This window comes from Triturus cristatus, chromosome 3_2 (assembly GCF_964204655.1).
Source record: "Triturus cristatus chromosome 3_2, aTriCri1.1, whole genome shotgun sequence".
In the NCBI taxonomy this organism is placed as follows: Eukaryota; Metazoa; Chordata; class Amphibia; order Caudata; family Salamandridae; genus Triturus; species Triturus cristatus.
Window position 1 is genome coordinate 362575917 of NC_140584.1, and position 144179 is coordinate 362720095.

Sequence of the window (144179 nt, forward strand, 5' to 3'; positions counted from 1 at the left end):
GTAAGGGTTTTGAGATCTTACACGCGCAAACATTTAAGGAGCCTCCTGAAAATTCAAATGTTCGCTTTCACAAGACCCTCTTGTGCTACAGAATGACCCTCGGATGTGAATGAATTCCTATGGGAATTATTTATTAATCTACGTCACCAGGGAAATTGCTCGTTCTTGTGCGGACAGGAGACACCACCCTCAAAACCCTGGACCAGCCCATGATAGGTCTTTTATTTGTGGTCTGGGCACCAGGCCATTTCGTATTAGCAAGTCTGTGCATGCATTACGCGGGGATATTTTTACTGCTTGCAGGAGCGTTGAGAGCATAATTGGTCTGACCACCCTCACACCCTTGGTATACCTCAACCTCTTCCATCTCAAATACAGAGTTGAGTTATAAGAACTGATGACGACAACTGGACATGTCGACAGCCTAAACTTGTTCCCTCTTCGGATTGGGTTTGGAACCATTAATGGGCTTAGGGGCTAATTACAAATTCACCTGTAATTCTGATGGGACTAGTAACACAAGTTATCCACCACATCAAAGTTATGAGATCCATGGGAACACTGCAGATCTTTTTGCTTTTACCTGGAGATTCAGCAGTCTAAATCTTCAGGTGAAAGTTTTGGTGAATCAGACCCAGAATTACTGATTTCCTCCAGTGACTCAACAGTGGGTTCTCAGGGTTTCCATTATTTTTGCACCCCCCACAGTTCGCAGGACCCCCGTGTCATAAAGGGGGTACTAAAAAGACCCCTGAATCTGGGGCTCTCGCAATGAGGTCACAGGTGTGCTGCATTTCCCTTGCAGAACCTAAATCCACTCTCAAAAAAAGTGTATAAAAGTCCCTCATAATTGACTTTGTTTCACTCCACAATTGAAGTTTGCAACGTCTTGATTCTTGGCCCACCAACAAAATGTGTTATTATCCTGAAAAGAGCTTTTAAGAATTCCAGATAATTTCACAATATTTAGTCTAGGAGCGGCTCTAACTGTGAATTGTAAGTTGCCACGGTTTGTAAACTAGTATTTTATAATAATATCGTCCTATTTTTATTTCATATACTTAATGTACTTATTGCTTTTATTTATAAATAACTCAAATATGTAGTGTACACCAATTGAAACTGGAAAATATTGAGAAATACTAGAAAATAGGGCATATTACCATGACATTACTGAGATTGTTGTCACTTCTGTACCTCTGTACCATATTCTGCCCCTTTGTGTCATTGTTTAATGTCATTTTCATTGTGTTTGTTTGTTGGCCAGTGTGAAGAAGTGTGTCTGGTTGCCTGACTTTTAGTGACTAGAAAGTCCAATTTCAAAGGTGCTTTGTGGTCGTAAAGCCTATTACTCACAAAAGCGCAGGGTTTTTGACAGCAAAACATCTTGTTAGACGGTATCAAGGAAATTTTACAAGTCAATCGGGGGCATATCAGCAAGACAATTATCGCCACTTTAGCGGCCGTTTTAGGCCAGAAAGCGGCGATAATTGTTTCGCCCTATTAGCAAGGTCACGCTATCGCGTGAATCCTTGCCTCAGCGCCCTTTCCCTTAACGCCCATCTTTGCATCACTAATGAGATGCAAAGTGGATGTTCCTCCCCAGAATAACGGGAGAAATGTCGCTAAGCAACATTTCTCCTATTATCAAGCCTCACGCTAACCAGCAGAGCGATAAGAAAAGAAGTGCTAACCTCGGTTATCGCTACTTTCCTTACGCCTGCTTTTCATCTGACTTAGCCATGATATCCTATGGAAGGTGGATATCATGGCTAAGTCTGTCCCTGCCCTTTCAGCAAGCATTTGCCAAACGTTGTGCGATTATCGCTGGATTTCCAGCAATAATCGCACATTTGGCAGTTTGCGCGTTGATTTTTATCGCTGTTGAGATGAGCGTTGCTGATAGCACGCTATCTCAGCGATAAAAATCAGCGTTAGCCGGCGACATTTATCCTCGCGCTAAGCGCGCTGAGATAATTATCTCCGGTTCTTGCTGATATGCCCCCCAGTCTTTCCCACTCGTAAAAGGGCTTTTGTGATCTATTACAAAATGTAAATAGGAGGTTGTGTGAAATAGCCCCCCCTCTTCAATTTGGTTTCACAGTAAAATGTATATCCCAAACTTAGGGTGATAACTGATTCACAAACATTTCTTCGCTGGGGGAAGCCCTTTGTTATTCACCCTCACAAAGTTCGTTTTACCTTCCTAATTTAGGGGGAGTTAGTCAAGTCCATCCCTGGATCAAATCTTCAAATCAATCATTTCCAAGGTGAAAATGGGTCAGAGAGGAGTTTGTGAAAGCCACCAAACTTACCAGTTTGTGGTGTAGTACAAACATTCAAGTCAAACCATGCCCTTTTCTGCCAATTCCCTGTCCATTCCATAGGGTTTACAGCTGCATAAATGTATGCAGTCTACGAATACAATTGTAGAGTAGCAGAACACTTTGTGCCTGCCAGGCACCATTTTGTGGATACTGAAAAGGCATAAAAGAAGCAATTTTATCCCAGAAACCTAGGTTTACAGGTGTCAATAGCTCAGTCGTGGCTCCTTGTGGGAGTGCTGCAGGGTGGTGGGGTGGGGCGGGAGAGGGGCAGGGTGGGGAGTAGTCAACTCTGGCATAAGGCCGAACGGAGTTCAATTAATAAATAAATAAATAAATAAAAATTAATTGCGCGCGCTGCATTGCATCTCTGCATTGCAACACGTGCAATACAATTTGTTTTATTTATTTATTAACTGAACTCCGTTCGGCCTTATGCCGGAGTTTACTACCCCCCACCCCGCCCCACCTCCCCGCAGCAATCCCACGAGGAGCCGCGACTGCAATAGCTTTGTGAAGGCTGCTGGAGTTTTTCTATAGCAGTGTGTTAGACTGGGCCTTTGTTGGTGTGGTCTGCCCTAACCTTTTTGTCTGCCAGCCTCATGTCCTCGTCCAACTGCAGTGGCTCAGTTGTTTCCTGTAGGTGTGGCTGGGCTCAGTGATGGAAGAGCACTGCAGGGGGAAGGAATGGTGTCACTATCCAAGTACGCATGTTGGTTTGGCCAGCCGTCTCTGACCGACCAAACAGTCATACGCACTTAGCATGTTTTCCACCCAGGCTGTGTTACAGCCTGGATGGAGAACATGCCTAGGCTCCTAATTGCCATCTGAGTGCCGAACCATGGTGCTCAGACCAATCACAAAGCTAAATTGCAGCGTTGTGATTGTTTAATGGGTGCCTGGAAGCCCGGGTGCTTCCTGCTGCAGACTCCAGAAAGAAGATAAAGAGGACGGAGGAGAGGCAGTTGCCGGTTGTACTAAAGTGTTTTTTTTTTGTTGTCCTTTTCATTTTCCCCACCTCCGCCCGCCCTTCTTGCCATAACCCGCCCTCCTACATCACCACCCCCATCCGGGAGCAGCTGCTGCTGCCTGACACACACCATCATCTCGCTGTGCAGCAGGAGTGTGCACAAGATCAGAAGCCATCTGAGATGCCAAGGCATGAGGAGTTTGAGGAGTGCAGGGGATGTTTGCAGAGTCCAAGGGACCCGTGTTTACAACCAGGGGACCTGTACTAGCTTGCGCTCTAGAGCGTGTGGTTTCTGGGGGGTGTTGCGGAAACCTGAGCCGAGACTGTCTTCGGCCACCAGGATGACAATGCCTGACACAGCGATCTCTGTTCAAGGTCATTGGCTCCCTCTTCCATGACCCACTCTGCGTGTGCATTGTTTTGGAAAGCACTGTGACGAGACCCTAGGGTTTCATGTGCCTTGTGGGCTTCTGCAGCTGACTGTCAGGGGTCTACAGTAGGTTACACCTTCGCCTCAGATGAAAGCATTTCCAAAGACTTGTAAGCATGCCAACTTCCTGGGTCACAACCTTTTGTCTATGGGCAGGATATTGATCCGGCAATCGTGCAAGTGCTGTCGGAAGCCTGGAGGTCTAATTCGGATGGACATAAATAAGTAACTGTTTCTTTTCGTGTTAGGTGGTTTCAACTGTCTAGTCAACAGAGCGCCAGCTGGGGCAACGTGTATTGATGGCTGGTGTAGTTGAAGACTGAGAGGCTGGGTCACGAGGCGTAGTCAAATAACTGTGACTCTTTAACATTTTCTGCTAATGGGAAATTCTGACAATTGCATATAACTTTAAAGTGTATATACAATGTGTGTTTCATTTTGATTTAACTAGAGAAGTTTCATAAATGTGTATAGCTGTAAAGTGTATATACAATGTGTATCTCATTTTGATTTCAATGTGTGTGTGTGCAATACAAAGACAAGTTTTTTTATGAATACGGTGTGGAATATTTTTGTGGCGTATGCAGTGTGTAGGGTTGTAGGTCTAATACTTTGCACGTGAGCCCTGAGGATAAGACTGACTGCTCAGTGGTAAGCTACCAGAGAGTGAGCACAGGTTATCAGACAAGTGTATCATACTCATCCTATTTGGTACGGTGGATTCTGACTGGCTGCGATGAATCTCAGCCAGCCCGAATCCGCTGGGTCTAATCCAATGCCTCACTTTGAGGGGTAGGAGCACTTTTCAATGAACAACAAAACCATTAAAGGTATGAAAGAACCTAAAGCTGTCAAATAAGAATGAAATTGTATAAAATAGGACAAGCCTTTGATGAAAATATAAATGACCTCAGAGGTCATGGGTACAGAGTTCATGAGTGAATCAATAAGCAGGGACATTCATTATGGTAGGGAAGTGGTATAAATACTTACCTATAAATGAACAGAGTGTGGGAGTTAATCAGGTAAGCCGTTTCCTCCAAACGGCTTCAAACTGGTTCTCCGCAAGAAAAGTTATAAAAAATGGCCAAATTGTGTATTTAACAGATCAATTTTAACAGAAAATGGCAAACATTTGTGCGTTTTCAGTCCCAATAAAGCTTTGACTTTTTAATGAAAATGTGGATTTTTCAACTCCAATGCCCAACAACTGGCTAAACAGCAACTGCACGTTTAAAAATTATATTCAGCATCTTTTTGACATATTCCTTCCTTCATCTTCCAATTATGTTATCAATCAGTTATTTTAAATAAGAAAAATGTAATCAAACTAGAAAAAAATCTCACAGACACCAGCTGCAGTGGGCACACTTACACTCCCTCACAGGCTCAGACGCAATGCAATAATCATATCACATTATAGAAAGCTTGCAGGATCTAACACATTGCATGTTACACAGGTATTTTAAGCTCAAGTCTCGAACGGCAGCAGTAATATATTTAAAAAAAATCTGCATAAGCAATGAAATGCCTCCACACGGCCCATGAAATAACAGTGATAGCCATAAATGCCTTCTGTTATCATAGGACTACGTTTGTCTATAATACCCCCAAACTTAACATGAATTGTCATTTAGATACCAGTTGTCAATGGAATTAGGAAATGTAATAATTGTGTGGGAAATACCCACTTGCCAGTTTCTGAAAACACAAACGTTTTACCATTAAGTACAAAAGCTTCATTTTGCATTCATAAGCTCAGTACCCTCAAAGAGAAGTTTTTTGTTGTTGTCCTCATTGCACCTTCAGTTTCTCAAAGTGCTGTTCACTCCACAGAGGGAAACTGACTCACTGAGACAACTGCTGCAAACTTGCTGGACCCACCAATCCAGTTTACCGCACAGCTTTTCCAGGGTAATAATCGGACAATAAATATATTATTACCTTTCAGAATAGTACTTCCATACCCTTTAATACCTTCTAAAATCACATGCCACATCTACTTGAAAAACATGGTTAGCATTAGGCCTGGGCTAAAATTTCGTTCCGTTCGCGGAAATTGCGATCATTTACATTTTCGCGTTCCGCGGAAAGTGCGAAAATGTCAAAATTTCCGCATTCCGCAGCTTGGCGATAATTTGTTTCTTGCTCGCACTGTAAAATAATACATTCTCGCGCGCGATCGCCTTACCTGAATCCCTGCGTTCGCCGACAAGTTTTCTTGATCCGGTCGCGTTCTCCATGAGATGTATTGTTTTTAGCCATTTGCGCTGTCTCGCGACAGTTCGCGCCCGCAGTGACATCATGCGTCGCACGATCACGTCTTTCTTCTCGCGATCATGCACCGCGAGACAACTGAAAACAAGATGGCCGCGCCCGCGAGCAACCACATGGGTAAGTTGGCGAGCCGCAACCATGCAGAAAATCTCGCGAACAAGCGGGAAAAAAACTTCCGCATCTTCGCGATATTTCCACGTGTTTGCGATAATTTTTAACATTTTCGCGATAATTTGCGAAAGTGGATTTCGCAAATTCCGCCCACCCCTAGTTAGCATACTTCAGCAAATCGCTGATAGTGGGAGGGTCCACCAATTTCCATTTCCTACATATCTCACGCCTCATGAGCAGAACTAGAAAGAAAATGAGTCTCACCTTATTATCTTCAAACTCAGGTCTTAGCGAAAGTATCTGCCAAAGAACCTTAACCTGCCCCTCAGATATGTCACTTAAGATCTTACTAACATCATTCCAGTACATTGACAATGAAGGACAGGCTGTAAATATATGTTTATCATCCGCTTGTAATGCTCCACACTTCAGGCAAGATGAATTCATATATGCCACTTTTGCCAGCTTTCCCGGGGTCCAGTAGGCCCTATGAATGGTATAAAGTGAATTTTTTTAAGAGGCACTGATTTCACTACTGAATATACATTTTTTAGTGATACTTACCAGAGCTGGTTGACGTTAGTCTCAATTAAGTCCTCCTTACAGATCAAAAAAAGGCTCTGCCAGATGTTTATCTTCGTCCTCCAAAAGATCCCAATACCATATTGCAACTTCCTTTTTTAGGACCTTGTTGCTTTCTAAACGATCCTCCATTCCGCCTCCTCTCCCCAGGCCTGTGATGCTTACCATGCTGCAGCTGATAATATTTGAATGTAGAGATCATACCCTCGGTAAGTGCTGCCAGCTTCTCCCAGCCCATTAATCCTGCCCCATAATTCAGATCTCACCAGCGATTCCCACCTGCTTCTTCCAGGGGCGGTCTAAGGACATCCTTCAGGTATTCAGGGGTCCCTGGTAAATCCCAAATTGGGGTGGATCCAGCATAGTATGGGATATTGAAAATTCTCCCAGCACACATCCTTGTCATTAATGCAGCTATAAGCACTTTCAGCCTAACTTTCTTAAAATACCTTGGGTCTCCATATTTGTTCAGAAAATGGTGGCATCCTACCTCCTCTAACATAGCCTTATACATTCGAGTTGTCTGGGGCATTCAGTCACTTCTGAATGTCCTTAAACTGATAGGCACGGCAATAGAGCTGAAGTCAGGGAGAGCCAATCCTCCTGCCAACAATTCCCTCCTAAGCTTTTCCCATGACAATCCAATGCCCTTAGATGCCCAAATAAAGCTGCTGATTGCCCTGGATCTTACTGATGTACCCTTTGGACAAAGTGATCGGTATTGTATCAAATAGAGAAGTGGCCTTACGGAGAATTAACATTTTGACTAGACTCACTCTCCTGTATGTTGTTAAAGGTAAATTGTTCCATTTCCCCAGCAGCATATCTATTTCCCAACTCACTTTCTTTATATTGACAAGAGGGATGTTGCTCAGTTTGTGTACAATTTGAACCCTCAAAGAGAAGTTAGTCAGTTTCATGACCACAGTAATTTTGTAATTAAATCCCTGAGATTTTAGTTTTTAGTAAATATGTGGGGTGCATATTTCCAGAACACACTTTCCCTGACATTTGGCAGAAGTGGTTGATAACAGATGTTTATTGTGTCACAACTCAATTGTACTTAATGAATGGACTTTGGAAAAATCAAAGGCTGAGTGAACACTTCAGGATTCAAACCAGTAACAACAGCTTCAAATACATACTGCAGAAGATGCACTGAGCCACCAGACCCAACTTATGAAGAAGGCCACTCATGGTGACTGTTTAGGAAGCTAAATAGCTATATTTTTGAAGTTTGATGGCATTGAATGTAATTAAGAAAGCCTGAAAGCAACTCAGGCCTTGACTGAATGCCCTTAGATGTTTTTCATGGTCTCGAAGGTGTGGTTTTATTTATTCAGGCCAGCTAGGATTTGAGCTGTGAAATGGAAAATTGCAGGAGTTATTGGTTGTGCCAATCAAAAGAGAGTTTCTGTTATCAAAGGGTTGAAGGATCTCTGTCCTCTGTCCTCAATTAGATTTCTCAGCAGAGAATATAAAGATAGGAGAGGATGTTCCAGCTGCACTCACACTCCTGAAACCTAAACAGTTTTTCTTTGCCCCCTTGGTCGCATATTGGGTGGTAATCTCCAATTCTTAACTTTGCAAGGGAGCAGACCATACACTAGACAGCGAGGGCCATAGTACAGAAAGAGCCCAGGTGTGCAACAGGTGTTTTCGCCAGCCCCTTGCAACCCTGGAGTACATTGGAATTATAAAAGTGGCCACAAATGCTTGTGCATCCCCATCTACAATATAGATCACACTGTCCACATTTTGAGGAGGCGTAATTGTGAGGGAGTTTCCCTCATTTGCATATGGCATGGCCACATGTAGTGAGAGAACACATAGTCATGGATGAGGCATACAGGCAATAACCTCTTACTATGTGCTACATAGAGATGTTGCACAGTCAGTGTGCCTCCTAGGTTGGCTCTTGGTAAGGGGTATGGGAGCCCGATTCACCCCTCAGGCATCAGCCTCTTCCAAGAGAGACTTGTCTAACTCTACTGAAAGACAGAACTATGGTTTTACCTTCAGCCCTTCCTTACACTAGTACACTTTCGTCAGCTCAGACACAAGCTGACAGAGATTGTGCCTGCTAGTAACAGCGTTTTTTGTAATTGGGCACCAGGTGCTGGTCTGTTCGAGGCACACCTAATTAAGGGTGTCCTGAAGCACAAATAGGGACAGTGCATTCAGGCCTTTATTTATGAAGGCCTGCGTCACATTTACCCCGCTGTTGCATCACTTTTAGTGATGCTGCGGTGGAGTAAATAATTCGCCATGTGCCATATTTATGAAAAACTCATCTAGGTAGATGCGTCACTTCCCAAACCCCTGCGCTACATTATACCTGCGACAGGTATAATGTATACCTGCGACAGGTATGATGTATGCAGGGCGGGCAGTCCCCCGCAAGAAAGGGTCATAGAAGTGACACCGTGAAATCTATAAGATATCACTGCGCCACGTCTAGGACACCAACGCGTCAAAACCTGACACCTGCCTCATGGTGTAAGGGTGACGCAGGCCCTTTCAGATGGGCTTGCCCCATGTGAAAGGACACATTTCTGGAGTTACATCTGTTTTCAGACACACCTCAGCAATGCACCACTTTTGCGCTGACAGATACGTCAGTAATACTGACATATCTTTCATTCCATGTCGCAAGAAGGGCGCTCTGAGAAGTGTTGCATCGCTGCTTTCACGCAGCGATACAACACTTATCATAAATGACACCCTCAATGTATAAATCGAGCCCAGTATACAGTGGCGTAGCAAGGGGGGGCGGACCGCCCTGGACGGCACGAGTTTTGGGGGTGGCGATACGCGAGGGCGGCAAACGCAGGAAATCTCGCCAGCACCCCCACCCAGTGTCCCCCACGTGCTTAAGCACGGCCGCGGGGCAACAACGGAAGGGGCCACCACGGACGGCCAAGTGCCTAGCTACGCCACTTCCAGTATTTTTGCCGTGTTTATGTTGCTTTGAAATGATCTTGCCTTTTCACAAGCTGAGTCATTTTTGTCAGTAAAATGTAATTTGAAAATTAACTTACTTCACACAAAAAATGAAAATCATCACATTAAGAACTTAAAAACGTATTTTATTAGAATTTCAGACTTTAGTGTGCACATGACAATCAGGTGGCACTACCCTTAAACTTGGGGGAAGAGAGGAAAGTGGCTGAATATGCTTACGTTTATGAACAGGGTTTGACTGGCCTATAGGGCAATCAGGCAGTGCCCTAAGGGCTGGTCTGAGAGGTCAGTGCGCGGGCCGGTTGTTTGGCAGGTCGTGGGCCTATTTCATGGTCTGCTAGGCCGGTGCTTACTGTTTATGTCCCTAATATTAAAACAAGCATTGCATGCAGCAATCACAAATCCTTGCAGTCTTCTATACCTTTCAAGACACTTATACACTTATAAGTTCAAAACTGTCCCAATTTTGAAAACATGAGCAACATTTTAGCTATATAATTCACTAACCCGGGCCACTTTTATTTTAGTGCCCTGGCCTATTTTCTTTCCCAGTATGACCCTGTTTATAGATTATGGGCATTCTGAAATTCTAGTTTGCTCTCCTGCTATTTCAACTCAGAGGAAATAATCATGCAGTACTCTTTTCACATGAGGCTGAGGCATTCCCCACCCCCTTACCCAATAGCAAGCACATTTGTAATGTTTGAGGTAGCTGGCAGGTAACCCTTCATAACTTTTCCCACAAAAGATATGGAAGCAAAATCTGTGCCATTATTTCCCACATGTTGAGGTTAATAAAGGTACCCAAGCTTTGTGGACTCCCGTGGAAGAAATCTAGAAAACTGCCAAAATGCAGCAAAACTTTGGGTTTGTTTGGAAAATGGGAAAAAGCGCTGTGCAAGAAGGTTTATGTTTTTTGTCTAAAAAGTGCATCAGCAAAAATGGTTTGCTGTGCCAAGATCACCCCCTTCCCAGCTTTCAGGAATAGACAGAGTTATAAAAGGATAATTTTTTTACCACCGTTTTTACAGCTTTCTCAGTGGTATACCTAGCTACAGTTGGTGGGGAATAGAGGTGTGAAAACCCAAGGGTGAACATTGAAAGCTGTGCACTATTCTAAATTCAGCAAGGAACATTTATGAAGGTTGTTCATGGTTTTCTCAAATAAACTAATGAAAGTAAGTAGAAAAAATACAATCTGCAACAATGTTTTCATCTATATTTGTTTCCTACACCAATGTCCAATCTACAAAAGTAATATATTGTTACGTACACCTGACTTGTCTGGTCGCAAGGATATATGGTTTTTGTTAGTTGTCCAAAAATGATGCAATGCTCAGAGCCAACAACTGAGCTGCAGCTTATGATGAATTTTCATTGCGTACTAACCTTGAATCAATTCCTATGGTAACATATAATAAATGGAAAATAGGTATGAAGAAAACCTATTCATTTGTGAAATGTCGAAGTTTATTAGTTTAGGTATAGTGCTTATTTGTGCAACTAGAAATTCCATTGATAATAATAATTCCTCTGTTATTCTGTTTAAGCAGACTTCTCCTGATAAAAACAGTACCCTACTTGTGTGGTTTGTCCAATCACTATTGATAGAAAAGGCCCCAAAATGTGTAAAAAAAATATCAAGAGTTTTCCTCTGAAATTCACTTGATCTGGTGAGGTTGGTAGCTGTGTTATTATAAACCAGACATTTCTGAACACTAAAAACCTAAGAGAGTCCAGAGTGGTGTGGCCTGCATGGATCCCATTAAATTTGTTTTCTGAATCTTAATGCCCTGCAAATGTCACTTTTTGCATAAAATGAAGGATTTTCCTCGCATTTCTGGGAAATAAAGGTCCAGAATATGGGGAGCATTTACAATATTTCCGCCACCCAGTATTTCCTCACTTCTCCCAATGAGAACAGTACTCACTTTTGTGAGTTGGCTTATCACCTGTGACAGGTAACACCCCTAACAAATATCAACATTTTACCTTCCAAATTGACCCCTTCTAGTGATGTGAGACGCTGATGTATTTGGACCCGGGCTTGGCCGACACTCATGGAAGCCTACTAACCTGAGACATTTCACAAAAGTAGACACCCAGGGGGGTTTATAGTCATGTGACTTAGGTGTATCCCGCTCAATTGCCGTGCCTTTAAGAGCACCGGGGTGGGGATCTCACCTGATGTCAGGATGGGCGGAACCCCACTCCATTCTTTTTATTTTAATTATCAGTGCTTGGGTTCTAGGATGCTTCCTCTCTCCCTGTATAAAGCAAATGGTAGTGGGGCAAAACCCTCAGATCTGTCCCCAAATTGGATCCATAAAGGAGGAGACCAATTGACCATGCTTGGGGTGGACACCACACCCATTGAAGCCATCCCTGGTGCCTAGTGGGTTGATCCCTGCTTGGAAACGGCCTGCTGCAGCAATCCTCGAATGAGGATCCATTAGTGAGAGGTGTTTTGGGAAAAGGGAGATTGTCTACTTGATCGGAGCTCAGATGCAGAGATATGCCATTTGAGATGTAGGGTGGAGGATGAGAAAATTTTGACTTCTTCGCTAAAATCATTAAAATATCAAGAGTACTTTAGCCAAGACCGTAACCTCCAAGTGAAAGTTCTTCCATACCTCCCATTAAATGTGATACCTTCCTTTTTCCATGTTGCTTGGAAAGGACTGGACTGTCTCAGCTTGAGAAAACGTTAGAATATGTCACTAAGGTTGACTGACTCTGATCTAAGCTGGTTGGCACACAGTGGTATGGACTGCTTGGTACTCAAACAGTTTTTGATGCTTACAGCACCGTATGTCTTCAAACTAAGGGCATCATTCAAAGGTGAGTGGCTCAGACTCACTACCACCAGCAATTGCTCTGCCACCTAACTTAGATTTACTAGCCATTGTTGCAGACATTGTTCCCCTAAATATCTTCCATGTACATACCTGGAACTGCTTTGGTGGAAAATGGCAGATCTCCCATCACTTATGCAATTCCTGGAGACCTATTGACAAAGTGGTGGTCAATTTGCAGGAATCATAAATATAATGTCCCTCATGTCTTGTAGAATTTATCAATGTATACTGAGAACATTGGAAGAGACTTGATGTCATCTTGTGCCACCCTGGTTTATCTTGCCTTCCTCAGTGTAGATCCAGAATACCGAGGATCGAATATCAAGTGGCCACAATAGTGCAACCAAAATATCAATGGTCAAAATATCGTAAAGTAAGTATGTATACATTTTCTGTAGCTACCTCCAGATATTGACAACATATAAGGTACGTAGATGTGGATTTATGACTAGAACATTTATACTTACCTATATGCACTTACCTCCTCTCTATTTTGATTTCTATATTTTGGTCACAATATTATGGCCTTTCAATATTCCATCCTTAATATTGTGGATTAAAATTGCTGACTTGGACAGAAAATAAGCCATTTTTGCCAGTACAACAAGGCACAAAGAGTCTCCCCAATGGTGGAGTGAGTGGATCCTACATCAGGAACACCACTTTCCAGATGGACAGCCACTTACTTTTTCGCAGATGTCCTACTACCACCCACTAGTAAATGAGCCCATACATTCTGAGAAAATATATATATATTTAACTTCAAGTAATTCAATGCTTTTATGGATCCTTAATACGTATAACTCCCCTAAACCAGATATGTTGGAGGTATGAGAATTGTGCCTTCATTCTTAAACTCTCGGTGCACCCATTTAGAGGACAGTGTAAACATCTTAATGGGTTAAATCGAACTGCTTTAGTCCCAGATACATAGCTTCTGAAGCACAGTTCTTCATTTTACCCTTCGCGTTCGCTCCTTCTTTCAGGGCTGATACCCAAAAGTAATACATTCACTTTCACTGGGCCACCATGAGCTTCCTACCTTCGGAAAGACCCACCATCACACACTCCTCCTTCTGAGTCCAATCAACTTGATTCTGATGAGGTTGTCTGATCACTTGAAAGCAGACTAGTCATCTCAATTGTTTTCTATCCTTTCATACCCCCATGTAAAAAGAGAATGAGTGGAAATGTAGGAGAGATAGAGTGTTTGTGTGTGTTTTTCTTAATCAAAGGATTGTGCCATGTGGTGTCCAACTTGCACCCGTGCACTCTGTGTGAGGGTGGCGTATCTGTTCCTCTACTGGTGTCTAACATGATGAAGACAGGCTCAGGTATCCTCCTGTTCCAGTATTTCCGGATGCTCCCTCTTCATTTACCCCGTGTATCTCTCTCTCAATTCTGTCATCCTGTACCTTTGCTAGATTGCCCAAACCAGTCAAGGATTCAGCTGCACAAGCAACAAATCTTTGGATTATTGGGGAACAGGGTGCTGGCATAATCCCGCCTTTTATTGTTTTGTATGCACTTGCAACCCTGTGCTCCTTGGGACCATTACTGTAAAACTGGCACTCTTGAAGCCTCTCCCAAACCATGACTTATCTTCCTGAATCGTTGAGTAATGCTGCACGTGTCAATCAGGGATCCTCTTTACTCACCCTCTAACACCAGTGTCTGCTGAACCTGCTCATGAAACTACCTCCTCGGGTGCCGCTCCCTTGTCCAGGTTGCCCATTGTCCACTTAAATCTATGCAATGGCACCCAACCAGTCGGTTGAAATCCTTCCAGCAATAGATCTCTCATCTCAAAGTGACGGACACACTAATTCTAAATTCTGTAGTGGGTCAGGCACTCATAAGCCCGCCCATATCATCTGGTGTCACTGGAGGGTTTTCTTCCACATAGTCCCTCAGCAATAATGGTCTCAGACAAATCACAGACAGGCACCCATTTGACAGAACACCATACCACACCCTTATATGTTACAAGTGTTGTTGCTGCACCAGCTACTGCAAAGATCCGAAAGTGACGATTCACTAGTGCAAGGTGTAATTCAAGTTGAGAATGACTTAAAAAGGGAGAAAATTCATGAAGTGGACAACTGATGTTTGGCATGCTCTCAAAGGTACGTTCTAAACTTTTTGCTTTAAAACACTAGCATAAACTGTTGCAAAGAGCAAAGTACACTTTATCAGTTACTATAGTTAAAAGAAAACACATTTTTGAGACCATATAAGACTACTACGGTAAAGCTAGAAGAAATGAAGATCACAGCAGCCTAAATGAATTTATTTTGGACAGAGACAAGCAGGCTGTGAGCAAAGTGACTGACAGATTATGGAGATCGTTCCAACATGTTGGGGGCTATCTTTGGAATATCAGAAGAAACCTTTCTCAAGCTTGATTGCTATCATGGACAGGGATTCCTCCTTTCACTAGTATTTCGACCCTATCTCTTTCACTGCAGTCACCAACTTGAATCGGGGACTTTCCTGCACTTATTTTCTCTGTTCACGAGGAGTTCCAGGGTTACCCATTCCCTTAGGAGTGCACCTGGAAGCCCTCTCCTTTTATTGCATTAATATTATACCACGGTCCTATTCCAGTCCCTGGATCACTGTGCTTCACTTCTGCCCGCGGCCCCCTGAGTGTGCTGTATCACCCTTGGTTGCCATAATTTCCGAGCCCAGGTATTGGGGAGACCCGCAAGAGCGGCAATAGGAAAGGAATGGAAATAGACCATTAGAGGAGGTAAAATACAGACAGATGGACAATGACTGTCCAGGCGCTTGAAGGACAATGCACAATGGGACAGTGATGCAAGAGGCTAGAAGATTTGCCGAGATGAGGACAGAGACTAATAGCTTCGAAAGAAGAGGGGAGTGGAGAAGGAAACAGCCATGAAAAATAAAATATCCCTGGGCAGAGCAATAGTAAGATTATGGACAGGGGTTGACAAACAATGGGGAGATAAAGGGACACACAATAAATCAGACAGATGTATACATAGATGGACGTATATCCGACAGTGTGTGGTCAGAGAGAGGGAGAAACCAGGGAAAGAAAGTTGTGCAAATTATGATACAGGCAGATGTTCGAAGGTACATAGACTTATCTGCAGGTAATCTTTTAAAGCTCCCCGTGGATTGTCTCCTGCTACACACCGCCTGTGTCAATTCGCCTGCTCTTTTAGAGCCGGCTAAAGGGAATGAAAGAAGCCCGGCTGCTGATTTGTGCTTTCCCCTTTTCCTCCTCACATTGGCAGCTCTGTTTGTAGTTATAGGGCTGGGTCTCAACAGAGTAATTTACTGGCAGAATCCCTCCCAGAATCCAGCTTGAAACCAAGCTGTAAAAACAGCTGAGAGTGTAAATAATTCATGCAGACAATATGACTTTTTTATGTAAATTCAGTGTATTAACCCTCTATTATAATGATGGACGACAGATATGGGTGATGTTGCCTTGGTAGAGTTAATGGATGGCCGCCATAAATTCAGTGCACATTTTATTGTGTTGCTGGAAATTGCGCCTTCAGGCAATGCTGTTTACTTTTATGTAAAACTCCGGGTTTCCTAAATATTACAAATATTTTACATCAGGCTCCTCAGCTTTTGGGTTAAGCTTACAAATCTCGCTTTTCCTTGCATGACTTTTAATTAAAGGTTTATTGTGTTTTTTTTCTTTGTGGTGACAATTATCCCAAACTGTAAAAAAACATTTGTTTTCCCGAGGAGACGTCTGGTTTTGGACTTCCTTGGAAGAAAAATAAAATGCCTGCATACCAGAACTGTGTGCTGATTGTATGAATATTCAGGGGAATATATATATATACACACACACACACACACACACACATGCACATAGATATATATATATTTGTGTCTGTATATATATATATATATATCTGTATGTATGCAATTTATGATATATTCATAAATATAAAACGTACATAAAGTCATCTAGATTTATAAATTCGTATGTGGATGAGTATGTGATTTCCCTATAAATATATACAAATATATGTATATCAATGTGTGTTTCTGTCCATTTGTATATCTATCTAATCTCACACAATCTCTCTTTCTCTCTTTCTCACGCCCTCTCCGTGATTATCCATTTGCGGCTCGTCCATATCTCTTTGTGTAAAATAAATCACTCAATGTGCTAATGTGCTAAGCTTAAATATTTACAGTAGGTCCTTTGCCTGTGTTAACTTTTATTCCAGTTAGCAGTGTGGTCTGTGCTTGTAGTTTGCGTTTTACACTCTCTTTTACACTCTATAAAGGTTACGCTCATCATGTGAATATGTTGTGGATCTATGCAAGACGGTATATTTTCAGATAAAGCTCAAAGGAGCCTATTGATGGAGAAGTCATGCAGTGCAGCAAGTCACCTTGCTGCACTGCTCTTCGTGACAGAGAAAGGGCAGGAATGGGCCGTATTTAAGGCAATATGGCACAGTTCTGTCCTTTCCCCTGCGCTTGCGCCCTTTTGGCTGCCTGGCAACCTTGCACCATTGTGCAAGGGTGCCTGCATTGTAAGCAGGATTGTTTTTGTGCAGGAAAGGGCACCTTCCCACACAAAACCAATCCTGGGAGGCATATTCCTCTTTCTACGTGTGCTGCAGAATACAGCACACATAGAGAGAGGAAGAAAAGAGGAGAAATATTTCTCCTTGTTACACCTCCCCTGGGAAGGCTTTCAGGTTTTGGCGCATTACCAGGTTTACAAGTTCTTTTAAATCTTGGAATGCATCATAAACCATGGGAGTTGCATGGGAACACCCACTCAACGCCCATGGAACTCGCTCCCAAGGAAGAGTAATGCAACGCAGCGATTTGCACTGCATTGCATATTTTGGAGCCACGCAAAGTGGCTTTGCGTGGCTTCAAAAATCAGTCTTACGGCTTATATCGCTCTTGCACCACATCGCGTGGTGCAAGAGCGATGCAAACTGCCTCATAAATATGCCCCAAAGTGTTTCTGTAACCTGCACATCCTTCCATTGTATGCATAGGCCTTCATCTACACTGAATTTGAGAGGAGTCCTTGGAGCTTCAGGTTGCAAGCTGATGAAAATCAAATTATCACCTGGCACAGACGAGGCTGCTATGATTACAAATTGTGCCAGGTATGGGGTCTCTTCAGCAGTCAGCATGACACACTTCAGAAGCAAATGAAGTTAAAGATTACCATTTTGGTAGTCACAAAAGTGGCCCTCTCAATTAGTGCAATTAAAAAACTAGAGCATTTTTTCATTTAAAATGTTTTTATAGCACCAGCATTTAGTCGGAACTAAAAAAACATTTGACTAAGGAAAGTATTGATTATCATGGCGTAGTGATGCTACCGCTTCTCAAAACATGGCCAGCGACAAGGGGCTTCCTCAACCAATGCAATCTAGGTCTAACACTTGACAGCAGAGTTTTAGACTCCTTTTGCGATCCCATATGATTAAACTACATGGTCAGACAAGGAATTTGAGGATTGAAACCTCAAAGAAACAAATATCAAGAATAGGAGTAGGGTCCCTTGAAAAACCGGCAACCTGCCGGTTACCATGCCGCTTTTTACGTCCGGGTCACTCTGATCATTACACCCCCAAGTGTGTTGCCGGTTTTTAAAGGGACCCTACTCCTATTCTTGATATTTGTTTCTTTGAGGTTTCACTTATACCTTTAACCTTGAAGATTCTTTATTTATTGTACCTTACATTTTGAGTCAAAATGTATGCAATCTGCTTCATCTATGCCTCACTGAAGGATTTATACATATCGTTTTTTAAAGATTCAGAAATTGGGGTCTCTTTCCATGTATAAAGATGAAAGTCAGGGCAAGTGATTAACTGACCACAAACTAGACTTTTTTCTGCCATACAGACAGATCTTCTGATACCCCTATAAAGGGATCAGAGCCTTTGTGTTCCTAGGAATCAATAAACCAGCAAGCCAAGCAAATTGTGATGAATATCTATTTGTAAATGAAGCCATACTCAAAGTTTGGTGCCTGGCATGTCCCCTTAGATTCAAATTCACTCCCAGACTGGAGCTTATGATGTCTCTAGAAGAGCAATTTTATGAGAATGATACTTCAGCAACCCTAAGTCCATTTCCTCAAATCCTTTCAAAAGTGGGCAACGATTAAGAATAATTCCTGTATTGGTTTCAGGTATGACATCTCCTCCGGTAACTGAACTGGGTATGGCACTGTGACTTGTTGGGAGTATTCAAATAGTTGATCTTGCATATGGAAGCGTAATAGACAGCAGTATTACTTTAATGAGAGGACAAGATGCAAACAAGATGATGAATACAGGCCCCAGCTAGGCCCGCAGGACACAAGGGTTCGCTCTCCTGTAATGGAATCTATAAGGAAGTTGGCACGGAAACTGCAAAGTACAAAGACAGCATTTATTAACCCTTAAGGGTGGTCCTACAATCCACACAACACTCTTCAGTATTGCATAGAGTAGTACAAAGAACATTCGTACATGGTCCCCTTTTATACACAGTAGAGGGGCTCATAAGTGGGTGGATACAACATGAAGACGAAGAACATTACCATTTATGGTCATTTTCGATACTGAATCAATATGTGGGCGGAGCTAACGCACTCCTTGAGCCCGCGAAAACATGGTCAAGCAAGGCTAACTGATAACAGATGTGGTCAAGTCTGGGCATGCGCCAGATGGACAAAGGAGCTATTTATAGACTGTTACTGGGCAGATTACAAGAGCAACTAACACAGAGGTTGGACTCTTCTCGTGGGGAACACGTGGAGGCATGACAATACAAAATGGTGTCCAAGCTTCGGTCAACATAACAGAGAAAACACGATCTATAACAGAGGAACTAATGTCTTTAGTAAATGCTTAATCACATCGTTGTTTCAATTTACAACAGACGACCCTTTCAGCATTTACTGAAGACATCCGGTTTGTTAGGATAATCATCATATATATCAATTGTCATCATTTCTTCAACTTCTTTAGCTAAACGTTTTTGGTGGGCAACATCGGCAATAGCTTTCTTATCAGGGATACAGAATGATACACATAATGAGCAGAGTAAGGGACCACATTGAATACAAATACAGCATGAGAACAGAACCACTACAATAATACAGAGACCAGTTAGAACCTTCCATCCCCAGGCAGTAATTAACGCCCAAAACCATCCAGAAAAAGACCAAGTGCCGTTTTCTGTATGGATCTCAGCTGCAATTTTATGCAGTTTATTGATGGCATTATAAACTGATGGCGTATGATCAGGGATAAACACACAACAGCTACTTCCAATAATTTTACATGCTCCTCCTCTATCAGCTAGCATAACGTCTAATACCATACGATTCTGCAATGCAACAATCCTTGTGATCTGCAATTCCTCCGTAAGATTCCCAAGAGCAGCAGCAGTCTGATTTGTCACAGCTTCTACCACTCTTGTTAATCTTCGGATCTTCCTACTGTTCAGGGCAGCTCCAACAAAGAAAAACAGTCCTAAGTTAAAATCAATGTACTGTTGCAGACTGGTGTCAGTCTGATCTACATCATCAATTGATAAAGTACGTTTATACCTATTTACAGTCACATTATTTAATAATTTCAAATCCTTATGATAAGATGCGGGAGCTAAGAATACAGGAGGTAATAGAAATGATACATAGCATACCCCAGACCACCCAGCCGGCAGACGGTAATAACCTTTATTTCCACACACAAAGTACGTATTATGGGAGGCTAAAAAAGTACTATTGTTCAACCCATCAATATTCAAAACAGTAATGCAATCACTGACACCAACAGGGATGAAACCCACACTCTGGACACACAGGTCCGCTTGAGCTTGTGCTACTTGAATCACAAATTTGTCTTTTCCCATAGTGTCTCTGGTGTTCGTGAAGATGTAGGGAATGGATTCATTGTCTGGTCGGTACTCTTCCCATTCCCAAATTGTCCCATTCGCTTGTGGATACCCATTCTTGTCTTGATGGCATTCTTTATTAAGTCTAAAAAGCAATCGTCCCACTGTCGGTTTCCGAGTGGCAAAAAGCAAAGTATACCATGCTCTACAAGAGCCATTATGAGAGAAAGGAAGGGGTATAAATGGCGTTCCTCCTTTCTTCTGATGAGCTGGCATCATCCCACATATCCAACAGTTCGTAGCATTCGTAGCAACGTGGGTATGATGCAGCATCTGGATGAAAGTGTTATTCAAGTAAGATTGTCGATGCTTCAACTCTTGATACGGTAATGTATAAAAATAGTGCTCCTCAGGCACCGGAGTTGTCAACACAAGAATCTTCCGAGCGGGAGTTACATCCTCCACGAACCATGTGGTTATCCCAACAATGGCTACTGTCAACATGAACCCTAATGCGCAAAGTATTTTCTTTTTCTCCATATCAAAGCAAAAATAAAACCCAATATCTTCCTGAAACTAGAAGTCTGTCAGAACTCTTCCCCTTGGGCAGCGGTTGATTTCTTCACCAGCGGGCCAAGACGGGTGTCGCTACACTAATGCAGGGCTGATCCCCCCCCCTTGCCTCATCGGCTCTCCGTTTCACTAACCCAAGGGCCGTTCTGACAGTATGTCCCGGTACTGGAAAACTCACTTCTGTGGTCGAAGATGATATCGCCTTCCTCCAGGAGTCGCGTGGTCCGGAAAGAGCTCCTCAGTGGCGTTTGGCTCCGCAGCACGACCTGTCTCTGCAGCCAGAATTTCTCGTTGATCGGTCAGCACGGCAGGTTCCACCAATCCGGGCGGCACCTTCCTACAGTGCAGGGAGTGGATCCAATTCTTTCGGTTGGAGACTCGCACAGCCGTCCTCGTTGCGAGGAGGACCTGCTCAGGGCCCACCCATCTCGGCTCCAAGCTGTTCGTTCTGTCGAAGACTTTCACCATGACATGGTCACCAGGCCGGAGACCATGTCCTTCGCCGGTAGACCGATCAGGGAGCGCCTCTCGGACCTGTTGATGGATAGAAACCAAGTTATCCGTTAACTGTGCCAAATAATCGCTCATCATTACACAAGGTACATCATACACAGCCTTAGGTCTTGGTGGACCCCAAATATTCATTGGGCGTCCAAAGACAATCTCGTACGGCGTAAGGCCAGTTCGAGAGTGCGGTACTGATCTAATTGACAATAACGCCAGTGGCAGAGCGTCTGGCCAAGTCAAAGACGTCGAAGCTTGAATTTTGGCGATCTTAAGCTTCAGTGTACCATTATACTTCTCAACTAGGCCTGCAGACTGAGGGTGAAACACGGCGTGGAACTTCTGAGTGATGCCTAGACCCTTCAAGACATACTTTATAACATCCGCTACAAAGTGAGGGCCATTATCACTCCACAGAAGTCTACAAACGCCATATCGGGGGAAAAACTCCTTTAGCAGCAGCTTCGCAGTAGTCATTGCAGTATTGTCTTTCGTAGGGTACGCTTCAACCCATTTGCTGAAAGCGCAGACCACTACTAGAACATACTTCAGATTATTACAGCGCTCAAGCTGGATGTAATCCATCTGCAGAACCTCAAAGGGTGCAGTGGGTGTCACAAACCCTCCTGCTGGAGTTCGAGTACCCTTTCCTGGGTTGTACCTCAGGCAGATCATACAGGTCTGCACCACTCTCTTTGCCGTGCTAGCAATCTCTGGATGCTCCCAGACTTGGGTAAGCAATTTCACAATTGCGGAAGCTCCAACATCTGCTAGCCCATGTGCCATCTGAACCATAGGTTGTACAAAGGCCGTGGGTAATTTCCATCTATCCATCTGCTTATTTCTCCAGCAACCCTCGTCATCCAGTTCTCCCTCGCTAGCCCATTGTTCCCGCTCTTTGTCAGAAGCGGTCCTTTGCATTTCTCGCACTTCCTCCTTCGCATCATGCCATCTCTCCACCTGTGACTTCACTACATACATGGCAGTAGTACCGGGCTGCATCGCAGTCTCCCGTGCTACTCGATCCGCTAACGCATTCCCTTCTCCAACTTTATCAACCACTTTCCTATGGGCGCTACACTTAACAATGGCAATTTTCTTTGGGTATGTCAATGCAGATAAAAGATTATAAACTAACTCTCCATGCATTATCTGTACTCCATGTGACGTTAAAAACCCTCTCTCCTTCCAGAGTAGGCCGAAGTCATGCGCTACTCCGAAGGCATAGCGGCTATCTGTATAAACATTCACACATAATCCTGTACTGAGCTCACATGCTCGTGTTAATGCTATCAGTTCCGCTGCTTGAGCTGATTTCTGTGGTATGCGTGCTGTCTCCACTATCGTTTGTAATGTGGTAATTGCATATGCTGCTGAAGCCGTACCATCTGGTAGCTTCAGACAGGATCCATCCACCCACAGTTCTCCATCTACATCTGGAAAGGGCGTATCCTGGAGATCACACCGACCCTTTGTTTGTTCCTCAGTCACGAGAATACAATCATGCGCTTTCCGCGCCTCAGGCTATGGGCTCGGGGTATGGCAGCAATGTTGCCGGGTTTAGCGTTACGCACCTTTTCAACGTAATATGAGGAGCCAAAAGCGTCAACTCATATCCCGTTAAACGGGCACTGGTCAAATGCTGCGTCTTTGTTTGATTAAGCAGGGCATCAACAGCATGGGGGACTAATACCAACAGCTTATGAGATAACACAATTCCCTCGCTTTGGCGTATTGACACAGCTGTCGCCGCAACCGAGCGAAAACACCCTGGTAATGCTCGGGCAACAGGATCAAGTACAGCCGAAAAATATGCACATGGGCGCTGCTTATCACCGTGCATCTGCACTAAAACTGACAATGCACATCCATCTTTCTCATGCACATACAACGAAAAGGGTTTTGCATAATCAGGGGTTCCTAACACTGGTGCTGAACAAAGGGCCTGTCGTAGTTGCTGAAAAGCAGTATCACACTCATCTGACCAAGGGATTGGGATAGGCGTGTCCTTTGTCAAGAGGGCTAACAATGGCTTAGCTATGTGCGAGAACCCCAATATCCACTGTCTACAAAAAGAAACAAGGCCCAAAAATGCACGCACATCCTTCTGTGTGGATGGTCTCGGTGTATCCAAAATTACTTGGATACGATCCGGTGTGAGTGCACGTCCCTCCTTAGACAAAAGGTGACCCAGATAAGTCACCTTTGGTCTACAGAATTGCAATTTCTTCCTAGATACCTTATGATTGCGGGACGCTAGAAAGGAAAGTAAGGATAACGTACTTTTGTCACATAACTCCAGGGTGTCAGCCGCCAGTAAGATATCATCGACATATTGAATGAGGGCGACACCCTCGAGCAGGACAAAGGAATCCAATTGTCGTTTCAAAGCCTGACTGTAAATGCTAGGGCTTTCTGTATAGCCCTGGGGAATCCTACAGAAACGATAAGATCTATTATTCAGTGTAAACCCAAAAAGATATCGGCTATCAGGGTGAATGGGAATGGAAAAGAAGGCATTTTTCAAATCAATCACTGAGAACATGGTCGCCGTAGGCGGGACCAAGGTAAGCAACGTCGTGATATCGGAAACCACTGGGTATTGAGGTATCACGATCTTGTTCACTTCCCTCAAATCAATTATAAACCGATAAACTCTGGCATCCGTATCCTTTTTCAGTATGGGAAGAATCGGACTGTTACAAATGTTGTAGGGGACTTCCTCGACTACCCCAACCGTTATCAAATCCTGCACTATCTGTATGAGAGCCTCCTCGCCCTCCTGGGAAATACGGTACTGTGGGAGGCGTGGTAACACCGCCCCCTCCTGGACACTAATGTGGACCGGCGGAATCACCATTTGTCCCACATCAGTATCCGAAGTTGCCCACAAAGCACGAGGGAGGGTAGCTAACAGCGCATCCTCTGACACCGTACACATCCGTTCAGATCGGGGGTAATTATCATTCAATATTACCCGCACACCAGCAGGGGAGCAGCGGATAGTAGCCCTAAAGTGCTTTAACATATCAAGACCCATAATATTGTCCGGTGTGTACGGGGCAAGCAAAAACGGACAGGGTGCAGAAAAAGAATCAACCTTAAACATGAGGGGCTGTGAAAGAGGGCTTCGGGAGAGTGTACCATCAAACCCTACCGATGTGACCATTAAGCCGGATGGGGGAGCCCCCGGAACCAATTGCTTAGATAGCGCACTACGTGTCGCTCCAGTATCCACTAGGAACTGATCAGTAGAGCCCAAAACCTCAGCCGATACATAAGGGCCCTTCTGATCGACCGGCACCTCAACTGATTCTAACCCCCATCCAACGCAATCCTATGCATGCTGAGAGTCATGGTACCCCGACCGGTCAATCCCTGACGCTTGATACTGATGCTGGCGATCGAAAACATTTGACCTATCTCGGTGCTGCCCCGCAGACTCAAAACGAGCCTGTTCGTTAGAATTCCCTCGAAGGTTCGAGAAACCCCCTCTACCTCGCGGGCCACCGTGGGTATGCCCCTGGCGCGATGCATGCAACACCGGGCAGTCCCTTGCCCAATGACCCGATTGCTTACAATACGCACATTGATTCCTATTCAAATCAGACCGGCCCGAGGGAGGACCATAAGATCCTCCACTACCTCTATTACTACCCCGTCGAGGCGGGCCATAGACTTGCGCCAACATCACCTTTGTTTTCAAATCTTTCGATTTCTTTTCCTCCTGGCCCTTTGCTTCTTGCTCCTGACGCTCATAATACTGAGCGATAGTCAGGAGGGCCGTCGGCGTAGCGGAGGACCAAGAACTTTCACTCGCTTTTAGACGGGCCGCAACTGCCGGCAGCAGATTAGCTACATATTTATCCGCAAAAAGGTGGCGTCCCGTATCGTCGGTAAGCGACTGGCCACTAAAATCATGAAACGTCTCCTCAAAGCGCGTAAAGAAGTCCGCAACTGACTCATCAACTTTCTGTTTACATGCAGCTAACATATTCCAGTCAATCTTTTTAGGGGGGATAATTGTCTTCAACTTAGTCACAATAGCAGCAGGGACGTCTAAAATATTCTGGGGCGGTTTCTGCGCAGGCTTCCTCTCCCTATCCTCATCCTCCAAGTCAGACCATCGAGCCTTAAAAGTGGCAACATCATCTACCTTCCGCACAGATCGCCACATGTCTGGTGGTAGAATAAGGCCAAAGAACAGGTCTATATCTGCTAAAGTCATAAAGCAAGAATTCAAGGCCCCCTCGACTTCTTCATAGAAGGCCGCTGGATTCTTGCGGGGATCGGGCAGCGCATTCTTTAATGCCATAACATCAGCTCTATGCCACGGAGTGTAAACCCAATTATACACGAAATATCCCTTAGCATCGGCGGAGGTAATGTCCGAGCTAGTCCCCGCTCCTTTAGGAGGAACATACAAAGGCGCCGCCTCTCGCATTGGTTTAACATGTACTATGTCATCCTTATCTGACTGGGAGGTGGATGAGTGGCCCTCTGATGTGCACGAATCCGACTGCTTCTCCTTCCCTGCTCGCTGGCGCGCTTTCTCTTTATAGACCAGCACCTCGTCCCGCAAGGCGAACAGCCGCCGAACCGTATCTGGAGCCTTAGAAAAAGAGAAAACACCATTACGCAATGCTTTAGCATCCGATGATACTTCGTCGGGCTCAAAAACACCAGAACGTTTCCGGAAAGCATCAATCACTTCATCCGCGAAATGACCCAGAAAATACAATTTATCTCTCTCCTGCCACGACCCCCAAGTATGAAATAATTCCTCTATAGATATCTTGCCGTTAAGTGCACGGAAGGAAATTTGCCGAAGCTCAGCCATTTGGTTGGCTGATAACATGGACCGCGTATCTACCTTACCCGGACCCGGGACAGAATCTTGCGGCCTCGGAGCAGATGCGCCGACATAAGGGGGCGGAGGGCGATCTAGTAAAGAAAAATCATCATCAAGATTATTAAGGACAGGATAAAGTGGCTGCCGAACAACGTATTGACCCGAAACTTGTAGCCTACGCTCCTTCTCTTGCCTGTCCGTCTGCTCTCTGTCCTCCCGACGCTTCGCTTCCTGTGCTCGCACATGATCATTCTTCCGTTGTTCTTTATCAAACAGCGCTTTCTCACGCTTCTCTCGCTCACGCACCTCCTTCACCCACAACCGCACACACTCAAACATATCCTGACGAGCACGCCGCTTACACATACACTGTTCCACATACTCAATCTTACGTATATCAAACGATCCATACAAAGGCCATCGCAACTCAGGATCTTTTTTTGTATATTTCCTCCATACTGTGCTGTACATTATGGAAGAAAGACCATGCTTCACATACATATCCCTATTAGGAGTCCCCTCTGGGGGAGCTGGAGCAGATTCCTCGAGGTTCAACCGGTTTCCGAAACAGCAGCACCACTTACGGAGTGCGCTGAAAGCAGGCATGCTCAGAAATAATGCAAAATATGCAATATTATAAAAAATGGCACTTAATCGTTGCGCCGTTCAAAGTTACACAGCTCTGGAGAAATCTCTCCACATTACCTGCCTATATGTGTTGCAACGCATATATATTCACAAAGACAAATCCAAAATATGACTAGTCATCACAAATCAAACTCAAATAGCCAGATCAGGCTTCAAAAACTCGGAGCAAGTACCGTACACCGGTTCTTACCAATCAAGAGTCCAGATTCCAACTGCCAAGCTCCACAATCGCCCAAACGGCTTTCACGGCAAGACCGACAGAAGAGGTCTCAGTCGAGGACCGGCGCCACCCAGACGGTCAGCTCGGAAGGGAAGGAAGAAAAACCTTGGGATGCCAGGGCTAAGACGCCGCTGGCAGTGATCACGTCCCCGGCCCAATTCCTCACCTTCGTCGCGACCAATCCTTCGAGCATCCGAGTCGCCGATGAGCCCCACGTGACGGGCGCCAATTGATGAATACAGGCCCCAGCTAGGCCCGCAGGACACAAGGGTTCGCTCTCCTGTAATGGAATCTATAAGGAAGTTGGCACGGAAACTGCAAAGTACAAAGACAGCATTTATTAACCCTTAAGGGTGGTCCTACAATCCACACAACACTCTTCAGTATTGCATAGAGTAGCACAAAGAACATTCGTACATGGTCCCCTTTTATACACAGTAGAGGGGCTCATAAGTGGGTGGATACAACATGAAGACGAAGAACATTACCATTTATGGTCATTTTCGATACTGAATCAATATGTGGGCGGAGCTAACGCACTCCTTGAGCCCGCGAAAACATGGTCAAGCAAGGCTAACTGATAACAGATGTGGTCAAGTCTGGGCATGCGCCAGATGGACAAAGGAGCTATTTATAGACTGTTACTGGGCAGATTACAAGAGCAACTAACACAGAGGTTGGACTCTTCTCGTGGGGAACACGTGGAGGCATGACAATACAAAATGGAGTCCAAGCTTCGGTCAACATAACAGAGAAAACACGATCTATAACAGAGGAACTAATGTCTTTAGTAAATGCTTAATCACATCGTTGTTTCAATTTACAACAAAGAGACTAAAAGGTTGTGGAATAGAAATGTTTCGAATAGAAAGCACATTTCAGAAACCACTGGTCTATTACATTCATGATGTAGACAAACAGACATTCTTTAAGTACAAGTAAGCAATTAAGTAATTTACCAACCGTATAAAGGCCTGGAGTTGCACTTTCTTGAAGGGGTGGTATAAAATAAATGTGATGAATGACTTGAGATTAAGAACCATTAATGTCTGCCTGATGTTATGTAAAAAGATCAGGATGATATACCCCTCTCATGTCCATTCTGGGAACCGAAATTACCCTATGCGTTTGTTTTCACTAGAACCGATATGATCATCAATAGAGCTTCCTTTTTCATGGCACTACTTAGAAGTGGAATTAGTCTAACCTTTTTGCCATCATGTAGTATCTTTGATGGGTAGAGATGGACGACACCACTTAAGTAATTGAAGGAAAACACTGAGGTTTATTTGAAGAAATAAAAGAGCCCTCGCTGATGGTGCGCATTAGCTAGCCTTTTTGTTTCACCACTCCAACGGTCCGTCCAACTCCTAATCTGGAACGCATACCATTTGTTAAGGCAAACATCATATCCTTAAACTTAGTGGTCTGAGTTGGAAATTGCTGTGATACCCTCGATGGATATGAACACCTTAAAATGTTATGCCCATAAGCTTAAATCCGGCTCCCCTCAGGATGCGATTACCCCTGCTCTTTTTAATCAGGCATTTGACACCATTGGTCCTGTCACTCTTGACCTCATTAATCTCTCATTTACTACGGGTGTTGTGCCGTCCTCATGGAAACAGGCCATGGTAAGAGCCCTCCTCAAGAAACCCTCTCTGGAACCAGAAATTCTGTTTAATTTTCGACCCATTTCGCTGCTGCCGGGAGTCGCAAAAATATGTGAAAAGTATGTTAACAACATTCTTTCTTCATTTTTGGAAGAAAATGGCCGTCTTCACTCCTCTAAAACTGGTTTTCGACCGCAGCAAGGCACTGAAACTGCATTGTTAACTGTGGTTGAAGAATCGAGGAAAATTCTAGATGCGGGAGGGTCGGTAGCCATTGTGCTACTCGACCTCAGCGCGGCCTTTGATACTGTCAATCACTCTATCTTGCTGGAAAGACTGAGAGAGATTGGAGTCTCTGGCATTTTGCTTAAATGGTTAGAATCTTTTCTTAGGGACAGGTCATTTCAAGTCTTCCAGAATGACTCGGTCTTGGAAAGAACACCATTGCATTGTGGGGTCCCTCAGGGATCCTCCCTGAGCCCCACGCTCTTTTATGTATATATGCGTCCTCTGAGTGAGTTGGTCAGGCCATTTGGGGTGAAGATCGTCTCATATGCAGACGACACACAACTGATCGTCTCCCTTAACCATTTGAATAAGGAACAGTTCGGTTTGGCTAATTGCATGGAGCACATCGCCAACTGGATGGATAATTCCTTCCTTAAACTAAACGGCGAAAAAACAGAGCTGATGTTCCTTGGGAAACCCACCAACATTAACCCCAAGGCTTTCTGGCCGGAGTGCCTAGGGGAGATGCCCATGCCTAGAGAACATATAAAGAGTCTTGGAGTGTGGTTGGACCACAAACTTGACCTCAGTGTTCAAGCACAAAAAGTGGCAGCCACGTGCTTTGGAATCCTAAAAATGATCAGAAAGATTCTTCCAGTTTTGCCATTTCAGGCTGGGAAATTGATGGTCCAGGCCTTGATTCTCTCTAGAATCGATTATGCTAACGTTCTTTATCTTGGTGCCCCTAGTTCTGTGATAAAAAAGCACCAGAGGGTCCAGAACTGTGCGGCCCGTTCTTTGTTGCAGGCTCCCTATATGACTGCTTTCAGTCCTCTGATTGCCGCGTTGCATTGGCTCCCAGTAGCTGAAAGAATCCAGTTCAAGGCTCTATGTATCACGCATAAAGTAATGTCCTTGAAGGCTCCTCCCATCCTCTCCCCCTATTTCCCTAAGAGAACTCTTCGATCAGAATCAAAGCGTCTAGCGATAACCCCTAGAGTACAGAGAGCTCGGAGTGGGGGTCGGATGTTCTCCACCATCGCTTCTCAAAAATGGAATCTGCTCCCTGATAAGATTCGGCTCGAAACTAGCCACTCTTCCTTTCGGAAAGCTCTAAAGACTCTGCTGTTCCCTTAAGATGTTCCTTTACTGTTTGCTTTGTCTTCAGCGCTGAGAGGCCTTTGGTAGCCATGCGCTCAATAAATATAGATTCATTCATTCATTCAGAATAACGTTTCTTTTGACTCTCTGTTATCCAGAACAAGTAGCATCACCACAGCTATGTTTATGAATGACCTCATAACATACTTCTGTGTCCATAATTGTTGGATTGAAAATAGATTCCTCTGAACATCATCTTCATTCATACTCTCTGACTCAACATTTCTGTTAACACTGTTGTTGTTTAATGGAACCTCAAGTAACACATGATTATCAATTTCATTTTTTGAACCTTTGCTTTTGTTCATAATTTTTACTTGTTCCAAATGAATAGGTATAATTCTATTCATTTTCCACAGCCCTTTGTCCTTAAGTAAAACAGAACTCTTACTAACTCTTGAAACTATATGTGGTGCCTCAAATTTAGAATGACCTCTGACTATCCATTATCATTTCTTTAAAATAATGAAGTCGTCCATTTCAAATAGATTACTCTTTGTATGAAACCTTTTGCCAAAATAATATTTAGACTTCTCCTAATTCTTCAAGGCGTTGGTCACATCCAAGTCCACAACCCTGAGGTTTACACCTCTGTGGCATCGAACCAGCGAACACCATTGTACAAGCGTTGCTAACTCTTCAGTGGTGCAAAATAGAGCTGTTATTTGGGGATTACTTGCCTGTTTTTGACGTAGCACCATTCTTCTAAGTTTGGGAAGTGTGGGCATACTTCCAGCAACATGCATGGGGATGTTCTGGGCTACCTCCCTCAAAATTGAACCCCAGGTTTCAGTGGAGGTAGCACTAAGTGCATTAATGTGCTGTACATTTGCACATGCTTCGAACTCTGTTGCAGAGGCAGCTCTCTTTCTCTGTCATCTGTGTCAACAAATGCAGTAACACTGCCTTTACAACTGGTTGAGAAGTACTCCACACACCTCCAATGACTCCTGGGCTCAGTAAGTCTCTCCTTACCATATCACTATAATTTAGGAGCTTATTGGCCCTCTTGGAGAGTATGTATTCAGCTTGTCTTGGATTTTCTATCTTTCCTTTCTAAAAATCAAAACAAAATTCCAACTATGTGATGGAAATGTTTATTATCGTAATTATATTCCTGCAAAAATGTTTTATCATTGATTACTGATTTTCAAGCTCTGCTTATGAAAGAAAGAAATGACTGTAAGTCTGTTTGTGGAGAGATTTTATTAATTTTAATTCATTACAAGGTTTTTATTAATACTGTAAACATGAAAAAAATAAAAAATGATCTATGGAGTCCTGTTGAGAGTAAATAGGTAAGTTTAGCGAATTCTTTTGGTAGAGAGATTTAAAAGAGGGTTGTTTTTCTATTTGAAAGAGAAAATATTTGTGTTTTTTTATGAAATGTGTTTATGTATATTTATCTATGGTGTCCTGTTGAGAGCAAATAGGTAAGTTCAGTTAATTATTATGGTAGAGAGATTTAAAAGAGGGTAATGTTTCTATTTGAAAGAGAAAATATTTGGTTTTTAATATGAAATGTGTTTATGTATATTTGAGATTGAGTTTGGCCTTCAGTTGACTATTTGTTTCTGAAGCTCCCTCCAAGGAAGTTGGTGGTAGATTTTTCTATTTTTCTTTTCAGGGTGTAATCACAAAATAATGCAAAAAAATAGATAACATATTTTCCTATGGTATTTGATTCTTGTTTATTCTCCTGTAAAGTTTTGGCAAAAAATGATTATTAGTGTTAGTCCAAAAATTGCAGAACTTATTTACCTGATGGATTTACAAACTATTGCGGAGTTGTAATATTAATTCTGCCCCCAGTCAGTGTCTAGCACCTTCCCCAAGTTGGCACAGGGCAGAGCTGGAATATAAATTCTGCCTCCCAGCCAGTAGCCAGCACCTTCCCCGTGTTGCTACAAGACAGAGTTGGAATAGTAATCCCCCCTCTCTCTCCCAGTCAGTGTCAAGCACTTTCCCCGATTAGGGACATGGCGAAGTTGGAATAATAATTCTGCCCCCCAGATAGTTTTCAAGTACCTTCCCAGTGATGGCACAGGGAGGAGTTGGAATAGTAATTCTGCCCCAATCAGTAATCAGCATCTTCTCTCAGTTATTTGATTTTGGTTACCTCTTCTTCGAAACTTATATTACTTTGTTTCTAAAAAACCTCACTTTTTCAAATGGTTTAATAACATTTTGCAGAAATAATTACATTATGAAAAAACTTTGCTTCTTCAAAAACAGGTTTGTTGTCAAGTTGTGAGTAATTTATTATTTGAAATATTTCCGAAAAACACCAGAAAATAACATTTTAAACGTATTAGAAATGATTTGTAGAAATACATTTTAATAGACTAATCATTATTGTAAGAAATGATGCTTACAATTGGCCATAGGTGGCCGTAGGTTTGGCCACAGTGAAAGCTAGGTGTGGCAGTTGCTGCTGTTTGCTGTTGTATGTGTAGTCACCTCCATGGTTACAAGATGGTGAACACCTGTTTATATACTGCTTTGTGATAAAACCTAAATGATGTGTTTGAAAGGTTGAATTGTTCTCCTTAAATATATGACTAAACCTATAATTTAAGTGGTGTGTGAATTTCAAGCTTTTAATCATGAATTTGTCATTTCTAGGGGGTCAGCCATCTTGGTTGGGGCCTTTATACCTTATTATTTTTTTAAAATGCAGTATAAGACTAATTTGTGAAAGAAATTATATGTTACATTTAAAAAGGTTATTTAATGTGTAAAATATTTTTTATAATTATTCATTTAAAAAAATGTGTTTTAAGGGCATGCATGGTAACAATAGGTGTTGTAAAGGTATGCATGGTAAAGTTAGATTTTATATAAATGCATTGTAATGTGTTATGTATGATGAATAAATACATATGTGTGGTAAAAGTTATGTGGTAAAGGCATGCATAGTTAAGGTATGCATTGTAATGTCATACATCCACATGGCCCCAGGGATGGGGTTACCGGGGCCTTATAGAGGCTCTGGGACAAGTGGATGGATACCCCCTCCCCAATCAAATCGATTTCACCCTGCCCCCGGTTCTGTCCCACCTTTTTTTTTTTTTTTTAAATTAAGCATGAATCCTCTGTAAATATGTGGTAAAATGTCAAACAAAAAATGTATTTGGTCCCGGGGTGGGGGGAGGGTTTCTGGGAACCCCCCTCCCCAGTCCTTGGGGAGCAGGGTATGCCTAACGTGCCCCCTTATTTTTTTTCATGTATTTCCTGGACAAGGGACTCAGGACCAGATGTACGACCCTTACATTTTGTGACTCACAATTTGTGACTTGAAAAATGCAACGTACAACAGTATCACAGACACAGTTAGCGATCACCAATGGGGTCGCAAATTGCATGCCTCATCAATATTCATGCGACCCCATTGGGAATGGCTAGCAATCCCAGGGATGGTGGCCTGATGGGGTCAGCAGACCACCATGTATGGGACTGCTTTTTAAATAAAGCAGTTTTTTTTTAATGCAGTCCGTTTTCCTTAAAGGAAAATAGGATGCATTTAAAAAACAAATATGAAACTTTTCAGTTTCATTTTTTAAGGGCAGGCAGTGATCCCTGGGACCACTGTCCGCTCTTAAAAAATATTTTCTCACACACACACAAGGGGGAAGGGGTCCCCTGGGGACTTCTTCCCATTTGCGAGTGGTTTACCACCTACTTGAAGTAGGTGGTAAACTGTGAGTGTTTTACGGCCGTAAATGTGGTCACAAAACAATAGTACATGGCAGTTAGTCTCGCTATTAGGAAGGGATGCCCCTTCCTAATAGCAAGAGTCGCAAACGCTATTTTGCGAGTCTGTAACTCGCAAAATAGCGTTTGTACATGCCATTACCCTTTTTTGCGGGTGCAAACTGGCCGATCTCCCGTTTGCGAGCGCAAAAAAGGGTCGTACATCTGGCCCTCAGTTCATGAGTTCTAAAATGGATGATGCCACATCTTTGTTGACGTGGTGGCAGAAAATCAGATGTTATTTTAAGATTTGTTGGCTCTGCAGATCAGTCACAGCGTGAAATATACAATATTTTAGATACTTAATTTCTAAGAATCTACTGAACAAAGCTTCACCAAATCCCAAAAGGCATGCTTTTTAGACTAATATCTACAAAATTTGGTGAAATTCAGTTCAGCAGTTTTCGCGGTTCCGCTGTTCAATTTTCCTGTGGATAAAATAATGGGGAAAACGCATTTTGGAATGCCCCCTTTTGTCAGCAATCGCTTGACTGATCACCCCAAAATATTCCAGGAAGGGGCGCTTTTTCTAACGAAACCTGGACCTAACTATAACTACCCAGTAGGGACTGTCACTGGGTAAGACATTTATATATTTATATACACATGCAAACATAACATTCTCCAGACAACATAAATCTTTTGTGGGGTGTGGCAGACCAAGGAAAAAGCGCATGGTGGATTTGTGGTATATATAAAATGGTATACTTACTACCCTCCCCACTCTCAGGGGGTTCCACTCAGGAGCAGACTGAGAGGAGATATCTTTGGGCTGTTCCCTACCCTTCCTGTTTGACATATAATAATTAAAGACACTGCCATGGGTGGTCTGATTAACCTGGAACTGGTGCGCCTGAGGCGGTGCTGGACCTGGAGGCCATTGGTGCTCCATCTGACACCCTCTATGCTCCAAGCTCCATTGAGGATTAGCCAAGGCTGGTTGTTCAGAGAGCCCAGTGTAAACAAACAAAGACACCGGCCTTGCAGCATAATTAAATATTGAATATGTGCCACCACCCTCCCAACACCCAACCCACAAGTGAAACTAAGAACGCCGAAACAAAGAATTAAATTCTCCTCTCTGGCAATACAAATAATGGACATGGATAAATGCACTAACTGAACTTAGTCTGTGGCCATGTATAATATGTGACAGCATACACAGTCTGATCACTGCAGGCCGGGAATGCACCTCTATCTCACTGCCCATTTGACTGGTTTTCTTCCTGCACAAGAATACAACGTTTTTGAAACAAGCAAGTCATCTATATAGAGACTGAGAAATGTATTCTAGTCAAGAGTGACAATCGTTTCACTGTAAGCAAGTGACATCAACCCAATTCACAACAACACCATTCATTAACACTTTACTTCACAGCATAATAGAAGGCATTCATGATGCAAACTAAACAAAGTAAATTAATGAATCCGCCAATACTCCAAGACTTAAAAACACAGCTGAGGATACATAAGACATAACGTGACTAAGAGAACTAATATCCAACCATGACAACAATGTCCAATCAGATAATTTAGACATTATCTTAAATGAAATTGACATAATACAGAACTATCTGGAATTCAAAATCGATGCAGGAGCAATTGATATGGAGTACATAAGAGATGACCAATGTAAGCTAAAAGAAAGAATATCCCATAAGGAATCCTTTCAACACACACTTTACTCTCTGGCTTATGAAACAACCATCTGGACACCTCTCACTACGGATTCCGCTCCAACCACAGCACCAAAACCACCCCGAGAACAGCCACAGACAATATCAGAACCCTTCATGGTTGGGGAGACACACCAGCCCTGATCCTCCTTGACCCATCAGCAGCTTTTGATACTGTATCCAATCACACCCTCCTCAAGAGACTTCCCCACATTGGAATCCAAGGAGATGCCCTTAAATGGATCGCCTCCTTCCTCACTGGCAGAACCCAGAGAATCCACCTGCCTCCTTTCACCTCAGAACCTAAGAACATCATCTGCAGAGTACCTCAAGGCACGTTCCTTAGATCCACTCTGTTCAACATCTATATGACCCTCCTAGCCAGCATCGTCAGAAACCACGAACTAAACAGCATATCTTATGCAGACAACAGTCAGCTCATTATCTGTCTCTAAGAAACCTGTCTTCCACCATGACCAATTTTCACCAGTGCATAACAAGCATCTATGACTGGATGAGAGACAACTGTCTAAAACTTAACACAGACAAGTTGGGAATTTTGATCTTCAGGAACAACACTTCCCCATGGAGTGAATCCTGGTGGTATTCTGATCTGGGACTCCCGCCCATGCCGACAGACCACGCCTGCAACCTTGGAATCATCTTCAACAGCAAACTCACCATGATAACCCAGATCAATGCAATCACCTCCACTCCGCATTCTCAGTAAGATCTTCAAATGGGTCCAGTTGACACCAGATGAACTGTCACTCAAGCTCTCATCACCAGATGGCTCGACTATGGTAATGACCTCTACGTAGGAATCACCTCTCACCTCCTGAAAAGACTTAAGACAATACAGAATTCAGTGGCCAGACTCAACATCGACTTCCCCAAATGGACCCACATCACCCCTCACCTCAAGAATCTCCACTGACACCCTATTCCATCTGGAAGAGATGTCAATTCAAGATGTTGACCCACGCCTACAATGTCCTTCACAGCCAGGGACCAGCTTACACTAACCATGGCCTGAACTCCCACCAACACCCCAGACACCTGCGATCCATCTCCTTCTTCCTTGCCTACACCCACCATAGCAACTGTGGAGGACGCTCCTTCTCCTACCTCCCTGCAAAATTTTTGAATGAACTCCCCCTTCACCTATGGACAGCATCCTTGCTGCTTGAATTCAGGAAAGGACTCAAGACCTTGCTGCCCAACTGATCCTCCATCGCAGCAGGGATCTCAGTGCCGGGATACGCTCATGGGTAACAAGTTGCGCTCTATAAATATTGTTTGAATGGTATGCAGCATCAGATTCAAGTCATCCCAGCCCACATTTGCTTTCTCAATGGAAAGACAGAAAATGCAGAGAGTGGATCGCAATGCAGCTATATTAAAATGCGCGGGATGCCAGAAGACATAGAAGGTCATTATATGGTTGAATTCCTCAAAGACTGGATCTCAAAAATAGTGGCACTGCAGAACTATCCTCCTTCTTTTTGATTGAGATGGCCCACTGTGTTCCAGCATGCCACTCCAGCCAGGACCTTCACCCAGTTCGCTGGCCACCAAGCTGCTCCACTATACCACAATGCCATACTACAAGTCACTTGGAAGATGGGCCACATTGCAATGCAAGACAAGAAAAATCTGATATTTCCTTCTCACCCCTAGCCATGCAACACGACAGAGATTCCTTCACTGGTGTCAAAGGGAAGCAGCTGTGTGCTGTGGTTATGTGTTATATGTGAACTGTGCAATGCATTTCATTAAGCTGTTGAACTTACTTTGCAAATAGGACACGTACAAACAAGGCACCTCTTTCTCACCCTAACATTTTCATAGCCCTTAGAGATAGCAACAAATATGCTGTATTGAGCACATAAATTACATGGTAACACTAACACACCATTTGAAACTACTGTCATTAGAAGGATATTTGGGAGCTACAGGGCAATCAAATGCCATGCCTAGAACTGGACAGCTTGCATCTCGCTTACTCAAGAGGTGATACAGAATTGGATGTGAAGCAGGTTCAGAGCCATCCTGAAAGCTGTGGAAACAAGATTTCGGAGAACTGTCATGTGGAATGATACATAGCTGTCAGATATGATCGAAAGTAGACCTTAGCTATGTATTGAAAGTCTCCAGAAACGTTCAACTAAAATTCATACAATTTATTATGTACATTGCTCGTACATTGCCCCATGAAAGTTACACAATATGTTGTCCGTAATTTCAGGTGAATGCCCCAGATGAGAAAGCGCAGTAGTAGACCTGCGTGAAAATTACATTACCCTGTGTAATTCGTGTAGTTTTGGGAATTCATTGTACTTTACACTTCATATGTAAAATTCTCAAAATTATTCAGTACACCACTTGGTATAATTACGCTCTTTTCGTAATAAACAATTACCACAAACACACAGAAAAAACAATCTGCGAGTGGCTGTTATTCATGGAGCTTTTGTTTAAATGAATTCTCACTGCAAAAATTGATGTGAGGAGGTATTTCAAACTAAAATATAACGCAAAATGACGGGTTTGGGTTGTGAGTGATTACGCTTAATTTTGCTGCCATTTCGTGTAATTACGTAAAAGCAAATCAAATGAATGACACACACACACCCTACTCAGAAGCCAACCTTTCAGGGGCGGCTCTAGCGTTATTATCATTTTCCTTTTCCGTTTCCTGGTGTTGGTGGGGCTGGACTGCCAGGGCAGGGGCCAAGAGGAGGAGTGGTTGCTCCACTCTAAAGAGTACATACCTGTTTGACCGGCCCTCTCGGGCCAACCATAACAGTCATGCGCACTTTGCATGTTCTGCACCCAGGTTGCATTACAGTCTGGGTGCAGAATATGCCCAGGCCCCCATTCCCATCTGAGCACCGAACCACAGTGCTCACACCAATCACAACGCTGCTTTCCAGCTTTGTGTTTGGTTAGAGGAGTCAGGGGCCTGGGTGCTTTCTGGTTCCTGCATTCCAGGAGCAAGAGGCGGCAGCAGCAAGCGAACTGACAGGCGGCAGCCGGCCGGGTGGCCGGCTTGAAGGTAAGGTGTATCTTTTTTATTATTTTAATTTTCAAACACCTCCCCCCCCCTCACCCCCTGCCACCCGTGGTAAATAGCAGCGGTCACTGCAACTTTTATCATAGGATCTGGTCATTTCCAATGATAAACAAGTTCTGGGGCAAGATAACAGACCAAGTCACTGAACTAACCAACCACCAATATCTGCTCGTGCCTAAAAATGTTCCTCTTAGGCTCAATGTCTAGGCCAAAAACAGATAAAATGACAAGCACGTTTTCAGACTTGGCCATAATGGTAACAAAATATTCTCACCAAAGCACTAATCCCAGACATTAACAAATGGAAACTAGAGATGTGCTCTAGCCACGGATATTGTGAGCAGTCGCATATGTTACAAAGCTGGAAAAGCAACAGAGATATCAAACTGGTATTTAGGCTTGGCACAACTATAATCCAAATATGGCGAACAACCTCCATGACTGTAGGAACCAGAAACAAATATTATATGTTTGAATATATTCTTTCCTTACTAACTGATTTTATTCATTTTACCGATAATTCAATATACCCAGAGGATGAGTATTATAATCAACTTACCTTTGCTATTGATAAGACTAAGCAAGACAAGAGTGCTTTACGTTTGATGTTAAATGTAACCACTGTTTTATTTTTTTCGTTTTAAGGTTAACTATAGTGTGATTGTTTCCCAATTTCTTCACACACTGTTTACTCATGTGGTGCTGAAAAAATGCATAGAGAATGTATTCATAATAGGGCAAAAATCAATTTAAAAAAATTCAACCTCAGAAATCGACTGAAAAAAACAAAGCTAAACATAAGCTTGAGTTACAAAATAAAACTTGAATATCATTGATATTATCCAGTTATCTATAGCTGAACAAACCATAACTCTTCCACAGTGCGATGCCCAGGACTTGAAAATGATGTCAAAGGTGACATCACATATGGCATTATCAAATACACCGCTTGTGACATCACATATCACCTCACCCTCTGGCAGATCGGGTTTAGACTATAACACCTCCCACTGCCCATTGGAGCACTGACTCCCTCTGCCACTAGACCATCACCACTGCTTTCTCACTGTCCACTTGCTGGGACACTGGAATGCCTCAAAGGTCACATTGAGGCGCTGTACAAAGCACAAAATAAAATAATGCATCTGAAACAACCTTAGAGATTCCTCTCAAACCATAGGGCTGGCGTCAGGTCCGGAAAGCAATTTTAGGTATAGTGGCAAGACGAAAATATAGACCTTTCAAACAGGCTTGGATGCAATGTGACAGCTTTTAGTGAGTGTCAGTGAATACTGATATGCATGAATGTTCCATGCCTGACACAAATTCCGGCATTACAAGTGAGATGGGCGTAGATGGAAAGATACTGCGTAATAAATGATTCCAGACAGTGTTTCTGCCCTTAAATCTGTAAATTACAAATCACTAATCCACACAGAATGGAGAACAACTACACAGGCCCATTTTTCCAGGTAAATTCCGTGGACTAGTGTTCCCGTTTACCACTTGCTTTGAGTCTGGGATAAATGGGGGTGGGAGTCTGGTAGGGACAGAGAGTGAGGGCTGGGATGGGATGAGCAGAGGGTAGCAGTGGGCAGGGGAGCACATTGCTTGGCACAGGGGAGCATTGTAAGTCCCCCCATGCTATAGGAGGTGGTTGGACAGGGGCTAAGGATTGAACTGAGCTGCACTTCCAGCCCCAGCCTAAAGTGATTGTCTAGGGTGATATAGGATCTTGTGTCCCAGTGCCCTGGAAACCTGGGTGCAGGAACAACATGCCAATTCTAACTGGACAGAGCTATTTCCAATAATGTGATACGCTCACATCCAGTTTATAATCGAGGCCTAAGTAGGAGCAAAATTAAGCCTAGACCTAAAGTTATTGGTGTCAGCTACCCTTACCCCTTATACATCACAGCATATTATAAGAATTGATAACTTTCAGAATTTAAACCAGGATTGGAGGATATCTGTCCTTGCACAAAGTCAACTGTTTATGGAAGCATATCCTATAGGAGCAGTTTTTCCAAATGATACTTCATTCATATTAAGGATTTTTGGGGTTGGACTCCATGTTTTAATTACACATTCTGAAATAAGTTCCCACCAAGTTGCATCCCAGTTCACCATGTGGCACTCAAGACTCAGTGGATGGCCTGCCAGTGTGTAACCCACCGTCGAAGATCTCAGTTGGGGGTAGTATAAAACCTCTGGTGACAAATAACGAGAACTTTCAAGCCCCTGCTTATTCATAGGGGGCCTTGATATGTTTAATTAATTTTTATAATAATGATTTTACATCACTTCCAAATAGGAATTTTATTAATTTGTTTGAATTTATTGATAAATTAGAAGATGAGCAGAGGTATGGCAAATTGGACGGAATCTGCCTAGGCGGAGACTTTAACGTACGATTGCATAGTGGTATTGACAACATAACCATTGCCCCGGTTAGGGTCAACCTATGTAAAAGAGGGGAGGAACTCCGTAATTATACTTCTTCCCGTAATTTAATTAATGTAATGGAAAAGGCAGGCGTTGTCTCAAATAAGGGTCTACTGCCTACCTACAGAGGACGTGGCTGTTCATCTATTATAGATTATGTTTTTATATCATCTTCATTGGTAAACTTTTTAGTAAAGGCTGAAGTTTTATGTACTAGCCAAGGTGACCATAACCCAATTTTAACAACCATGAGATTTTTTTCTAAATTTATTACCCAAAGGGAAATAGGGGCTAAACATTTGGAGGCATCAACTGACAAACTTAGAGTGATTTGGAAAGGCATAGATAATAAAGCCCTATTCGCACGCATGATAAAATCGTATCCCCTACTGGTAGAGACGTGCCTATCGAGCAGCATTTTGGGTGCAGAGATCATTGAGGCCTTTAGTGGTTTATGTGTTGGTATTAAACACATAATCTCAAGACCTGTTACCAAATCAAGAAAGAATCCTAGATGGTTCGATGGCATATGCTCGCGGGCTAATAGAGAATTGCGTGAAGCACTAGCGGCCATACCCAGCGATATAACCCGAGTTAGATCATTAACAGCCTGCTATAAGAAAGCAACTAAATTACGCTCAGATTAGATATTGAGAGAACGTTGGTATAACCTTGCTAGTGCTGCCGCGCTTAAAGTTGTAACTGGATTTTGGAAAGAAGTTAAAGCCATGAGATCTATGGGCTCAAATATTACCCCCATAAGCTGTAATATAACTAGCGAATTATGGGAGGAGCACTTTGCCAGAATCTACACAGCTTCTACAAAGATCTCTAATAGTCATATCTGCCCCCCAGTTTTAAAGGTTACTATAACTGTAATTGAAGTCGAGGATGCCATAAAACAAAGTATAGGGAATAAAGCCTCAGGCTCGGATGGGCTACCAATCGACCTTATTAAATATGAACCAGATTTTTGGGCTCCCCTTTTATGCAATGTTTTTAATAACCTGACCAATACGGCTATTCCGAGCGCTTGGTCGACCAGTATCATTGTGCCCATTTTTAAAAAAGGTGACAGATCCAATCCCAGCTGTTACCGCCCAATTTCCTTGATAGACAATACTTTGAAGATCTTGGGCAGGGTTGTCTTTAATAAGATCAGGAAATGGGCTGAAGACAACCAAATTTTAAATTGTTGTCAGCTGGGCTTTAGAAGCAATGTCGGAACTGTTGAACAGTGTTTGAACTTAAATCTTATTCTGGGCAAATATACGATCGCTCAAAAAGTTCTACTTTATTTGGGTTTTATGGATTTAACCTCAGCCTTTGATTTTGTTAGTAGATCACGTTTATGGGAGATTCTTTTAAATTATGGGTTGGATGAGGCTTTGGTCCATTTTTAGGCGTATTTACACAGGGATTTAAAGGCACGGGTGAGGATAAGCAATGATTCGGAGGTTTCTGGGGATATTGTCATTGGTAGAGGGGTCAGACAAGGCTGTGTTCTAGCCCCTCTACTTTTTATTCTTTATATAAATGAATTACATAATTCCCTGTCTAAATTGACCAATGATGTACCGAAAATTAATGGCAAATTATTCCCCGTGCTTTTATATGCAGACGATGCAGTCCTCATGGGCCGCACCCCCAACGCACTTAGCACTTTAGTTACGGGGTTCGTGTCTTTTATGGCCGAACTGGACCTTTGCACTAATTTTTAAAAATCTTATATAATGATGTGTGGGCCGAAAAAACACTGTATTAATTCTATAACATCGGGCAGCGAATCCCTAACACGCACAAGCACTTTTCCTTATCTGGGCTTAGTTTTTTCAGAACCAGGCTCTTGGCAAGTCCATGTAGCCCCCAGCAGAAGCAAACTTTCCAAAGCGGTTAATTCTATAATTAGTCTTCGGCAGCCAAAACAAGCAGAAGTGGTGTTACCCTTAATCCAGATATATAAATCGCAATGTGTATCGACGGCCACCTATGGTGCTGAAGTCTGGGGGTATGTAAATTGTAGCGGGATCCAAATTGAAGAGAATAGATTTTGTAGAAAAATTCTCTGGGCTCAAATTTCATCTCCAACTTACATATGCCACAAGGAATTGAACCTATATTATGTGGAGTATTTTATTAGGTCTCGTCCAGCTATATTCTGGCTAAAAATATGGCAGAACCCCGCTGCGATTTTAACACGAGAGATAATTATAGATTGCCTTAAATGCAATAAGAGTGGTAGTATACCTTGGTTTGTTGCAGTTAAAAACAGTTTAGCCAGTGTGAAGTTGGAGCATATTTTCTTATGTCCATCAGCATTGGAAGGCATAAGTACAAAATCACTTAGGGGGGGCGCTGTATGACCTGTATCATAAAGAAAGACAGAACATCGAGCATCATAAATCATCGATTGTTAGGTATATGCCCTTTCTGGAGGCACCGAGCACTCAACATCATATGCCACAGAAATACCTCAGGAAGAATATAGGGAGATGGAAAAGGAGCTTACTTTTCCACCTTAGTGATGGTAGTATAAAATATTCACTTTGCTTCCCGATAGGACTTAATAACAACCTTGAGCAGTTGTGTTGCCCATGCGGTATTGGTAGTAAACAAACATTGTTACATTTTTTACTTTTTTGTAAATGTTATGCCAGATATACAAAACAGTATTTAACTCCCTATTTTAAGGCATGGGCTATCTTTGATTTCAAATTAGCATATTTTGAAATTTTACGGCTAGAAAGTGATGATTTGATTTTCCGAGTAAGCACGTTTTTACAAGCTGCGGTACGCTCACGTGCTTTCATGAACGAACCCTAATGTGCCACAAATTTTGTAACACTGCCTAGTCAAATTCACCTTTTATCTTTGCTCTTATAATAGTCATTAATATTGCCCGTAACTAAATATTCTGATAAAGCTGCTAGTATTGGTAGAATTGAAAATGGGGTTTTAGTTAAATTATATCTGTACCTTGATACCCATCATTGTTTGATTTATTGCACGCTATCGCACTTTATCTGTAACATACTGCTGACTTTGCACATTGGTCTAAACCTCATACTTTGTTATTAATGCTGCTAGATTCTGCAGGTTCGTCCAACCTTTTTACTGTGATGTTACTACTGTAACCTTGTATTTGCATTGGATGTGACTTGGCCTGCATCCAGTCTAGGTTTCCCACACTGCTTCAGTGTCATAATACTCCAAGCGCTCTGACATGCTACACCTTTGTTCACAGGACCAAATACTCTCTCCGAGGACGTTGACTCACCAGATTTCCAAGGGTAGTGTAAATAAAATCACCTTATTCTTTACCACGAATGACATCACACGGTTTACCCTTTGTCCAGACCTTAGTGCCCCAGTAGTCACCTATTTGCTGCTTCAGGGCTATGGCGAAGCAAAGAGTGGACATCCACCTTCAGTTGTCGTTCCTGCTACTGACTTCATGCCCCCTAAAACCGGTGGTAGCAAGGGCCCTTTGAAGGTGTACCAAAGGGCAATCCAGGGGTAGCAACTGCTTCCCTGTGCGGCCACCTGGTTCGATTGGACCAACACCTCAGACGTATGCCCCTAAGGGCAACCAAGAGGGCACATGAAGGCATCCATTCATCTTCGTTGATTACAATTCTCCTCCTTGAAGTCATGGCAAGATTTTTTTATTTTATTATTATTGGGGTTTTTTACGTCAGATTTTGCACATGGCTCTGAGGCCGTTTTAGGCCCTGCTTGGGATATTCTGCTTTCATGCCATCTTCAGCGCTATGCCGAGCCCCTGTGCACAAGTGCGCACGTTGATTAACGAGGTTCTATGCGCCACGGGGATTCTTTTTCTAATGTGTATCACTGCGCCGTGATTCACGAGCCGGGGCTGCGCATATATTATTGAACCAGGGCGACGCTCATAAACTTCCGTTTGCCCTCACATGGGGCTTGTTCTTTCATGCAGGTTTTGTTTTTCACAACTCGAAAGGGGGGAAAAAAGGACACGCCAGGCGGAATTGCCTCTGAATGCTTCCAGCTGAGGGAGATGCAGCAGAAAATGGGCCTCTTCATTTTCAAACGGCTGATAGAAATTTCAATATTTTAATAGGATCAAAAGAAACTGCATATTAAATAATTCCTGAACTTGGGTGTTGGGGGGGCTTCTAATGGCCTCGCGATCTTGCAAATCCAATGTCATAATAAGTGAAAGATTAACAGTCTAATTGCACGTAAAGCGATGAAATAATTGGATTTATTTTGCTTCTTGCATGCCATTTTATGCCTTATTAAAAATGTCAGTGAAGAAAAAATGTGCATGAACTGTAACCAGAGGCATGTGCAGTAGTCCCCGGCTGCAGCCCTTTGTGTCGGCGGAGATCCTTGTGTGTGAGCCTTAACATCTCGCCCCTTATTCTTCTGGCATGCTTAAGTGCCCCAGGGCCGCGCGGCTAAATTCATAGCGGCTTTCACGTGCTCCGGCGGCTCACAGGACCAATCCACTCTCAAGGAGACAGACGTGTGCGCAACGGGGCCAAGAAATGGCACGCAGGGTCTCGGGGACTCGTTTCCCACTCCAACGGTTGGGCATTCGGCGCGTCCTACGCCGCTCTTTGGGGACCGTGCATCACTGCCGGTAAATCTACCCTGAGTTATAAGGGTGCAACGTCAGTGAGGTCAGGTCACTACTTGCCTATAGCGCCATTGCACATTAAGGGCATTTCAAACATGTTTACTGTCAATGTGAGGAAATGAAAGTGAGAAAGCCGGTGTTCCATAATGGATTGCCTCCCCTCGGCAATGTGCTCCCCCTAAGCATGAGCGCATGCCTATTTCTTCGCGCACGCGCATGCATCAACAAAACATTCAGGCTGTATATCAGGCTATCAGGATCTGCTCCCCAGCGCACAAGTCAACGCGCATGCGCGGAAGCATTGCCCTGCGCATGCGTCTTTGTCATGTATTCAAAGCTCCGGTGGCAACGTTACCTATTGTGGTTACCTAACCGTTACCAGTGATTGTGGATGTTGGTGCGTGGTGGCCGTTCGAGGAAGAAAAAGGTCTGTCTCTTCCTTTTCACGCCTATATATAGATAAGGTTCGCCCCTTTGTGGCCGTTCGGGACGGGCAGAAAAGACTTTTCCTTCTTACGAGAAGACGAGTACAGTGTCAGCTTCCGCTCTGCTGCTGGCAGCTGCCCCCATCTCTCTCTCTTTCTTCCTCTTCCCCCTCTTTCTGTCTGTCTCGCTCCTTCTCAGTTGCTGAAAACCGTAACTTCAAGCTCTTACCCTATCTTTCCTTTAATTGTTCCCCTATGAAATGGATCCAAAAAAGAAAGAAACTCTTTTACTGTAAATGTCTTTTTCTGACATTTTACTATTGTAAAGTGCAGCCTCGGGCAGAGAGAAAAAAAGTCAGAAATACGAAAAATAACTAAATAAAGCAAGCCAGAGTGGTCGCAAAGTGGCCAGATTGGTTGTATCCACACCCAAACATATTGGGGCTACTTTACAGAGTTTGCCAGTAAAACGCTTCTTTCATTTTCTCATCTTTTTTTGAACAACGGGGCCTATTTACAAAGAAGTGACAGAGCAGAGGCGTTAGCCTTCTTGGCTAACGCCGCGCTACGCCACTTTTGAAACGCAGGGCTGCACCCTATTTACAACAATATGGTGCAGTCCTGAGTTTCCCCCTGCGTTTGTCGCTAATTTCAGCTGCCTAGCGCCAACAGTCACTCTTGCACCATAGTGCAAGGGCGCCTGTGCTGGAGGGAATGATTGTTCATGTTCAGGAAGGTGCCCCTTCCTGCACATAAACATTCTTAAATGGTGATTTATAACTTCTATGTGTGCTGCTATGTGCAGCACATATAGAAGTTGCAACGCGTCAATTTTTACATTATTGATTATGTGCAGGAAGGGACACCTTCCTGTACATAAACAATCATTCATGGTCTTATGCTGTTTTTATGTGAGCTGCACAATGCAGCACACATTAAAAAACAGCAAAATCGAGGAGAAATAAAGCATTTCTACTCGTTGCGCCCTGTTAAGACCACGTTGTTCCTGCTTACATTTATCATGCTTTACTTAATCTTGCATTCCATATGAGTAATTGCTTTTTGTAAGATGTTATTACTTTTTTCAGGCAGCATATTACTCTTGTCTAGTGCATAATTTGAATTGAGTCTCATCCAGGTGTTTATAGCGGGTCAGTGCAGTGCGAGTTTCTCTCAGTGGGGCAGTATGTTGCTCCGTGGGGGAGAGGATGTGGCGCTATGGCTAGAGGTATCAAATTTAGAACTGGGGAACCAGGTTCAGCCTTCACAACCAGCCCACCAGATCACTCTACTTAGGGAGCACATTCCCATGCTAGACCACAGAAGCCCCCGTCAGACTGTACAAGTCCTGTTGTCTTCGCACCAGCAGGTGTACCCTAGCGATAGCAAGTGTGGGTTAACCTCGAAAGCCTGTCCATCACAATCCGTGCTGAAGTTCACCTCCAGTCTTGCGGGCAGGCCTACAAAGCAGCGCACCCCAGAGTGACAGTGACTCTGTCACAGGACCCTTGAAGCCAGTCCCCCTCACCCATTGGTATCTCCATAGGCCTTGTTTCAGCAGTAGTAGCTGCCACTCACCATGGATCGGCAGTGCAGGATTTGCAAGCACAGCAAACTAAGTTCACAAACTTCACGGTCTCTGCTTCATGCACAAGCACTTTTAATATGGGCTGCCTGCTTTGGGGCCAACAACATTATGCAGCAATGGAGAATAAAATGATGCCGCAGTCTTGACTAAATTAAGGCTGCAGCGTAATACAGTATATTTTCTGATACTTTATTATTTTTATATGTACTAACAGTCTCTGCACATATTTTGTCTCATTAGTTCCAGTGTAACATACAAATGCAGCAGTGAGAAAGGTGACCAGTCAACCTTTTGAAAGGGCCAACCACTTTTCAGCGACATAAGTCAAATTGTTTAGTTACTTTTGATCCGTTTAAGCTACAAACAATTTATTAGTTAAAATCATCAGATTATGCAGCAGAGGATGTATTATGTGGCAAATATGGCAAAGCCATAATTATGTTGAAAATATTTAAAAACTAGGATATATTGCCGTTCATGTTTGAATTGCTCTTATGGAAAAAGGGAGAAGTGATGATGATGATAGAAACTGCATGGCTCGGACACAACTGGGTTGTGATTCCACTTTGTTGCATATTTAGGGCATTCTGTGATTGGAAACATATCCCACTTTTTGAATATATTTTAATGTCAATAGCTCATTAAATCTTTAATAAACCAGTGTATCCATTGGTTGAATTAAATAATGCAATAAGTTGTAATTGGCCAGTGAAATGCCAAACAAATACGAAAAATTGGGATGTTTGGCTCTTTCTGGCCACACCTCTGACTCCACCCACTGACCCATTCCACAGGTTATTCCCGCCCTCTGATTCTCCGCCCACAGTTCCCCTACTTTTTTTTCCCCACTTCGACCACTGTGAAAACCACCCACTTGTTGGAAATGTTGTCTTTATATGACAGTTTTGAATTCCAAAGTGCAGCCTAGCGACGGATAGGAAAAAAGGTTCAACATAATTAAATAAAGCAAGATCGAGTGGTCGCAAACTGGCCAGATTGGTTATTATTCACACCCAAACACATTAGTGCCACTTTTACAGAGTTTGCCAGTGAAGCGCTATTTTTTTTTTTTGGTATGTTAGTTTGAACAATATTGTTTTCCCCGTATGGGGAAGCGCACCATTCCTGGAGGTACTGCAATACTTAGTTGGCATGTGGAGTGGAAATTGTTTAATGTGATCTGTGTCAGCTGTTTTTCTCACTTTAGTTTATAAAATGTGTACCGCTGCTCTGTTCAGGGATGTGGTCTTTTTAAATCTTACTGCTGTCATGTTAACTCTTGAGGCAAAAATACTCATTGATTTCTGAATAATGTAAAAAAAATGTTCACCACGTTGTTCCTGCTTACGTTTCACTCGCGTTACTTAAACTTGCATTCATTTTAAGTGTTTACTTTTTCGAAGGCTTTTTTTTTTTTTCCAGGCAGCATATTACTTTTGTCTAGTGCGTAATTTGAATAGGGTCTCATCTAGTTGTTTATAGCGGGGCACAATAGGGTTGTAGCTAAAAGTACTGCAAGTTTCTCTCAGTGGGTCAGTATGGTGTTCAGTGGGGAGAGGATGTAGCACTATGGCCAGAGTTGTTGATTTTGGAACTGAGGAATTATGGTTCAGCCTTCATGACCAGTCCACTCCCCAGAGGGAGCGCATTCCTATGCTAGACCTTAGAAGGCCCCACTACACCTTAGGAGCGCTGCTGTCTCATAGCACCAACAGGTGGACCCTAGCAGTGGCATTTGTGGGTTAACCTTGAATGCCTGTCCACTAAAATCCGTACTGCAGTTGACCTGCAGTCTTCCGGTCAATCCTACGAAGCAGCACATCCTAGAGCAACAGTGACTGTCACTGAGGTCACAGGACCATTGATGCCAGTCCGCCTCACCCTTTGGTACCTCTATTGGCATTGTTTCAGCAGTGCAACTCACCAGGGATTGTCAATGCAGGATTTGCACGCACACCAATCTAAGTTTGCACGCTTCAGGCACAAGCACTTTTAACTAATTGTTCTAGCAGGGAAGCCAGGAAAAAATAATAAGTTTTCAGATTTTTACATTCCTCATTCAGCTACCAGATTATCATGTCTTGCCCTCTTACACTTTACATTAAAGGTTAATTTTAATAATGTGTTTTTCTTTAATTTGTGGCGCTTTAGTTTACAGCGTGTGACATCCAAAAGCCACAACGAAGCTCGGATTATTTGAGCTCTGGCTCAAAGCTCTCAGTGGCTCGCACACATTTTAGTTTAATCTCACACCACCTGCACTCGGTGGGAATGTGGATACTGCCAAAGTGTTAATTATCTTCCCTGTTTGTGAGGGGAAAAGTAGGCCAGGAAATCAGATTTTATAGGGAACACTCACCTAGAACAGCCTGGTGTGTACTGGGTGCAGTGAAACTACAAATACTGGTCCTGCCACTGTGGGACGGATCACATAGACCGCCCTTTAGTTATGTGGTCTGCTGATATGATTCCTTACTTCCCAAAATTCTTGGTCTTTGCAATGTTTGTAGATTGTCCGGTATTTTAAGCCATCTTTCTCATTGTTGTTTATTTCCCACTTTTCCTTTGGATTGTTTACGACTCCCAGCCATTGCCACCCCTGTTTATTTATTATTTGTCCTGTATCTGACAAATGGGAGCATTTTGATGTTGTTGCCATGTTTAGTGCTCCCGTACCGAGGGGGTTGTGACACAGGGCGGGAGCGTGGCCTGTCGGTAAACGGATGGTGCGTGCATTCTTTTAAATGGAAACCTCTTGAGAAGGGCGACTGATAAATAGGGGCCTGGGGGAGGAGGGATGTGACGTTTCCCTCATTGGAAAGTCTTTCATTAACTCTTCAATACTCTTGTGATTCAGTCGCACACAGAATTCTATTGAGTGGTTGACTTGCATCAATGCACTTGCCTTTCTGTCAGTGCATTAAAAAGGCTTCCAATGTGTCCATAATTGTTTCCTGAGGCAAGCATGAGTTCCTGAATCAGACTGTATGACCCAGTGTGTAATAATTGTATAGCTCTTCAATCCCTGGCGGCACAGCACCCCGGATAATGTGCTGCACAACTGAACACTTATAAGGTCCCAAAAGTGCAACCTATTGGCTATGCTGATGCTTGTTCACTCCAGTGAACTCCACAAAGAGCTGATGACTCACCTGATGGTTTTTGGTACAATCTGTATATAAAGTCCGCACTCTCGTGCTCCAAGTACTGCACCAGGCGACACATTTGTCCTAACAACTGGCTTTATTAATTTTACTTAAGGGATGCCTGGCTGCCAAGAGGATATCAACCACCTTTGGAGTAAGATCAAACATGTTCCGCTGTCGCCGCTCAATCTCCATGCACGAACATGGATTTTTCAAATGCCTAGGCTGGGAACCCAGCCCTTCTAAAGCAATAGCAGGTTCTCCCGTGGACACAGCCACATCAGTGGACAGATATTCAAACCCAGGAATTCTGATTATCATACCCTCCGTGCCCAATTGGGGTCCTCTGAGTCCAAGTTATCCAAGTTGGTCCTAATATTCTTGAGTGTGAGACAGGAGTGGTATCGACAGGAAGGCAAACAGGAGTCTGGTCGGCCGCGTCTAGGAGGCCGGCATCCAGGGCTCTGCCTTGGCCTGGGTCCGCTCCTTCTTGAGCAACCGCCATCAGGCGGTTCGGCTCTCTCAGTTCTCTGCTGACGAGGTTGAGGTAACCTGTGGCGTCCCGCAGGGCTCCTCCTTATCCCCCCTTCTTTTTAATTTATACCTTACCCCCCTTATTCGCTCTTTACGAGGCAGCTGTGTCACCGCGTTTAATTATGCGGATGACATCCAGCTGGTCTTCGATATTAACTCCACGGCCCAGTCTATCGACAATTTTCAAACTACTCTTTGTTACATCAGTGACTGCATGGGGGCGAATCATTTGAAACTTAACCCTGACAAGACAGAACTCCTGCTTGTCGGGGGTACAATCAACCCCTGGAACTCCACCTTTTGGCCCACAAGGTTGGGCACCCCCCCTAATCCCGTCAGCTCAGTGAAGAGCCTTGGGATCATCATTAGTAATGATCTCTCGATGAAATCCCAGATTGGTGCGGTGGTGTCTTCCAGCTTTTTCCAGTTGAGAAAAATCCATAAGATTGCCCGCTTCCTGACCACCGAAGCCCTCACCCTGGCATTACTGGCGCTAGTCATCTCCAGGATAGACTATGCCAACTCCCTCTATGTTGGCATACCAGTATACCAATCAAAGAAGCTTCAACTGGTCCAGAACCAGGCAGCACGGCTCATTCATCACCAACCCAAACACCAAAGTCCTTTGTTGGTACAGGACCCTTGTTCATCTCTTCACTTTTGCACCCATATGTTCCTTCTCGCAACCTTCGTTCCGCCCACCTGGCTCTACTCCAGATCCCAACCTTCAAACGTAAAAAACAGGGAGGACGAAGGTTCTCATTTCTTGCCCCTTCCTTTTGGAATGCCCTTCCACTAAGTTTAAGACTGGCCTCCCCCCTAACCCACTTCAGGTCTCTCCTAAAAACCCACCTGTTTCGCATAGCCTATAACTACTCTCCTTAACCCCTTGGACTGTTTGTTTTCTTTTCTCTTTGCTTCCAGCGCCAAGAAACCGTCTGGTGTTAGCCGCGCTTTATAAATTCTTTTTACATTACATTACATTACATTACATAAGGCGGAACGCACATCTGAGTGAGAGATGCCTTGGAAATATTGTTCTGCAGAAGTGCTGACATTGCTCGTTCTTGATGGTGGCAAATAGATCAAGCCAAGTTTCTGCCCATTCGTGGAAGAGAACCTGCCGTTGCCTCCAGGTGTAATTGCCGCTCGTGATCCACTAGGCGCTGTCTGCTGAGCCAATCCGCCAAGACCTCTGGCCTCCTGGTCAGAATACTGCTTTTCCCCTCATGCAGCACCCCCGTTGAGTGCCTGCCCCCAGCGCTGCAAGGTTGGTGCTCGAGGCTTCTGTGCCTCCTCCCGCTCGTCTCTGCTTCTGTGCCTGATTCTTTCCTCCTTATTCTTGTCTTTTAATTTTTCTTTTCCTTTTCCTTTTCATGTTCTTTTTTGCCTTTTTCTTGTTCCTTTATTTATTCTTCCCAATTCCCCCTTCTTTTTTTTTTCCTGCGTTTTTCGTCGCTGCTGCCCCCACGTGTTGGCGCTCCCGCCTCTCAGCTGTCCCACCGTCCCAATATTTAATGGCAGCAGTGGGTGCACCAAAGGCAAGCCGGTCTGCGTCCCGACCAGTGCCAGGGACCCTGGTCCTTCGACCCACCAGCACTACAGCTCCCCGATCCTCTACGCACTCAATGCCAGCCAAGACAACTACAAGCATTCTTCACTTATCGACACACACAGACCTTTTACCTGCTGCCACTGTCGGCACTTCTTCGCCTTCACTGAGACCCAGGACCCACCTCAACCCACCCGCCACAACTCCACTGCACCCCAAACCATGCAATGAATCTTCCTCAACGTGGACTCCCTCCACAAACATATCGTTGACCTCCTTGACAGCACTTCCACTGACGTCGCCTTCCTCATAGAAAACTGGACGAGCGCCGTCTTGGGACCGGACATCGTGATCGCAATCCCTGAAGGCTCCAACATCACCCGGAAGGACCGCCACGGAGGAGGCATCGCCATTGCTCACAAATCCAACTTCCGACTGAGCACCTACACTGACGGGCCCACAGACATGATGGAACACCTTCACTTAAAGATACAGCCCAACCCGACCGCCATCTTCCGAGGCACCCTCCTCTAAGGACCCGCACACCTTTCTCCGACTCCATCACCAATATCACCCCGCATGACCTCGCCTCCACCGACCTACACCTTGCAGGGACACCTCAACTTCCACGTTGACAACCTCCAAGACCCCAACTCCTCCTCCCTCCTGGACAACCTCATCAACATCGGATTTAAACAGATCGTACCAGAACCCACACATTCATCAGGACACACCCTCGACCCCATTTTTACAGCAGGAAACTCCATCACCTTCAGCCCCACCACTCAACTCCCATGGATGGACCATCATTGCGTCCACTTCACCTACAAAGCCAACATCACTCGCAAATGTCCACACCAGCTCCAATGCAGGAATTGGAAACCACATCCCCGATGAACAGCTCCCGCATCCCTCATCTGCTCTGCTCCCACCACCGTGGACGACGACCCAACCACGCCTTCTTCCACCACAAAATTAGAACAACCTCCAGGACAACCTACACGCGGAACCTACACCCACCATTCCCTACACCATGCGGCCTACAATCGACAGCTGGACCGCCCTCTCCATCAATGACACCCTGAAGACTATGAAGTCAGTCCACTCTGGGGCCCCACTGACCCTTGCCCCCACCACATCTCCCACAGAGCTGCCAACATCATTGACCCACTGAGCTTCTACGAATCATCAACCGCTCCTTCGAGACCTCCTTCCCCGGTGACTAGAAACACGCCAATATCAACTCTCTCCTTTTTAAAAAAACCCTCAGCGGACCCCACCAACCTCCAAAAACTTCAGACCAATCTCCTTACTCCCTTACCCGGCAAAAGTCATTGAAAAAGTCTTCAACAGCCAGTTTGCCTCCTTCCTAGAAGAAAACAGCATCCTCGACTCGTCCCAATTTGGCTTCACGTAAAATCACAGCACCGAAACCGCCCTTCTCGCTGTGACAGACGACATCTTCTCCCTCCTCGACAGAGAAGAGATTGTGGCCCTCATCCTCTTGGACCTCTCCGCAGCCTTCCACACTGTATCTCATCACTCCCTAGCCCAAACACTACATGATGCAGAAATCCAGAACAAGTACCTATACTGGATCCTCTCATTCCCATCTGGCAGTATGAAGCAGGTCAGACTCCCACCCTTCCTCTCGTATCCCACACCGACCATCTGCGGAGTTATCCAAGTATCCTCCATCAGCCCCACCCTGTTCAAGATCTACATGGCCCCGCTCGCACCCATCGTCGGATCCCACGGACTCACTATCCAATAAACCCAATATCTCCAAACACAACTTCCAAGAAGTAATGGAAGCTGTCGCCAGGTGGATGAAGAAAAGCTGCCTACAACTCAACGCGGACAAAAGTGAAGTACTCCTCATAAGCCCACACCCAGATGCCTGTAATGACTCCTTGTGGCCCCCACCTTCTGGAACCCTCCCTCCCCCACCACCACACACGGAACCTCTGAATCATCCTGGACTTAAAACTGCCAAATAAACGCCTTGTCCTCCTGTTTCCACACCCACCGTTCCCTACGAAAGACCTTCAACTCGATTCCTTTTGAGCACAGGAAAACTGTCATCCACGCCCTCCTCAGCAGCTGTCTGGCCTACGGCAATGCACTCTACGCTGAGATCAACAAGAATCTTACCCCAAACAAAACGTCCAGAACGCCTGCACTAGACTACTACTCAACCTACTTCGCCACATCACCCAACACCTGCGGACACTACATTGGCTCCCCATTGAGTATAGAATCCCCTTAAAGCTTCGCCCACAAAGCCCTCCAAAACACCAGACCTACCTATCTTGTTTTACGCACCCCAAAGATCCCTCCGGTCAGCCCAGCTCTCCCTTGCTATGGTGCCGCTCATCAAGAAGACTAGAACAGGAGGCTGTTCCTTCTCCTTCCATGTGGCCAGGGTATGAAACATCCTCCCACCTCACCTCCAACAGACGCCAACACTCTCCAAATTCACGCAGGACCTCAAGACCTGTCTCTTCGACTCAGTGAACATCCGGGACCTGCACGTGCCCCCTGCCCCTCCGAGCGCCTTGAGACCCTTCGGGTGAGTAGTTGTGCTTTACCATCCTTGATTGATTGATGGCCCTCTACTCCAGAAGGTTGATGTGGGGCTGGGACTTCGACAGAGGCCACTGATTCACCCCCTCCCCCCCCCATCTTTCACAGATCGCCACTCTCAAACCAGAAGCAACGCATTGGTCACTGTCCGCTCTGGGTAGGGAAGGCTCTACTGCTGACTCAATCACAGTTCAGTAAGAATCACTGAAGATCTTTTGCAGTGTCTTCCAAAATATCAATTTAGTCTGAGATGTCCCCTTGATATTAAGCCCACTGAGACTTCCGATCCCGCTCCAGAGCCCACATTTGCCACTTGATGTGCTGGAGGCTATCAGTTCCCCAGCCTTAGAGTTGGCCTTAGTCCAGTACCACAGTGTTACATTGAAGGATGCTACTTTGATGTTCAAACATGTATGTAAATATGAGTACTAAAACATGCGGCCTAAACCTGTATATTATTTTTAGCTTTGTACATCAGGCTTTCCATCCTCCTGTTAAACATTGAGGGATTCTGCTTTGTGAGGTTTGAGTGTGGCAAGCATAAGCCATGTGGAGCAAGTGAAGTCTCTTCACAATTCACATAACCACACTTCTTGTTGCTTTGTTTTCCATGGAAAATAATTCCGTGTTTGTTGGTATTCCTCTCTGCATTTCTTTAAAATGCGGAAGATCTTCACCTTATTCTTAGATTTTCTCCTACACGTTGTACATTAACTGTTGCACCTTATGTGTTTGAGCATGACGGTTCAGAATCCACATGCAGCAGATGATTGATCTTCAAAATTCCTCCAACTTTATTTTTTAAACATGGGTATTTTCAACTTTTTACATTAGATTTTCGCTTGCCCATTCCACATGAAGAGTTTTTTAGATTTTTCTCTTGCCTGTTTTATATTGGGATGCTGCTTTGTATCTGCACATCTTCGCCCACAGACACAGGCCAGCACGGACGCCTAGGCCGTTGCTGCCGATTTCGATTCACCACTGAGGCTACGCGGAGCGACCTCTGCCTCGGGTCCAGAGAGGGCCCTGTAAGACCTGGGACACTTTTCTTGTCATCTTGCTAGGGCTGTGGTGCGTCCATCCCTGTTCTTCTCCAGGTCTCTTCTCCCCTCTAGGAGTTATTCTGAGCTCTAAGAGCAGCCACCTTCTCACGGTTCTGCTCCTGCTGCCTCATACCGCATATCCTCATTATGCCTCGCTCTTTCCTCTGCCTGTTTGCTATACTGCTGTTACCTCCCAAGTGTGCCGCGTTCTCTCGTGCCTGATTATTAGATATCCTAGTGTTCCGTGCTCTCCCTACTGACCTGCCGGTAATACTGTTTACCCCTTCATTGTGCTTTGGCCTCTCCACTCCTTATTGTTAGACTGTGTTTGTTAAAAATCTGGTACATTGTCTCCCCTCATTATTTCTCTCTCTCACCCCTCTCTCTCTCTTCCCCCTCCCTCCCTCGTCACCAACTCTACCTGTAGGAGAGTAGGATCTGCTTCTTATAGTTACCCCCACTTTTTGCTGATGTTTCACTGTTTTTTGACTTATGCTGTGGTCCTGATTGGCAGGATCCCAGTCAGACTATCTGATTTCCCTCTAAATTGATTCCATGTACTTTAGGTACACTCCAGATTGGATACTGGGGTACCCTTATGAGTCCCTAGTATACGGTACACTATGTACCAAGGGCATAGGTACCCCAGAGGTCTACCAGGGTCTGCAGCATATATTATGCCACCTCTGAGCAGCCTTCCAAAATGACACCACAGGTCTGCTACTGCAGCCTCAGTAAGGTGGTGCATTCACCCCTTACTGTGGTATAGGTTACCTATATAAATTTTGATCACACACATATAAACCTATAAGTCTTAACAATCCTGAAGGCAGGGTGCTTTGTTTTCATGTGAGAGGGTGCCCATGCATGAGCAGATCCCCTCTGCAGCCTTCGGAATCTAATCCCCAGGGTTGTATGTGATGCAGCCAGATCATATACTATTAAATGCATTATAACCTCGCGGTAAATGCTAACTTTGGAATGGCTGCACAGAAACATGTTGTGTTTGGTGCCAAACACTTTGGAATCATACCTCCCTGCCAGTAACTGGCGTGGGAGGTATGATTCCACCCTACTAGAGGGAGAAACATGACTACACTGGTACCAGCTTAACAGACCCCGGTGCACCACAAAATGGATGCTGCAGACACAAGTCTGCCCTCCTGCTGCTGGACGAAACTCTGGCAGGGGAAGGCCTGACGATCGGTTTCCTGTCACAGGGAGGTGTGACCACCTCCCATGCAGGCTTTATTGTATTGGGCCTGGGTGGGGGCACTCCAAGAGTGCTTTGATGTCTGCACTGGGGCACGTTTGGTGCCCCTGTGCATAGTCCAGTTCAAACCGGTCCCAGGGGCTACCAGCCCCTGCTCTAGCGCAAAACTGGACAAATGAAATGGGTGTAGCCACCCCTCTTTCCTGACCCTCCCATAGGTGGGTCCACAGAGTGTACAATCCCTTCCTTGGGTATAAAGTAGGAACTCCTGGCTACAGGACTTTAGATATTCCTGGAAGAAACTCTGACACTGAATCCTGGATCTTCGACTATCTACAAGACTAGATAACTGAAGAATCTCCCTTGAAGTAAAGGAGTTACTCCCCTGCTTGTCAGGCACCAAAAAGACGCATCTGTTCGGAGTCCTCAGGAGCTTCGGAGATGCCAACAGAAGACTGTTGCCACACAGGAGGTGGGTTTCCAAGCGTCCATGAGGCTTACATGATTCCTCAGCAAACATGAGACCCGTAGCCCTTGTGGGGACCGTGCAACCCGAACCCCTGGACACTGTGACCATTTCCAGCTGCACACTCTTCCCGGCATTCCCCGAGGCTGTGCTTTGGGCTACTTGTAGTCCAGACCCCGAGCAGCGATTGCACTGAAGATCACTGGCCTACACTCTCCGAGTGTTCCGTGGGCTGTGTTCCGTGGGCTGGTTCCAAGTGTTTTCTCTCAACACCCCTTTCTAGATCTCTTGTCCGTTGACTTGTGGGTCATTGAGAAGGGCAACTTTACTTTTAGCAGGCTTTCCTGATTGCTCCACAAGTTCCCTGACTCTCCATTGCTTGGGGAGTCCCCTGGACCTCGCTTGTCCCCACCGAAGCCTTTGTTCTCTCACCACGTGGGTTGCCACTGCCAAGGCTTGTTGGTTCCAATCCGGTAACTGAGACCCCTCACTGGACATCCTTTGTGGGACAGCTCGCCTGCGGATCCTTGTCGTCGTCGACTTCTCCTGGTCCTCGTGGCAGCAGAGTCCCACTTCACCTGTCTTCAACTGAAGCACACGACATCGGTGGGCATTCGCCTATCTTGCCCCTGGTCACTGGCTATTGACCCAGACTCTGTCCCCTCTGCTTTCAGGTTCTTCCCATCTCGGATCCAAGCTTGGATCTCCTCGGACACTTCTCCTCTTCACGGCAGCAGCACTTTACATCATCTCGCCATTGAAAACAAGGACGACTTCCGACACCATTTCACACCCATGCACCCGGCTTCCCTGGGTTAGTTAACACGAGTACTCCGGTGCTCCCGTGGGTGTTGACATTAGAACCTTCTATGTCCAAAAGGGTTTGTTCCTAGTCCTCCTCTAAGTGTCCTTAAACTCTAATTTCTCAACCGCAACTTTGTCATAGCATTGTACGGGGCTCTGTAGTATATTGTGCTTATTTACTGTGTTGTATTGATTGCAACATATGTGCTTTGACCTATAATCTCATAAAGAGATTAGTAGGGAGTGTTCAGAAATAAATATATATATATATATATATATATATATATATATATATTTGCTCCTCTGTCGGGGGAAGATTTGGAAAAGGTTTGAACGGCTTGGTTCCGGCGTGGAGGTACGCACCACCAGCAAGTGTGCCAAATTTGCCCGACCTTTAACCATTTTTGTTGCCCGCGAGAGTGTAAGGGTGGACTGGCGCTACCGAAGACTGTCTCCGGTATAGATCCAAACATCCTTGAAAATGGGTTGAACACGGAGCACAAGTATGAGCTGAAATTAACAAATGTTAATAATTTTCCAACAACGAGGAACCGCCCACTGGAGGGTATGGACTAAAAACTGTTCAAAGAACCACAAGTTCCAGGATGCCTTTCGAACTGTGATCGCGCCCCCTAGAGGGCTATAAAAATAAATTTAGGCAATCATTGTGCATTTGAGCAGTGCCGTGTGTGCTTGGTCTACCTTTGAGAAAGGTCTTTGTAAGACCGAAACGCGTCCGGATTGCCAAAATTATTAAAAAGTGAAAAGCCAACTGTGCGAGTGTGCCTCCTTTGCTCCTCTGCTGGGGGAGAGTTGGAAAATATATATATATATATATATATATATATATATCACACACCTGGTGTAGATCTCCTTTTATTTGGTTATTTAAGAGATTATAGACTGGTAAAACAAGCTGCTTTACATTCCTTCAAAACTTATCTTGAAGGCTGCTCACCATAGCTACCACTAGGATAGCTTTCAATAAAGGTTGTCTTTAACCTATCATCAATAAGGGTTGTTTGGACTGGTGCAAGGTGCCCACTAGAACTAGTGGACAGCATATACCAGGCCAACTTCTCACACTATCCACATAGCCGGACACACGCCTGACCCCATTTTCACGTCCAGAGACCTGGTCAGGTTCAACCACATCTCGCAGCTCACCTGGGCCAACCACTACAGCATCCACTCCACCATCTCAAGACTTACCAACACTGGCACCATGCTCCCCAATTCCATGCGCAGAAACTTGAAAAATATAGCAGAACAGTGGAACAATACTCTCAACTCTCACCTCCCACAATAAGCTGTGAAAAACTTCATAGAATCCATCGACATAATTACCACTGCCAAGCAAGCCAGATCCAGATAACTTGTCAGAAGAGCTAGCTGGTTAATCGCTGAGCTGAAATCCACCACATGCAACTGTTGGCAAGTAGAAAGAAGTGGCGCATCAGCAATGAGATGGGGAGTCGCACCACCTTCAAGACAGCTCTAAACCAGTACCACCCCCTCCTGATAGAAAAAAAGAACGCTCTAGCTGACCGCATAGAGCCCAGTACAAAACGAAGCAAGGAGCTCTTCGACATCGTGAATGAGTTCTCTAACTCCCCAGCCACCAAGAACTACACCACCCACTCCATAGACATGTGACACCCTGACTAACTACTTCCATGACCAGATCAGTCAACAACGAAAACTTCAAAAGCCTAACCCCCAGCTGCCAACATAATCAGCCTGCTCACACCCACAAACAGAAACCCCCAACACCTGCTCACCAATTGGGACCTTCACAATTCAAGCCACAATCTCCCTTATGAACTCTATGTAAAAAGGTTTACCCACAGACCACTGTCACCACCCCGCCTTCACCCTCAGGAGCAAGACTATTGGCGACAAGCTCAAAGTCCTGAACACCTTCGTTCCCTCAGCATTCTTCCCTGAAGACTGGAGACACGCTTAAGTGCAGCCCCTCCAGAATAAACCATCTGTTGATCCAGGAGAACTGAAGGTCTACCGGCCCATCTCCCTGCACCCGTTTCAAGCAAAGGATCTCAAAGACATTCAACCAGCTACTCGCCAAACACCTAGAACACAACAGTCTCCTGGACTTCTCTGAATCTGGATGCCGAATCAAACACAGCAGAGACAGCCCTCATTGAAGCCACCAACGACATCGGGGCCTTCATTCTCTTGGGCGTATCAGCTGTCTTCAACCCAGTCACCCTTCACATCTTGATCAACAGACTTCACCACATCAGAATCCAGTGAGACGCTCTTAAATGAATCACCTCTCACAGAAGAACTCAGAGAATCCTTCTCGCACCAGTCACCTCTGAGCCGGAGAAGATATGCAGCATCCCACTTGGATCGGTCATCAGCCCCACTCTCTTCAACATGCACATGACCCTCCGCCCGTTCTCCCCCCCCCCCCCCCCCCCCGGCAAACACACAGTCAGATCGCCCAGACTCCACATCATCTCCTGTGCCATTGACACCCAGATCATCTTCACACTGTCCGAAGACCCCTCCCCCCACAGACAACTTCCACAGATGTATGAGAAACGCAGCTGATTGGATTAATGGCAGCTCTCCCAAGCTCAGCACACATAAGACTGAAGTCTTCATCTTTGTGGACAACACCTCACCATGAAACAATGCATGGTGGCGTGCTTAACTTGGCCCATGCCCCGCCCCGACAGACCATGCCCGCAACCTCTGCGTCATCTTGAACAGCCATCCATCTATGAAGAAACAGGTAAACGCAGTCTCATCCACCTGCTTCCACACCCTACCCAGCTTGGCAAGATCTTCAGTTGGCTCACATTTAACACCAGAAGGACCGTCATGCAGGCCCTTGTCACCAGTAGTCGGGAACACACTCTACAAAGGAGTCACCGCACATCTTCTGAAGAGACTATAGACAATACAAAACTCAGCGGCAAGACTCTTCCTCATCTCGCAGACAGACCAGCATTACACTCAACATCAAGAAACTACACTGGCTCCTGTTTCGGAAGAGATTCCGGTTCTAGATGCTGATCTACTCGTACAAAGTCCTGCACAACGAAGGACCAGTATACATCAACAAAAGCATAACCTTCCACTAACAGACCAGACACCTGCGATCGGCTTCCCTCTTCCTCGCAGACAAGCCCTCTGATGCCCCGTGGTTAATAGTCGAGGACGCTCCTCACACCTGGTGGCAAAAGCTTGGAATGACCTTCCCCTGCACCTTCTGGCCGTTCCGGCAATTCAGAAAATGGCTCAAGTCCTGGCTGTTAAAATGAAAAGAGCACCACAAAGCAGTTCAGCAACTCCAGTGCGTTGAGACCCTCACAGGTGAGATGCCTTGCTTTATAAATCCTTGATTGATTAAGAGGTCCTAGACTGTCCCCTCAATTGCTCTGTGGCACCTGGATAAGTGTAGGGAACTGCAGAAGCCTGAATCCTGCTCTGTACCTACTCAGAGCCTTGCACAGCAGCAATGACTCTCTGTGGTCCACCTCTTGGATGCCTTTTCAGGCTGCTCGAGTCATGCGGGCCGGTTGGGGTGTGCCTATACCCTCCCAACGTGAATATGGCTATGCTGTTGGAGAGGGGCGTGACTAGCTCCCACAGCTGGCCCAAAGACAAATGCACCAGTACATTGAACCTACTGTAGATACCCGGTGGACCGCAGAGCACCTCCCCATTAATAACAATAAACAGACATGCCCATCATTCTCAAAGCAATTCAAGGCGCCTGGTATCAGTAGAGACAAAAGTGAATGAGGTCTAGGTGGATGTCACCCTCCTGTGCCAATATACTCACAAAATAGCAGACCGGTTGACTGAGGCTGAAGCCGGGGTCTCAACGGTTGAGGATGAAGTGACGATCCTTAAACTCCAGGCCTCCAAGTTGCTCTCCACAATGGATATACTGGAAGAACGAGCACAGGGTGCTGAAAACCAATGCCTGAGAAAGAGCCTGTGGCTCGTTGGGTTCCCAGAAGGAGTTGAGACCTCAGTGACAGACTGCTTTCTGGAGCAATGGTTCCATTCTTGTGTCCCATTGGATAAGCTGTCTCTTAGTTTCGTGGAGGAGAGGGCGCAGCGGGTCATGGCTAAATGTCTTCCCCCAAGGATTTTCTCATCCCATGATGGGCCACATCTTCAACCACCACTGTCGGTATGTCATCTTCCAGGATGCTCAAATCACCAATATCTGCGCTTCACCACCAAGCCCATGTTCTTCCCAGACTACACCTGGGCAGCCCAGCAATGCAGATGCTTTCTTTAGGTCGTTAAACAAACTTGTGGCCCTTCAGATCCAATATATGCTCCCATTCTCGGTCCATCTGAAAGCTATTTTCAACCCGTCCACCTATTTCTTTGAAATTCACCAACAAGCATGGAAGTGAGCGATGGGTACTCTGGCCCACCAGAGTTGGGGAGGCAGCAAACTCTAGGACAGCTGGGTCCCCCGTGAGCTCTCTCAGGTACCCCTGGGGAATGAGAACCCACTCAAGGAGAGACAGACCGAACCAGCACAGGTGACTATGGTTATTGAACCCATCTCCTGCTGGGAGTCCACCAGGAGCTCTGGACCCAAAGGCGTCGCTCTCAGGCACCCCCACTCTCTTTCAGACTAAGATAGCGATCATGAGCCAATCAATTGAACCCTGGCAGGTGGAGAGGTGCAGAATGCCCCAGTCATGGATAGCCAACCATTGCTGCAGACGCTGTGAACTATTCTATTGCTATATTGCTTAAAAATGTTTTGGATGTGGGGTGGAGGGAGTGTTTTCCTGTGTTCTTTTGTTTTATTGTATGAATTAGAAATTGTTGTCGGCCAGTGTGATCCTTCAATTGAGCAACAGGGAGCCTCCGATGGATCCTGACCCACCCTACTAGTTTCTTTATGTTGAAATATTGGGCGACAGATACTTTATAGTTGTAAGTATGTGCTGGAGGTGGGGCTGTTGGGTGGGATGGGTAAGTGTTCTGTGTTCCTTTTATTCTTGTTTTCTTTTGCAGGCATTTAAATCAAATTTCGTCCACTGCGGGCACTCTCATACAAAATGCTCTACGGCTCCACTAAGTCTATCCCCCTTTGGACCAGGAGGCCTCTCATGAGGAGAGGGGCCAGTTCACCACTTTCCAGTACAGCCCCCAAATGGCTAAGGTAATTTCCTGGAATGTAAACCATGTCCTCAGTTTATAAGAGATTGGCAGTACTTTGCTATATAAAGCGGTTTAGCAACAATGTGGTCCTGCTTTAAGAAACGCATCTTTTAGGTTCCCACTGTCCCTTCGCATCATGTTTGGCTATGACTGAGTTTTTTAACTGAGTTCTTAAGAGGTTCACGAGGGGTCGTGATCCTGCTGCATATGTCCTTCCTAGTTGCGGTGTCCTCCTCATACATTGACCCACAGGGGAGGTACATAGGGATGGAGGGCCCTCTAGAGACTAGACACCAGTACTTCATATCGGCCTACGTTCTCCAACAGAGGTTGCACTGGACACTACAGGCTCTCCAGGACCTTGTGGTGCCTCCCAACCCCCTGGCCTATCTGATTGGGGGTGTGGGTTATTTTTAATGCCGTCCCAGACCCCAGTCTTGATATTTTCGAGGCCCTTTGCCCAGGCTGAATTGCGCGCTCATCACAACTTACATTGTAGGCCAACTCAATTGGCCTATGCGATGCTTGGAGATTATGTAACCCCTCACAAGGGCTGTACACTTGCGTGTCAGCAGCGCATAAACTGGGTCAAAGACCTTGAGACCCTCATTGTTGAAGCATCTGTGTTCTACAAATCATGATTGATTTAATCCGTCTGACTTGGCTCCCAGCCAGTGACCTCCCTTGTATTACAATGCAAAAAGATCCTGACCTGAGTCATCTCGGAACACACACCCCTCTTTAAAATGGAAACCCTTTTGTGCACCTTATGACCTATGTAGCGCATCAACGCCTGGCATCTAGTAGACCAAGACTGTATTGACTTTATAGAGCACTAAAGATCTTCTTTAAGCTCAGCTGTAATACTGTGGCCTCTGCTGGAACCCCTATGGGCGTCCAGTAAACCCACCCTGAGGGGGTCTGACCAAGGGATATGTAGGGGGAAAGAAGACACGCCAACTGGTACAGGTAATGGATTTAGGAGCCCATATCCTCTCCTTGGAGTGGTGGACCTGTGGCTGCACCTCGGCGACATTGAGCGACAGCTGCAAGTCCACCACTCTAGATAGAGGATCTGGACTGCCCACCCTGAAACAGATCTTCCTAGAGGGAGTGTGGGAGAGGGTTGGCCCAGCTGGTCTACGAGCATAGATACAAATCTAGCAAGCTCTTATTTTGGCTGGCAGCTTATGCTGCCTCGACTAGAACTGTACCGGCCATTTGCAATTTTCATGGAACCCTTCATGAAAGTATGCCCGAGGTTGCTCATGTAATCGCAGTGTAAAAAAGACTTGTAGGGTGCAACCCCTGTACCCCCACAGGAGTCTGCATTCCCACTGCTAAAGGAGATTTCCCATGCACTCGATTCCCTGCCTTTTATAGCCAAAAAACTTGACCAAAAGATCACAACTGAGGAGATAAACATGGCAATTTCAGCTCTCAATTTGGGAAAGACCCCTGGCACAGACTAGTTCAGCATGGCATTCCTTAAAAGTTACCCGACCCGTTCGCTCCATCACCTACTGGCCCTCTAAACTGAGGGGGCAGAGCATTGATCATTCACCCCAAGACCTGGCACTGCCATTATTGTGGTGATTTCTAAGGACAACCAAGCCGCAGAAGATTGCTCCTCGTATATGCCTATCTCTCTCAAAAACGCAGACATCACATTTTTTCGAATGTCCTAGTGACTACATTGTCAGACACTGAGTTACCTAGTCTACCCAGACCAAATGTTGGTTCATGCCTGGCAGGAGCACCCGCTGTTGCATACGGAGGGTACAACTCACCCTGCCCCAGGCGTGCCGATTGAGCAGCCCCCCCTACCGAATTGAATTTGAAACGGCCTTTGACACTGTTTTGTGGACCTTCTTGGAAGCTGTGCTGAAGCACGCAGTTTTTTTAACTTACTACTTTGGGCTCATCAGCCTGCCATACAATGTCGCTGCATCCAAGTCCAGGTAAACTGAGTCCTATACCCGCCCTTCCCAGTAGTCAGAGGCTCCAAACAGGTCTGTTCTCTGTCTCCATTTCTTGGCTTAGTAATTGAACTCTTGGCACGTCTTATCAGATGCGACTCCCAAATTCTGGATGGCTTTAAGAGGAGGATCCTGAAGAGCGCACAGCTCTGTATGTGGATAACATCCCATTACTTCTGGTTTACATGCAGTCTTTCGGCCCCAGACACCTCCACCTATATGGTGAAGCCTCTGGTCTGCAGATAAACATGAACAAGTCACTGTTGGTACCAGTTGAAGACACAGGAGGACATTCCTGGTGCCCTGCGATCCCGATATGCTTACTCCTTCAAATAGTTTGATGTATGTATATTCTACACCTCCCAGCCCTGGCTTGGACTCTTAATTTTCAGCCCCTTTACTAAAACCTTGACTAGGGACCTGTAGAAATGGGGCATCCTGCCTTTAAGCGCTATGGGGCGGGTAGCTTTATTTAAGCAGATGTGCTTCCCGCTTTTTGTATGTCATTGTGAACTTCCATCACACAATCCTTCGAGGACAGCCCTGTTGTGCCTTTTGGAGGAAGTTGGTTGACTGAGACTGGAGAGAACCTTTATCGGCATGGCCATAGAGAGGGTTGGCCTAGCTGGTCTACGAGCATAGATACAAATCTAGCAAGCTCTTATTTTGGCTGGCAGCTTATGCTGCCTCGACTAGAACTGTACCGGCCGGATGAACGCCTCCTCAGCGCCCGACATTGTCACAGACATTGTCACAGCCATCCCGGACGGATACAAGATCTCCCGGAGAGATTGCGTCCACCAGATTGGAGGAGGCATCGCCATCGTACACAAGAACACCATCTGCATCACGACCAACTCCGACGACACCTTCACCGCCGCCGAACACCTCCACTTCCAGATACACTCCGACCTCAAGACGACCCTCAGAGGCACCCTCATCTACAGACCCCCGGGACCACGCGCATAATTCAGCGAAGACATCGCAGACTTCATCAGCCCGCACACCCTCCCCTCCGGTGACTACATCCTCCTAGGGGACCTCAACTTCCACCTGGAGAACAACAAGGACTGCAACACCACCACCCTGCTGGACAACCTCGCCTCTCGGACTCAAGCAACTGGTGAACAGCCCCACCCACTACGCCGGCCACACGCTTGACCCAGTCTTCTCATCCAGCAAACACATCTCCTTCAGCCACTCTACCGGACTTCATTGGACTGACCACAGCTGCTTCATAAAAACCACGACCCACCACCACCTGCAACGGGTTCCTCGCCGAAGCTGGAGCAAGATCGCCGCCGAGCAGCTGACCACCTCCCTCAGCCGGAACCCTCCCGCCAGCACAACGGACCCTAACGAAGCAGCCAGCAACCTCACACAGTGGCTGACCGCCTGCGCCGACGACCTCGCACCACTGAAGAACCCTCCCAGCTGACCCGGCAGCAAGAAAGCCCCCTGGTTCACCGACGAACTCAAGGACTCGAAGAAGAACTGCCGCACACTCGAGAAAGCCTGGCGCCACGACCAGACCAGACAACATGACCGCCCTCAAGCACGCCACCCGCAGGCACCACCAGCTGATCCGCACCACCAAGAAGACAGCTTACAAGGAAAGACTGGTCAACAACGCCCACAACAGCAAGGAACTATTCAGCATCATCAAAGAGCTCTCCAACCCCAGCGCCGGAAACAACGACATCACTCCCTCACAAGACCTCTGCAACTCACTCGCCTCGTTCTTCCACCGCAAGATCGCCAACATACACAACAGCTTCGGCACACCAAACACGCACCCAACCAACGCCCCCCACCACCACCACCACCACCACCACCCCCCCGCCCCCCCTCTGTACCTGGACACCGGTCAGCACCGAAGACCCCACCCGCGCGATGAACACCATCCACTCCGGATCACCTGCCGACCCCTGCCCCCACCACATCTTCAACAAGGCCGACTCCATCATCGCACCCCAACTACGGGACATCATCAACACCTCCTTCCACACCGCCACCTTCCCGGAGAGCTGGAAGCATGCCGAGCTCAGCGCCCTCCTGAAGAAACCAACAGCGGACCCACCGACCTCAAGAACTTTCGCCCCATCTCGCTCCTCCCTTTTCCGGCCAAAGTCAAAGTCATCGAGAAGACCCTCAACAGACAGCTCGCCGCCTTCCTGGAGACTAACGGATCCCTCGACCCCTCGCAGTCCGGTTTTCGAGCTAACCACAGCACCGAGACCGCACTGATCGCAGCCACCGATGACATTAGATCCCTGCTCGACAACAGGGACACAGCGGCCCTCATCCTCCTGGACCTCTCTGCAGCATTCGACACTGTCTGCCACCGCACCCTAGTACAGCGCCTCAGCAACATCGGGATCCAAGAGAAGGCACTGGATTGGATCATCTTGTTCCTCGCCGGAAGAACTCAGAGTCCGCCTCCCCCCCCATTCAGATCCGAGGCCACCGAAGTCATATGCGGCGTACCACAAGGATCATCCCTCAGCCCAACCCTCTTCAACGTCTACATGAGCCCCCTCGCAGCCATCACACGCCAACACAACCTCAACATCATCTCCTATGCCGACGACACCCAGCTGATCCTCTCCCTCACCAACGACCCCGCCACTGCCAGAACCAGCCTCCAGGAGGGAATGAAAGACGTCACCGAATGGATGAAGAACAGCCGCCTGAAACTGAACTCAGACAAGACGGAAGTCCTCATCCTGGGATCATCACCCTCCGCCTGGGACTACTCCTGGTGGCCCCCCGCCCTGAGCGCCACTCCCAAGCCTACGGACCACGCACGCAACCTGGGCTTCATCCTGGACTCCTCCCTCTCGATGACCAGACAAGTCAACGCCGTCTCATCATGCTTCAACAACCTACGCATGATCCCTAAGATCTTCCGATGGATCCCCAACGAAACCAGGAAGACGGTCACCCAGGCACTCGTCACCAGCCGACTGGACTACGAGAACACCCTCTACGCCGGTACCACAGCTAAGCTTCAGAAAAGACTCCAACGCATCCAGAACGCCTCCGCACGACTCATCCTGGACATCCCCCGACACAGCCACATCTCCGGCCAACAGAGAGACCTGCACTGGCTCCCCGTCAGCAAGAGGATCACGTTCAGACTCCTCACCCACGCACACAAGGCTCTCCACGACCTGGGCCCCAAGTATCTCAACAACCGCCTGACCTTCTACACACCCACACGCCAGCTTCGGTCGACCAGCCTTGCCCTTTCTGCCGTACCACGCATCCGCAGAGCCACCACCGGAGGAAGATCCTTCTCCTACCTGGCAGCCAAGACCTGGAACTCACTCCCCATCCAACTTCGGCTGACCAAGGACCATCTCTCCTTCAGGAAGCAATTCGAGACCTGGCTTTTCGAGCAGTAACGGACCCCTCTCCCCCAGCGCCTTGAGACCCTCCGGGTGAGTAGCGCGCTATACAAATGCTATGATTGATTGATTGATTGTTGGGCAAAAAAAATATCGCCCGTAACTGGAAGTCGCTGGAACCATGCCTCATTCGAGGGGTAGAGGGGGGTGGACTGGTGTGCCAGCCATGAGAAGCCGATTTACAAGGCCCTGTTTTGCCAACGAAATTATAAGATGTGGAGCGGGTGTTGGATAAATCATGGCCTGAATGGGTAATGATGTTGATGATAATGTATTTACTATGTCTATATCTCCAATGCATTTTTTTTTAGTCTTGTAGAATTTTGTGGAAAATGACGAAATCTGAGAACTTGGGTATAAAAAAAAGAATGATGCTTTAAATTCCCACAGTTTCCTGGATAAGGACAATTTGTCCTAGTGCCGGCAGTGTTAAAGTTAAAGTAGCTGCCACCCATGGGCTGTGCACCACAAAGTTTTATCTTGCCCGCACCACAGGAGACCTAGCTGCAGGCCCAGAAACATTTGGTAGTCTGGCTTATAATTCTACAGCGGCTGGTGCTGGAAAAGAATAGCCGCCTATTTGCAACCATCTCTGGACTTGGATCTTCACGCTGCTCTTCAGAGTTGACAGTAAGTTCCTTTGGTTTCTGACAAAGATTTTGAGTGCGTCAGTGTTTACAAAGTTTATTGAGCAGATGCACTTATTGTGTGAATCTCGACCCACGCTGGTGTTCAAGATCTCCTCTTGCAAATCTCAGGTGTCTTTCACACACTCAAGACGACGTCCCAATTCTGGTCACATCACTGCCTAGGGTGACATCCTGGTCTTCTCCAGCAGCAGTGTACCAATGGCGATGGCCCTTGAATCCCCATGAGCCTTTCCTGGTATACAGAGGTTGTGTTACTCGCCTAAGGAGGCAAGCTTCTTGGGGTCACAGCTATAGCCCTATTATTTCAACATCGCTGAACCAGGACAACTGTCCCTAAGTTCCTGTTGCTCACTCTTGTGCAGTGGTTGTCTCTCACATTTATGGCAGCCCTATAGTCTCTGATGTATTGTTAAAACGCGATGGCCCTAAAGTTTCAGTCCCCCCTTTTCTAATTCAGGGGTCATGTCTCGCATGCAGACAGGTAGTCCGATCGGTGCAGTGGTCCGGATGCACCCTAACCTTTCATTCTGCCTCTCAGATTCTTGCACCATGACTTCTAGATCTTGCTACTGACTAGCTCTGTCCTGAACCTCAGAGTTCACTGGTCTTGGGTTAGGTAGAAGGTTGTGCACTAGGTGAGAATTCTTGATTCTCTTGGGTGATGTTTCCTCAGCAAGCATGGGAGATTGGACGACCCTCTGGGTCACAATCCTGGTTGCAATAAGCTGAACTTTGACCAAGTCTTCGTCTCAAGCCTCCTATTTAAATATTTTCCATATACACTGTTAGATTTTGTCTCTCTGCTTTTTATGTTCGTGTAACGGGTCGCCTATTTGCAAATGCCCACATCTTATGACACTGTAAGTCATCTATCACTAAAGAACAGTCTTCAAATTTGGGAACTCCCAACACAGGCCACCTTGATTTTTTCATCAGTGATATGTGGTTTTAAAGGTTACCCGTGACATTGTTCCCACTCGTTGTGATTCCCTTATCAGTCCTATAGTCTTCGACAGGTGTGCTCAGGCCTCCTTTGACCAGTGATTCCTTACGAATGAAAGAGTTACCTTTTGAAATGCAGGGCAGACCCTTGCTCTCCCTTCACCCTGTGTTTTCCCTTCCTGTGTGAGAAAATGCAATCCACATTTCTATTTTTAAGATTTATTGATTGACATCTGAACTTAGTGTTGTTTACTGTTGATTATTATTAGACTTTTTTGACTACAGTCTGTCACATGACCTCTTCAGACTTCATGGCAGAAGACAGAGTGCAGGAGTTGCTACGCTTATTGCGAGAAGCAAGGTGCCTTGATTCCCTGTTGGACATGGGAGCGATCTCTGTGTCAGTTCGTCCGGCTAGCCGCCGCAGTATTGGCATGCACTCTAAGTCAGAGCCAGGGGACATTATGAAGCCTAGGTAGTTGGATGGGCCGCTTGTGGGTTCAGGGAGGGCCTCTGAAAGCAGGGAGATGTCTGAGTGAAGTGAGGGTGGCAGGATCGCAGACAAGTGGCATAACTCAATGCACTTACAGTGCAAGATGCTTCCCGCTTGGACTCATGGCATGCAGAGAAACAGAGATAGCTAGCATAATGAAGCGCATGTGGGGGTTGGGCAAAAGTCATGGCAAGCGAGTCCGGGCACAGAGGTGTCTTGCCCAGGGTAGTAAACAAAGACTGATGCATTGTGGTGCGGCCACAGAAGAAAGCAGGCTAAAGCAATTCACAGGCAATGTTGCACAAAATAAGGTTACAGTTCCTCACATAGGGTGAGGGGGTGATATGGCTGATAGAAGGGTGGGTGTACTGGGATTCGGTTGCAGCGGGGGGGGGTCTAAGTGATCAGATCTGAATGCCATCAAACACCCTGAAGGGTGTCCAGCTTCATCATTGAGCAGCTCCACATTGGGCTGATGATGCAGTGCCTGACCGGCTCCTCAGTGGGGTTCTTTAGCTTTGATCTTAGCCGTATTGATGAATTCAAGTGAGTGGGTGTAAGATAAGGGTGGTGTCTCGGTGACCGAAAATAGCCTAAGGAGTGTCGAGGTTACTTTTACTAAAGTGGTCCCCTTGACAAAGTAAAAACAATGGAGCAGTCACGGGTAATGATGTACCAAGATAGCTTCAAAAAGGGTGACGTGGGATCTGCCTGACGTAGGCCAAGCACATAGTCCAAAATAGCTAGGTGGGCCTCTTTGAGAGTTCACTCCCAGCCTTTGCTAGACATGGTGGTCCCCTCACAGGATGACCAAACAGAAGCTCATAGGGACTAAATACCACTGCTTTCTGTGGCACTTCTCTGTAGGTAAAAACCAGACATGGCAAAAGGACATCCGTAACCTTCTGAGTTCATCAGAGAGTCTCGTGATCATACCTTTTTTACATTTTCGTGAATACGATAACAGAAAGCAATCCCAGAAGTACATCAGTGTTGAGCAGACAACGCAGTAATATAAAGAATGCAAAGCATCTACTCAGTATGTTACATGGAGATACATCAATGCAATTAGGTGCATAAATAGACACGATGTTTGATCAACGACGAGCAGAATCTAGTACTCACAGGGCTACAACACATGCAGTGAATAACAGGGTTGTTGTCCAATCATCCCACAGGGTGAAACCCTTGTCTCAGTCTGCACCATCAGTCAGGACCATCCCCTTCAGTCACATCCATCTCTTTTCCCGCTATATAGTGCTGATACAGACCCCAAAAACGTTTAGGGCGATTCTAGGACGATAGTAATTCACTATACAATTCAGATTGTGTAGTACATTAAACCATATCTTTTGACCAGTCTTTGACAGTAGGAGCTGGTCCTCGAGCCCAGCGCATCGCAACCCTGCGTTTTGCAAGCAGTAGACCCATGTCTATTAATCGGCGTGTCTTTCAGCAGTCGCCTTGTACAACCCGGCAAAGCCAATAGTGGGTCCAATGGCAGTGGCAACCCTGTGATTTTGCTCACCATGCGACAAATTAATCTCCAGTGGTTCGCAATCACTGGGCACGACCAGCGGTATGCAAGAACACAGCTGGCGTGACTATACACCGCTCACATTCTGCAGAGTCATGGAGGGCATATCTGTGCAGCCTGTCAGGCGTATAATAACCTCTATTAAGGAACTTAAAATGTATGACTCAGTGTATCCCTTTCAAGGAGACATTCTGCGTGACCTCACAGCAATATGGCCAGGTGATGTCATGGAGACCCTCCCCAAGATCATTTTGCCATTCCAGCTAGCCTTGCTGAAGTGATTCCTACGATAGTCCAGTGATATGTTCTAAATACTGGAGTCTATCTTACTAGGAGATTCCGTACACAGAAGGAAAGAAAAGGAGGCTATCTTGGGCAGTTCCGTCATGTCCTCCCCAAGTGTTCTGCGAATGGCATGCCTCACCCTGTGAAAGTGAAACTTCACAAGCGGTGTGTGAACATGCACTTCCGCCTCATTATCAGCTCATCCTCTAGCCGTGCCTTCAGAAAGTAGCTCCCCAATTTTAACAATGTTAATTGATACCAGTGCTTGGACCACCTCTCTTTCACGGTATGCTGGCAGCCAATGGCATCACTCCAGCGGGGTTGAAGGGAAATACAAGATAGTGGCCGCCTGCCTTTTTAACAAATTTTGACATGCATGAGTACCCGAATTAACGGAGTCCAAAATACCAGCTCGCCTGAAACAACAACAATGAGAGAGGAGGGGGCCCAGCCGCAACCATTTCAATCTGTACATGTGGGAGGCCACTGGTGTACCCAGTGGTACGCATGTGAACCTTGTTCCACAAAATAATTTAATTCCAATTCCGGGGCCCGCCTCAACACTACCTGCATGAAAGGATTTCACTGCGTCGAGAGACCTCAGCAGCTTTGGTTTCTGGCTTAATATGCAGCAGCTTTGGTTTCCGGCTTAATATGCTGTATTGTTCCAAAATCAGTCGGTAGATTGTATGTCGAGGTATGCCCTGGGACAAACCCTGATTGTTCCGGACCAACAAAGAAAGCAACCAGCGGGCCAGCTGGTTAGCTAAGATTTTAGCGAAGAGCTTGGTATCCACATTAAAAAGTGACCGGGGCCTAAAGGATGAACATTCATTAGGGAGTTTGTCTGGCTTTAATAATGTAACTGTTAAGGCTTCCCTCGTTGAGGGGGCATTCCCCCCACCCCCTATCTCCTCAAAAAGAGTAATCCGGTGTGGAGTAAGCAACTCCTTAAAGAAAGCAACAGTAAGGCCATCTTGCCCTGGGGTGCTTCCAGCACACATTGCATTTAGCGCAGCAAGCACTTCACCGGCATCTAACGGCCTCATTAGGTGCTCCTTATGCTCATCAGTCAACCAGGGCATCCAAATATGTTCTAAGTATTCTTTGATCGCTGCATCATCAGCAGTCACTCTAGAGTGGTACAGATAGGAACAGTACTGATCACACTTATCTGCTATTGCTGTTGGGTCTCTCAGTAGCTCGCCACTCTGCACGCAACTCAGACACACAGCCCGACTCACACCAATCTCTCAGCACAGCTTCTTACACTGAGCCCGGCCTTTCCCCTCCCCATATGTTTTGGCAACTGCGTATTTCCCCATGTGTTTAACCTTGCTGTCAGCGATTTCGTGGTACTCCTCCAATGAATTTAATTATTCCGCTACCCGAGCATCCCAACTCACCAAGGCCTCCTGCTCTATCTCGATCAACCAAACGATTCTCAAGGCTAGCCAGTGTAGGAAACTGGCTCTGTATATACTATACCAAAGTGAGTTATAGTGTGCACAGAGTCCAGTTGAACCTCAAAGGTAGGCAGAGGTAAAGTTAGATAGCACCTCACTCTCTATTTGTGGTAGTGTGGTCAAGCAGGAAGGCATTATCAGAGCACCATGTTAAGCATTTGTTGCACACACCCAGTAAGCAAATTAATTCAAAGACTGAACTTCAGACCAATTGGTTTTGTATAAAATTACTCTTTGTTATTTTATTTCCTAGAACCAAGTAAGCCTGGCACAGGTAAGTTGATAATTACTTTGCAGTAAATATACAGTTTGAAATGCCGTTGCAAATGTACTTTGGAATGGTTACAGTTTGAATTAATGGTTATGCAATACTGTGAACTGCTGCACATATACTTTGTATTGATCTTGCAGTTAAAATTACAGGCAAGTTATTTTTACGTTACTTTCAGATTTCTTTTTAGATTGTTTTCTACTCCCTGTGATATGCCTAGCTATCACACCGGGACATTTCCAAGAGAAAAAGTAAGTTAAGTCAGTTTTGCACAATTGTTATTTTTCAGGTTTCCATACAATTCAACTCCACACTTGGAACATTTTTCAGAGAAAAACAGTAAATAGGTTCCTATGGAGAGAAATTAAGTTAATGGTTACCAGGTAAGTAATCGGTCTTTGGAGTTGAGCTTCTGGGTTAGAACAAGGGTTCCCCCAGGGTCAAGGATTCACTCTCGTTACACCCTCAGCGGCACTAGGGCGGCCGGGTTAAGAGTGCTGAGGCACAATATTATCCAATGGGGGATGGGGGTTCTCCGGTTGGTGGCTGCTGGCTAGCAGGCCAGTTGGCTGTGTGAGCAAAGCTCCTGAACTTTAGCTCAGGGCAAATGGGGAAATAAAGGTGCACCCTCAGCGGCACTAGGGTGGCCGGGTGCAGGGTGCTGTTTCGACGTCAGGCACCCTGTTGTTTGCTATGGGGAACCTCCGGTTTGAAAAGGCACTGCAGGGAAGAAGGTCTTCTGGGTGCGACCACCACTTCAAAAGGTAAATTGGGGTTTGGCTAAGCACCGTTGGTTGGGCCACCCAAGGCCACGCGGCGTCGGTTGCTGGGTTGCCTTTTGGGGTCCCTTTTGGGGTAGGATCTTCGTACCAGCTCCTGGTCGCGGTTGAGGGGTCCTTTTGGATTTAGGTTGCAGGCGTCGGCTGGAGGCTTGAGGCAAGTCGGGCATCACTGGATCTCGGGTCAGGATCACCAGGGGGACCACCTCGTGCTGTTTGCCCACTCGAGCTCCGGCCGTGTACGGCGGGTGCAAACTTGTGCGAATTCTCAATTTCCGGCCGATGCCAGAGATTGCAGGTTGACAAATCCGGTGTTCAGGGGAGACAAAGTCTTTGTGGTTGAAGGCAGGTAGGTCCTCCGGGGTTTTCAAGGTTGCTGGCTGCAGGACACAACAGGATTTTGCAGGAGCAGGTTCGAGGGGGAGACAGGCCGGTAGGGCTGGGGCCAAGTCAGTGGGCGTCTTCCACTTGTGAGGTTCTGCACGGATGTTCAGTCCTTCTTCTTCTTCTTGTAGTTTCATCTTGTTTGAGGAAGCAAGGTTCAGGAGTGCCCCTAAATACTAGATTCAGGGGCGTTACAGTTTGTTAAAAAGGTTGCGACCAATGGCTCCCTTCCCTGTGGTGGGTACTGCCCCTATTATGCTACCCTACAGTGGGAGGGGGCATAGGCCTATCCCTGGTTAGCTGGGTCCCCCCATCTGCAGGATGGCATGGACTGAGATTTGTGCTTCACCTCGCTTCCCCCACCTGAGGGGTGAAGTTGGCAGAGGTGGGCACACCTCTCTCCTCACTTGTTGTTCCTGCCGGTTTTCCCGCCCAAAGTGGGGTTCTAAACCACTGGGGGCCAGTTGCTGAGAGCAGCAAGTGGCCTAGGGAAGCTTACAAAGGCGGTAAGCCTTTGACGCTTCCTCTTCGTGAACCCTGCCAATCCTGGGGGAGGAAGCTTTGTACCTCGTCCCAGGATGTACATTGTTTCAGGCCCCAGAGAGCAGTAAGCTCTTGCCACAGGGGTCCAGAAACATGTTTGGTGGTGGCAGCTGAAACACTAGTGGTAGGTTAGTTTTCAGTGGGCATCTCTAAGATGCCCTCTGTGTGCATTTTTCATTCAGTCCCACACTGGCATGCGCGTGTGCTTAATGTGCTGAGAAGTTTGATACCAAACTTTTCAGTTTACAGTGTGGCCATTATGGCGTTTTGGAGTTCATAATGACAAACTCCCAGCACCATATACTCTTAATGGCAGCACTGCACTTACAACATCTAAGAATGGACTTAGACACTGTAGGGGGACATGGCTCATGCACCTGTATCCTCACCACTGGTATAGTCCACCCAGCTAGAGGGGAGCATGACCTATGCCAGAGCAGTGGGTTGCAGGCATGGCACAAAGAGAAGTGTGTCATGTTGACTCTTCACTTTGTTCTGCACCAAAACACACAGCCTGCAAAGGCAGTGTGTGAGTGAAATGGTACAGGACCTCTAAGGGTGGCACAATAAGTGCTGCAGCCTTTAGAGGCCTTCTCTGGTCACAGTGCCCTGGGTACCTGTGGTACCATTTACCAGGGGCTGACCTTTGGCCAGAGATGCCAATTGGGTTTAGGCTTCAATGCAGTTTTAGGGAAAGAACATAGTCCCTGGGTACCTGATTAGCAGGAGCCCAGGGCACACTCAGTCAAAGCACATCATCTATTCAGAAAAAGTGGGGACAACCATGCAGAAAGAGGGCACTTACTCGCAGCCAGTCTCCCTCTAAGAGAACAGAGGACCCCAAAACGCTTGGACATGGCTATCCCCTGTATATAGACTTTTAAAGTCTCCCATACTGTATAAAACTGGCGAACAGAGCCAATATTTGTTTCAAAGAAGCTCTCTATGTCCGCAGCCATCTCGGATTTGAAGACCCTGTCTAACAACGAGTATGGCGGAAACTGCCATGTGAAGGGAGCAGGCCTCTTCTCAGGTCTCTCTATGTCCAGCATTATTGGTGAGTGATCTGAAAAGGAGTGGGGGTGAGTCAACCAGGCGCAAATCTGAGGATACAAAGTTCTAGCGACCAACCAATAATCCATTCTGGTATGGAGGTCATGCAGGGCTGAGTAGTGGATAAAGCCCCCGGCAGCCGGTGAGAATGTCTGCCAGACATCCAGCATATTCAACTGAGTTGCCACATCAGTAATCACTATCCGCAGCTGAAGGGCAACGAGCAGGGCCCCAGGATCGGTCCAATGCCTGGCCCAGCACGCAGTTGAGATCCCCACACCATATTTGCGTTAGAGAGGACTCCCCTTCCAGACCCCCAAACAAGTTGTGATAGAATTGGTGATTATCGTAGTTAGGTCCATTGATCTTAACTATAAGTATGTCAGCTCCCTGCCCTAGACAGCTAGAGATCACAAACCTGCCCCCTTGGGTCTGCCTCAAGCACCTCCAAATGTATACCTGATCTGGGGTTGACCCAGGTGAGCACCCCCATGGCATGCGTAGTGAACCCCGCCGCATGAAAGGTACCATGTAAACGCCTAAGTGTAAGCATTTTACTATCTATGGGCAAATGGGTCTCCTGTAATAAGGCGATATCAATCTCGTGCCTAGTAAGATGAGATATCACCTTTCGCGTCTTTCTAAAATCATTAAGGCCCCAAATGTTCCATGTGAGGAAGCGAGCTCTATTGCCCTGGCTCTGCGTCATTTCAAGTTACATTAACTAGATCTGCACTATCTATAGGATCCATGCGTCTCCAACCCTCTCTCATATAACAGTGCATTGTTATAGAATTATGTAAGTACTGTATGCATACTGTTACCAGCTCACCGCTTGGAAATCCACAAAGTCAGAAATAAGACGTGGCCATTTGAACACTGTTTATACACCCATCGAGCAACAGTTAACTGGATCCCCTAAAAGTTGAGGTAGTCTCACTGTCACCAACTCGAGGCCTTCCTGCCAGGCCAGAGAGGACCATTCGCAAGCTGCGGCAGATCTAAAGTCTCAATGTCGATCTCCATCAAAGCTGACCGCATCCCCAAACAAGCATCTGAAGTTATCCCCTCAAACTCTGGGCAGCAGGCATCCATGAATCACCTCTAGTGCACTTCAAACAGTCCATATGTTACATACCTGTTCAGAGAAATGTAAGAAAACCAGAGGACAACCGTGTTATACTTGCCCCTCCATATCAACCCAAACGCCCCGGCCAGCTCCTCAGTGTCTCTTCTCCGTCCATCAGTCTTGATGTACTCCTTGTTGGCCTTCTGCAGTGACTTTGGGTCAGTGAAAATCTTTGATCCGCCATCCACGATGACCCTCAATTATGCTCCCATAGGCAACTCATCAAGGGAGCAAACTGTTGTCTTTCCTCATGCACCCTCATGGTGAAGTCTGGGAAAAGCAAGATCGAGGAACCCTCAAATTGTATATCGAGTCTCTCTCTAGCTTGCCTCAACGCAGCATCCCTGTCCCTTTAGTTCAATAATTTAGCAATAACAGGATGTGGGGGAGCACCAGGCGGTTTCCTAGGACCCAGGGAGCCTTGGGCACGACAAATATGGCTGAAAATGTGTCGCGACCCAGGAGTGTCACCAAGAGCTGCTCAACTAATGCCTCCATATTGCCCATTGCTGGAGATTCAGGAAGGCCTGTGATGCGGATATTACATCTCCTTGATCTAGCCTCCAAATCCTCTCCCTTGTCCTGCAGGACGGTAATGAGCTTCCCCATCTGTTTCTGGGCATTAATTGTTTCCATCTCAGCGTCTTCAGTTTCGAACACCAGTCTCTCCGCCATATTTAGGCGCTCACTATGCTCAGACATGCGGTCCATCCGGTAGGCCAGAGAGTCACTTTTGCCATTTATCGTAGACCAGCTTTTCTGTCTTGCCCTCAAAATTTGATGGATATCACCTTCAGACTCCTCGGTGTTATCACTCTGCACATCGGGAGACTTGTCAGCGCCTATATCCCTCTGTTTCGACTTGCGCTGCTCAAACTGCAGCTTAGACTGTGATTTGTCCATCTTGCCCATAGTCTTTAAATGTCCAAGCCCCACCACAGCTGCCACAAGGCTCACAGTCTCGTAGTACTCTGCCCACGTCAGCAAGGGTCCACAAATCAATCCGCTCAATATTCAGGTCCAGGCAAGAGTCCTCTGCTTAGTAAAAGCCTACACGGGTAGCACAACAGGGATACAAACAGGAGAAAACCATAGGGGGAAAGCCCAATCCCTGAGTCGTTAGTAGATCGTAGCAGTTGATAGTGGGCATGGGAACTCCCTAATCTATCTTCTGGTGCCAGACAGGACAGAGTAACAAGGCCCTCTGTGTGCAGCGATAACGTCTAAACATGTCCCTCATCAGCCGGCCAGCAATTTAAGTCTCCCCTCACCGATCCCTAGCAGTCTCACCAGGCCTCCCCCAGCAATCTGGAACCAGTATAACAGGGCCCAAATTGCTATCGCTGCAATTGCTGTCAGAGAGGCGGCTGGGGGCCGTCCACCGGTGTTTGCAGTGCACTCCCTGTCTGCCAGCAGGAGCGTGCTCGATCCGGGCAACGTCGTGGATATTGCCCAGCCGCTGACAACCAGGACCCAGCACCACCCGCCGTCCACCGGTTGGGCACAAAGATCGCTCACGTCCAATGTGGGCACACGGTTGCGGTTTTGGGCTACAGGGCAGCCATGCAGAAGCGTACCACACCTCGCCGCACAAGCAGCTTGTCCGTGCCCAGACCGGTCAGCAACGAGCCAGATGCCGCCAGCCCCAAGGATGCCATCCGAGCAAGGTATGTGCTCCGCTCACCAGCGGAGGTCAGTACGGGCCACAGGCCCTGAGACTACTGGTGTCCGTGCTGCCACGTCTCAGCCGGTAATAGACTGCAGCACTCGTCTTCACTAGGCCCTTGGAGGCCGCAGCGCAGCCCCGTCCACCAGCAACTCGGACAGACACGATGAGCACGCCGATGGGCAATGCACCTCAAGTGCTTTACAGAGCGGCAGCGAGCATGTAATTTGTTGCTTGGATGTTGCCGGATTCCTGCCGGATAGTTACGATTGCATACGGAGCTCACCTAGAAAGCGGCCATCTTGAGACCAGGAAAATGAATTGGTGGGTTGTATGGACTTTGACTATGAGAAGGATAGCCTGGAGGAGGACGAGGTCTTGGGCAGTCATGTAATTGATAAGGCGTCACAGACGTGGTGGCAGCAAGGGGCAGGAAGGTCAGTGGGTGCTGGGGGCTGGATTTGTTAATCAGTGTCCACCTAGTGTTTAACAGGTTTAAGACACAGTATTGTCCAGATCCACTGACACAAGGTTGGCGGGCAGGTGACTTCTACTGGCAAGGCAACAGAAGCAAGGCAGCAGACTACGGAGCGGGTACTGACTTTAATGCCAGGTGAGGATGTAAGTGCCACTTTCTCTGCCACTGTTATGTTTTCAATTGTGGTGGAGGCTGAGAATGGAAAGTAGTAAACAACATGTCTACAGATGTACTGGTATGTTAAGGACACTGGGTTAGGCACGGAGGAGCGAAGCTCTGATACAAAGGAAGAAGGTACGCAAAAAAAGGAGGCTGTACAAAGAGATGGAGGATCTTGTGCACGGACAGGTAAGTCAGCAAGAGAACAACGAGGGGGCAAGGTCAAACACGGGAACTGATGCTGTGGAACAGATTGTGATGAGAGGTAGAAAGGTACGGTCAAAATAGCGGAGTTCAAAGAAAGAAAGGATTTGAAAAAAGTTTTCATACATGGTGACAAAACAGATGGGGGCACACAATCTGTTGTCCACCACAGAAAAGATCTGGCAGGGATTATATGTCGGAATGTTTAAGCTGTTGCATAGGGAGCTGAAAACTACAGAAAGGTCCAAGGAGGAAGAATATGACCGGTTCACTGTTAAAATATCGATGTAACATATCGCAGTAAAAATATTGAATACCAAAATATCGACTACCCAAAACTTGAACAGGTAAGTACAAAAATATAGATGTAAATAATATAGATTTTTTTAAAATATATATAACCAAAAATATAATGTATTAAATACGAATGTTATTTTTAACCAAACTAATTAAATTTAATTGACATTTTAACTAAATATTACAAATAAAATTAATTTAAAAAATATAAACACACAAACAATAATTTATACATATATTTACTTAAAAATAATTTAACAATTATCTTTATTGAATTTGTAAACTTTTAAATTACATAAACATAAAATTAATTATATCAATTTAAAATTTAAACATACCATTTTATAAGTAATTCTAACATTTAACTATTATAAAAATAATTACAACATACATTTCACAGTAAAATAAATACAACAGTAGGGAAAATGTTGGATAGCGGAGGGGTAAAAATTACTATTCCCACTCCAGTGACTGCAACAGTAGGAAAAGTGTTTGAAAACACAGGGGTAAAACTTACTATTCCCATTACAGTGAGTGCAACAGTAGGGAAAGTGTTGGATAGTGGAAGGGAAAAAATTACTATTCCAACTCCAAAGAGTGCAACAGTAGGGAAAATGTTGGATAGCGGAGGGGTAAACATTATTATTCCCACTCCAGCGAGTGCAACAGTAGGGAAAGTGTTGGATAGCAGAGGGGTAAAAATTACTATTCTCACTCCAGTGAGTGCAACAATAGGGAAAGTGGTGGTGGTGTTATATGGTAGGGAACAAAATAAATAAATTTATGTTTTAAATGTTTTTTTGGTTTTCAAATTTGAACGTAATTAATTATGATTTTACAAATTAGTATAAAAAAAGATTAATACACATTTGTTGAATGCACATTCTTTAACACTATAATATGCACAACACACCGAAAATAAATTAAACAATTACCAAAATTACTTATTAATTTTTTTTAAACTAATTATTGATTCCGAAATTTAAAAATAAATTACTTCTCACTCTTCTCATCATTTACACCTATAAACACCACAACACCCCTAACATTAATTGCACAATTACCATAATTAATTACTAATTAATTCAAAATAGTTAACTAATTAATTTATCAATTAAAAATAAACTACTTCCCACTCTTCTCACCATAACACAAATAATACAAATACAAACAATTCTTATACAAAAAATACATGCATCACAAACATAACATATTTACTAAAATACATAACATTAATACAAAAATTGACATTTTTAACATCTATATTTCTGCAAACTATATTAAACACTTCGATATGTTTTACATTTATATTAAATACACAAAATTGATATTCTGCATCACAATATTTTTCTTTCGATATTCTTGACCAACAATATTTTTAGCACGATGTTCTGGCTCGGCACCATATGACCTGCCCAAACGACCTAGGGTTCCCATGACAATATGAAACTGAACAGCAGTATTTTTGCTTTTCGCTAGTGTATATTTAGAAAAATCTCCAGAGCAGAGTGTGGTCCTATTTAAAAAGTTGGATGTTGGCAGATGCTTGCTCTGTATATGGTATACCACTTAGGGGCCGATTCCGATCTCGGTCGGAAGGGCACCGAATCGGGTTACGGCATTAACGAATCCGATTCGGAGGCTGATTTTCAGTCCGAGTCGTACACGGGTCGAAGTACGATGCGAACAAGCGCGAAATCTCCGTCCGAATCTTTTCCGGTTCCGAACCGCTCGGTACAACATGGTCACAAGCAAACCGTGGCGTGCAATGGAGACGTTTCACGACTGAGCTAGTATGATGCTCGATTCGGACAGCCAGATCGAGTATGAGCGTCCGGCTTGCAATAGCTCCCGGAGATGGACTTCGGGGGTCCGCGACGGACCCCCCCGTCACCCGCAGACTTACAACTCGGACACAGGGGGAGACCTATGGGTCTCCCTAACACAGGCATGTACGGTTCGGATGGCACCGACGCGTACCCACTTTAGGGGGCGCACTTGTCCGCGACGTACCCATTCAGTCAATGGGAGCCCATGTACGACCGGCTCCTTTTGACTTCTATGGGAGTTCGACTGAACCTAGTCCGACAGCATACGGCCGCATCGTACTTGCTCGGTCGGACTGCAGGACCCCGGCTCTTTTGGAAAACACTCCGGATCTGTCTCGGTCGGATTGCTGTCCGACCCGGATCGGAATCGGCCCCTTAATTGTAAAACTCATTACCCAATGTACAGTGTTAACGCATTATTTTTTTCTACATTTTGTAAAAGTTTTTCTCTTTTGCATTAAGGAGCACATTCAAGGACTTCATCTTGAAGTAGATTAGTGGTATAGTAATAATAATGTTACAAATATACTTTGCATGTTTTTCGTGTTCATCCAAGGATTCAGATGTTCAAAACGTTTTAAAGGGTTTCAGTGTAAGTACAGCCAAACAAGGATGGGTTCCAGGACATCTGGATAACTACATAGGGGGTTAATAACACACTCCACAGGACAACATGATCAGTGTCCAGGGCTGTTCCTTAGACTATGTAAAAAAAAAAAAAAAATCAAATAGACCTAGTATTTCTGTACTACTATTAGGTCTTGGACACAATGTCTACTCATGGTCTAGCCATCATTAAATCAAGGAATTGTGCTTTGGAAATTACATGGAAAATCACTATTGAAGAAGGGGCCATTATTCTGGCTGAGTCAGGTGTGTCGCACAGGCGTCGTAAGGTTCTGGATGTGTTACCTATGGTGCTTTTGAAGTCGGACATGCTCTCTCCTCCTTGTGAAGAGCCTTAATTAATCTACAAGTCAATATTAGGAAAATATTAAACCTATTTTGATTTGGCATTGTAGGAACCTGGATCTCTATATAGTGCACCCAAGTAAGGTATACTATGTAGAGTTAAGATGACCCTTCTTGCTTTACAGGGCTCAAATGACGACCACTACATGCTCTATTTTGTGGCAGTGTGGGTGGGAAGTTTAGGCTTATCAGAGGTTATTGCTAAGCATTTATATCAATTTAGATACCACAAACTTCGTATATAGGTATGTACTTTCTGTGTTATTGATTTTAGCAGGTAAGTCAAACATAAAATGTATTGCGTCTTTACGTGTAATGCTTTCCTATGAGTCGAATAACATTTACTGCATACAGATACTTGTAATGCATTTCCGTGGGACCCATTTCGTACGTGACACGTTTGAGGGATCAGGACCAAAGTTTCATCAGCCGGTTGGTCATATCTGCCCTGGGGAGGGTTCGCTGACAGAATATCGACCGCAAAATATTGCGATACATAAATATTGCAACCAACATATCGATTACAAAAATATTCTCATCCTATGTTCATAATCTGAAGTACAGAAATATCAACAAAAAAAATTTATGTAATTACTAGCATTATACTTAATATTATTTATTTTATGTACTTTTAAAAAATAAGTTAAATAATAACATTCAACAAAGTGAAACACATTAATAAATATATAATTTTTTAAACTAATAATTTTAATTTATATCAATTTCAAAAATTATATATTCTAAAAAAATACATATACTAATAAAATCTTTACTAAAACACCATTCTAATTAAAAAACAAAACAACTTTTTAAAAATTTGGTAAAAGATATTTCACTCATGAAAAAACAATAAATAAAATTATCATAATTTTGAATAAAAAAAACCAATTGAAAAAATATGTCATAAAATATAACATTTAATACATATACTATTCACACTAAAATGTATTTAAAACTATGCAAACTATTATAATAAAAATAGTTAAACGTACAATTCCCACTTTACGCAACGCATTTAGTAATATTTTTTTTTTTAAATCTCCCTCCAATAAATACGATAATAGTGAAAATGCTTATATTTCCTGCCGGTAACCACGTTACACCTAGTCCTACTCCCATTTATCTCTATTATGCAATCAGGCCCGTGTGCCTCGTAGACACACTCCCCTACCAATATAAAAAGACATCGGCCAGTACACAATACCTGTATGTACCAAGCCAACATAGCCAGTTGGCCGGGCCACCAGGAGGAAGGGTGAGCCGCAGTGGAGATAAGCGAGAGCAGGACTAGGAGTAATGTAATTACCGGTAAGTAATATTACCTCCACGTCCCTCTTGCTTATCTCCATTACGCAATGAGCCATACCAAGCTAAGGAAAAAAACAGGCCAACGGTCCAAGCATCATCCCAGAGCACCACAAAAGATGCCCAAATGAAGGGCAAACAAACAGAAAAGATAGGCCAGTCCCAACACTGTGGACCGAATCACGGAGGTACGCCCGGCCTCAAACACAGGAAAGAAGATGACCCACAGATAACGAGCCGAGGACCCCCGAGCCTGCAAGCCGACACAAAAGGCAACCCGAAAACAAAAGGAAGAAAGCCAGCAGAACCAGAAGGTGCAACACCCACAGATAAACGCAACAAAAGGACCGGTACAACAGACCCAGACTGATCAACAGACCCCAGCATTAGGACCGCTAAGCCCCTAAAGTCCAGCCGGAGTGCCAGAGAAACAGAAAGGAACCACGAGCACACCACGTCCCAGCCAACAGTCGACGCAGAGCACCGTAAGACCAGACAGACCCCCAAAAGGCACTCTCACAGAAGAGGCGACCAAAGCCGAGAGACCAAGGCACCATCGTCCACCATGCTCCATCTGCAAGACGCCCACTTGGGAAACACCCGAGAGGGCACCAGGAAAAAAGAAACCACAAGGCCACAGTCACCAACGGACTCGGAGATTCCAGACCCACCACCAACTCCAATAACAGAGGGACTAAAGGAACAGGACAGGCCGGAGGCACCAGAAAACCAGACTCACATCCCACTGAAACCGAACCCTGGAACAAGTCCTAGAGAGAGAAGCCACCAAGAGGCCCGGAGGTCAAGTAAACCGCAGAGCAACCCCCCCACATCCACAAACCAAAGCGGTAAACTATGTAAAAGAGGCGCCTGAACAGCCCCTAGGGCAACCCACACCCAGGTGATCACAGGATATAGCCCGGTCGCCAGGAACCAGAAAGGCTCAGAGATCACAGCGGACCCCCCAAACAACGCAGAAGACATGGACCAACGGGGACGTGCAGGAACTTAACCAGCAAAAAGAAGCAGGAACGAAGACCCAAGTGCCAACGGCAAATGTCCCTCCCCTGACCCAAAGCCGGCAGAACCAAGGGGGCCTGCCAGGGTACGGGAGCAGGGAGGCACTACAAACTAGTTTGGAGGAAAAGACGGGAGACCCGAACAATCCAACACACCCACTAGAAGGAAAGGCAAGCCCCCAGCAGGATTACCCACGGCAACCAACCAGCCACAGGACAGGTGCACACTGGCCACCCCAGACTAGGCACACAGCCAGAGGGACCTTGCAGGACAGCAGAAAAACAGACGCCAATCTCATCCAGGCAGAAACCACCCCACAGAAGGAAAAGAAATGGGGTACTGCATGCAGGAAAAACCCATGGGATGCAGGCAGCCAAGCTAGAAAAAGAGCCGAGAGAAGACCAACCGGACCAGGAGGGCAACCAAGCCTGGCAACCTGGTAAACCAAACAACCGGACACCAAACATGGAACCAGCAGGCCAGGACAGCAGAGGAGGCTGTCACCGATGCCCCACGAACCCGAAAGAAGCAGTGGCAACAAGAGGGGCCATGAAGGAACCAGGCAAGACCTCTGAACTCCTGTTCAGGGACTCTGCCCTCTGCCCAAGCAGCTCCGCTAGTGTCGCTGTCGCTGCCCCCTCACCTCGCCTAGTGATTAGGTGTGGTGCCTGGTGAGCGTTGATCCACCAGGATTCGTAATTGTGCCTGTATTGTAATAGTGATTCTGATGGATACATCTGCCAGTGGATTCCTCACCTTGTGAATATCCCCTGCGCCAGCATTCCACGGAACTTTTCTTTCCCAGCACTCCACGTCGACGTGGGCGACGTCACAATGCATCGGCTCCGCTCGCGACTCCGATCGACGTCACCGGAGCCATAAGAAGCCCATGTCAGCGTGATGACGTCAGTTCCTTTTTTTCCGCGCCTTCGACGCGCAACGTTTTTTTTCCAGTGCTAGTTGGCTACTTTGTAGTTTAGCCGTGTTATTCTGTTAATTCGAGTATGTCTTCATTTTTGAATATATTTTTTAAATTATATTAGATGTGGGTTGTGTTGGAGATTTTGGGTGCGAAGTTAAGTTATTCTTGATTATTTAATTGAATAAAATGTAAATTGTGTAACTATCATATTTTTAAAGGTACATTTTAGCGGCAGGTTTAGTTTGTAGGTCAAAATGGCTTGGCAGGTAGTTAAATAACTATTTGGTAATTAATCTTTATTAAAATGTTCAATTTAGTGATAATTTGCAAAATTCTATTTGCACTTTTTACATTGTATGTTTGGTGTTTTTGTGGTTGTAGGAGAACAAGGTGGGAAGTTTATTTAGCAGCTAAATTTAAAATAATTTATTTGATTTATTACTTGGGGCCACATTACGATCTCGGTCGGAAAGTAAACCACCTGACTTCTTGTCGGATACGGTTCCAACCGACTCGTGGTTAGCTGTTACGCCTGACTGATTATTATGCTTCCGAACACCGTTTGGAAGGACTCACATTGACTTAAATGGCAGCCTGTGTTCCTACCAACAGCACAGGTGCCTTTATGGGGAAAATGGGTGTTTGCAGAAAACCTTGCACCCTGTGGCGGTGACCACACTGCATTATTTTACAGGGGGGTTCCTTGTCTACCCCCTTGACTCCAAACCGGAGGACTCAGGATGAGGGTGGCCCTACTAGTCACTTTACCACAGCCTTTTCGTGTCGGCCCGACTCAGACATGCTGTTTGAAGCCAACATCGTTATTGCTCATCTGGAAATGCAGTCTGTAGGGTTGTATGATGCGGGTCTGACCGACATGAATGCTCCGAGAGCTGATCATAACCGATTCGGAAAGACCATTTGGTTTGAAATCCCACCGTGAACATTGTAAGTGGTCGGAAGGTTTCTGACACTGTATAGGGGAATCCAACTGTTGGGAGGCGGCTTTACGCCTGACATCGTAATGAGGCTGTTAATTGTAATTGAACACTTAAAGGTTATCAAAACCGGCATGAGCGTTGAGTAGTCATCTACCCGTCGCGTTACCAATTAGAGTGCCATTGTGCTAATCCTCCCGGATAAGGTTTAACACACCTATTTCTGAAGCTAATTCTGCCGCAACTAGTTGAATTACGGATCGAAACTTTCAGTTTAAGTATCCATGCAATAGATGGTTGGAGGCGTGTTTTGGGAGCCACGAATGGTGACGTGTGAGCCAGTAGCTCCGCGCCGGCCCAACAACTTTAATGCCGTAATCAAGCCCTAGCCCGCAACGCCCGAGATTGAAACGGTGGCGCAGGAAGGGGAAAGTCTGCTGCATCAATTGAGACGCTTTGATTCAAGGCGAGAGGAAGAGACGCATTATTACGAGGCTTCATCTGCCCCGTCGCCACTGATCGCAATATAGTGGCAGTGATGTGTGGATGTAGAGATGTGGCCCTCCCTCCCTGCTGGTAACATGAGGTTGTGTCTTGTTGAGGGCCTGAAGGACTGCTGAGCTGACTGCCTGGATCCCGTGAACCACACGCTTTGCCGAAGATCAGGCCGTGAGTGTTGGGAGCCTGAATTGGTCACCGTCCCAGAACCAGTTTGGGAGCGGAGGGCTGAGGCCTGCTGCTGGTGCGTACCACCGGATCTGCGACGGGAGGGAGGAGAGATTAGCCACTTGATTAGCTCCTGCGACACCGCCTGCACCGGAAAAAGGTGATGCACCTTGGGGAGCCGCACAACTGCCCAAAACTGCATCAGTCCGATCTGCCTGAGGGGAGAGTCCTGTACTTGTCTGCAACCCTCAACTGAGTGAGAAGTTGAGCCCTGCCCCAAACACCTCGTAACGAAAGTAGGACTTGGGGCGGGTGAGGTGGTCTGCACTAGAGACTTCAAACCTCACCGCCCAGTTGACAATTTTGCCCAGGTGGAGGGAGGCAAGACCTGACAGCCCTCCACAAAATCAGGGAGATGCAAGATACTGGGGCCTGCAAGCTGGAAAAATCACTGGACGCCACTAGTGGGGAAATGCAGCGGTGTTCCTCATTGGACCTAGTAACTGGAATGTGAGAGTACTCATCCAACCCCATGCGTGGCCTGGAGGGGCAGGCCTGCGCCTCCCATACTGCTAAACCTCGATCTCCATCATGACCCCCACAACCTGTGGAACTGGGGGGTGGGCTCAGAGGACAGAGATCTAGCCCTGCCTCGGATACACCGCGGAGGAGGGTCAGCTTGAATTGTTAGGGGCACGTCCACTCGCATAAGCCCTTGGGGACAACTATACATTTTGTTTGTTTGGAGTTATTGCCCCTTCCCCCCCGTGGTCGACAACCACCCCCTTGGTGCCTGGAGATTAGCCCCGCTGATGACACTCTTAAGTACACGATAAGACCCTAACATGGGTAAACCCAGTACGAAGGCGTATAAAGGTGCAGACCCTCCACAGGTCTCGGAGGCAACGCCATCAATGGCCGACCCAGTACAAGGGTGACTAACTAAAATCCTGGAAGCGATAGTGGACACCAAACCTACCTTGCACAGGGTCCCTCCTCGCCCCCCACACCCCCCCTCGCTCCCCCACCACCCCCCCGGCTTCGGGGCGCCCAGCACACGCAGTGGTAGCGAAACCCCTGCACTATAAAGATCGACATCCTACTGCAGAAGACACGTACGGATGGCCCATTCACCGTGGACAACTCCTGGGTCTCAAGTTTCTCCGACTACGCCACTGAACTACAGAGAAGATCAGCCTCATATTTGGCAAAAAAAACCACTTTGAGATGAAGGCTTACAATACTCTGAAGTTCCCAGCTCGTCTTCGTATAATACTAGATGGGAAAAATTACTTTTTCAGCCTGGGAATGGTTTGAATCCTACAAAGGTGATAAAGACCCAGGTACAGTCTTTGAGCGCCCACTAACTATAGCGTAACCAGGAAAGAACACAGACCCATTCAAGACGGAAACCACCAAAAAGACCGAGCCCACCCCAAACTGTGAAGGAGAGCTGCAGCCCTACAAGCGGTGGCTGACCTCATGAAACCAACTGACTGTCTCAGAGCCCGGAACTAGATCCCTCAAATGAAATGATAGCTCAGATTCGGACAATTACGAAGCAAATAGTGCCATAATGCCAGATGTTACCGCTAGAACAGGTGATGACCTATAGCCAAGTAGAACCTCCACATTAGGGGTCCAAAAGGAGAAGACATCATGAATCGTATCACCATGACAAAGGACACTACTGCTGGAAACGTTGAATGCATGGACTGGCATTGGCTACGTCGGACACAGGACTTCGTGAAATAAACAGTGGTTTGTCCATCAATAGCCTGCCCCTGTGGAAAGCTCCACCCACCCATGGATGGAGCCTGCCGAAGTCTTGGACAATTGGCCTATAGGTTGGGCGGCTGGCCGTTGCCAGGCTGCTCCGGGGAGAAGGGAGTTTTGGTTTGTGGGAATTTTAGTTTTCATATCCATGTTTTGGGTTTTTATGTGCAAGTGGGGCCCTGGCCCATCGCCTCTGTGTGTGGAGGGAGGGGAGGCAGACCTGGATGCCTCTATTCTTACAATGCCCAAGGAAAGGCTTACACTATAATGTGTAACATAGAACATTAGTCGAATGGGCTCTACCGTCAAGCATCACAATATACATAGATATCTGCGCATGAGGGGGTGCAGATTGAACTCCTCCAGGAAACACACACTACCTGTGGGTAGGGTGAGAAGCTGCGCAGACGATGGAGAGGGCAGGTATTTGCAACCTCTTATTCTGCATACGCGAGAGGGCCATTGATTTTGATCAGAACTGGCATACCATTCGAACCCTTGCACGTACTGTTTGGTAGAGAGGGTAGATATGTAGTGCTGAAGTGCAGAATTTATGGACAGGAACTCACATTGGGTAGTATACATGCCCTTAATCAAGATCAAGTGCAGTTCCTCCGTAGGCTTTCATGCTCCTTGACTGCGGTGCTAACCCCAAGCGTACTACTGGGAGGGGGCTTCAATTGTGTTGCTGACATGGTTCTAGATTGCTCTCACCCCCCACTGCCGAGTGCCCAAATACATAAAACTGCGGCGGTGTTCCAAGATTGGAGAGGACACTGGAGGACATGCCAGAGACCGAGACTACTCATTACTCGCCCTTACATCACTTGCAAACAAAACTGAACTTCTTCTTGGGTACACTGGGCCTGAGTCGCTTAGTAAAACACAGAATATTTGGGGCGGACGCTTTCTGACCATAGTCCCCTTTTGCTAGCAGTCCAGCCGGAGGAACACCGCCCGCCAATTCCAATGTGGCGGTTGAACACTCTGGGTCTTTAATATACTTGTTTCAGAGCGACCATAGGCACAGCTATAGACTTCTACTTCGACAGCAACAGACAGACTGCCTCCAATACACTGATAGAGTGGGAGGCTTTCAAGGTAGGACAGAGGGTGAAATGTGTGGGGGAAACAGTGGGAGCCCAGAGGGAACTTCACCTGGAAAGTGGACACCTAAGAAGGTGACCTACATAGACAGGAAAACTAACAAGGAACTAGAGTAGACACATCCAACTCCCTCAAACATGCACGTCATATCAAGCTCTTGACCGACAGCTGTGTCACGACTTTAGGAGTTACCTCACCTAGGTGCAAGAAGTAGTTTGGGGGTTGGGTAGGTTGTGGCTTGGCTATTTTAGCCGGAGACGCGGGGATCCCCAAACGCAAATTATACCTCCTGAGGGCGACCCATTTTATGGTCCGTAGGCCCTTCATGCCTTATTTTGTGACTACTATTCATCACTAAGGCACCTCCCCTCATATACAGAAGGAATTCCTGAAGTTGCTGTGCCCCCAAATCCTTGATGACCACATAATTGACATGCTGGTAGGGCTTCTGACAGTCCCCGAGATCCGGGCTGTGAGTAAAGACCCCTGGACCTGACTGTCTCCCGGACGAATTCGACTCAACTTACACTGCACAGCTTCTGCCGCAATTGGAGAAGCTCTACGCAGAATCCCTGAAACTTTGATGCCTGCCAGAGACCACAGGCGATGTGCTGGTCATCCCCCCTCCCCAAAAAGCCTAAACAGGTGGCATAAGTCGAAGACTTCTGGGCACTTTCTATGTTAAACATGGATTTCAAGATCGTTGGTAAAACCCTGGCGCTCTTCCTCCTACCCCACGTGCCGACCCTGGTTCTCGCTGACAAGAATGGATTTATTCTGGCCAGGAACACATCATACAGCCTGCGAAGGATGTACTTGATGCTGTTCCATGCAGATACTTGTTATTTACAGCATGCAGCCTTCTTGTTGATAGATCTCGAGAAGGCCTTCAACCTCATGCAATGGGACTACTTGCTTGAAACTATTAGACACATGGGTCTGGGGGAAAGCTGGGTAAACTGGGTGAGGGTGCTTTATGAACGTCCCACAGCTAGGATACAGACAGGGAAAACTGTCCCACAGTATGAGATCTTCCGAGGAACACAAAAGGGATACCCATTGTCACCTCTGTTGTTTGCACTGTCAATGGAACCATTGGCAGCATCTTTCCACCAAGGCGGGGAGGGACTAGGCATCCCATTAGGGGGTAACACTCATAATATCTCCCTGTACGTAGATGACTTATTGATATACCTCAGTGACGCAATGGTGTGTACCAATACTGCACTGTGCCTGATAGAGCAGTTTGGATTGCTGTCTGGCCTCAAAGTTAACCGTGGCAAAACTTAACTCTTCCCCATCTCTGCCAATGTGATTCACCCATTCGATTTTATGGTGGGCATTACTGGGCCCCCACAACCTTCAGTCATCTGGGGATTCCGGTCTTCCACTCGATGGACTACGTACGTGAAGGTAATCTTGGCATGGCCCTCCGGTCTCCGAGATCAAATGTTTCCTTCTGGTGCACTCTACAACTGCCGATCATGGCCTGGGTTTCCCTTGCAGAAATGGTCATGCTGTCTCGCCTGCTGTACTTTTTCAGCAATCTCCCCATAACCGTTCCTGCTTCGTCGTTTGGACAACTAGATGCTCTACTGCGAGATATGATATGGTAAAAAGGGAGGAGGCGGTAGCCCTGTCGATCCTACAACGCCCACCCGCGGAGGGAGGACTCTGAGTGCTTAAATTCGAGCTCTACTTTTTAGATTCTCCACTCCAGTGGCTGGTGCAGTGGTTGGCAGATATGGGCACAGTAGGCACTGACCAAGGGATCCGTACGTATCTGATGCTGGCAAAGATGCTAGACGCGGACAACACCATCTCATCTATCCCTGCTGCAGACCACGGCTCTACGCTGCTGGAAACGCTGCCTCTTTAAAGAATGAAAATCTCCCCTATATACCCCGGCCCTGCCCCTGGTGGGCCTCACCCACGGGAACACCAAGCAGATACTAACCCCAGCAATGTTGAAGCCCTGTAATAATGCCAGACCATAACTGGTGGGGCATTGCTACCAGCAAGCAACCCTGGCTCCATTTGAAGACCTACTTGAGAGCTACGACCTACTAACAGGCCAAATCTTAACCTATGAGATAATACTGCGCACCTTTTGAGGACTATGGGAGGGAGCCAACAGAAGCTTAAATCACACTCGATATTACACTCTGTCCTTACATTAGGCACTGCAAGACACCAGGTAAAATGGTTCTATACATCGCAACTGGAGATGGTCTGCACAACCCTAACGAAACTGCGCACCTGTTGAGAGACTGCTCTGGATAGACACATCACAGACCCAGAATGGTCCAAAATGTTGCCATACCCTAAGAAATTGTTACGCAATACTAGATTGAAGTACACACAGTTCAATTACATAAACATGACACCTCACAAACTTCAGCTTGCCTTTGGAGACACTGGATACAAATGGCAAATATGCGACTGTGCAGACGCAGACTTTTTATACATGACTTGGGATTGTGGCCCACTACGCTAGTTCTGGGAGGAAACAATACAACTCATGTGTGCAGCTGTGGGGCGCATACTTTAACCTTCAATGGGAGTGTTCCTGTTGGGGCTCTTTCCCTGTTCTCCTAAAAGGAAATTGGGAAACCGATTCCTAGATTTAACCCTGGTCTTAGCCTGGAGAAGAATAGCACTGGCCTGGGAATTCGTACATGGACCAGCAATGGAAGCCTGGAAACACGATGTAACCCATTGGGCGGGGGCAGAAATCATAGTACTGACGAGGTAAAAGGTGCTTGGATTGTGGCAACTCACCCTTGCCGACCTCCGGAAAGATACTGGAGGCATGGGAAAACACAGACCGAGACAGGTGCGACATAGGGGGGGAGCGAAGAGGGAACACATACGAGCGGCGAGGAGGATGACCAAAGGTATGACGCCTAAATGAAAACACTGAGTTGACCTTCATAAAAACACTACTGCAAACAGACCCTGATATACCACACGACAATGGCCAGATAGGGACTGCACACACTGCCCAGCTCACACATAAAACTTGGGGACACTGTGAACTTACGGCCCGACATGTGGATAATGACCCACTGGTGGTCTAGCGCTCACCCGGCCCCCGCCTCCCATGCCCCACACACCCTGCTTAACTTATTAGCAAATACACAACCCTTGGCCCCACTGCACAGTTAGTTAATTACATAGTATGATTCACGAGTTGTATAGTTTTTTTATTAAATCTGTGAGATATTTACAGACTGGCATATAATATGTGATAGTATACAATAACCGTAAAGTTTCAGGCAAAATAAGACTAACATATGAGACTATGATTCATGTGTAAGAACTTTAATGGATAACCTGCTCTGTGGCTTCTTCGAAATGTAAATAAAGTTAGTACAGGACGATTTTATATATTCTATATGCCAAATAAGTGCTGTATAGTGATATATCACTAATTGCTGAACTATACAATTATGGATGTATATTAAAATAAATGCCAATAAAAATGTTTGGGAAAAAAAAAGGTATCCATGCAATAGATGCCTGGACTTAGCGGGGACAGGGGCGGAGAAGGGAGGAAAAACGTACTTCATGCAAAACTCAGTCGGGCTTAAGTTCCCACCAGAGTGGGTCTCTTTAGTTCGAGTGTGACGTGCTGGTCAGGTAACCTGGCAGTGGTTTGTATTGACAGTATAGTTAAAAAACCCTGGAAAGCGGCCGGTGACTAGAATGCTAACTGCAATCTGGTACGCTAGTGCGTCTAGGCATGTAAATTAGTACGCGGATTCACCAGCAGCAGCTATGGAGAGCCGTTCTATACAGTGGACTGCTGTGTTGTGCACATGCGTGAGTTTAGCAAGTAATTTATTGTGTAAATTCAGAGACCCAGTTACCTTAGAGCGGCACAATACATGCTGCAGCTATAAGGGGCCTTCCTCAGGACCCATGCCCTACATACCAAAAGATAGCCCTTACAGAGGTGCAAAGGACCTTGCCAATTGTGGCACAATTAAGCATTTACATACATTTTTGGGAAATAATACCGGCACTGTGGCACCTGGTTAGCAGGAACCCAGTGCTCTTCAGTCAAAGATGCATCAGATATCATGCAAATCATGGGGCTAGCCATGTCCAAAAGGGGCACTTTAATACAGGCCTTTCCAAAAAAAAATCCTCAACATGACTAGGGGCCTGATTACAACTTTAGCGCAGCAGCAACGGCATAATGCAGCCTCTGCTGCACAAGCACCGCCGACCGTATTACGAGTTGCAAATGTGCAGCTCGTAATATGGTCGGCAGTTCTTTGGCCTTTTCCATGGTGATGCACCCCAATAGGAACTGCCAAAAAGTTCCAGCAATGCATGGGCGTTGACTTCCATGCTGTGCTGGAACTGTGGGAAATACAGGGGGGGGGGACATGTTTTGCCCCCCAAATGTACACCCTGTAGTACTAGCAGCACCAGCTTTTTCATGGTGGGCCTGTGCCATGAAAATGCTGGTGGTGCAAGAACTAAAAAATATGCTGCCTCGGACTGCGCCAGTCCCTGCTCAGTATATTGCGTTGTGGCGCTGCAGCACCACCGCCACTGTTCCCTGGCGCAGCTTGTGTTCCACCGGCGCCATTACGACTTTGTAAGTTGTAATCTGCAGTACAGTGAACCGTCCCCATCCCTCACCCTCCTCCCGTGCCACCGCAAGACGGCCAGACTTGTAATCAGGCCCTTAGTTAGCAAAGCTAAAACTTTTGTTATGCCTAATAAGCAAACTGTCTAACATATTTTTGTTTTATTTGTTCCCTTTTCCCAGCAGGTACTATGTATTTAATTCTTCAGATGGATACATTTACAATGCTTTCAAACAGAAGAGGCAACCTTACTAAAGCAATAAGGCTTTCAATGTAGTTATTAATGATCTTTGGAGTATTAAATGCAGAAGTATAACCCCATTATGCTCTTAGTGGATCGAATAGAAATATCATGATACGTAGGAGGTAGAATCTTAATGTGTTTAAAATAATATAAATATTTGTTGTGCTCATTGTTCTGGTTTTAAAAGTAAAAGTTTAATTTCATATTTATCTACCAATTGTAGCACCCTTTTTGTACAAAAGTGAAAAGATTACTGTAAACATTTGAAAAGTGAATTGTGGTTTTCCTTTATACTGTCTTGGGTGTATCAATCATTTTTGAATATGCAACTACAAGGTGATTTTTCCTCGTCATCACTGACAAAGAGAGTCTGGCTTTGCGTAACAACGGAAAAAGGTCCATTTTCAACATTTAAAATAATGTAAATGCATTGGAAACTACTGCCATTTTTTAAAGATTTTTTTTTATTGCAATAAAGGCTTGGTTTTTTACTTAAGGTGTACATATATGTTTTTTTTGCAAATTTTCAATTCATCATCTAATTTCAAAGAAATAAAGAAAAGTGGTGTTTATTTGTTTCCTGTTGCTCACTCTAAAATAAGGTGTTTCGCTGTAATTATTATTTATTCATAATGATTGTGGTTTAATATTTAAATGTCTGTTAAAATCTCACTGTTGTATTCATTTTTGCCCTTAAAATAAATTTCAGTTAGTATGTAAAAATTAAGTATTACCTGGGTATTAATGTACTACCCCGCCCATTACCCCTATATCCCTTATATCCTGTCACTAAAGGTGAATATAGTAGTGCAATTAAATTATTGAAGTGTAATGCTAAAATTAAATGTATTTAAAGACCAAGGGGCATATGACGAACTCTATCATATACCCTCCAACCTTAGGTCAGAGGCTTTACGACGATATCGCCTGTTTTATTTCTGACCAGCTGATTACAATGCAGCCGGTCAGAATTGAAACTGGCTGGTCATTACAGCTGAATTGAGACAGGCTCTAGGAACCCATTGGCCATTCGGAGACCGGCCTGTAGTCCCATAGGAAGGCGTTTCCACCTTCAGTATTAGGATTCTTGTTTTCCCACAGTCTTTCTGACGTGGGAAGCCTGATGGAAAGCGAGTTTGGGGGCCCCGTTGCCCTTGCTTCTCCACCTTGAGGTTCCTGCCAAGGAGTGCAGGGATTAACACAATCTCTGATTGGGAGTTTGTGTTATGCTCGGTTTACGGGTGTAACACAAGCTCCCATAGAGAAACCGGAGAATGTGACCGTGCATGGTGCGGTCTCATCGTAATAGCGGTGTCTGACATCGTAATCGTGTCCCTAGTAATTAGTACTCTGGAATTAAAATTTATGCCTGGGTATTAATACAATTTCATCTCCCGTTACCATAATATTATTTGCACTTTGTCCCTAAAAGTGTTAAATTTGGGTTTAAAAAAATGTATGTTTAATAATTTTTTCAGTTAAAAGCCTATTAATTAGTACACAGGTATTAAAATGAATTCTCTTTCCTAAAGGTGAATGTTCATCAGTTCCAAAATATATTTAAGTTTAAAGATTAAATAAGGTATATTGTGGTGACATCCACAGGTGCTCAGGGTTTCCAACAAAATAAAGACGGAGGAGAAAAACCTAAAATAAAGGCTTACTCTCTGAAATGGCTTCCTTAACCATAGTAAAAGGATGGTTGCACCCCAATGTACAGTGTGCTACAAATATGGGCACAACAAGGGTAAACGCAAATGTCCCATAAGGGCACACCCCTCTACCTGTGGGCAGACACCTGGGTTGTCTAGTGTAGTGATCGTGATGGAGGTAGTCACAGTTACTTTTGGGGGTGACAGGCAGAGGTGACCCTAGTTTCCATGGATGATAGAGGAATAGAACCATAATCCAACATGCCTTCAAATGCTTCCAGATATGGGCAGTGGGACACCATTAAGAGGTGGAGGCTCTGTGAGACACCGAAGCCAGCATGAAAACTGTCAAGTGTTAGCTGTTGACTGCAGAGCAGGTCCTAACAAACACATTACACAAAGTCCTAATTTTCTGGCACCCATGCGAAACATCTACCAGTGTCTCCAGTCCCATTTGAGGGGTGGGGGATCGTCATAGGTTTGCAGGTCAATGTTGTTAACATACAGCTTCACAATATAAGCAAAGTCTTGAAATAGAGAACGCAGGATTGACGCTCATGGTAGATGGGGGGACATGGCCTTTCGATTGAAGCTAAGCATGGATTAAAAGTTATTAAAAAGCTGAAATGCTCCAAGCTCTGCTGGGTTGAAACAGGTGAACTCCAAGTGGGTGAGATAGCAGATCAGCGGTTGCCAAATCTAATGAAATGTAACTTCTATGTGAGGTAAGTTGTGGAAAAGTTGTTGCATCACCATCCCCTCCCATGGGCGGTGAAACATTAAATTATTGGGAGGGCAGTTGTATTTTTCAACTATATTAATACCAGCTGTGCAGCATTCAGTATGTGGCTAATAAGCTTCCAGTCAGCGTGGGTTATTGCTTTCAAGGCAAGGTATTGCACACCTAGTGTAACTGTGGTGGTAAGAGGCAGGGAATGGTTCCCCTATGGTGACCTTGTTCCAGAATCACTTTCCAATATGTGGTAATGAGGCTGCAGGAGCATCGGAGGTGGTAAGTATATCCCACTACTAGCACACACTGATGGCAGAGGGAAGATGTTGATGGGTATATGCTGGACAAGTAAGCTGGTGTATAATACCATTGAACCATGATCTTGTAAGCCATTTACCTGTGGGATAAACTGCGGTAAGTTTTAGGAGTCTCACCAAAGGGTTTCCTATTGCTTAGACGAAATGCCCTCTATATTGGAAGTCTGCAAGAAAGTTTGAAATCTGTGGGTTTGAGGGGGTGTGGAGTGTTGAATGGTCCGGTATATGTTGGAAATTAGTCCCTTAGAACCGTCATGTTTGCAGTCATTTTTCAGATGGAATATACAATATGGTAGCCCTATAATAATTAGAGGGGTGCAACACTCAATGATACAGCTGGCGATACTCCAGCCTGGTCGTTTCAGGGTGATGGTAATCAGCCTTACATTGGTCAAAAAACGTTATGGAGGCTCCCACAAAGATCAAATTTGCATGCAATCAGACTGAGGGGGAGGAGAAGATACTAAGCCCCTCCATTATTCCCAATCTGTCCTATATGTTGAGCACTGTTCTAGTGGGCATAGCTGTTCAGACTGTTTTTGTGCTACCAACATAGACATATATATACACACACACACATACCTATAGGTGCTGCACAGTCGAGCGTGCTGGCATAGCCATGCTAGAACCCGGATTGTCCGGCAGGCCACTGCCAGATCCATGTGGATCCCATTTTTCACACTCTAGCGGACCACCCAAGACATGTAAGTGGGCGGCCAAATAGTGCTAGAGAATATTAGGGCAGACCAGTCTACCGCTTTCTCTAGGGAAGAGTTGCAGATCTTTTGGCTGCTTCCCATTCTGGATAAAAGAGTGAATGCCCTGTTGTATGTGAGTGTTATAATCTTGGGTGATATGAGTAGGCAGGGACTGGAAAAAGATATATGGCCCATGGGATGACATTGATTTTTATGGCATTAATGTGAACCACTTAAGAAACAATGAAGGGTTTCCAATGTCTTAGATCTGCTAGGATGGACCTTCGGAGTTACTGCCATTTGGTCTGTGTCTAAGAGGACCGCGTAGGGCTAGATTATCACCCAAATATCTAATTGCGTTGGGTGCCCATTGTAACTGCGTTATGGCTTGCAGAGTAGGGAGGTCTTGCCCGGCTATAGTTCGATTGAGCATGCAAGATTTAGTAATGTTGATTTTGAAGACCGATACCGCCGCAAATGTGGCACGTCTGTCAACTATAGGCAGTAGAGAGGTAGTGGTCCAACAGAAGTAAGCAAGGGATGATTTGCAAACAAGTTAACCTTATGATCTCAGCCACCAAAGGAGATGCCCACAATAGCAGGATTGCAGCAGATGGAGATGGCAAATGGTTGAGCTGCTAGGGCTTAGAAAAACCCGCTGACCAGCATTTTTAGCATGTATCTCGTCTATAGCTTTATTGATACCACTAGAGGTCTTTACGTTGGTAGGCATAGACTTGACTGTGTTCTAGTTTAGTTATAATACACCCTGCCAGGGGAATTGGAGAAGGAATTTTGTATAGTCAGTAGTTATCCACAGGTAACTGAATTCAGGTACCTTTTTCACTTGTATTAGCAACCTTTTCCTTCCCTTCCACAGAATCATTGCATACGTTATCCTCAAAACATGGTCTAACCTGCACTTTGTCGATAATACTCTCTGTTAAGCGGATGCACCTCCTTGATGTGGCCTTGGTAGCAGTTACCTTTCCCCACACAGAGCATGACTAACCCAGGGACCAATTAAGATGCGGCCTGTCAGGGCTGCGAACATCGAGCGAAGAACTACAGCCCAGATCGTATTCTCGTTTTTGATTCTGTACAGACAGACCCTTTTCAATAAATTAGTTTGAAAGTGAGTCCAATTTGTTTTTGAAAATATAGTACAACGGGCATTGATAGCCCGTCAGCCATTCAGAAGTCCTGCAGTAATCACACCCCCTGCTATATTACTGTCGAGAAATTACAATGGCGGATTACCACTGCCATTCTGTGCAGGCCTTTCTGACACTGAAAAGCATTGGGAATCTATGTTTGTGGCCCCCCAGGATGTACAATATGAGTGAAAGGATGCAGATTGGCAACCTAGGGGATACCTGTGACTCACTACTTTAGATCAATGGATACAATAGGCGTTAAATTAAGGTACCTGCGCCCGGGTGCAGAACTGAAATGCACCCATGATCTTTACAATGAGAGCATGCATTGCTTAATTAATGCAAGCTTTAATTGTAATGCAAAGGATTGCGACCGAACAAGGTTGAATGGCATTGCACTTGCGGAGCTGTAACCAACTCCAGATGGTCATTCAGTTACTGTTCATAACCAATGTGTGATGGTCTCCGGTCTGTCAGGCATCGGAATATGCCCGTCAGACAGGATTGTGTGGGTGCTGTGATACTTGCAATTAAGACAAATCCCACAACCCAAGTAGCCACTTGACACAGAAAAAAAAAGGTGTGACCATCCTGTTATTGAATCCCTGGTGCTCAGATCATTGTGGACACAGATAGAACCAATGGGTAGATATGTCTAAGTAAAAATATGGACAACAAATAAGGTCCTGAAAAAATGGTAAGTTTTCTGCTTTCGGATGTGAAAAAGTGGGCTTCCTTGCCAAAATTCACAAACTACCTCTTTTTTTTGGCAACCGAGATTTGCAATGTCTAGAGTGCTCATGGTTGTGTGTTTCTGTGTGGGAGGGACCTTGACACAGATGGTAATTTGATGGTGCTACCCCAGCGGAACAGATTCCTGTTATCTGACATTAGAGATGTTAATGCCATGACAGATCCCTGTTGAAAGACACACCAGAGAGGCAAAGACCACCCTTTGACCTTATGCCTCCAAAGCACAGGTTTCCATATCGACTAATTTTTACTCCCTAGCGCGCTGCTTGTTAAGGTAGATTTTACTGGAAAAAAAAAAAACAATAAATCCTCACCTTAAGATCTCAGCAAAAATATTTAAATATGTAAAATCTATTCATAATATATATTAGCACAGAAAATCACAGAATCATTGAAGTTAATTGTTCGTTGCTACTAATAGCATTTGAGCAAATATATATTTTAGTTTATATGAAAATCTCAATTGTAAGCATAAAATAAGGCAAATAAGAACACAAATTTAAATACCATGCAAATTATATTATGGTTTAGAAAAATATCTATTAAATATAATTAATTATAGAAATTCGCAGAAAAACACACATATTTAAAAATATATATATCTATAAAACTATAAATATAAGCATATATATTTATGTGTATATATATAAATGTGAAAATATATATATATGTGGGAATATCTATATATATATTTTTTTTTCAACCAAAAAAACAATAAAGTAATAATTTAATTAAAGATGTAGATTCAAAGTTAAAACTATTATACAGTAAAACGTTTTGACAATTTTGTTTGATATTGAATTGTATATTAAATCACAAAAAAACTTTAAAGAAAAAAAAATTACATAATAAATGAATAATTTAAGAATTGAAAATTCTTTCTAAACCTAAACGTAATAATAAACTTTTTATAAATGTAGATTATACTATACAATCTGTCAATTGAAAGATATAATATTCACACTAAAAGGTATTAAAAAATAGTAAAAATTTAAATATTATAATGTGTAAAATGTACGCAAACCACAAAAGAAAATCACACATTAGTAACAAAATAGGATTTGTCGAGGGGTAAAAAAAAGTATTTCGATTTCAATAAGCACACAAGTAGGAAAAGAGTTATTTGACAAAGGGCTAAAATTTAATATTGAGACTCTAGTATGCGCAATAATAGGGAAATAGTTGTATTGCCTAGGGGTAACTATTATTAATTACTACTCCAGTAAGTGGAATATTATAAACAGAGTAACTTATTCAAACAATGTATAACATGTTTGAAATAATACTAAATACACACAAAAATTACATGTGAAAATACATATCAAAATATGATAATACACAAAAAATATAAATATTTCAAAAACTATATAATATATATGTGTTATAACTCTAAAAACAATGTGCATGATTATAATATCGGTAGGACCGTCAGTATCTGTAGTACTTTGATCTCTACACACGGGCGAGAGCCACATTAGGATGCAGTCCGAAATAATTGCCGAAGGATCAACCAAGCCAAATCTTCCAATTGCCTCAAGTAAAACAGCGGACGGTACGATTGAATTCCACCGCAATGGATTATGATGCAACATTCTGCCAACCACTTTGCTTAGCTTGTGCTGACTTAAAAAGGCTGGTGGAACATTGTTTTGGGGGTACGTATCGGGGGCTGTGCCACCTATGGGCCTCCGCAATGTTCAAATCCTTCCATGGTGCAACACCTAAACATACTTGCATGCCGTGCCTGCCATGTGGTACAGGGATGTTTAAAAACAGGCCTCCTTGGATTGAAGCTGGTGATGCGGTACTTTGCAATGCTTCAGTACAAGCCTTTATAAAATAGACATGTTTAGGAATGACTGAAAGGCAGTCTGATGATAAATTTGGTATGGTGGGACTAATGAGTACCTGTTGGTCCGTCACATTCTTGCAACAATGGCGGCAGGACAGTCTTCCAAATGCAATCATAATAAGAAATAATGTTATTCACAAGCCAAATCACACGACAATAAAAATATACAATAACCAAATATTGTAAAAAAACAAGTAATTCTAAAAACCTTTATTATTTTTTTTAAAAATGTATACACTTTACATATACAAAGTACACAAAAAGAATCGTAAACAAAGTATTCAAATGATGTAATATACACGTTATTAAAATTGTAATATGTGAATCTATTAATAGCAACTAATAATATAACACACTATTTCTAATTATAAACATACATACAGTTAAGAGGATAGAATAAAAAATCAACCAAAACATAATATACAAATTAAGATAATATTCAGTGCTGTTTAGATGATTACCAGTTTAATTATTATTAGTTATTAACTAAAGCGAATGAATTATATTACATTAACTTAATTTCAATAATGTTCCGACAAATGCCAAACGTCACACCGATTATATCAAATAAACATTATCACAAGTACAGAATAAGAATAAATATTTAACATTTCATTAGTTAATAGGGATCAACATGGTATTTAATGATTAAAATTACATTACTTCAGAGGGTTTAAACATACTGGAATAACATATTGTATTAGAGTCGCTCAATCAGTACATTTGTAGAGCCCACAACTTACCTGTGAGGGTGTCTCGACGCTGGGGGGAGGGAGGGCGTGGATGCTGCTAATGCTCAAACAGCCAGGTCTTAAGCAGTCTGCTGAAGGCCAGCAGGTCCAGGGTCTGTCGTAGGCTTGTGTGGAAGGTGTTCAAGGTTTTTGCGTCGAGGTGGGAGAACAATCTGCCGCCGAAGGTCGATCAACAGATGCAAGGGACTGTGGCGAGTGCGAGGTCAGCATAGCGAAGCCTGGCGGTTCGGGGTATAGAAGGTGAGTCGTTCATTTAGTCCAGAGTTGTGGATTAATTTGTGAGGGTGGGTGAGGAGACTGAAGGTGATCCTCTTGTTGACTAAGAGCCAGTGCAAGTATTTCAGGTGGGCTGTGATGTGGCTGTTGAGTGGGTTGTTGAGGATGAGGCGTGCAGAGGCGTTCTGTATGCGTTGTAGTAATTTCTGGAGTTTAGGTGACGTTACTGCGTAGAGAGCATTGCCGTAGTCCAGTCTGTAATTGACGAGGGCATGGGTAACTGTCCTTCTGGTACCGGGGGGGGATCCAACTGTCAATCTTGCGGAGCATGCGGATGGTCTTGAAACATGAGGAGGAGACGGCGTACACTTGATGGGTCATTGACAATGAGAAGTCTAGGATGATTCCCTGGTTGCGTGCGTGGTTAAAGGGCTTCAGTGCAACTCCTGGTGCGGACGGCCACTATGAGTCATCCCAGGCAGAGGGGGTGGATCCGATGATGAGGAACTCCATATTGTCCGATTTCAGTTTAAGGCGGCTGTTTGTCATCGGTTTGGAGTTGGCCTTCATTCCTTCGTGTTGGTCGATTTGGCGGTGGTGGGGGCCTTGGTGAAGGAGAGGATCAGATGGGTGTCGTCAGCGTATGAGACGGTGTTGAGGTGGTGCGATAGGGTGATGTTGGTGAGAGGTGCCATGTAGATGTTAAAGAGTGTCTGGCTAAGGGACGATCCTTGGGGTTTGCTTGTGGTACGTATTACAGAATAAAATCAATAAATTTTCAAGCTAACCTTGAAAATCAACTAATAATAATAATTACATTCAAAATCTTTGAATAAACATCATATGCAACTGCACAACACAAAAGACTGAGCAAAAAAATAGGGGTCTAATAGGATAGCAGAAAAATGGTTGCCTCAAGGCCGGCGGTAGCAACCACCAAGCCAGCGGCGGCCATCCGTCTGAGAGCGAAACCCGAAAAATGGATGGTCACATTAGCATTGCGGTGATAAATTCCACAGGCCACTTTTCCGCAGTTAGCAGTCCTCACGCTTGCATGGTGGGCAGAGATGGACCGCTAAAATGGTGCATATGCAGGGGGAGGCTCTTCCGGCACTATTATGATGACAGCGGAAGCCAGCCTTTCCCCAGCATTGGAACCTCCATTGAAAGGATGGCGGAGACATGTTCCGGTGGGCCAATTGGCTGCCCCAAATGTTTTGGGGGGGTGTGGGTGCGCTGGGGGGCTAATATGTACCTGTACCAGGTGGCAGGCACTGTGCAGTGCCTGCCACACAGTGCATGGAAATCAGGACATACCCCTTTTGATATTGCCTAGGTGCTGCTGGCAGCAGCAACCAGAGCAATGTTAAAGGCCAGGATTGTACCGCGGAGGTCGGATTTGGACTGCGGAGCATACTAATTGGACCGTTGGTAATGCCGCGGTCCTTGTGGGCGGTCTTTTTCCGCTACCATGAAGGTCGGGGTGATTTTGCGACCTGCATCCTAATGACCCCCATTGTGAAAAATTGTAGTATTCAATTGACATACATATTTCTCAAATAAATAAGTAATACTATCCAAAACATAATAATTAACTTCAATTCATTACATACCTTCACTATCTATACACCTAAAAAACACATGCCGCTAAATAATCTTTATTCATAAATAACATTTAATTATATAAGCGACAATTAATGTTTATTTATATTTAATAAATTTTATATATTAATAGTTTGCTGATGAATTATAATTTATTTACTATCCACCCTAAATGGTTATGAACCACACAACCATTGTGTATTTTAACATCACAAAAATAATAAAATGTAATTAAAAAAATTAATTACATTTTAAAAACACTAATAGAGATAAAAATAAGAAAAAACATTTTATAACAGATAAAGTCAGAAAACATATTAAAAAAAAATCTTTAATATTCTTAAATTTCAAATTTATGTAAAATATAGAAATAATTTCAATAATACTAACAACTGTATTAATTTAATCAAAAGCAATAATTGTGATTCTTATATTCTAGCACAAATTATTTCTATGTGCCAATATTTAATACTCGATGTTTATGCATGGCAGTATTTTATGTAACATATTTTATTCAAAAAACAAAATATATTGAATACCTAGATTGTAGTGAAGCATACATCTGAGAAAGAATGTGTGTTGCTGTAACTTGAACTGTGTCTCCTGTAACCCGACCAGGAGCCCTTGATTAGGACCAATATACAGTACAAGGCACCAGAGGACAAGCATTGGTTGGGTCACTAACTGAGATTCTTTTTGGTATTAGAATGCTGTATTAATTTGCTCTACACAGGTACTCTGTACAGACAGATATTAATCCGTGAGAGGAAATTTGTTGAGAAACTCAACTGCCTGCAAGCCAAGTTGGTTGAAACAATGCAAGTGGTTGACTGACATGATCATTTGCCTGAGTATGGCACATAACAGTTTACCAACCCACTCAGTACATATTGAAATTAAAAAAACCAAGATCAATAGAATCACTTATTGTAAGGAGTTAAAAGAGAAAATAAATTTTTTCTTCAAGCTGCGAATTTTAATAAAAGGATAAAGGCTGGATGTTGATTTGCTGCAGAGTTTTACCATGCTCAGTCGTGTGCAATGATAAAAACAATAAAATAAACGTGATATGCCAGTAACTGGCAAGCAAGAAAAATTGCGTAAATATGCAATTATTAGCAAGGCACTTACCTACTTAACTAGGCAATAACCTTCTTTAACAAAACTAGTGTTTCAATAAAATTCACAATTAAATTTCCAAGAACGCAACTGTGAAGGACACGGGAAAAAATAAATTTTTCCAATTGCATTCAACGAACAGACTTAAAACATTATAATGCATTTTTAACATCAAAATGATACTGTGTATATCCAGCATCCCAGATAATCGTGCATTATTAAGTAGGGGGCTTATTTCCTTATTTGCATGCCTATCAAAAAATTGATGTAAAAAATATAGATCATTTAAAAAAGGTTAAAAAAAAAGCCAACATATTAATTACCTATACCTTAACAGGTAAATTCGATAAATGTTGGAAAAAAACTAATTGAATTTAAAAATATTGTTCTGAAAATTATATATGTATGTGTATATATATATATATATATATATATCTAATATTTTATATAGATATTTTCTATATATATATCTGTGTGGGAAATAAATTAAATATATATATATATATATATATATATAATTAAAAAATTCTTTTTTTATTAAAAAATAAAAGTAATAAACTTTTAACAACATATACCTCATAAAAATGAAGGTAAAACAAACATACATAATCAACAATTGTATAGATATTAACTTTAAAAAAAAATACATTTTTGTTTTTTTAGTTTTAAATTTATTTCGAAATATAAACACACACACACACATACACATATATATATATATATGTATATATATATATATATATATATATATCTCTTCAAACCTTGTTTCGCGATATCCTCTGCCTCAAAAGGGTGGCGGGCTGCCAGCAAGGACGCGACCCTTAGTATTCCATCAATCAATCCTTTGCTCATAAAGATTGCGCCGAGCCCCAATTTGTTTGTAACAGCGTGCTTTATTCCATCAAGTTTGTGGCAAACAACTCCCGACGCGTTTCGAAACCCTACGGTTTCTTGGTCACAAAGAAACCGGAGGGTTTCCAAACGCGTCGGAAGTTGTTTGCCACAAACTTGATGGAATAGAGCACGCTGTTACAAACAAATTGGGGCTCGGCGCAATCTTTATGAGCAAAGGATTGATTGATGGAATATATATATATATATATATATATATATATATATATATATATATATATATATATATATACACATTTCAATAACATAAAAATAGTAAAAAATAAATCTAAAAGTCTTTTAACTATAATATAGTAATACAGTCAGTGCAACAGTAAGGAAAATGTTGAATAACAATGGAGTTCAAAGTACTATTCCCAATCTATGGACTGCAACAATAGTAAAAGTGTTGGATAGCGGAGGTGTTAAAAAAACTTTTCACAATCGAGTACGTGTATCAGCAGGTGAAAGTGTTACATAGGGGAGGGGTAAAAATTACTGTTCACACTCCAGTAAAGGCCCGATTCTGGTGCGGGTTGGAAAAGCTTCCCAAACAAATCTTTTGGGAAAACGTTTCCGACCCACTCGGATCGGGAGAGTCCAGCCGGCAGAGTACGATGCATCCGGATGCTTCCAGATACCATATGGTTGGACTCCCCTGGACTTAAATGGGAGCATATGTTCCTAACCGCATCATAATTGGACCCTTGGTCAGGAAAACACGTTCCTGATCCAATTTGGAAGGAGCAAATGCCATTAGGAGGAATTCCTAACCGCATCAGTGGTGAAAGTGTTGGATAGTGGCGGGGTAAAATGTACTGTTGCCAACAAAATGAGTGCAACAGTAGGGAAAAAATTGAATTTGCGAGGGATAACATTTACTATTCCCACTACAATAATTGAAACAGTAGTGAAAGTGTTGGAAAGCAGAGGGGTATAAATTAAGCTTCACAATAAAATGAGTGTAACAGTAGTGAAAGTGTTGGATAGCGGAGGGGTAGAAATTTACAATTAGAAATGCAATGAGTGCAACAGTAGGGAAAGTGTTAGATAGTGGACTGGTAAAAAATAATATTCGAACTCCAATGAGTGAAAGAGTTGAGAAAGTGTTGGATAGCAGAGGAGCAAAAATTATTATTCATACTCCATTGAGTGCAACAGTAAGGATAGTGTTGGATAGTAGCAAGCTAAATGTTAAAATTCACACTGCAATCAATAAATAGAATTAATATTATCACTACAGTCAGTAACAAATTAAAAAGAATAAAAATATTAAAAACAGCAAACTTATTCACAAAAAATATATATATATAAATCTGATAAAAATTCAATTGAAAATATATTTAATATTACATATTGAGCAAAACATATACTAAGGATAAATGCATATATCACATGACTAAATATTATATTGAATTAAAAAAACTTAAGAAATTGGCTTGACCCAAAAAGAAAGAAAAATATTAATTTTTACTTAAACGTACTTATTTTTATTATCTCCCCTATAAGACTATAAAATTTGAAAAGCCACCTCTAAATTAAAAAAAAAATAGTACTTACCTAATACACTTAGGTGCCGATTCCGACCCGTTAAAAATATTCCCCGTACGAATCGGATCCGTATTTTTTTACGTACGATTCGTACAAGTCCCGCACAAACTGGCAAGTACGATTCGTATGTGAAAAACTACATATGAATCGCATTGGGAAAATTTCTCGACACGTCGTCGGATTGAAAAAAGTCCCCAACACGTCCCCGTACATTTTTACGTACAATTCGTAAAATTGATGCCCAAGCGTGCAAGTACGATCCGTCCCGTCCGTCCAAATATACAACCGTATGAAAAAAACACCGTACGGAGCGAACTCCAATAGCAACCATGCAGATGTCTAAACATGTGCCCGCATATGCGCTGAACACCCCCCCGTATGTACGCGCCGTACCCCCAGCCCCCGTATGTACGCGCCATACCCCCGGTCCCCTGTATGTACGTGCCGTACCCCCAGCCCCACCTATGTACGCGACGTACCCCCAGCCCCCCCGTATGTACGCGCCGTACCCCCGGTCCCCCGAATGTACGCGCCGTACCCCCAGCCCCCCGTAAGTACGACCTGTACCCCAGGCCCCTACACCAGCACCCTCACCTAGCATCGTGCATTTACGAATCGTACCAAACCATTGCAAATGTGAGCACTGTACAACAACATGGCCGATGTACGCACCTTACAGACGCAAAAAACACTCGTACTGAACCAGGACACTGCAAAACACCACAAGGAGGGTCAATTCGAATCGCACAACACCACAAAACACGTCCAACAAGCCCAAATACATGGAATACACTGACCTGCAACATCCAAACAGGTAAACAGAGGCCCAAACCACAACCACATCTTATAACACACCCACCCAAATTTCAAACACAGCCACACCCACAAATGGACCAATAAAAAGGGCCCACACACACAAACCATGAGCCTTTGCAACAGACCCACTGCTGACAGACCCAACATACAAACCACTGCACCATACCTGAATCCTGACTACACCTTACACTTGCACACCTTCACACAACCACCTTCACAAACACCCCCTAATCACATTCACACACACACCGTCACAACCACACACCCACAACCATCCACACCCACACCCCACACCATGCCCACAGACAAGGATCCAAAGTTCACAAGGGAGGAGCTGGACATCCTTGTCAACGAAGTCATCAGAGTCGAGCCACAGCTCTTTGGAACATTGGTCAGACAGACCAGCATAGCGGAGAAATCAGCCATGTGGCAGAGGATCGTCGATTGGGTGAATGCTGTTGCGGCCATCAGAAGGACCAGGCATGAATGCCAAGCCAGGTGGTACGATCTGCGGAGGGCGGTAAAGAGAAAAATGAATGAATAGCACGCCCAGACAAACATCACTGGAGGCGGTGCCCCCCGCAGACCAGTACATTACCATACCTGGGAGGAGAAGGTGATGGGCACGCTTCCGCCGGTGGGAGTACATGGGCTTGAAGGAGTCGCATAGCTTGGTGAGTACACAAACAACTCACGTTACATGGGGGAACCGCATCCGCAAGCCAACTCCAAATAATACACGCAACTACCTCAAAGCCCACACCGGACACAACCACACTAAAAAAAAAACGCACATGCCACTAACGGGTCCATGCCCCATTCATCAAGCAAGGCCATGCCAAGTCACAGGCCACACAAAATACCAACACAAGACTGGATGTCCGCAATGCCGGGAGGGTGGGCCTCTCAAAACACATTGTGCAACTCAGAAGCAGACACCAATGCCCTCAGCCCATATGGCCTAGGGCAGAGCTTTCCAAACAGTGTGTCCCGACACAGTACTGTGTCGCCTGCAAATGGTGGGCGCGTCGCAGGATGACATCGGTATGAACAGCCATTTTGCACATAACAGCAGCTAATGAAGAGGCATCCCTTTGAAAGAGTGTCAGCACACACCGCCGCAGCAGCGCAGACTCAGAGACACTCTGCTCTATGGGGGCCGGGAGATTCAAAACTAAGCCTCATGAACAAGCAAATGGCCTGTGAAAGACCTGCAAAGTGTGTGTGCCCAGGAAGCTGGGCTGAGGTGACAGAGGGTGACAGACAGACGGAGGGAGAGGGAGTTAGAGGGAGGGAGACAGACAGAGGGATGGAGAGAGGGAGACAGAGGGAGACCAAATCCCCCTTGGGTGGTTTGGGCTTGCTCGCTCGTCAGCAGGTGGACTATGTGCATGGTTACAAGGTTTGGCAGTGCGTGAACCAGCCCTTCTTGTGTTGTAAATCACTGGGGCATGTGTCAATCTGTGCATGAGTAGATTCTTGCTTCAGAACAAACCTAACCTTACACACAGTTTTGCCACTCACTGTGTTTGTTAAAACTGATTCACAAATACATAAGTAACCTTCCTGCTTACTCTAATTGTTTTGAAAATGCACCATTTGCCCACTTAAAGTGCAAACCGTCAGGCGGTACTGCCTCGCTCGCTAAGCTCGCTCGCTAAACAGACTTACTGAGTCCCAAAATGAAGCATCTACAAAAAGTGTGTCACCAACAGGAAAGCAGTGGCCTAGGGACATACCCATGCACCATGCTCAATGCACAGGGACTTGCCAAGTACAGACAAGGTAGATGACACTTGGCCCTGCTGTAGACAGCACAAGGACCTCCTGTGACCACTGTACACTCAAACACCAACTCCACATGCCTCTACCTACCACAGGAACTCACATTCACTGTCATGCCAGCATGCACCATGAGGGGATAGAGACATCACCTGGTAGACCCAATGACAAATCACACCACACCCAACAGCATGCCCGGTCAAACCCCCCCCCCTTACACAAGCACACACCCCCATGGCAGGCAACGGATTTTGACACTGACACAATGGACATGTGACACAACAAGACCAATCCATAGCCAAATAAGCATCCTACCACTCATTAGACAGGCCAAAGACTCAGGAGTACATATCAATCTGTCCCCCGCAACATACCCATCCACAAGTGTACTTTGAGAGGAATGCTAGCCATATCCAACTACCTAGAGGAACTGTGCCAACATGAATATGTATCAATCATGGATGTCGCATGAAACACCATTAACATTGTCTCTCTCTCACACACAGGGCAACGTCGTCGATCTTCCCCCAACTCTGGGGGGGGAAGAATCACAGGTCCAGGCTCCGCGTGATGATGATCCCACCGGCAGCGACGACTCTCACCACTCCGTGGTTGACCCCGACCAACCTGTACCCTCTGGTGCCCAAGCCCCTTCAGCACCTGCATCAGGTACAACTGTGCCAACCACCACCCCCATTCCTGCCACATCCCAGGATACACCCAGGAGCCCTGCTCGCACTGGACAACACAGCCAGTCTGACCAGGAGGGACAAGGTTCTCCGGGCACCCAGGAGGAGGCAGGCGACCCCGCAAATGCCATCCCTCAGGGGTCCCGTAGACCTGATGTGCCCACAACGGCAGGCCAGGCTCGTGTGGGCAGGGGTGGTGGGAGTGGAGGACGGCGGAGGCGAGCACCTGACCAGCCAGCTGAGGGAACCGGTATGGCACACGTACGCCACATCCTCGACACATACCAACGTGACACCAGGGCCATCAGCCAGGTTGTGTCGACCCTCACAGACATCAAGGGGACCCTCGAGGAGATGAAGACCCTGCAGGCCGAGCAACATGCCAGTCAACGACAACACCAAGGACGGATGGAGGCAAGAGTGTCTGAGCTCGTGGCGGTGCAAACGGACATGAGCCGTTCACTCCGTCGGATTGCCGACAACATGGGCAACCCTCCCTGTGCCACCAGGTGAAGATCACCACCAGCCACAGGGAGGGATGAGGAGGAGGAGGATTCGTCCGACAGAGCATCACAAACATCGTCGCGGCCTGCATCTGAGGGTCCCCAGAGGAAGGTGGGTCGTCCACGGAAAAGACCGTGAGAGTCAGCGGACCATCAACATCTCCCACGTCACCTGGCCTGGCACCTGGCCCTCTGGCGCAACAGCAGCACCTCATCCAATGACATTCTCTGCCACATGGACTTGCTGGTCACAGTCTGACCAATGATGACCAAGACTGTGCCATGGACTTTGCTGACTTCCAATGCCAAGGATACCAACTCCCCCTGTGAACTTTGGATTCTAGACACCCGGCGAGCACCTCTTTTCATCCACCCAAACACGTACCCCAACACAAATAAAAATCCTCACAATCATGAGATGATGCCGTCATTTTGCATTATTCCATTACATGTGTGTTGTAATGTCAAACAATGCCTGAATGTTGAAGTAACTCCAACCATCCATACCCTGGGATCTGAGTCTGGCACACGACACACATGGGTTACAATGTATCATTCAATACAGACATGGAGCACTATACTCACCCGTGATGGGCTCAACCTGCTGAGGGGGGGCTTGCACAACTGTGCGGACAGACCTATTTTGAAGAGCATCATTCATGCGCAGAGGTCAGGGCTCATGTGGAGTGTCCTGGGGTGGGAGTCCCAGGTATATGTAGTCAGGTGCGAGAACTGTGCCCTGCATGCTGGAGTAAGGTGGATGTGGAGAATGGTGGCCAGGCCAAGGTTGGAAGCATGGAGATGGCACAATGGGGTCTTGGATGACAGTGCCACAAGGTTGTTTTGGGCTCGTGGTCGTGGACTGCATCCTGAGTGTGGGTGTGGATTGTGAAGGTCATCCTGCAGCAGACAGTGATCCATTGCAGCTATCTCTGCTGGACGGTGATGTGGCAGGGTCGCCAGATGTTGAAGCACAGCTGTGCAGATGCACCCTGGATGTGGACAAGTATAATGGGAGTGGTAATTTACTTGCTCCGTAGAGGGCAGGGTAGGATTTGGCACGGATGTTGTAGTGGACCTGGAGGATGGTCTGTCTTGCCTTGAGGTGGATCGAACTGGGGATCATGTGCATAATGCAGAGTGCGCTGCAGCATGAGGTACAGATGCTGGTGATCAGCATAGCACATGTGATCAAGCAATACATGATGCACACCAGCTTGTGTGCGTGGCCACTGGGTGCTTGTGCAGGGCTCTTGCGGGTGGGACACAAGCAGTTGACCCAGCTGTAAGGGGACAATCCGCAGATGATCACCTCAGTCCTGTACAAGTCCAGCCTCAGGTGGCTGATGTTCAGCCATCTGCCAATGGATCTCATGCATTATTGAATATGAGAACTGGCAAGGTCAGCGTCTTTGGGGAGGGTGAGGAGCACCTGGCTGTCAATGGCACACGAGATGATGATGAGGTGCTGTGCGCATGTGATGGTGTAGAGGGGGATCCAGGACACATTGTAGACTGACACTCTGAGACATGATACCTCTGCCATGTGTCCGACAACGACACCATACTACATGCAGAGGCCTTGAGTACCACTCCCATGGGCTTGTTGGGGTACATAGCCGGTGCGGAGTAGGAGGGACATGACCTGGTTGGTGTGACAGGGCCTGGAAGGCGTGCCAGCGCTGTGTAGGCAGTTGGAGTTGCACACTCATTATGCAAAGGTGTCGTGTGGGCGCTTACTGCATGCCTGAGTGCAGGGGACAGATGTTTTGGATGGACATTGCTTGGAGGGTGGCTGCAACATCATACTGTAGCATGATGTGGCTCATGCAAGGACATGAGGCTCGTGCAATGTGCACGTAGCATGTGCAGACGGTCCAGCCTTTGGCACCGCGTGGTCGCAACTGTGTCACACACAAGCTGATTACACCCAAATGAATGGGTGGAGGGAGGAAGGGAGGAGCATCTTAGAGGCGTGTGTGTGAGGCCAAATATAGAAACTGTGTGCCCTTGCTGCAGGGCCTGCACCAGCAGGCGGCATGTCCTGAAAACCATGCCACAAGTTTCACACAAAGACAAGGATGTCAGAAAGGACTACTGCAAAAGGTGTATGTTAAGGAAGAAGTGTCTGGTTCAACATGGCACACACAGAGACAATGGATGCACAATCAGCAAAGATGACTGACAATGGATCAGGAAACTGAAGGGCGAGATGCGCAGAGGAAACAAACACTCAGCAGGTGTTGAGTGCCCGTTGTGGGGACAGAGATGCAAAAATACCTACACAGCCATGGACTTCATGCACAATACAGATTCTAATCCCTGACAAACAGCCTGCATCTTGCTACTCTGCACATAGACTCATATGCACAATCTCTGATAACAAAACAAGAGATGCCGCATGCACAGTGGCAAGAGACCTGCATTGACAGAGATGCGGCACCTTGGAGCATGAGGGACACCTTTATTATTCATGCTCGCATGAAGGCAAATGCATCAATATGAACAGACGCACAGGTCAGGTGGATGAACATGTGGGGCCTACACTGGCACCCCCCTTTGCACCACAGATGCTGGAAATCCATTGAACTGGCACACAAGTGACAGGGTTGAGCCAAACACCCCCTGCTGGTCACAGAGAGGCTGCTATTCACCATTGAGCCTCTAATGGGGATGTCCCACACTATGTCAAGCCGGTGCATCCCGTATGTTTCCGAGGGCAGTGTGACACACATTGATGCCTTCATCACAATCCACAGTCCCATTACAGATGACTGTCACCAAGTGTGACTATCAATTCATGTGAATACTGCCACATGTCATGTGCCCCATGCTGAGTCGACATGTATGCATAGTAAGAAAACAAGCACAGGAGCAGTGCACACACATTGTAAACAAATACCACACCCAAAAAGCCGTGCTGCATCCTATACCCAAAGGAGACTTTTCACCATGTCCTTGCATGTAACGCTGATTCAGCACAAAATGGTTTGAATAATTGGTTGATGATTATTTGTACCAAAAATTATACAAAAATGTTGAAAAAGTAATAAAAAAAAATTAAATATAGAAAAATAATTTATGGATAAAATTTTTTTTATGTATAAACCTGTATTTCAGGTTCAAGTGATAAATTAAAAAAAATATTATTTAAAATTATAACATAATTTAAGGGATGATTAGCATTCAGCTGTAAAAGCCTCCGACCCTTCATCAGAGCCTTTAAAGATGCATCGTAATATGCCTGTAAGATTACTTTACGAGTGCCTCATTTTCATGATAGCAGTCGTAATGGAATTCAAACGGTCATTCAGGCTAACTTAGAGGCGTAAAAAAAAAATTATGCCAATTCTGTATTGGACACCCGACCAAGTGAGGTATCATTTTACTCGGAAGACTGAGAGGACTCTGTGTGGTAAGACATTTGTGCCAGCATGGTGATCACACACAAAGGTGCTGATTCCGATCCGGTAAAAATAATTAGCGTATGACCCGTATCCGTATTATTTACCTACGAGTCGTACAAGTACCGTACAAACAGGCAAGTACGAATCGGTAGTGAAAAATAACTACGAATAGCGTCGGGAAAAGGGTACGACAGTGCGTCGGATAGTTTTTACGTCCGAATATAGTCGGGAAAAGTGTACGAGAGTGAGGCGGACATTTTTAAGTGCAAATCGTAAAATACAAGTCCGAGCGCGCAAGTACGATCCCGACGTCCGTCCGAATACACATTTGCACGTAAAATGGCCCGTACGGAGCCAACGCAGTAGCACACATGTACACGGTAAACTAATGCCCGTGTATGAGCCGTACAGCCCCCCCACCCCCAAATATGTCAGCACCATACACCACCCTGTCCGCACTGTACCCCAGCCCCGCAACTGTACATGCCGTACCCCCCATGTACGCGCCTAACCCCCCCTGTCCGCACTGTATACCAGCACCGCACCTGTACGCGCCATACCACCACCCCCCATGTACGTGCCTTACCCCCCCATGTATGTGCTTAACCCCCCCATGTACGAGCCTTACCCCCCCATGTACGCGCCGTACCTCTGCATGAACGTGCCGTAGCCCAGGGACGCACGTGTACGCACCGTACCCCCACCACATGTACGCACCTCACCCCCCCATGTACGCGCTGTACCCCCAAATGTACGCGCTGTACCCCAGGGCCGCACGTGTACACACCGTACCCCCACCGCATGTACGCGCCACACTCCAACACCGTACCCCAGCACCTTCACCCAGCATCGCGTATGTACGGATCGTACCTACGCGAAAACTAGTCTTACAGAACCAGGACACTGTAAAACAGCACAAGGAGGGTCAATTCGACTCGCACAACACCACAAAACACGTCTACATGACTAAATACATCTCAATGACTGACCTGGCACATCCAAACAGGCAAACAGAGGCCCTAAATCACAACCACCTCTTATAACACACCCACCAAAATTCAAACAGAGCCACACCCGAAAATGGACCAATAAAAAGGGCCCACACACATAACCCATGAGCCTTTGCAACAGACCCACTGCTGCCAGACCCCACAGAGAAACAAATCTACATTACTCATACCTGCACTACACCTCCACTCACACACCTTCACACAACCTCCTTCACAAACATCCCCCTCTTCACATTCACACACACACCGTCACATTCACACCCACACACCCACAACCATCCACACCCACACGCACACCCCAAACCATGCCCACAGACAAGAATCCAAAGTTCACAACGGCGGAGCTGGACCTCCTTGTCAACGAAGTCATCAGAGTCGAGCCACAGCTCTTTGGAACATTGGTCAGACAGACCAGCATAGCAGAAAAATCTGCCATGTGGCAGAGGATTGTAGATAAGGTGAATGCTGTTGCGCCCATCAGAAGGACCAGGCATGAATGACAAGCCAGGTGGTACGATCTGCGCAGGGCGCTCAAGAGGAAAATGAACGAAGAATATGCCAACAGTAACATCACTGGAGGTGGGCCGCCCCGCAGACCCGTACACTACCATCCCTGGGAGGAGAAGGTGATGCACCTGCTACCGCCGGTGGGAGTACACGGAGTCGAAGGAGTTGCAGAGCCTGGTAAATACACAAACAACTTACGTAACATGGGGGCAATGGGGTCCACACCACATGTACACCAAATGCACGCAACTTCCCCAAAAGACCTTACCGCACACAACCACACTCAAAAACCAAGCTCATGCCACTAACGTCACCATGCACCCTTCACAAATCAAGGCAAAGCCATGTCCAAGGCTACAGCAACCACAAACACAAGACTGGATGTCCGGGAGGCTGGGAGGGTGGGCTCCACACAACACATTGTGAAAATGAGACGCAGACACCAATGCCGTCAGCCCACATGGCATAGGTACATAGCCATGCACAATGCACAGGGACTGGCAAAGTACTGACAATGTAGCTGACACTTGGCCCTGCTGTATGCAGCACAAGGCCCTCCTGGGACCACTGTACACTCAAACACCAACTCCACAAGCACAGGTATCTAGCACAGGCACTCACACTCAATGTCATGCCTGCATGCACCATGAGGGGACAGACACATCACCTGGGAGACCCAATTACACCTCACACCACACACAACAGCAGGCCCGGTCACAAACCCCCCCTAACACAAGCACACACCCCCTCGGCAGGCAACGGATTTACACACTCCCACAATGGACATGTGACACAACAAGACCAATCCACAGCCAAATAAGCATCATAGCCAACAATCTACAGGTCAAACACTCAGGAGAACATCCCAATCTGTCCCCCGCAACATACCCATCCCCAAGTGGACATTGAGAGGAATGCTAGGCACATCCAACTACCTGGAGTAACTGTGTCAACTTGAATATGTATGAAAGATAGATGTCGCATGAAACACCATTAACATTGTCTCTCTCTCACACACAGGGCAACGTCGTCGATCTCCCCCCAACACTGGGGGGGAAGAATCACAGGCCCAGGCTCCGCGTGACGATGATCCCACCGGCAGCGACGACTCTCACCACTCCATGGTTGACCCCGACCAACCTGTACCCTCTGGTGCACAAGCCCCTGCAGTACCTGTGTCAGGTACATCTGTGCCAACCACCACCCCCATTCCTGCCACATCCCAGGACACACACAGGAGCCCTGCTCGCACAGAACAACAGAGCCAGTCTGACCAGGAGGGACAAGGTTCTCCGGGCACCCAGGAGGAGGCAGCCAACCCTGCAAATGCCATCCCTCAGGGGTCCTGTAGACCCGATGTGCCCACAACGGCAGGCCAGGCTTAAGTGGGCAGGGGTGGTGGGAGTGGAGGCAGGCGGAGGCCCGAACCTGACCAGCCAGCTCAGGACACCGGTATGTCACACATACGCAACATCCTGGACTCATACCGGCGTGACACCAGAGGCATCAACCAGGTCGTGTCCAGACTCTCAGAGATGCAGGGGACCCTCGATGAGATAAAGAACCTGCAGGTCGAGCATCATGCCAGTCATCAACAACAGCAAGGACGGATGGAGGCAAGACTGTCTGAGCTCCTGGCGGTGCACAGGCACATGAGCCAATCACTCCGTCAGATCGCCCAAAGCATGGGCAACCCTCCCTGTGCCACCAGGCGTAGACCAGCACCAGACACAGTGAGGGAGGAGGAGGAGGAGGATGAGTCTGACGGAGCGTCCCAAGCATCGCCAAGGCCTGCATCTGAGGGTCCCCGGAGGAAGGTGGGTCGTCCACGGAAAAGACCGTGAGAGTCAGCGGAACATCCACATCTCCCAGGTCACCTGGCCTGGCACCTGGCGCAACAGCAGCACCTCATCCAATGACATTCTCTAACACATGGACTTGCTGGTCACAGTCTGACCAATGATGACCAACACTGTGGTCTGGACTCTGATGACTTCCAATGACAAGGATACCATCTCCCCCTGTGAACTTTGGATTCTATTCACCCGGTAGAGCCCCTATTTTCATCTACCAATACACGTACCCCACCGCAAATAAATATATTACTTTGGTCATGAGACGTTCCTGTCATATTGCATTATTCAACCACATATGTGTGTGGAAAAGTCAAACTATGCCTGAGTGTTGAACTAACTTCAGCCATCCATACCCTGGGATCAGAGTCTGCTACAGGACACACATGGGTCACAAGGTATCATTCAATGTAGGCATGGAGCACAACACTCACCTGTGATGGCCTCTGGCTGCTGAGTGGGGGCTTGCTAAACTGTGCGGACAGACCCATTTGGGAGAGTATCATCAAGGCGTAGAGGTCATGGCTCATGTGGAGGTTCCCGGGGAGGGAGTCCCAGGTATGTGTGGCCAGGTGGGAGGACAATGTCCTGTATGCTGGAGTACGGTGGATGTGAAGAACGGTGGCCAGGGCAAGGTTGTATGCACGGAGATGGCCCAACGGGATCTAGGATGACAGACAGTGATCCATTGCAGCTATCTATGGTGGACGGTAAGGTGGCTGGGGTGCAGGGTGTTGAAGCTGAGGTGTGCAGATGCACCCTGGATGTGGACAACTTTCCTGGGAGTTTGGATGTACTTGCTCCGTAGAGGGCAGGCCAGTATTTGACACGGATGTTGTAATGGACCTGGGGGATGGTCTGTCTTTCTTGGAGTGGATCTATCTGTGGATCATGTGCATAATGCAGAGGGCGTTGCAGCATGAGGTACAGATGCTGTGGACTACCATGGGAAATGTGAGCGAGCCAAACATGATGAACGCCATCTTGTGTGTGTGGCCACTGGGTGCTTGTGCAGGGCTTCTGCGTGTGGGACACAAGCACTTGACCCAGCTGGAAGGGGACAATCCTCAGATGATCACCTCAGTCCTGTACAAGTCCAGCCTCAGGTGGCTCGTGTTCAGCCATTCATCAATGGATCTCATGCATACTTGAATAATGGAACTGCCAATGTCTGTGTCTTTGTTGAGGGTGTGGAGCACCTGGCTGTCAATGGCATACGAGCTGATGATGAGGTGCTGTGCGCATGTGATGGTGGAGAGGGGGGTCCTGGACACTCTGTAGATTGACATGCTGAGAGATGATACCTGTGCCATGTCCCAGACAATGACACCATACTAGATGCTGAAGCCTTGAGTCCCACTCCCATGCCCTTGCTGTGCTACTGAGCCGGTGGGGAGTATTAGGGACGTGACCTGGTTGGTGTGACAGGGCCTGGAAGGCAGGGCAGCGCAGTGTAGGCAGTTGGAGTTGCACACTCAGCATGCAAAGGTGTCGTGTGTGTGCCCAGGGTATGTCTGACAGCAGGCGTCAGATGTGCGGATGGACATAGCTCGGAGTGTGGCTGCTACATCAGACTGCAGTGTGATGTGGGTCATGCAAGGACAGGAGGGTGGTGCAATGTTCACCTTGCATTTGCTGATGGTCCAGCCTTTGGCACCGCGTGGCGGCAACAGTGGCATAAACAAGCTGAGGACAGCCAAATGAATGGGTGGAGGGAGGAAGTGAGGAGCATCTTGGAGGCGTGTGTGTTGCCAAATCAGGATACTCTGTGGGCCCTTGCTGCAGGGCCCGCAGCAGCAGGCAGCATCTCCTTGCAAAATGCCCGAATTTGCACACAAAGAATAGGATGTCAGAAGGATAACTGCAACAGGCGCATGTGTAAAGTAAGGAGTGTCCAGTGCCACATGGCACACCCAGAGACAATGCATGCACAATCACCAAAGAGGCATGACGCCGGATCAGGAAACTGAAGGCCGACCTGCGCACAGGAGACACACCCTCAGCAGCTGTTGATGGCCCATTGTGTGGACCAACATGCAAAATAACATACACGACCGTGTACTTCATGCCCAATATGGAGCATAATCCATGAGCAACTGCATGCATGTTGCTAAACTACACATGGACTCCTCTGCATAATCTTCCACAACTATGCCAGATATGCCGCGTGCAAAGTGTCAAGAGACCTGCATTGACAGAGATGAGGCACCTTGGAGTGTGACGTACACCTTTATTACTCAGCCTCACACTAAGGGAAATGCATCAATTGGAACAGACTCACAGGTCATTTGGCTGACCATGTGTGACCTACACTGGACACCACCTTCAACACAAAGATGTGGCAAGTCCTACAGAGCTGGCACACAAGTGAAGGGGTTGAGCCTAACACCCGTTGCTGCACACGGAGAGTCTGCAATTCCCCAATGAGCCTCATATAGGGATGTCCCACACTATGTCCACCATTAGCATCCCATATGTGCCTGAGGGACGTTTTACACACATTGATGCCTTTGTCAGAATCCACAAACCATTACAGATGACTGTCAGGAAGAGTGACTATCAATTCATGGGAGCCATGTAACACGTCATGTGGCCCATGGTTAGTCGACATGTATGCATGGTAACACAACATGCACAGGAGCAGTCCCCACATATCACAAACACGTACCACCCACAAAATGCCATGCCACACTCCTTCCCCCAAATGACATTTCACCATGTCTGTTCATGTTACTCTGATCCAGCACACGTAGCAATACTCATGAGGAATAGCAGGAGGGCAATGATGACATGAGCAGACGACCGGCGCAATAACCTGTGGAGGACAGACACACAACAAGTCAGCAAAGAGCTAGTAATCCACAAGGAATGATGTTGTCACCATGCTCTTAATAATTTATTGTCCCAGCAAAAAGGTGTGGAATGACATCATCACTTTAATGACATCAGAACACAACTCCAAGTCACTTAGCACACAGTCAGCTGGACACACACATTGCAACACATGCCACACAAGGCTCAAAGCGTGCACACTCAGACACAGGGACTCACCATAATTAGAAGAAGTTGCAGATAAGCTGACTCCGGATGTCCTCATCCTCATCCTCATCCTCATCTTCACTTGCCCAAGCCCTTCATCCTCCACGGGTGGATGATCCTGCTCATCGGGATCCAGGATGAGTGGCACGGCCTTCTCCACTGCCATGTTGTGCAGCATGCAGCACACAATGAAGATTTTGCAGACCTTCACCGGGGCATATGGGAGGGCGCCGCCGGTCCTGTGGAGGCACCGGAATCTGCTCCTCAGGAATCCAAACGTCCTCTCAATCACGCGCCTCGTCTGCCCATGGGTGTCGTTGTACAGGTGTTCTGCGCCTGTTCTGAGGTTGCGGAGAGGCGTCATCAGCCATGGCATGTTGGGATAGCCAGAGTCCCCTACATGGAAACATCATGTGAAGAAGTGGGTCAGGAGATGCCGTACGATACAAAGATAGCGCTAAACACAGGACTAACAGAGTATACCCACCAACAAGACATGCTCGTTCCGCGTGCAGCTGCAGCATCATTTCTGGCACCCTGCTACGCCTCATGATGTATGCATCGTGTGCGGACCCTGGAAAACGTGAACAGACATGGGATATCAGCATGTTAGCAAGACACACCACAAGGGCATTAATGGAGTGATAATGTTTTCTGTTCCTATAGGCTACCTCCTGTGCCTGTGGTGGTACCAAAGCCACATGTGTCCCATCAATGGCCCCAATTACATGAGGCATCCCTCCCAGGGCATAGAACTCACCCTTGACACGTGTCAACTGCTCACGAGTGGGGAAATGGATGAAGTCATCCAGGTGCACCAACATGGCTTCTAAAACATCATGCAGGACACGGCTGAACATTGTCTGGGACATGCCACAAACATCAGCTATGGTCAATTGAAACGTGCCGGTGGCAAAAAAATGTAGGGCTGCCATCACCTTCATTTTGGGGGTCAGAGCCGTAGGATACCTGTGTTGTGGTTGGAGGTGTGGTGCAAGCCGGCGGGTCAAGTCCTCTATCAACTCTTGCGAGAAGCGGTATCTGCGTATGCAGTCATGTTCACGCATGGCATCCAGGTCTGGCATTCGTCTGGGGAGAGGCGGTGCCCTGCAGAGATTTGGAAGGAATAACAAAGAGTGAGTACATTACCACACCAATGTCACTGAGGTGAGCACATGTTCAACAGCTAATACACATCTGCTTAATACAGAGTCTGGCCTGTGCAATACATCCAGGACACGTAGGCCAGCCAGGTGATACTCCTACGAAGTGCCAGCCACAATAGTTGCATGACAATGTTGACGTGACATGCCATTAAAATAGCTGTGTGCCAGTGTAAGTGACAAGCCAGACACATTACATGAGTTACAGACATCCACATATCAGCATTTGAAGGATGTCATATCATACAGACAGCTGCCGGGAGTCTAGACGCGCAGGTCACATGTCATCTGTATAAGGACAGATAACACACATTTCCATGAAGGGGTACATGTCAAAAAATGATGACACAGACATTGAGAGAACGCAGATCTTGCCTCATGTCAGGAAGTCATCTTCGAACCATCATGACACATGCAAAGTGTGAGTCCACATGCGGCATGGTGTGCGTATATGTGTGTCATGCACATATGCACACAGACACATGTTGGATGCTGCAACAGCAGATGGAGTTGACGGAACACCAACGCCAAGCTCATGGGAAGACATGACACACACATGACAGTCACATCGTGGCACGCTGGTAGTCACATGTCAGGTGTAATTATCCATGTACCTTGCATCAGGGGACAGTTGCGGGTATTGCTGACTGTGCCATACCAGTGATGCAGTGCTTGACACGTGTGTCCCACATGCACACATGTGCAAAGTGTGAAGGGGAAGTGTGCCACGTAGTGCCCCATCACACATGACATGTGTAAACAGCTAATCACACATCTATTGTGCCACTACATGAGGACACATATGCCGCATCACTGCCTGACACACCTAGGCCCTGCACATGAAGGACTGCACTGACAATGACTTGATGTCCAGCCTTGTGCGAGTCTGACACCTCCATTCCTTTCGTGTGCGCCTCCTATCACCAGTGTAAGCTGTGAAACGCATTACACACGCTCTGAGGACGTGTGTACGGCCCGTACTCACGCGTGAGTACCTGCCGTACACGCTTGAGTACGTGCTGATCACTCTGCCCTACAGTAACACAACTATAGTGATCAGTGTTCGGCACGTACTCACGCGTGTACGGGCCGTACACTCGTGAGTACGTGCCGATCACTCTGACCTACAGTAACACAACTATAGTGCTCAGTGATCGGCACGTACTCACGTGTGTATGGGCCGTACACGCGTGAGTACGTGCCAATCACTCTGACCTACAGTAACACAACTATAGTGATCAGTGATCGGCACGTACTCACGCGTGTACGGCCCGTACACGCGTGAGTACGTGCCGATCACTAGGGCCGACGGTAACACAACTATAGTGATAGGCACGTACTCACGCGTGTACGGCCCGTACACGCGTGAGTTCGTGCCGATCACTGATCACTATAGTTGTGTTACTGTAGGGCAGAGTGATCGGCACGCACTCACGCGTGTACTGCCCGTAAACACGTGAGTATGTGCTGATCACTCTGACCTACAGTAACACAACTATAGTGATAGGCACGTATTCACGCGTGTACGGTCCATATCACTGTAGTGACGGTGCCCTAGGGGTACGTGTGTAACGCGCTGTACCTGTGTGGGGATGTAAGAATTACAATGGAGACACATGAGGGACAAGTATTAGGGTCTAAATGCATGCTGGTTGTCATGGATACCGAGTTTCAAGTTCAAATTTTTACATCATGTGGTCTGGAAAAATCAGTTGGCCACATTATACATTGTTGAAAAGTGGTTGTTGACTTGACATGATACTGCAAAATCGAAAGATGCAAAGGCTGTCACTGGTGTAGGTTTAAAGGGATTGGAGGAAACGTAGGATGCAAATGAGTCTGACCAATCACTCTGTACTCCTGTAAATGAAATAGGCCAGCAAGGCAGATATAAGGCAGGCAGAACCCATGAGAGGGCACTTGCCTGCACAACATGTCAGTCGATACCACTGCTGCTGTATTGTCTACCTCTGGCACCATGTCAAGAACTGTGGAGAGGGCCCAGCCTTTCACACAGGAGGAGAACCAGGCCCTGCTGGATGTGATCCTCCCACAGTACCCCATGCTGTATGGTCGACCAGGGGAGCAAGTGAGTGCTGACTCCACTACCTTTGCCTGTGCACCTTTATTGTGTCTGTCACTTCTGGCATTGTGTCCAGGTGTGACAGACATGCTATGTTGGTTGGACTGGGTCCCAGGGGGAAGGGGTGGCTTATGTCTCTCATGCAGGGCTTGATGTAGTTAATGTGTGCACTCATCACTTGCATTGTGCTTACTGTGACATTCACTGCTTAGTGCATGGCACATTCAGCCAGCCTAATCCTCTTGGGCATTCTTGTTCTATTGTCCTGCGGTGATGCAGTGGTCACCCCGGTGTGACAGGTGACTGCACCCACAAATGTGTGTGAGAGTTGAGTGGAGCTGTGGTGAGAGTGGTGAGTGTCAAAATGATGTGTACGCCCCCTGAACATTGATGTGTGTGAATGTTTCTTGTCATGTGGGTGAGTGTCTATGTGGAGTGTTGCACCACAGCTGCATAGTGGATGCAACTGCTAAATCCATCTGATGTGTGAAGTAAGCCGTGCTGTGTGTCTGACTTGCTGAGCTAGCCCCACACCTGTGACCCCCCCCACCCCCTGGCAAGTGGCACATGTGCAGAGTGATGTTTGCATCCGCTGTTGCCAATGGCTGGTGATTGATGTGTGCCTGTGTGTGTCTGTGTACTCTGCTGAGGTTAAGTCAGTGGCCTGGGGCATGTGACTGCTTGGAGGTGCTGTCCATCAGCCTTGTGTTGCTTGGGATGCACAGTGTGTGCCATGATCAGGGATTGTTTGGCACCCCTCATGCCACTTGTGTACTTACTATGCCATGTAGTGCATTGTAGCGTCTCCAGTGGAATTAGTCCCTATGACTTAGGTGCTATTACTTGCCAGCATACTATGCCCTGTTCAACAAATAAAAGATGTTCAAATGTGTGTCTCTGTGACATGGTGCAGGTGTAGTGATGTTGTCCCACTTTGTCATCCACACAGGTAACCGCCTACCACAAGGGGAAGATCTGGAAGGACGCCGTCAAGGCCGTGCAATCGGTGGAGGGTCGCAGTCGGCGCCTGGCACAAGTGAGCAAGAGATGGCAGGACATCCGGTGCTGGACCCGGAGGATCGCCCGGGTCATGTTGAAGGATGAGTCTCCTCGCAAGCATGGCGGGCACCGGCGCCTGACCCACCAGATGAAGCGTGTCCTGGCGGTGGTCTTCCCTGACCTGGATAGGAGGATACAGGAGTTACAGCAGCAGGAAGGGGGTAGGTACATGTGTGTTTGTTGTGTGTCGCCAGCTTTTGTACATGTATATGTACTTACTGATACGCCATTTCTGCCTACCAGTGGCTGATTTGAATGAGTCTGGCAGCTCCAACAATGACTGTGTACATGTAGTTTGGTGTGCTCATCCTTGTGTGACTTATGCTATACAGACACATGTGTGTTATGTTCACAGAGTGCCACATTCACACATGATAGACATGTCCATTGTGTGAAGGGTTGTGATTCTCCAGGAGTCACAATGTATTTCGTTGGGGTGTCAAAAGTACTCACAGGTCTCTGAGTGTGGGAACACCTTCTGCATTGGCATGTGGTATTTTGCCTTGGGTGCGACAATACTGTTTGGTTCACAGTGCACAAGAGGTGGCATGCCTTCATAGTCTTGCTGTGCTCAAATGATCCCAGACACTAGCTTCTCATGATCTTGGTATTTCTAGTTTTTTGCTGTTGTGCCCCAATTTTCATTGTTCCCAAGTGGCATGGTGGGTCATACAACTGGGGAGTGCAGGGCTTACATATGTGGGGAGTATTCTAGATGTTACTCATGATGCCTTTCCTGTTATGCACTGTTGCCTATTTTGTTTGGACTCATGTGTCAGATGTATACAGGTGACTGATTTCTTCCTGTCTCTTCACCTTGCCCACAGAATCATCGGAGGACACCGAGGGAGACACCGGCACGGACATGGAGGAGGGATCGAGCACTGGTGCCACCAGTGCTGTGGAGTCGGCGGAATCAAGTGGCACGGAGGGCGAGGGGAGTGAGGCGGAGGACCTGCCCAGTACCAACACTGACTACGAGGCAGACGGGTCCGAGGCTGAGCTCCCAGGGGGGGCGGAGGCTGCTCCCACAGCTGAAAGCAGCAGTACATCTATGGCTGCCCCCTCCATTCCCATCAGCGCCCTCCCACTTGCTCGGGTCCCTTCTGTCCGTGCTAGGCCACAACGTGTCTCCTTCGTGCCAGGCACCGCACCCCCTGCCCCTGTCCCCCCTGCTGCCCTCACTGCAGAGTCTGTGGACATTCAGCGGCAGTTGCAAGTTGGGCAAACATCGATCCTGACTGTCCTCCATGGCCACACCAGACTGCTGACCCAGATGGTGTCGTACATGGAGGGCATGTCATCAGCGATGTCTGACCAACGGATGTTGCTGAGGTCCCTGGACTCGTCACTGACGGCAGTAGCGAGTCACCTGCAGCGCTGCCTCCCCCCCCTACCCCTGCCCCATCCACAAGTCCCACACCAATGCCTGTCCCAAGCACAGCAAGACATCCACACACACGCACCCCACCAGACACAAGCAGCACACCACCACGTATGGGCAAACGCACACCTCCTGACACGCACACTCAGGGGTAAGCAGGCACACCCATTTGGTCTGGGGCACACAGGCAGGCACGCAGCCATAGTCCTCGTCCACATGACTCACTCCCCAGTCCCTCCGATGTCACTCCCCTTGGCTCCCCTGCCCCAGATTTGGAGAAGGAGGCCTACTTTGCTGGGCTGGGCCTCCGGCACACTACTTCACCTGGCCGGAAACGGTCAAGGCACTCCACGGGTAGGGGAGTTAAGTCCCCCAGCCTGCCCACCACCTCCCCCAGTAGCGCTGCAACACATCCCTCCGACCCACCCCCCCCTACTTGGGGCCTGTTGTTTCTCCGGGTGCAGGGGAGACGCTTGAAGAACTGGCAGAAGTGTGCAGCGCCGAGCTCACCTCCACCTTTGGCGCTGCCCCTCCCCCTGTGGTGGAGTCGTCCGTCCCTGCACCCACCACACCTACCCTTCTCCCTCCTGTCCCTGCGGTGCCTGGTCCTTCCCCACATGATGCCCCCCCCCCCAGTCGACGACACAGAGTCTTCTGTTGTGCAGACAAGCTAGGGGAGACGCATGGCCATGTGTCCCCCCCCGAAGGACTGATGATATGGACTGGCCATTGGCCTTTGTGAATAGTCTCGTTTCCACATTATTATTTTCATGCTGAATAAAGCATTTTCTATTTTCGTTCGAAATGTCTTGTAAATCAGGTATTGATGTTGATGCTGATGCTACAGGAGTGGGGGTTGTGGGCATGTGTTATGTTTCAGGGAAATGTTGTAGTCTGCTGCTCATGGGGTGGAACCTGGTATCTGCGTGCCATCACAAGGTCTCTGCAAAGATTCTTTGTCGTTTATGCTCTTTGTGTTTGGAGACATTGTCCGAAGGAGTGTTCCTTCCTCTGTGGCACATGTCATCTTCCCTGCAGAGAGTTGCACAATATTTGTGTCGCCCTGTGTCTACATTTCCTTTGTTGGTGATGGATCCCTTCTACTCTGGCCATGCCTGCTCTGCAATGTCTCCAGCTGCATCATCTGTGCCATCCTTGGTACTCACTGTACTTGTGTATTGAGTATTTTGCCATGCCTTCATGGTGAATTTGTCCTTTTTCCGCACAATGCATGTGTGTAATCCCAGGCTAGCACACATATGGGACTTGTTCTGCTGGGTATTTGAACACCTGCCTGACAATTGTGGGCATTGTATGTGTAGGAACTCCACCCTATTCCTTCCATGAGAGACAACATCTTGGTGGCTGGTCCCGGCACCTGAACATTCCTATCAGTCCTGGGATGTGCGTGACAGTGTGTGTTCGCTTTGGCTCTCTTAGTTTAGTGGGCAGTGACATGAGTATACAGTCTTGTGGCATGATCTCAGTGTGTGTATTGTGCTGCATCTGCCAGGGGTGGGTATGCATGTGTTATTTGTCTTCACACCCACATGTGGTGTGTCATGCAGTGGGGGAAAGACATCCATCATCCTGGGAGTGGGACACTGCTGTCAGTGATGTGTTGTTATGGCACTATCATCATTGTCCAAAGTTAGGGATGCGTACATACACCCATGGAGTTGTGGTCATCTGATAATTATGTACACCCCCCCATGTCCCTGTCCACTGCTGGTATTCCTCTGCACCCACCCCCATGTCTCTGTCCACTGCTGGTATTCCTCTGCACCCACCCCCATGTCCCTGTCCACTGCTGGTATTCCTCTGCACCCACCCCATGTCTCTGTCCACTGCTGGGAGTCCTCTGCACCCACCCACCCACCCACGTGCGCCCTTGCTGTGGTACACTGCTGTCCTGGGCATACTCTACCCCCAATTTATAGCTGGTGTGCTACACCAAGCCGTACACCTACATCCGTGGCGGGTGTACGCCTTGTATCCATCATGTAATGGGACTGTAGGGGTACGTGTGGTATGGCCCGTACCCACGCTCTGGGGGGCGTGGGTACGGGCCGTACCACCATTGTGGCGGTGACGTAGGGGTATGCGTGGTACGGCCCGTACCCACGCTCTGGGGGGCGTGGGTACGGGCCGTACCACCATTGCAGTGGTGATGTAGGGGTACGCGTGGTACGGCCCGTACCAACGCTCTGATGGGGCGTGGGTATGGGCCGTACCACCATTGCAGTGGTGATGTAGGGGTACACGTGGTACGGCCCGTACCAACGCTCTGATGGGACGTGGGTACGGGCCGTACCACGCGTACCCCAATGTCACCGCCACAATGGTGGTATGGCCCGTACCCACACCCCCCAGAGCGTGGGTACGGGCCGTACCACCCTTGCAGTGGTGATGTAGGGATATGTGTGTACGGACCGAACCCACGCTCTGGGGGCGTGGGTACGGTCCGTACACGCGTACACCTACATCACCACTGCAATGGTGGTACGGCCCGTACCCACGCTCTGGGGGGCGTGGGTATGGGCCGTACCACCATTGTGGCGGTGACATACTGGTACGCGTGGTACGGCCCGTACCCACGCTCTGGGGGGCGTGGGTACGGGCCGTAACACCATTGTGGCGGTGACGTAGGGGTACGCGTGGTACGGCCCGTACCCACGCTCTGGGGGGCGTGGGTACGGGACGTATCACCATTGCAGTGGTGATGTAGGGGTACGCGTGTACGGACCGTACCTACGCTCTGGGGGCGTACACCTACATCACCACTGCAATGGTGGTACGCTCTGGGGGGCGTGGGTGCGTCCCGTACCACCATTGTGGTGGTGACGGGTACGCGTCCACTTCCATTGTGGCGGGACGTGGGATTGGTGGACACGCCACCCTAAGTGACCAGACCATGGAGGTAATTAATGCGCAGGATATATTTGTTTTTGTTGGGGTGTGGGTTATGTTTCATGCCCCTTGCACCCCCCCCCTTTGCCAATGGGGGTTGCTCTGACATTCTGCGGCGTCTGCGTCGGTTTCTGAACACGAGGTCGTAGGCTATGAGGGCCGGGATGATGCGTAGGTTGGGGTCCATCGCTGTCCGTCGCGTACCGGTACTCCTTGTTCGCGTCGTCCTCAATTTCCCGACAGTTTTTGTCTCCCGTAAAAAATGCTACGTGCGGAGTGACGTAGGCACGAATCGTACTTGCTGGTCCGTAAAACGCTGCCTGACTCCGTCCGGACGTCGCGTATGCGCCGTCCAGATTCAGATTTGTATGTATTTTTTTGCCAGTCGGTCTTTTGTACGACTCGTACGGAAATGGTATTTCTGTGCGAATCGTACTTGCGTGTTTGTAAGGTGTTTTTCCCGGGTACGAGTCGGACGGAGAAAACGCTCCTTACGACCATTTGTACCCGGGTTTTACAGGATCGGAATCGGCACCAAAATATGTGGAAAATGTGATTTTTAAAACTAAAATTGAGGTTTGCACGGAATTCAGGTCAGGAATATTTTTTGGAGGATACACGCAAGCCATAAATCCCTGTATTCGCCCAGATGTCTAGTTTTGAGACATGTTTAGTTTTAAACAATGTATAAATTTGCTAGGTTTCGCTAGGTGCAAAATCCAAAGCTTGGCACTTGGAAAAATAAGGGTCAGTTTTCACTTTAAAAATGTGGTGTGTCTACATTGCATTTTGGGACATTTCCTGCTGCAGGCACTAGGCCTACACACGCAAGTCAGCTACCATTTTTATCAGGAGAATTATGGAATACAGGGTGGGTAGAATTTTGTGGGCCAAGGCAGATTCAATAACTTTACATCCCAGTAGTAAGAGGAAAATGTGTTTAATTTTTTTTAAAGTTTAAGGTTTGCAAGGGATTCTGGGACATAGAACATGAAGAGAGACACAGAAGTGACCCCATACTGGATTTCACTTGGAGGCTCATTAGTATGTCGTAACGTTCGACACCGCCGAGCCTGCAGTGGCGACCACCACCACATCGTAACAACTTAAACCAACCGTCATATTACAATGGCGGGGGTTCCCAGCGGATGCAAAGTGCGTCTGCCGCTTTTGCGCCGTCAGGCAATCATTCCAAATGCCAACTGGGCATAATTGGCCCATAATATGTTGGAGGTGCCTAGCAGGCACCACCATCCATATTAGGATGGTGTAATTAGAAGACCTATCCATGGCGGCTTCACCACCATGAAAAGGCTGGCGGGAATTGCTTTGGGGGTCTAGGGGTTAGAGGGGTGGGGGGCTGCACTTGGGGGCTACCTATGGTACCACCCTCATTGTCAACTACAAGGTGGCAGGCACAAAGAGGTGCATGCTACGTTGTGCATGGCAATGCAAGACATGCCACTTTGGCTTTGCAGCGGGTGCTGCTTACAGGAGATGTGCAAAACACACTGCTTGTAAAAGCTATATTTTGTTTAAGAAATATTTGGCTTTCTTTTGTACCTATATTTATCTGTTTATATTTACCAAATGAATTGCGATAAACACAGTACACAATGAAACAAGTAGAAGACGCAGCTCAGTTTTTGGATCTGTGTTCCGCGGGTTCTTGGTGAACCTATAAGTCCTACATATCCCAAAAAAAGAAGGGTTAGGCGGATTCAAATATTTAGACAAATGTCCCCATTACTTAATTCATAATTTTGTCTACTTTTCAGAAATGTCTAGTTTTCGGGGCTCCATTTTTGTTTTGAAAACCCATTCCTACCACAGAAAGATTTAAAAACTTCAAAGAAAATTTAAATTACTGTCAAAAGTTTACTTGCCCCTGAAATCAGAGATGATGAAGATTTTATCACCACAAGCACATTGTTGATGCCATTTACAGGAAACACAGCAGACCCTTTCGAATGTAGATATTTTTCATTTAAAAAGGCAAAAAATTAAAATATTTAGAAAATGTATGGGTACCTTCCAGGGGAATTAAAAAACCCTGCGTACCTTTCCAATACTGCGGTTGTTGGGAAAAAGTGGAAAAAATTAACATTGATACCTTATGTGGACAAAAAGTTACAAGGGCCTAAGTGCGAAATAACACAAAAATAAAAAAAAGAAGGATGAGCACAGGGTGGTGGGGAAAGGCACTATTATATTTATGTATAAATATATACATATTTGTAGAAAAAATTATGGCATTACTCATTCACGAATAAACTCCTTTTTTCAAAATCTAAAAATACTTTAAATAACAAAAATTTCGGAAAAATAAAGATGTTCAAATGCCTGATGCATATGCTACATATGAAAATATATTCAAAAGTATTGCCTAAAAAAGGAAAGGTTTTCAGTCAGGTAGGTAAAATAGCTGCAGCGCTTTAGGGGAGGCATAGACTTATGGCCAGGCACCAACAAGCAAAAGACGTAGGGGGAGCACATACCGATGGGGGAGCAGAGCTCGATAGCTTTATGCTATATTTGTAAGCTCCCCTCTGACGTAGGGGGAGCAAATCCCGATGGGGGAGCACTCCTCCTTAGAACACCGGCACCATGCAGTATGCTATTTTTTATTTTTTTGTAGTTTTATATAGCGCAAACTTGTCCAGAGGGCATCGGAGCGTTTTACAAAAAAAACAGAAGTTACACGTTTGTAGTCACAGGGAGAATTCATATTTTCTCAGAATCACGGGCAGTTCAGCTGAGGCCAGGAATTGGACCTGCCTCCCCAGGTTCAAGTCGACAGTCCTAGCCGCCTGGATACATCTCCCCTAATGCTAACCTCTAGTGGCTAACTAGTGCCAATGGCGTAACGAAACTTGAGGGTCCCCTCTGCAAGGTGCAAGGAGGGGTCACTCACTCTGGATTTGGTCAGGAGCTTTCAGGCCAGAGTACTGTGCTGAGGTGGCCCCCTGGGGGGCTGTAGGGGCCTCTGTTACGCCACTGCCAAGTGCACAAACCTGTCTGGCGATAGCTTTCATGAGGTAACAGTGTGCTCATTTGTGAATTATTTTGCAGATACAATCAGATGTAAACATCACTGTACTAAAGAAGGGCTGCATAAGGAATGTTGAAGAGAGAGAGAGAACATAGGATAACTTTATAAACGGCAAAGTATCACTTGAGAGGGTGATAATATGGCACAGTTTTTAGGGTAGGGTTTTACCCTCCTCAACCACGGACACCTTCCTGCACAAATAGAATCCATAAAGGCATTTTCTTCCTTTTAGTGTGCTGTAGAATGCAGCACGCGTGGAAAGAGGAAATAATGAGTAGCAATAAAAATATTTATACTCATTATGCCTCACTTAGGATGGCATACCATCTTGAGACAATCCCAAGTTTACTGACCTTAGTAAATTTAGGACTGCATCAAAACCCATGGGTGGATGCGTGGGGATGCCCATGCTCCACCCATGGAACACATTTTCAGTGCAGAGTAATGCAAAGCAGTGAGTTGCACTGCCTTGCGTTACTGTGGATTTACTAACCCACACAGAGACACGCAAGGTGGCTTTGTGAGGCTTTATAAATCCCACTTAAGGGCTTGCGTTGCCTTGCATCACCTTGCATAACACAATGGCAATTTAAGGGTTTTGCAAATCTGCCCTTCAGTGTTCAAGATGGAGATCAGGCTTATGACCATCAGCCATATTCAAAGCCCAGTTGTGCCATCAGGACCATAGGGCCTGGCCTGGAAGAGTACGGAAAAAAATGCACTTTGAGAAAAGCCTGGAATATGTCTACATCAAATGGGCAGATGGATATGCTGCCACACTTAAAATCAAACAAACCCCAGGATTTATGGAAAGTGGCACATTAATACAAATCTCTGGATATTGGAGTTTTGGTAAAATACAATGGCCAAATATTGTGGTGTTTTGCCCAAAAATACCCCAGGTAAGGAATCAGGGATCTCTGGTGTGGCGAAAGCTCTATGGGCCTAATTCAAGTAATGATAGCTAAACCTTTGTTGTTGTTTGCTATACCAAGTCTGAAACACTCGATTAACTCATAGCTATTGCAAATCTAGCAATTCCTGGTAGAGACAACATGATGTTTCCATTACGGACTATGAATATGGTCTTTCAGATACTGACGTACCATTGGGGAGTGAGAGCAGCTGTTTTTAAATGTATTTATTTAGGTGTTTTATTCAGAACTTCATAATACTTTTTCCTCCACAGAACGCTTCATTGAAACATGCATGTTGCACAGAGGTAAGCTTGCATATCCAATTACATGTAATGTTTGTCTCATCAGCTGAAGAATATATCATCAGTAGTCTTCCGACTAATTTGTCCCAGCCAACCACTACAGGGGCGGATCCCAGATCCTTTAGGAAGTGATCACATGGACTTGTCAGACTGTGTTTGTGGGGTGGGGGGAGGCACGGGGAAGCGCAGGCTACTGAGACTCAGTCATGGGGCTGGGGTTATTTTCTCTGATGTCGGGAGTCCATCCTACAATATCTTTTCAAACTGGGTAAATTAAAACTCTTTCAACACTTGACTCTCAGTGGTAGAAATGGCAAGCAGTCGCAGGCTTCACAGGGACGTGCAAAACTCAGCACTCAATAATCACCGAGCAGCTAAATAACACAATTTCCAACCCAATCCAACACAGTTCTTAATTTTGATAATAGAAACTTATGTTAATGTATACACTTAAAATGTAATTCTTCACATCACATAAAGCAGGCACATTTCTTAAACATGATTTTGGGCTACTGCACCTTATATTCTGCCCTACCTCACTAAAGTCTAGGTAAATCTTCACACTGCAAATTAGTTTCTCTTAGGCAAGTATCAATGCTCAGGAGCTGATTTTACTTAAGTTCAGTTTTTAGCATTCAACACCTTTAGCAAGTCTTAGGTTTTAAAGTCTCACCACAATGCAAGTCTCAGAGGTTGATTTCACATGGCAGGGGCCTGTAGCACTTGGTTAGTTCCTCTGCTGCTTCCAAGCTGGCCCACAATCCGAGAAGAACCACAGCAGAGCAAAAGTGAGTGCTGACATATGAGGTCCTCATGGGATGGTGTCAACTCTGGTGAGCAGAGGACTCTTAACAGGATCATCAGTGAGTTGTAGGCAACATGTTACCAAGGTCAGAGCAGCATAAGGTGGGTCACCTCTGAAGTCATGGGCACAGTTGCACAGCACTGCTTGGACTCATTCACTTGAACAGCTGTGGCCAAGGTCCGCTTTGGCACAAACCTCTGAATGGCATCTTACTCCACCTTGGGCACAAAAATTCTTGGTGGTAGCATGCTCCTCCTCAGCACAGAACCTCTTGACGGTGGCACGCTCGGCCTCGGACACAAGCATCTTGGGGCCAGTGGTGATGGTTACTGTCCGAAATTGTATCAGAAACCATCCACATGGAAAGTCTCCAGCCCACAAGCCCCAGGGTATGTAGAATAACCTCCTCAGACTTCCTTTAGCAGTGACCCACCACAGAAGCAGGGATTAAGCTGCTCTGGCACTTGAGGACAGTCACACCTCTGCAGGAATGGGCAGGTTCCTTCCATTTCTCAGTAGAGGTTGGCTTCAAGTCTGAGGATCAGACCCTTCCAGCAAGGTGAGCATGCATGTGATGTCCCATCACCTCTGAGAAGCCGCTGTCAGGCAGACGCCAGCTCTGGTTGTACCCCAATCCCCTGAGTATTCTGCAAAGCATTCCCTTCCTTAGGTGAAGAGAACTTTCAACTGGACAATAAGTGGGTCATTTTGCCCCCACTTTTCTACAGGTTTATACGTGGGATTCTCTGTCTGCACTTTCAGACTAGTTTGGGTCAGACCTCTCTTCATCTGTCCTCTTCAGGCTGTTCACCAAACACAACACCTGTGCAGCATGATACTCCTCACACCAGTGTTATCTCCAGAGCGGAGTACCCACAACAGAGGCACAAAGAGGTTTGAGCTTTCTGCATGTAACTCATCATCAGCCCCACGGACAGTAATCAGGAAAGAGACAAAAAGCTGGAATAATCTAAAGGACCCTCCTCACCTTGAACAACAGAAGTAACAGTTCCATCTTTCACCACCACCATCTACCAATGTTAGTGCTCAGGCAACCCAAGCAGCATCTCCTCTCAGTAAAAGGATCTAATCAAATTCCTAAAGAAGTCCTGTCTCCACTTTCCCCACTTCTGTGTCTGGGCCTTCAGCTTCAGGAATGTTAGCAAAACACTGCCACTGTCTGAGAAAACAACCTCACCTCCACCTCAGAGACGTTTTAAGGCTTGGGCAATTGCAATGTGGAACCGGGTCCAGGGCCCCACCTTCCAAAGGGGCCCCTTGTTATTTAGTCAAGATGGGGCCCCTTGCTAATTGATCCGAATATTCAGGCTTTAATAACTAGTTATACCTCTTTTGTTCATAGAATGTTTTCAAGTTTACCACAGCCTCATACAGGGCTGCCTCGTGGTCCACCTCCATGCCTATCTGTGTGATGTATGTGGATCCAGGCAGTCCGAAGGAAACTCAAGGGAGGAAGGGATGTTAAAGGGGACAAGTGCTGATTTTACATGAGCAATTGCCTATCATTTGTCTTTTTTTCTTTTACTATTGTTTAAATTTTAAGGTATGATCAATGAGTGTTTTATGGGAAAATGGATCATAATTCCAAACTTGCTGGGAACAGGAGCCCAAAATAGGTTTGGCCCAGGGCCCCCAAAATACTTAAAATGTCCCTGCTCCACCTTCTGAAACAGGAATAAGTCACAGGCTTCCAAAATTGAACCCAGTGGAACCCATTACTCTGGCTCACTCACAAGCACACTGTATGCACCACACATACCAGAAAACTCTTTAGTTCCACCCTGCAGCTGAAAGTCCATTTGCAGCAGAACGCTGAAGCAGTGGCGGCTTCTCCACCAAGGCGGAGGAGCGTTGCCCCACTGCTGTGCAGCAATGAAGTAAAGGAAACATAAAATGATGATAACTTGCATTATTATTTTTTTATGTTTCCTTCTGCTGCAGCCTTGCATTTGTGGAGTGGCTGCTCCGATGACAGAGGAGCAGGGGAGGAGTGGTTTGCCCTCTTCTAAGTGCACATGACTGTTTGTCCGGCCTTGCATCTTCTCCATGCAGGCTGCATTACAGCCTGCGCGGAGAACATGCCCAGGACCCAGTGGTCGAAGTGGGGAAAAAAAAGTAGGGGAACTGTGGGCGGAGAATCAGAGGGCGGGATTAACCTGAGGATTGGATCAGTGGGCGGAGTTAGAGGTGTGGCCAGGATTGGCAAAACATCCCAATCTTTAGTATTTGTTTGGTATTTCACTGACCAGTTACAGCTTATTATGTTATGTAATTCAACCAATGGATACACATGATTATTTAACGATTAATATGAGTTATTGACCTTAAAATAAATTCACAAAGTGGGATATGTTTCTAATCACAGAATGTCCCAAATATGTTTAAAAGTGGAAGCACAAGCCATTTGTTTCCGAGCCATGGATTTTCGGCCGTCAGCAATATACACAGAGACACTCAATTTTACGTGTGTAAATCACTATATGGGAAATGTTACATAAGACAAAGGACTACAAGGTGTAGGAGTCACATGACAACCATATTAGTAGGCAGTATAGTTTAATAGTGATTGATCTGGAAAAATACAAACTCAGAATTTAAAACTTAATACCATGTTTGGTGGTTCACTTTAATAATCATTATTGATTTCTATCCAAATGAACACTTTTTGCAACATTAGGATAATCAAAGGATTAGGGAAAAAACCATAACGCTCTAGTTTATACCTTGCAGTTTGTATGCAGCTCTTAGATGAAAGTTAATAGCTCACTGTTCTTTGTTAGGATTTTAACTTATAAACTGCATGTATGCAAAAGGATCTCACTGACAAAAGCAATAACCCACTGACCTATTTACAATATGTGCACTTTGTGATGGGCTTGGTACATGTTCTTAGCAGCAGGCACATTAAGCCTATCTTTCCATGAGTTAAACCTTCCACTAGACAAAACTCTGATCTCGCTCTAGGAAGACGTTTATTCACCAGACTTATGACATTTTTATTATTGCTGTAGGCCAGGAAGGAGGCAGCAAGTGCTTTTAAACCCATAATATACAACGCCCCCACTCAAATTCAGTCACACCCGTCACCCTGCCCTAGAGTCAGCTCTTCTCAGGGGTCCTGTGACCTCAGTGACAGAGTCACTGTTGCTCTAGGGTCTGCTACTTCATAGGCCTGCCTGCAAGACTGGAGGTGAACTTCAGCATAGATTGTGGTGGGCAAGCCTTCAAGGTGAACCCACACTTACCACTGCTACGGTCCACCTGCTGGTGTTAAGACACCAGGGCTTTTCCGGTTTTGCGGGGCCTTCTAAGGTCTAGCATGGGAATGTGCTCCCTCAGGAGAATGGTCTGGGGGACTGGTCATAAAGGCTGAACCTGGTTCCCCAGTTCTAAATTCGGCAGCTCTGCCCCCAGTGCGACATCTGCTCCCTCACTGAACACCATACCGCCCCACTGAGAGAAATTCACACTGCCTTCAACTACAATCCAATTTGACTTGCTATAAACAACTGGATGCGACTCAATTCAAATTACGCACTAGGCAAGAGCAATATGCTGCCTAAAGGAAAAAGTAACAACATCCTGGAAAAAGCAAACACTCATAGGAATGAAAGATTAAATAAAGCATGTGAAATGTAAGCAGAAACAACATGTTGAACTTAACGCTTTTACACTCACTATTCAGAAATCAGTGAGTGCTTCTGCCAGAAAACTACAAGGCCCAGAAAGGACCCATTTCAATGTCCACTGCTTATATGCTTACAAAACGTAAGCAGTATGGTTCAAAAAGACCACATTCGTGAACATAAAGCCGCCCTACACATTTTGTTTTCCAATCCACCCATCAACCAGGTATTGCAGTAACTCCAGGTTTGGCGCACTTCCCAACCGGGGACAAAACAGCGTTTTACTGGCAAACTCAGTAAAGTGACGCTAATGTTTTTGGGGTTTGAATAAAACCAATCTGGGCACTTTAAGAACACTCCATCTTGCTTTATTTAGTTATTGATTTTTCATATTTTGAACCTTTTATTTCCGTGGCTGCACTTTGGAATAGAAAAATGGCAAAACGGCATTTCCAACAAAAGTGGTTTTCTTTCTTGCATCCATTTCACAGGGGAACAAATGAACGACAGGAAGAAAGAGAGGGTGAGAACCATATCTTGAGTCACGGTTTTCGGTAAGTGAGGAGGAGCTAGACAGAGAGAGGGAATAAGAGTAAGAAAGGGGGAGGGGGGGTAGCTGCCAACGCAGAGCAGAAGCGGACACCTTCCATGTCTTGTCTGGGCAGGAAGCAAGAGACGGAGATCTTTTCCTTCCCTGCTCCCCGCCCGTCCCCGAACAGCCACTAATGCCGAGCCTTCTCTAAGGCCGTGGATATTTCTTACGTCCCGGGACGCATGTTCAAAATAAAAAAGTAGGGGAACGGAATCTATAGAATTAAAGAAGTAGGGGCACGCCGTGCCCTGCCGTTCCCGCACACTTCGACCACTGCCTGGACCCCATTCCCTGGCTGAGCGCTGATCCATGGTGGTTAGACCAATCACAACGCTGCATTGCAGCATTGTGATTGGCTATCGGGAGGCTGGGAGCCGGGTGCTTCCTGCATCCTACTGCTGGACCAGAGTCAGGAAGAAGAGGATGGAGGAGAGGCGGCTGCCGGCTGGCAGTCACAGGTAAGTGTTTTCAAAAAAACGTATTTCATCTCCGCCCTCGTCTCACCACCTGGGTCCGGTAGCAGCCGCTACTGCTCTGAAGTCTTCCATGGATCCGTTCTAGCCAGGCAAAATTGTAATTGCTGAAATGAACTTTAAATATCTAACACAACACTGTCTCAGATACTATTTGCTACCTTTACATTCTTATATATAATTTGATATATATTCACTACTGCGTGCCTATTTGAGATGCTCACAAAACGAAAATAGAAAACGTTTATTAACTGTCGTATGATTTTTTTACGTCATCGCTGTAATAGAATATTCGCATCAGTTCAATGAAGCTATAGCCATAATATCCGATTAAAACCGAGAGTAGCTCTGTGGTTTCATACAAGTGCTATAAAAACATAGCTAGTGAAACTAAAGCAGGCTGGCACACTCATAACGAGTGCCGGCCCAAGTGATAAGCAGAGTTTGAATTCACATGCTGGCACGCATAGTTCTGTGCACGTGGCTTTGTAAAGCAGGTCTATACACCAACTGCCTAGAAAAACAAAGAGGGCATCGCGAGATTTCCAGCCGTTCCCTGAAATTAAGCCAACAAGACCAAAATCCGGCATCCATCACAAGAGCACCAAGAAAGTCTTGCAACTGCTGAACTGCTGCTGGAACATGGAGTCATGGAGGGGGGCGGGTCCATGCTCAGTCATTGAACATAGTGGAGCGATGTTTGCTTGAGGCGAAGCGACCTTCTCCTGCAAACGGATGGGGGCAGCACTTTTTTTTATCGAAGTGCGCCATCTCCACAAGAATGAAACCTGCCTTTTTCATGGACGCGCGGCCACCAATAAAAATATGAGGAATTTTATTTTTATTATCGTGAGTACTGGCCTGCTCCACAACAGTGTATATTTCCTTTTCTTTATTTGTGCAATCGCTGCTGGTAGCAGAACACATGCAGGAGGCGGTTTCTTTCTTTTAAATCTACCGGCTGCTTAGAAGCAGGTACAGAAGCCTGTGGGCCTCCTCTGATATTATTTACTTTCACCCACAAAAATACATGAAAGGTACACAGGTCTGAAGCCCAGCCTGCGCCTGGTGTCAGGGAAGCAGGTCACACGATCTTCGTGTTTATTTTATTATTAATAACAACTTGTGACAAAAGGCGCCAGAAGCATGTTCTGTTCTCTCCAAGGAAGGGACTGTAGAGAAAAAGCGCTGGATATTTTCGCCCCGGATTAGAAAAAAATCAAAATAATGGCATTGGTAAGCCAACAAATTCTCATGGAAACTACTTTATCATGTCGCTGGATACCTTGGGGCGCCTCTTTTCATACTTATGAAAAATGGTGTGAACGTGGATTTTGGCGCCTCAGTCTGGACTGCTGCAAATGCTTTTAGTACATTGTCTGTTTTGCATAAATACAAATGTAATTAATTTTCTTAGCCATCAGTTCGGTAATGATGAAATGGTGAGGTGTTGGGAACCCTCCCCAGAGAAAGTGCAGAAAGTCTTAGAAGAGACGCATAGTACTTT

The 144179-nt window shown here is 45.9% G+C and overlaps 1 long non-coding RNA gene across 1 annotated transcript; it reads left to right on the forward strand.

Annotated features, from left to right (window-relative positions):
- Positions 1-46093: 46093 nt before the first annotated feature.
- On the forward strand, positions 46094-97992 carry LOC146857382 (uncharacterized). The gene is made up of 3 exons (XR_014979898.1): positions 46094-46176; positions 64132-64279; positions 97325-97992. It is a non-coding gene; the product is annotated as an uncharacterized LOC146857382 (long non-coding RNA).
- The last annotated feature ends 46187 nt before the right edge of the window (positions 97993-144179 follow it).